The following is a 144,179-nucleotide window of genomic DNA, read 5'->3' on the forward strand; positions in this document are numbered from 1 at the left end:
TCTTGATTTAACTTGAAATTTAAACATGTTTAGGACGAAACAAACATCGTTGGGTAACTGGCAGTACCTTGTAACCATCCGATCTTTGGTAAAGTTTGTCTTTCTCCTCAAAATAAAATTTCTCCGCGTTTTTTTATCTCGTCAGCCATGCATGCAAAACCAATGATGCGCTGTTTTTTCGATGTCATCAAACTATGTATACCTAGTTCCGTTGTGTAAGTGAAAAGAGAAGTTGTAATAGTCACTAATTTAGCTTAACCCTTGATGAGTATACTTCATCCAGAAACAGAAGATATATGAACATAAATGTTCATATGAAAGGTGATTATTGGAACCTTGGAATGATCAGGGTACATGGGTCTATGCCAGCAGAGAAATTTTGTGTAATTGACAAGAAACTGAAAGAATTTGGGCTAAGTTTTGCCTGTGATATTATTGCAGTAACCACAGACGGAGCTGCTGTAATAAAAAACTTTGGTAGCTCAATTTTACCGGACCATCAGCTCTGCCTCGCACATGGAATCCACTTGGCTGTCTGTGATGTTCTATATAGGCAATCTAGGAAAGAAGATAATGACACACCTGAGCAAGTCACTATTCTAGAAGAGGACTAAGAAGATGATGACAGAGATGAGGAAGGAGGATTAGAAGTTTCAGCAGAAGCAGGTGCATCAGCTCTTCCAATGATCAGGGAGGATGTCACAGAACTCATCAACAAGGTCAGAAAATGTGTCAGATTGTTTTGAAAGTCTCCAGTTAAAAATGACATGATTCTGCAAAAGCATGTCCAGTTTGAGTTTGGAAAGGAGCTGCAGCTAATCTTAGAATCTAAGACACGTCGGAACAGCTAACTAGATATGATTTCAAGATTTATTACCCTTAAGAAATGTATTCAAATTTCATTGATTGAGTTATCAAGCGATATTATGATTTCTGAGTCTAAACTTACCACCTAACAAAATCTAGTAAATGCTTTAGAACCAATCAAGGTTGGTGCTGAAGCACTTTGCAGAAGAGATTCGAACTTGCTCTCATCTGATGGCATTCTAAAGTTCATTTTCAAGCAGCTTAAAAAGCCAGAAAAACACCTTTAGTCAAGAGCTAGTTGACTCGTTTACTAAAAGAGTCACTGAGAGGAGGAATGCTATGTTAGTAAACTTAGTGAAATATCTGAATAATCTTGATGTCATTAATAGAGCAACTCATGACATTTTCAAAAATTCCATGCCAAAGAGAAATGCAGTTGCAACTAATGCATCAAGTTTGTTTAATCGTTTGTTTGAGCAAAAGAGAAGTGAGTCTATAGATGAGGAAAATTTGTCAGATAATGAAACTAGTCAGGAGCAAGTACAACAATTTACTTCCTTGTCACAATAGCTCGAATTCTCCATCAGAGAGACAGTCAAAGGGGTTTCACCAAAGAAATAAAAAATAGAATCAACTTCCAAACTAATGCTCAAAGAAATGGCTGTATTTGAGCTAACAAAAAAACGAACAAGCAACTTAGATTTGTTGCACACGCCTTTGAAGTCAATCCAAGTAACAAGTGTGGAGGCTGAAAGGTCATTTTCTGCAAGTGGTCTATTTGTCACTAAACTAAGGTCAAGGTTGAATAATGAAACACTTAATGCTTTATGTTTTTTACGTGCTTATTGTCTTAAGAAACGTCAAATTAACCATTAAAAAGACTTATTTGTTTGTTGCTCAGTTGTATTCAATGTATGGAATTCCCTAATACAACCGGAATTCCCTAATACAAACTTAAATGACATTTTTACAACTGCACCATAAAGTCGGTGGGAAAAATTATCAGATAAAAAAATAATTGTCAGATTTTTTTTTTTTTTTTTACAAATTTTTAATTTTCTTATAGTTAATGAAATTCTATCATTTATTAAGTCCCTTCATCAATCCAAACCAAATCTGAAACCGGGATGAATAAAACCAGATGAGACGCAGTATTTCATCCTCATTTGGATTTTTTTCCTGGGCTAAAAGAAAAACCAACAGCAAGATTATGTTTTTCATCAACGACCTGAAGTAAACAATGCTTGTGAAAGAAAAGTACCAGAAAGCAAAAGATTAAAAAACAAAAAATAAAGAAGTGACAAGCACCCAAAACGCAAAAAGCTCATAATATTAAGGTAAAATCATTTAGGAGGAATATTTTTGAAAAATTTCTTAAAACCAATGAAAAAGATTTAGAATTCTTCACTAGTTGCTCTTCCGAAATAATTCATCGTGATGATGAATGTTTCGGAACAAACAAGTTTTTTAGAGAACAGAAAAAGTCTTACTATCAGCGACGCAGTCACCAAAAGTCAAACCTGAGACAACTGAAGGAAGGTTGATATAAGGAGACGATGTCGGAATCATTCGGAATAAAGCTCTTTATGAGCATCAAAGTTCACTCAAGGGCTAAATCAGAAGAAACTCTTTTATTTAATGTTTACGAAGAACGAACCGTACGGAAACAATGCACAGCGTATCATTCTAAGCACGAAATAAAATCAAAGACGAAAATTAAAAGACAAACATAAAAAATAAAAAGTTTATTGATTTAATCAAAAATTTCAGGTATCAGAATCATCATTTCATCATTTTCATCAGAATCATCAGAATCATCTTTTCTTGCATTAAAACTTTAATACAACGATTTAAATTAGAAAAACTTGCTAGAAGAGAAAAATTTAGAACAGAAAAATCCAGATACAAAATTACCAAGAAAAGAATAAAAACTTAACTAAAATCTTCCACTGATTTGTTGAAAACGACTCGATGACGTCAGTTTTCTGCTTAAAAATGATGGAAATGAAGTAAAAAAAAAATATTCTTTTTCAAAAAAGTTGGAGAAAAAAACTTCATAAACAATGCTATTAATGCTCGACAAGTCAGTTTCCACATGAGTTCGCTGAATCAAGTCAGCATACTTACGGCATGGGAAGAAGATGATGTTTCATTATATTCACCCCTGTCATCTCCCTTTTTGTGATTTTCTTAATGATTAATTCTTTGAGTTGCAACTCGATTAAACTAAATTTAAAAACATCTAAGCTTTGATTTTTCCGCTTTTAACGTAAACACTTTGCGAAAACTGTTTGTACTGTGAGTTATGGTTAAAGCAAAATACAAAAATGTTAGTGATTTTATGCAACTTTAAAAGTGCTGTTTTTATGAAAAATCCTTTTTCTAATACGAGTAGTAAATCACCCTTTTACGAATGATAAATAATAAATAAATGTATCTTGTTATTTTCTTTCTTTTACATTTTTTAAGTCTATAAATATGTTCAACTTTGCTTGCATTTTAACAGGAATAAAGTAATGTGCGCGAAGTTACAAATGAAAGCAAAGATTTTATTTTATCAAACAAGTAAAAATGAAATTTTTTTATAGGTCAAAATTGAAAATGGTCGCTGCGCAATCGTTTACAGTCCACACGATATAATTAGAATTTTAGTATTTCGAAATCTCGGGTTGAAAAATTAATTTCTTGCTTTTTAAGGCACAACAAGTCATTTATTAAAATTTTAAATAAAACATCTGAAATAAGTTTATTAATTTGCTCTTTATAAATAATCTCATACTTTTCTTGAAATATGAAATCATAAACGAGCAAAAAAGTTTATTTCTTGCTTTTTTTTAAAGGCGAAACAAATCAACTATTAAAATTTTTAATAAAACTTCTTTAGAAAGTTTATTAATTTGTTAATCATAAATAAACTCATACTTTTCTTAAAATATTAAATCATAAAAAAGCAAATAACATCACAAATAACGATAAAATCATAAACTGTCGTTTAAAGATGCTGTTCAAATGATTTATAGTTATATTAGAGTTCTCGATTTCTTAATCTATTGCTACGACAATATTCATAGCTTATTTTATAATATAGAAAAACAGGCCTCTTATTTATCCCTGTAAGCGCCAACAAACCCAGCCGTTCAATTAAAGCAAGTTATACATAAAACTTGTTTGAGAAACAAGTTGTATTTTTATTACCATTTAAAATATCGAGAACTGAGTTTGCAAATGAACGAAAAGAACTCAGTGTGACAGGCTTTGCTTTGAATAAACTTTCATCAAAATTTTGTTAAATTTTTTAAAAATAAGTTTCGATGTTTTCTTTTTATTTCTAAAACATAAAAAACGAAAAAAAAACTCAAACTTCTCCTGAATTTTTTTTCCTTTAAAAACAAATATGACGTATGTTCTTAACTGAAATATGACGTATGTTATTAACTAAAATATAAACCTGTAACAAGAAGTATTTCTAAAAAATAAAAGCCTTTGAAGGCCATCGGTCCGGTTTATTTAAAAGGGCAGGAGAACGGCTGGAATGAAAAAACAAGTCAAACAAATACAAATGAAAATAATAAATCCTCCCAAAATAAGATGATGGTACATTCTAAGGTCATTTTTTCTAATAAAATCTTTTCTTTACACCTCGTGTTAAGAAATCTCGTGTTAAGAAAAAAAAATTATACTCTGAGTTTTGAAGAAAACATAAAAAAATAAAAAATTATTTGCAATATATATAAATAAATATTCAAATTAAAAATCTTATTAAGTCAGTTACTTATTCCGTTTCGGTAATATGAGATGCTCTTTTTTGAAATATTTTCAAAAAAATTATTTGAGTTTACTGTAAATGTTTGAATAAACTTCAAACTTAAAATTTTACAAAAATTTTAGAAAAATTATGCTGCATTATTTTTTGCTGGTTTCACGAAAAAAGCTTTACAAAAGAGAGGTACAAAATTTCAACTTAAGACAAAATTAAGTTTTCCGTAATTCAATAAACAAAAGTCCAAATTAGTGTATTAGAAAGATGAGTTGTTTAGGTCCGTCTTTTTGGTCATGTTATTTTGTGAGTTTTTGTTTTCACCGTCAGCTTTATTAATGTTAATTTATAAGAAACATAATTATCATTGAATGTAAATAAAATGAAACATGACATGTTTCTTTTGAAAATACTTCTTTATTCTTACATAATGTCATAAAATAATTCATAATGATAAATTCTTACATAAGATAAATTCCCTCTAACATTCTATTTCTCTAACACATTTTTTCTTCATTTACGAGCGGAAAAAATAAATTTTGATGGCATTATTATAAAATTTCAAGTCAGTCATGCAACTATTCCTTGGTTGCACTTATCATAATGAATAAAAGTTTCAGGATTTGTTTAAATCAGGAACTAAGAACATTTAGAAGGGAATACTCAAATAAAGAGAACTTTTACAACAGACGACCGAGAGAGACTGTTCTTTTTTCTCTGAAGCACATGAACAATGAATTGAACGCAGATCAAACTCCTAATTTCGTTTGTCTTAATTAGCCTTACAAAAAAATTTTAACGAAATCAAGAAAAGGGATTTAAGATCTCTCACGAAAACTTAAGAATCTTCTTATCGAAAAAGTGAGAGAAACATTGTGTGGACCCTTTTATGATGTTTGTTTTTAGGGACTTTTAAACACCTTGTTAATTTATTTATCATCCATCATACATTTTAAAGAAATTTGAAAAAGTAATCACTTATGTTTAGGGTATCATTTTTGATGTCAATATACAATTTTTTTTATTTCTTTTGGAGTTCAATTAATATGTAAAAGTTGAATATATTTGATAAAAATTGTTGCTTTGAATTTTTGATTTTATGAAGCAAAATCTGTTTAACTTTTATTTATTTTCAATAAAAAATTGTTTTTTTTTATGAGTTAAAAATATCATTTTGTTTCATTTAATTTGTGTTTTTAGATTTATGATCAATATATTTGTTAAGTTGCTTATCGTGCTGATTTAAGTCGTTTGTCAACAAAACTTTGTCAACAACGTATGTTTTATTAGGTTTAAACTTTTACGCTGAGAGTTTTAACTGAAATATAACTGTTCTTAAAATGATTGTAGAAGACTAAAGATGACAAATTCGTTTGATAGCATATTCAAACTGACCGCAAAAACTTCAGAAAATGAAAAATGGGACGTAATAGTGTCGTATAATTGGATTTATATAAAGTATTGGCTAAATGCGAGAATTAAGTTTTGTTTAATGAAAAGAACATCGCTGATGATTTAGAAAATGAAATGGTAAAAGATGTTGCAAACTCTGAAATTATTTTTATCAATAAATTTAGAAGAATATGAGAAATCATTTGACTGTATCAGAGAATATATACATGCTTACTCGTGCCGGAAATTAATCATACTTATACAAGTTAAAAGTTACCTGCCTCTCTCTTCTCCCAAATAAACTACCATCATTTCAAGGAAGAAGAAGGAGACATCAACTCTATGAAAATAAGGAAGAAAATATGATGAGAATATTAAAAGGAAAAGTGAATAATGTCGGAAAAAGATACTCGATTAAAGGTACATAAAAATATTTTAAGAGGTCATTTAAATTTTTTTGTGAGTTTAATTTATAGTTGAATTTGTTACATTATTTTAAGCTCATGCCAATTTTTTTTCTTGTAGTTTGAAGGAAACTTAGTCAATTTCTAGGTGTTATATAAAGCACATCTTTCAATAAGTAGCCGTTAGTAGACGAGTTGTGTAAACGAGTGCGCTCTCCTTCGTGAATGTTTTGTTTTTCGTTTTCTTCTTCACCTCTCACCATCTCGAACAGTTTAGTTTTGAAACTAAAGAATTTTGAGTGGTAGTAAGAGGAGGATAACGTTCTTTTGGTTTTTATATTAATACGTATATTATGAGAAGGTCTTACGCAGATTAGGAGTTTTTTCCAATATTCGAACTACAGCATAGATAGTCAGATGCATCTGCATAAGATGACTTTATTATACGATAAACGAGTTAAATGACTTTATCCTCCTTTCTCTTTCTTTCATTTAACAGTTGTATTTTTCTTTTTAAATATGGCGAGAAACAATTCTTTATTCATGTATAAAAATTTTTGTATAAACAAGAGGCCAAGAAGTTCAAATATAATGCTAAAACGTAAACAGGTCAAAGTCTGAGGTTTTCGGTAAAAATTTTAGTGAGTCTAAACCAATTTCCAAAAAAATCAAATACCGCTAAATGCAACAGTATTTGAAGACTCTTAACAAATAATAATGAGCTAGTATCTTTGATGTGCATCACATAACTGCACTGTTCAGAATGTCCTTACAATGGATTTAATGCAAGCTCCAACAGCTTCGAAAATCTCTGCTAGTAATTCATGTCGTTTTCAAAATTATTTATACTTGTGCAGGTCAAAATAATAACCGAAAAAACTAGGAGAGTGGTCATAATCTTTTTAGCAAGAATACAAACACATTGACATACCGGATACTCACACAAGAAGCGTGATTCCATTTAATCAAGAAGAGGTTTACAACTTATGATAAAATCTTTAAGAAACATCGTAATTATGCTTTTAATAGAAATTTTCAGTTTCGATTGAGAATAAACTTTAATTTGAATTCAGTAAGAGTTTTCTATTTAATTCGAATTCAGTAAGAGTTTCCGTAACTTGATGTTTTAGCAAGTGCATTATTACACATGACATAAGAAATAGCTTGAATGAAAAGATAGAAGCGAGAAAAAGTATGACTATAGTTGTTTAAATTAAATCTTGTCCACTGGCAATTCCTAAATGATGTACTTTTTTTTTTAAGCATAAAATTAAAATCGAACAATCCTTTTGAGTTCCAGTTCAGTTTGATTTTAATCAATGAAAATGTCAGAAACTTTTTTAGGTGAATTTACATTATAGAAGTTGTATGATAAATTATTTGAAATTTTAATAAAAACAATTTTTACAAAAATCTTTAAATATTTTAGTTTTGTGTTCACATTTATGTAATTTCAATGTAAAAACTTTAGTTTATCAAAAAAATCAAAAAGTTTATCTTTTTGTAGAGGTTTTGGTTTGGTCTCCTACTTATCTTATTTCCTTTTTTTATTTCAAATATAAAAATTACTATTTTGATTCTAAATAGTAAAGCAAAATTTCCAGGAGTTCAATTCCATTTCTTTCAGCTGTTGAATGAAGATTCTGATGCTAAAATAGGTTTTTTTTAACATTTGGTGGATATGAAAATTTTTTAACATTTGGTGGATATGAAAATTTAACATTTGGTGGCTATGAAAATAACCTTTTTTTTAAGAGTTGCACATCAATTCCAGTTGTTAAGCATGGTTTAGTGATATTTTCTTAATTTCATTTTTTTAGTATGAAGCATTAGTCTTTGACTTTTTAAAATATAATAACAATAATCAAAAAGAGTAAAAAAGTAAAAATGTTTCATTATTATAATAAAGAGTTGAGTTTAATGCATTATTTATTATTGAGTTGATTGATTTTCAAATTCTCATTCAAATTTTTATATATTGAAAAAAAAACTCTATTCACATCAAATACAAATAATTGAGAATGAAAATTAACTTTCTAAACATGTCTCAGCAATCCATTTGTCTTAGCCATCCATTTGTCTCAGCAATCCTTTTGAGAAGCGACACTTGATATTTACTCCGAATCTTCAAGGTACGCTGAGCAGATTTTAGATTTTAAAGATATTTTTAGTTCAAAGAAAATCCTGAGTCAAAATTGAGGCTGATTGACACAAATTCTTTCTCAATAATAAAATTATAGGATTCTTATGTTTCCATTTCTTTGACATTTTGTTAAAAAAAAAAAGAGAGTAGATTTTAAGCTTTCAGCAATAATTGACAAACAGACCGATCGCCCCTATTACAATACAGAAAACAAAGTTGGTAAATTCAAAGATGAATGAAACAATCAACTTATTGCTGAGTTTGTTTGTTTGCGACCGAAAATGTACTCCATTCACGAGGCCAGTGGTACCAATAAATTTATTTATAAGATATTTATAAGTTTTGTGACCTACGTTATAATGTCACCAGCGCTCACTTAGAGTCAACTTGAGAGTCAACCTTTCTTTTCACACATTTATGACGGCGCACAGTGGGCTAATTTTCAAAAAAGCTGGCCAAAAGTCAAAAAAAAAAAAATCTTTATTGTGATTTTATTATTTTGAAACTGCATAAACAAAGCCCTATTTATAACTTAAACATGCTAAAGAAACATGGTGTTATATTGTCAAACATATTTCTTAAAAATTATTGTTTGTTTATTTCACCTAAATCCTCTAAAGAACCTGCATTAAAGGTTTTAAAATTATCTGTAAAACATTAAAAAGTATTGCTATGTACATTTTTCATAACAATTTCTAATATTTGATGATTATTTTAATAGCTTTTTTTGCATTATTTTAAAGGTTGTTTATTTTTCTTTTGTGATTTCGTTTTTAAATAAAACTCATTCATTATTCTGAAAAATGTTGTTTTTCATTACTTCTTGTTTTATTAAAATTTTATGACATTTAATAAAACTGCATTAGACACTTTGTGCATTGGAACAGTTCCTTTTAAATTTAATAAATTAACTGAAAATAATGTAGCTCGCATATTTTTTCAGCCATTTTTTATATTTTCCGTAAGATTGTCCGCCCCCAGTTAAAAATACGGATTCGCGACGGGAAGGCCTGTAATAAGTATCGCCATGGTTTCATGTAATTTTACAGGTATTATCTAGTGGCTTTCCAATAGACGCAGACAAACTCGATAACTATTCTACCGAAACTGCACTACTTTTTGTTGAAAAGTATCCTTGGTACAACATGCCTACAACAGTACACAAAGTACTTATTCATGGAGCCTTAATAACAAAAACAGCAATACTACCCATAGGACAACTATCTGAGGATGCACAGGAATCGAGAAACAAAGACTTAAAAAAATATCGCGAAGATTTCTCCAGGAAAAATTCCAGAAAAAATACAATGCATGACGTTTTTTGCAGACTTCTGGTTTCGTCAGATCCTGCAATATCTTCACTTTTAAAATCTCATGCAAAAGTTAGCAGATCTTTGTCTTCTCAAGCTTTACAAATGTTATTACCTCCGGAGATTAACGAAAACTCTGAAACTCATTCGTCTGTGATTGAGTTTATCAACAATATTTCAACAATAAATGATTCAGATGACAGTGGTGATTTATTTTAAAGTAATATAAATGAAACAATTATGATAAATGATGCAAATAAAAGTTTTCCTTGTTTTCCTTGAACAAATAAATAAGTAGAATAAATAATGAATATTTCAATTTATTTTTTTTAACATTGCGGCATAATAATACAGTCATAATACATTATATATCGGTATTATATATAATGTTTATATATGTAATGTAAATAATACATTAGTCTATTGAACTTAAATGTCGAATTAGAACTAATTGGTTAAATACGAAAGCCCAAAGGCATTTCTAATGATTAATGCTTTTAAAACACCGCCATTTTGGATCTACCATTATTGAATTTTGGTACACTTATGTCAAATTCAAAGTTGGGGATTCAAAAAAATGCTTTACAGAAATTTTCCATTAATTATAATCATTTTTTGACTTTTGGCCAGGTTTTTTGAAATTCCGCCCACTGTGCGGCGCCCACTGCTTATCTGAATGTAAAACTTATGAAAACCACACCACTGAAACTATAGTGATCGATATATATATATACAGGGGCGGATACAGGTTGTAAAGATAGGGGGGGGGGGCACAAATGGGGTGGGGTTTAAGGGGAGGGGGTATCCCCCTCCCCTTCTGGGGTCTATAATCAGCCGCCAATGATTTTTAATGAAATGACAACCCAAAATGGACAGTTTCCAGTACCCTTTTCTAACTAGTTTTGTTAATATAACATTTGCAAAATCATTGTTTTTTTTCCAAGAATGAATAGCAAAAACACTTTCAATTCTCAACATTTATATATTGAATACACTTTTACATGTATTGTTGCAATTTCCAAGTACAAAGCAAGAGTATGTTTTTTGATATTACAGAAAGTCAAGACGCAATATTCTACTTCCAACAACTTCTTAACTTACTGTAATAGACTACATACTGTGATAGACAACGCAAGAGTACATATTACATATTATTACATATTTTTTTTTATTACAGAAAGTCAAAACGCTGGAATATTCGTCTTAATCTACTTTCATCACGTTCTTAAATTTAACTTAAGGGATTGATGAACAGCATTCTTCTTGGATATTGGCCAGCATACATATCTATAACTGCATCTATAGGGAGTGGTATATCTTTGTGTACGTAAAGGAGTATCAGAGCATTAAATCTGTCTTCACCCATGGTACTTCTCATATTATTTTTTATGAATCTTAATGTGGAGTTAGCTCTTTCAACACCAGATGAAGTAACAGATGAGAGGAGTAAAATAAACATTATCTTGGTGATGTTGGGATATAAACATAATAAACATTATCTTGGTGATGTTGATCTTATTATTCATTGTTTCAACCCTCTCACAGTTTGACCTGCAGCGTCTCCAACTGCTACCATTTTTATTTTTTTCCCTACAAACCACGTTATATGAATTTGGCTAATGGCCGTAAGTCATAACGCCAACGTATATATTCTATTATAGAACGATAAGTAGCCTGAACCCTGAATACGCTGTTAGTTTTATAGAGTGAATGTCGTTATCTGACCTGAGAATGGATCGACATAATTATAAATTAAAAAATTGATCAAATTTTAGGGGGGGGGGGGGCACGAGCCGGCTGTGCCCCCCTCTAAATCCGCGCCTGATATATATATATATATATATATATATATATATATATATATATATATATATATATATATATATATATATATATATATATATATATATATAACTGTTGAAAACTACCGTCTTACCAAAATGGTTGATGTTAGTGAGAAGTTTGAATTTTGTATTTATAATTTTTTCCTAGCCTTTATACTTTCACATGTATGGACACTGTGGTCAACATGTACTAACTAAATTAGCAATTGATGTTAATAGATGTAAAATAGAGGCTCAAAGCTATTGGACCTTTTCCGTCACTGGCGCCTAACCCCCATTTAAATCTACTATTTCAAAGTTTTTTTTATGAAATATGAATCTTGCTTATAACAGAAAATATTCCCAACTTACAATTTTTCGGAAGAGGTCTAGTTGTGAAATTATTTGAGAAAATCTAAGGAGGGAAAAGGCTTTCGATTTCACACTTTTAGAGGCAGACATAATTAAATCGCAGTTTAGCTGAAAGTTATTGAGTGTGCGCCATACAGTCTGTCACTTTAATATCACATGACCACATTTAGGGAGTATTCAAAATATGAATAGATGATTTTGTTTGAGCTGTATCAGACTTCACGCTCTTTTCGTTCCTTCACTTGAGAAAGATAAATTGTCGATTAGGTAGGGATCTAGTTTTAACAAATTTCGTTTTTTGCTGACTAGATGTTGACTGAATTGAAAAAGGTTTTTCCAAATCGGCTTCACTTTATTAAACTTGTTTTTTTTTAATTAATTTTTTTCTGATTATCTAACGAATATTATTACTCGCTGCACATTTAACCTTTTTAAAAATTTGAACATTTAGAAGGAAAAAGATTCACCAAACCAATTTGTCATTTAAACTTGAATAACTTAAAACTGATTTACTGATATACAAACCAGAAAACATCACAACTTTAAGTTCATTCAGAAGGCAGTTCCTGACAACAATTTAAAAAAGTATTTATAAAAGTCATCATAAAGTACTTATGAAAGTCATAAAATTTTAAAAAACTCATAAAATATTCATAAAATTTATAAAATATTAAAGGCTCATAAAATATTTATAAAACTCAACATTAAATATTTATATAAGTTTATAATATTTACAGAAAATTTCATAAAGTTGCTTTATGCTTTTAAAACAAAAACTAAGTTCATGCTTAAAAAGCTTTTTCAAATGAAATAAAAACTTTGTTATGTTAAGGATAGAAATAAGCATACTCATTAATTCTTCAGAACAAATTAGTAGAGAAATCTAAAAATGCAATTAAACTGATGCTTTTTTTAAAAAAGATTTGTAATATTTCCTGTTAGAAATTTTTTTCAGTTTAAAGATCAACAAAGTTTTCAAATTCAAACCTTCTTCACTGTCATCCTTTTTCACTCTGTCATTGCTGGATAATGGCTGGCTGAATAGTAATGAATAAAGTGCAAACTTCTGTATCTTTTTTTTTTTTTTTTTGATTGAATAAATATGGATTTCAAAGTTTGTTCAATCAAAATATTATTTTGATTGAAAAAATTGAAACTATTATACATGTTTAGGCATAAAGAATTGCAAGATTCCTGAAATAAATTTGTGATTCTTCACATACTTTATATTATTTTGTTTCAACACACAAGTGCTATTTGATAAAATCCATTAAAAATATTTTTTTGAAAAAAAAAAAGATTTATGAATGTAAACTTGCCACACCACATTATTTTACTGTTTTAAACTATTAATGAGTTCTGCTTTAACAAACTTGAAAAATTTCAATTGTATTAAAAAACTTAAAGAAACTTGTGTTTTATTGTTAATGGAAAAATCAAAAGCATATGCTTAGCAGTTTTTATTTTAGGGATGAGTTATTTTTAGGAATTGAAAAGGGATTTATGTAATAAAGATAGAGTTTGTTAGGGATTTTAATGTAATTGTAATAACACATTTAGAAGCGATCACTTTCACAAGTGATTCACTTGCCTAAATTAAAGTGAATCACTAATTGCTAAAAATCATTAAAGTGTTAGTCTCCTTAGGTATTTTGATTTGCTACTGAATTTCTTCTCTTTAATTTAGAGGAAAGTCTTGATTTGTCTATTCCACATGACAAATTACAAGAAACAAAACTATTGTATATTCAAATTTTTCAAATCATAGATCATAAATGTATGCAGGTAATTTAATGATAAAAATATTTGAGTAGAAACAGCATTTGAATTGAGAGAGTTTTTCATGAAAACCATTTTTTGTGTACATGTCATTTCTAAATTACATGATTGATGATTTTTAATGCTGTGTTAAAAAGAAAATTTGTTTTTTATTCATTGAATTTTCCTCAAAGAAACACTCTCTGCTTGTTTTATTACATTAAGTAGCAAATAGCTGTCAGTATAGTATAGTAGCTATCTAATACAAATACTTGTTTACATAACATTCATTTATAGAAAGTTATAACAAAATTTTTGTTTTAATATCACCAAAAGATATTATCTGTTACATTTAACTTCATTCCCCCTTCTACTTGCCACCTTTTTATTACAAGTTTATTGCAGACTTTGTTGTGTTAGTCAATCTTTCATATAAATATAATTTAAACAACTTAAGTTGAACATTATTTATGTAATTGTTAAGGAGCTTCTGCTTTGAAGACTTGTGACTTAGTAATATCTCTTTTCAGTCAAACCTCTTTTTTATAGCCTGTACAATTTGTTTTTTCAAACAGGAATCTTATAAAATTTGAGTGCCTCAAATAATTATAAAATCATTCATTTTGTTTACTAAAGTAATACCTATTATAGCTGTTTAAAAAAATATATACTAAAGTATAATATTTTGTAAAACATTTTTGATTTTGGCACACTAGATTCCATGGGTAACACATGTTGTCCTAAAGGAAATGGCGAGAACAAAGCAGATGATGAGAAGAAAGCATTGTTGACATCCAAGAAAGCAACAACATGCTACATGTCACCAGCATGTTCTTTGAATCATGAAGGTAAGAGAAATTCTTAAGAATTTTTTTTATTGTTAAAAAAAGTTTTAGTTTTTATGACAAAATAATTCTAACACTTTGTTTAGGTTTTCAGTTTTAACCATCTTTTATTTTTAACAAATATTAATAATTTTTCTTACATTAGTATTTACTTTTTTTACGATACTTACGTATAAAATGAACAGATGTATTTTAATAAGAGAGCACAGTCAATATTCAGAACCATCTATAAATGATAGACCAAGTCACATTGTTGAAAATACAAGCAACATGAGATGTCCAATTTTATTAAATGTTTTTACACTAAATACTTTGTTTGTTTTTATGAGTGTGTTTGTCTCTCTCTCTCCATATATATGTATATATATATATATATATATATATATATATATATATATATATATATATATATATATATATATATATATATATATATATATATACATATATATATATATGTATATATATATATATGTATATATATACATGTATTTTTATATATGCATACACATGTGTAATATGTATATATATACTTGTTTATTTTATGCATGTATCTGCATTTATGTGAAAGTTGGACATTGTGTATTCATAAATGTAGTATAGTTTCATTTAATGTAAATAGTAGAGAGGTTGTATTAAATTACAGAATATTCAATAAACTTTCTGATTTTTACAATTTTTATGATTAAACATTATAACGATTCAGTTATAATTTGTTATGCTTTTAAAAAGAAAGAAAAGTGTTAAGGACAAGAAAACCTTCCATTGAAACTTACTCCTCCTAAACTGTCCATGGTCAAATTATTATTATTTACAATAATTTTTTATCACAATTTTCAGTAATTGATTTCTTAAACGTTGTTTTCCTAAGGTTTTTACTTAACTTTAAATGATGAAATGCATTTAATAAAAGTTTATCAAAATTGTTTAATTTATTTACAAGTTTAACTCATGAAGTTTTCTCTGTGTTCTGACTGAAATGTTAGTTATTGGAGTGTAATTTTCTCTAAAAAGTGGATTTGAATGGTTTTTTTTTGACATAACACTACAAACGAAGAGGGTGCATAAATTTTTCTTCAGGTGAAGAGAAACTTAACTTACAGAGCGCTTTCAATGTTTAGCAAATGCAAATATTTCTGAAATTATTTTTCTGTTTTTATGAATGTTGCACTATCTTTATGTAATGGAACACTTAAAGTTTTTTTCATATGTAAAGTGCATTAATTATTAACTGATTACACAAAACAAATATTATAAACTGGTTATTTTAACATATTGACAATTTTTTAAATAAAGCATACAAACTGCTGTGCATTTAATGTGCTAAATTTAGTTAATATACTAAAACTGCTAGTTTCACATCAGCTGTGCCTATTTTTTTTAAAATCTTTTTCTTGTTTGAACTAATACCTATTTGTTATTAATCAAGCAACCAAGACAAAGTGATATAATGAGGATAACAAGTGGGATAGTATTAAAGATTAGTAAAGTAAGAAAGATGTGGGGATGCGAGAGTGGTAGTAAATGGGAAAATAAAAGGGAGCTTTAAAAATGCTAATTTTTTTTCTCCTGCAACCTTTGATTTTTTTTTTCTTCTGCTTTTGTTTTAAATACATATCTTCTGAAGTATAAAAAAATATATAAACATGAAACAATCATGAAAAATTTTTTTTGAAATTTTATTAGAAAGTTAATTTAAAGAAAGTAAATATTGTAAATAGTTTATCATGCAAAAAAGCAGTGATATTACGGCTGAGAAACCAGGACAAAATGTTTGAGCTAATATATAACCATAGTAAGGTTAGTTCTTTTCAAAAAAAAGTTCTGCATGTTGAATTGAGAAAATTCTGTTTTATATATTAAATTGCTGTTACATTTTAACTTTTGCGGGAATTTTTTAAAATTTTTAAAATTTTTACAAGTTTAAACACTAACTTTGTAAATTAGCATTTTAATTACATGTATATGGTAAATAAACATAAATCAAAGAGTTCACATAAAACACAAATGAAGTTCAGGAACTTTCTTTGCACACATTGTTGAGTATTCTCAAATTTGTATTTAAATCTGAGCTTTTCTTTTCATTAAAGTGTTGTATTTATAATGTGCATTGTTGAACAACAGTATCAGTTACTTTGAATTTAAATTTTCTGTTCATCATGAAATTTCTATTATTGCTAGTATTCTTTTTTTAGGACAGTGGTTCTTAACCATTTTAAAGTCTAGGAGCACTTTTGATCTTGACAAAAATTTGAAGAGCACTGACATCAAGGAGTAAAAAAAAAAAAAACAAGTACACATATATACGACTTTTATTGAAAATAAAAGATTATAACATAACAGTTTAAAATGATAGCATGAAAAACAAGTTGTTAATAAACATAAATTTAATTAGTAAAAAAGAATTATAGAGCAAAATTTAATTCAGAAAATAAAAAGATTTAATGTGAAACCTGAGCTTGACGGTTTTTACAAATTTCAGTAATATTAGACCTAATTTTAGAAATAGCTACCCTCAATTGTAATTATTACAGTGTAATGTAATGGGTGAACATTAAATTTTGAGTTTCATAATTTTGCGGAGCACTTGAAACTACCTTGCAGAGCACCATTGCTCTGCGGAGCACCGGTTAAGAACCACTCTTTTAGGATAAACTGTTAAAACACCAATCTGCAATTGATGACATTTTAAAAGCAACATTTTTAAGTAAAATATTTCTTAAACTGACTGTGAAGAAATTATTCTCAGCTCTTTTATATAATTTACAACTTTTACATTTACAGTACTTGTAAATGGATTGAACTTTATAGAAGTTGATAAACCAATGAAGTAGTTCATCTCATGATACCAACTGAGACACTCTACTTTTAAATTTTTTTTGAAATGGTGATCTTATTTTTTTCTTAAAGAATGGGCGTTGTCAGTCAAAAACCTTACTCTCACTGTTACTGCTGACAAAAAAAATTTGCATGAATTGCAAAACTTTTGTTAATCATCATGAGAATGCTTAAATTTAATCTGAACATTGAAACCATGTAGAATGTGGTTGTAATTAGCAATGTAAACCTTTAGCTGACATGAAGACTTCTGATTATTATGATTGTTATGATAATTAAATTGTAATTTGTTATTCTTTTAAAAAAAAAAAAAAAAAACATAAGGCTTAAGGATAAGGAAACTTATGGTAAAGATTAAATCCTTCAAAACTGTTCATGGTATTTTTAAACATTATTTTTACATTATTTTTGATCATAAAGTTATTCACTTCTTAAATATTTCTTTCCTAAAGTTAGTGAACTTAAAATGATGAAATCTATTAAAAGGACTTCTATATTTAGTGAAAATTTATCAAGATTGTTTAATTAATTTACAAGTTTCAGTTTTCAAACAATTTTAACTATTACTTAAGTTTAACACATGAATGAAGTTTTCTCTGTGTTCTGACTAAAATATTAAGACTAGAATTTAATGCTATTGGACTGTAATCTTCCCTTAAAAATTATTTTGAACAAATTTACAATATTAATGTATTTCCTTTTATAACAAAACAAAAAAAAAAAAAAAAAGAGGCTGCATAAGTTAAAGTTTTCTTCACTTTAAGAGAAATTTTACTTATAGAGTGTTTTAATGTTTACCAACTGCAAATTTTTCTTTTTTTTTTCTGTATTTATGAGTGTTTTACTGTCTCTATGTCACCAAGCACTAAAAATTAACTCCATGTGTAAAGAATGCACTTTTAACATTAACAGCTTTTGCACTACCTTTTTTGTTTTAAGCCTGAGTTTTTTTTTTTGGGAAGTTAAAATATAAAATTTAAAATGTAAAATTTTGCTTTTTTTTTGCTACAAAATCTTCTGCTTTAAATACATATCTTTTCAAGTGTTAAGTAATATATAAACATGAAACATTCATGACAAAGTTTTTATTGAACATTGTTAAAAACTTTGAAGAATGTTACTATTGAGTTTGATGAAAAAAAGCAGTGGTTATTAAGATTTCTATGCCAGAACAAAGTCTTTGAGCTGATATATCACCATAATAATGTTAGTGTTTGCCAAAAAGAAGCTCTGCATGTTGAATTGGGAAAATTTGGTTTTGTATATTAAATTGTTGTTATTTTTATTTACGTTTTTCTAGAATTTTTTAAATTTTATAAAATTTTTACAGATTTAAACTCTAACTTCTTTAATTAATGATTTAAATATTTGTATATGGTAAATAAAAGTAAATCAAAGAATTTGATTTCCTTATTTATTACTTATTTGAACTCAAATGAAATTATGCAAAATTTTTTGCATGCAGTTTTAAGTATACTTAACATGCCTTTAAATCTGAACTTTTTACTTTCATTAAGGTGCTACATTTATAAAGTTAGAACAAGTTAATTAATAGCTTTGAGTTTTATGTTTTTGTTCTTAAGGTACTTTCTTTTACTGTTTCTCTTTTAGGAAAAGCCACGTCAAAACACGAACCTGCAAATTATGACATTTTAAATTCAGTATTTATATCATTATGTGAAGAGATTGGAAAAGACTGGATGATGTTGGGACGTATATTATTTATTAAAGATGCTGAGCTGGATGAAATTGACAATAAAAAAGTCTCTTTGATAGAGAAAGCATACAGAATGTTATGCTTGTGGAAAAAACATCATAAGTCTCCAACACTTGATGTTTTATTGAAAGAATTGGAAAAAGCAGGAAGGCATGATTTGATAAACATAGTAAAAGAAAGTAAGACTTCAACTGTTTATTCACCAAAATCTTTTAGCAATTATTTATATATAGAAGCTGCATTAAAAATGTTTCATAAATTATTGGCTTGTTTTCCTTTAGCAGGAAAAATTGCTATTTGTGCATCCAAAAAAGTATTAACTTTTTTGAAATTTAATAAAAGGTTTTTAGTTAAAATTGAAATTGAATTAAAAGGTTGCTATCATAGTAAATTATGTTAAAATATCAATTTAAAAGTGTTTTTTGCTTAAAAAAAGTTTAACTAAGATTTATTAGTGTTTGTAAAATAAATTTTAGATAAAACGTTTGGTTATAAGTAGAAACTATTAGTTACAGTAGTGATCATAGAAATAGCAAACCACGTAATATTTACTTTTAATTGCATTTTATAGCATTTTTCTGTTTTTTATTTTGATGGCATTTCTTATGATAACTTACAAGTTGGAGCTTATATTATTGTAAGGATGTACATACAACAATTTGACAAAAACTTTAAAAATTTTTTGTCAAATTTTGTAATGTGAATGTGCTCGATGAAATAGCAAATGCTAGTAGATAGGATATCTAAAAAAATCTTCTTTTAACTTCTCATAAAATAAAAACTAAAATTGAAGGAGACCTATGAAGCAAAAAAATAACCGATTGTTTGTTCTGGCATGGCATTGGTCTGGTGGTCAAAATTGATGGTACCTCACTTCTAAAAGAAAAGTATGTATTGGTTTTAAATTGTTTTAAAAGTAGAAAAGATGTCTGTCATTTGAGCAACACATCTGTTTGCAATTCAGTGTTCCAAACAAAATTTAAGTTGTGATCAATGTGTTGCAATTGTTACTTTGTCCAATGAAGGATTAACAAATTGTGAACTTGTTAGAAGATTTGGAGTGTCTCATATAACAGTTGGTTGGGTTATAGAAAGGTTTGTAGAAACCAATGATCATGCTAGTTAACTTGGCCAAAGCAGTCCATGAGCTACCAATGCTGTGGAGGACTGATTTTTAATGCTTCGAACACTGAGAGAACCATTCACTACTGCACATAGTCTTCAAATACAACTTACTAATGTTCATGGAACTACTGTTAGTCAAGATACCAAAGAAGAAGACTTTGTGCTTTAAATTTTTAACCCTAAGCAGCAGCTACTGGTCCCAGATTATCTGTAGACCACTGAAGAAACAGACTGACTTTTGCAAGAAGGCATATGAATTGGGAAATCCATGATTGGGCACAGGTCTTATTTACAGTTGAGTCAAGGTTTTGCTTTGTAAGTTCTGATTGCCACCCAAGAGTGTACAGAAGACCAAATGAAAGATATTTTGCTTGTAACATTTGAGAAACCACTGTATGTGGAGGCAGCTAATTGATGGTATGGGGTGGAGTATCTTTAACAGTTCGCACAGGGTTTTTTATTGTTGATGGTGGATGTCTGACTTCTCAACAATACATAGCAGACTTTTTAGAACCTTTTTTGGTACCTTTTGCACGGTACATTTGAGATGGATTCCTTCTTATGCAGGATAATGGTAGACCACATACAGCATATATTGTTACTGAATACTTATTGTTAATATTTAAGTTTTGGAGTGTCCAGCTTGCAGTCCAGATATGAACCATATGGAGCATTTTTGGGACATAATGGGACACTGTGTTAGAAGCCAACATCCACTACCTAACAGCCTAGATGAGCTGCGACAAAGTCTTATCTGCGTGTGGGAAGATATCCCTCAAGAAATGATTAGATCTCTAATTGAAAGTATGCCACAGCGCTGTCAGGTTATAATAACATCAAGAGGTGGTAACACTAGTTATTGATAAGTCAAAAATGTTCAATTTAAGTTGTATTAGTGTGCATAACAATAATAATCATTTTTCTTTATTTTTTTAAACGAACCATATTTTTAGTTTTAGTTTTTTTCTTTCACCCTCAAGTCATTAAAATGAATTGAAATGTATAAGTGGTGCATTAATTTTATGGTTAAGTGTAGTTTGGAGGAAAATTCAAAAAGTCTGAAACACTGCTGTCAAACAATGTCAAAGGCTTTTTGTTAAGTACACTTTATTCTTTATAAATGCAGCATTTCATTTTGAGAAGTGCTGCATTTATAAAGAATAAAGTGTACTTAACAAAATATTTGTTAGTTTTAATATTTCGATATAGACTTTTAAACAGCGCTATTTTTTGTTTGATGTGTTATTTCTATGATCACAACTTTTCATGGTATTTTGTAAACCTTTCAGTAATTGTAGTTATACTTCAGTTAAAAATAATTTTTTTTCTTATGATTTACAGCTAATAAATAGAAATTAACATTTTTTTATTTCTCTAACAAAAGAAGAAGCTATTTTAACTCTTATGAAGAAAATGTTATATACAGTGATTACAGAAATGCTTTTTCTGTGATCACTGTATATAAGATAAATTCTATTTGCCAAATTTAGTAAAATCAGAAGCCAAGTATGCTAGCTAATGTAAATGGACATAAAAGGGAGTAGCAGTGCTTTTTTTGCTGCAAATATTTTATGCACAAATTGGTTTTAAGCTTTTATTGTTAAAATCAAATTCTGTTCATTAAACCTTTTAAAAAAGGTTTTAATTTCATTTTTAACAAAAACAAGTTTTATATCTTTGCAATCTTTTCAGAGACATTCTGTCAAAATTTGATTTGTTAACTTACTGTTGCTGATATTTTTACTATAACTAACAAAACAGTTGAATACAGTCAGCAAAAAAGTTGTTTATATAGTAACAATAAGTGCTTTATTTCTTTATTTTTGCCATGAGATAAGCAATTGAACTTTGCAATTTGTAAGTTAGTGTTTGTCAAACAAAGTTTATTGCTAGGATAAAAAACAAATCATTTGAAATAACACATATTGATTTCACAATTTCAATAGGGTTGAAACAATTAACCACAGAATGGTAATATTATATGCTAATCAAGTTATATCATTTTACAACTGCAAAATTAGCAACCTTTAGTACTTCATTGGGTGCAGGGTATTTGTAAATGTACTGCTATGTCATTGAGGTTTTTGCAAATCATTAAATTGAACTGTTGGTGTTTATCAGGTTACTTTGATCTGTTGTAACTAATTGCTTGAAATGATGTAGTTTTTCTTATTTGAGGATTCGAGGCTCAAAATCATGTTATTGTTACTTAATCAGTTCAATTCTTCTTTTTCTATCAATTTTTTTTTCTGAAAATAAACAAAAAGTCTTCTTAAATTTAGCACCTTTAAATTATTTTGAGAATTTGCATATACAAATATTCATTTACATATACAAATTTTGAAAATAATTTAAAGGTGCTAAATTTGAAAGCCTTCATAATCTGTAAAAAATTTTTTTTTACATAAGTACTTTAGGGTTTTTAAAAATCAGAAAATACCTTCAAATTAGTTTCAACCTCATTAAAAATAATGCAACATCTTTCTCTTTAAATAGACACTTTTATCCTCACTGAGCCATTCTAACCCACCTTTTTTATTAGAGCAACCTATTAAAGTCAAAGTATTACAACATAACTTTCCATTATTACTCATCTTATTTATTGGAATGTAAACCATTAGTCAGCAAGGATTCTAGCACAGTTTGAAAATTATTTCTTGTATTCAAAATAATCTTGTTTTCAATTCCAGAGGTAATCTGCCTTCATTTCACAATCCAATCATCCATAATATCATACTTCCTTAACAAAACTGAAAAACTTCTTCTTGCTCTATACTTGTTATAAGAACAGCTGCTCTTTTTACAAAGACTATATATCCTTACTGACGTTTTATTACAATGACTAGTTAAGTCACATTTATGATTTTTAGGGAGATTTTGTGAAAATCTAAAATGTTACATAGTGTCACAATTTTTAAAATAACAAAGCAAAAACATACAAGTTTAGCTGTCAAAGAAGCAGTATTGCATGCAATTGAACAAAACAGAACTACAGGTGACAGCGGATCATTTTGATATAGGAAAATCAATTGTAGTGGATATATATAAAAGATATAAGGAAAGAAATAACAATAGAATCTCCCTAAAGTTAGGAAGGCCTCGAATTACATCTGAAAGACAAAATTTTAATTTGTGCTGTAAAAAATGATCCACGCAAAAATGGTGTCTTGTTAAATGCTGAAATGAAAGAGTTTTATAATGTAAAATCTAGTGTTGACATAACCAAGTGTCATTTGAGGTCTGCAAATCTATTTAGAAGACATCCGGCAAAGAAACCTTTTATTTCTATAAAGAATCAAAAAGTACACTTGAGATTTGCAAATGAACATTTGAATTGGTCAAGATGGTCGAAAGTACTTTTTAGTGATGAATCTAAGTTTATATTATTTGGATCTGATGGTATTAGATATATTTATTGACCAAAAGGCCATAGAAACAATCCTAAATACCAGCTACCAACAGTAAAGCACGCAGGTGGAAATGTTATGGTCTGGGGTTGCTTCAATAGAGATTGTGTCAGTCCTATCCATTTGATTAATGGCATAATGGACAAAAATCTGTACAAAGATATCATTAAGGATGTTATGCAACCACATGCTAATGACAAAATGTCTCGAGGATGGATATTTCAGAAATACAATGACCCAAAGCACATTTCAACCCTTGTGAAAGACCTTTTCAAAACCAAAAAAAATGTTTAAAAAAAAATCTACTTCAAATATTTTTTCTGCCCGGATACTTTTGGATGTGCATATTTCTATAAAATGAACTTTAAAGATTAGATTGTTTAGATATAGTAAAAATTCATTTGTTTTTAGAATTGTAATCAATTTTTTGACATTCCAGTGAAATTTTGAATGAAGTTTGACTTTTCATTCAAAAGTTTTCTCAAGTTATGTGCTTTTCCAGTTACTTTTTCACTCTTTTGTACATACATACATACATACATACATACATACATACATACATACATACATACATACATACATACATACATACATACATACATACATACATACATACATACATGCATGCATGTATGCATACATACATCCGTGTATGTATATTTATAGAAATATTTATATTTATGTATGTATGAAACTTATAAGAGTTAAATATTTAAGAGTTTTAAAATCAGCTCAACATTTTCTTTCTTTTATCATTTATTGAAAAAATAAGAAGGGTTTCTAATAAAATTGAAATTTCCACACAAAGATATTATAATAAGAATAATATGAGATCCAAAGTAGATTATACATTTTTATGGTATTTTACTATTAAGTATTGGCCACGGGTACTTGATGGGGCTTAGATTTGGCAATAGTAAAAGCTAAGCCATTATTAACTGAATTTGTCTCAAAGTTCTGAGACGTTATAGGTGATATGTTTTGGGTCATTATCTTTGTTGAAAAATATAACTCCAAAATGTTTTAAGTAGCACTGCCATTAAGATTTTCACCAGAAATGTTAATGTAACTAGCAATAGACATCTTAGAATCTATTTTGACTAAATTTTTTATGTTTTAGCACCAGACATATGAGAATCTATTTTGATTAAGTTTCCTACATTGGAGGAACTATCCTGAATAGAAAAAATTTTTCTTGATTTCTTCTAAGGTCCTTTTCATCTTCTCTATTTGTAATAATCAATTTTTGTACTTTGACTTGTTTACGCATATTAATATATTTCTGGCTAATATTTATTTAGAAAAACAACATTTATAGTTTCACATGAATACTAACTACTTTACTTGTATGAACACTATATGATAAAAATACCATTATTTACAACAGAGAAGCCTCCATTGGTAGTTTTCATTTTGCACATGTTGCACAATGACTACACAAAAAGACAATATACTTTTAGCATAGATGTGCAATAACCACAGATAAACAAAAGAAACTAAAAGATACCATTTTCTTGACCATCTTTTAGTTTGTGACCTAAATATCCACTTTTTTGAATGAGAAAATGATTGAGGGCATCCAGTATGCTCAGTGCAAATTTCATAATTGCTGTGAAATGACCACCATACTGTGAAATTCTACCTAGGAAGATAATTAGTAGTTCCAAAAGTTCTTAGTAATTATGGTAGAGCTGATATGTTTTGATATTTCCTCTAGTTTTTAGATATTATGAGGGTTAGTATATAACAGAAGAAAGCTAAAAACTTTTTTTTTAAAAAAAAATCATGTCTCATACTAAATATCTTTCATTCATGTAAATTCTTTCAAAAAATATTTACTAAAATAACACTTATTGAAGCAGCAATTTCTTCTTCCCCTAACATCTAGCCTCTCCCTCCTACTTCTCCTTCTCTTTGTTATCTTTGTGCTGATATTTGGTTTTTAATTCATTCACCTGACAAGAATACTTTAATGATTTTTTATACTAATTTCTTTTATAATATTGAATACTGAAGATTTTAAGCAAAAGTAATTCATTCAAATAAACTTAAAAAAATGTTACATTTTATTTGCCAATTTTCTAAATAAGTTGGCTTAACACCAAAGTCAGTTCAAATGTTTTTTAATGAAATTTTAAAATTTTTAGAATCACCAAAGAGTCCAGACATAAACAGTAATCTGTAAGACATATTTTTTCATCAACTTTTTTGGTGCTGTGAATCCTAACTCTTAGATGCTGTGCCTAATCTACTACATAGCTCTTCCCTTTTCTTTCATTTTTTGAAATAAAAGAGAATTTAAAAAAAACATTACAAATGATTTAAAGTTACTGTTAAAAATTTGTTTCATTAAGAATTGTAGGAATATTTCCAAATGGCTGTGCATTCAAGTTGGATTTACTGACAGAGAATGAGCAACTCACAAAAGTTGAGTATAAACTTAAAGAAACCAAATTCCAATGGGAAGTTAAACTCAAAGAGAAAAATAAACCCAAACCAGATTCTTATTATATTACCAAACAGAAAGAGAAAGGCTTGTTTGTCAAAGTTGAAAACTTTAAAGATTATGGTACAGTTGAATTTCAATTTTCATTTGAAGACTCAAAAGCAAAAAGCCAGCGATCAAATTGTTTTGAGGTTTTGATTAATGGTATATATTTAACTTCAAAATGTGAATCTTAGAACATTTTAATTACCTGTTTACCTTAAAAAATTCTTTCAATCTTATATATATAGTTTTTATATTTATATTCTTTTTAAGAAGTTTTTGAATAATTTGTTTTTTTTTTCTCCAATATTTAAAACTTTTTAATTTTTTTTTAAAAGAATGGTGCAGCTATGAAATTTCATGTAATCAATTGAGCATCATAATACCTGATCCGTGTTTCAGCAATCAGTTCCCTTGGATTGTTCAAACTTCTCCTATGCCAGAGTATTTGGACTGGAGAAAGAAAACAAGTTCTCATTCTAAATTATCAATAGAAAAACCCATTCAAGAGTTTGCAATGGAATATTTTGAAAGGAATTTTATTGATCTTACCCAAGTAATTTCTTTTCCCTTGACAGTTGACGAACGAATGGACACTATGAGCATTTCGCAGTTGTTTACTGAACTGTTTAAAGAAAAGCTTACAGGAGGTATTCGTGCTGTATTATCTGATTATGACCTATATCACCATGCAAACTTATTAAATTTTAAGCCTCAAAAACAAATTGAGCAATCTTCAGCCAATAGAGTTGTAATATTTTACTCAGAAATAAATTTGATTTTTATTGTTCGTGCTGCTTCTTCATCAGATTGCATCAATCAAGAGTCTAAAAACTGCTCTGCTGATGTCAAATACTTTGTAAGTATCAACAAACCTTTAATTGAAGAAAAAGCCTTAACTATATTAGGAGTAGTAGCTTGTTGTTCAGTTGAAAGAAAGGATTTAGAACAAGAACTAACTTTCCAATTTTCTTCCAAGTTTCCTTTGTGCAATGTTTTATTTATATGCCGAGATGAACTTGAAACACATCAGACTTTAGAACGTTGGTGGCGCGGAAAATTTTATGAATACTGTTCAAATGAAAATTCCAATAGAAATAATGAAGTGCATAATGAAGAAATTTTTAAGCAAATTATAGGGTTAACCATGTTAATTATTGCTAAATGTGATGAGAGCTTGCCCACACTCAAATCAAATACCTCAGAGCAGATTAACTCATTGATTCTTAACCCTGGACAAATGAATGCAATAAATGATAAAGAGCTTAAAAAAATCATCTCTGGTGGATTTGGCTTTGGAAAATCTGTGGTAGGGAAACAGATTGTAAAAAGATTTTATGAAAAATCCGTAAAAAAGTCCACTTTGTATTACATTTGCTGTGACCATTTTTCTTTATTTGAATGTGAAATGAAAGAGTTTACTGATAGATTAAAGAATGACTCAAATACCAATGTTGAAATTGTGTGTGATAACTTGTTAGAGTTATGGCAGCGTATGTGTAAAAACGAAGAAATGCCTGAAAACAAAGATATTTTTCTCCCAAAATTACTACAATACTATAGTGAAAATAGCAGTACTGAAGTAAGCTTTGTACTTGATGAACTTCCTGGTGAGTATGTTAGAGAAGAAGATGCAAATCAGTTAAAGGAGCTGTTTTCTTCACTTTTAAAAGAATCTTTAGTGGTCTTTATACCTAAAAGTATTGCGAAGAAACGGTATTTAAATAAAGATAGTGAAAAGCAGATATTAGAAAGTACTTGTTTTAATGGAGAAAAGATAGGGATGAAAAGTATAACTCTTGATAAGTCAATGAGAGTTACAAAATCTATTAAATCATTAATTGATTCTGCTCAAGACACTTTAAAAAAATCAAATACTATTTTGTTTCAGAATTCAAATATAGAATCAAGTCAAGAAAAAAATAATGACTCACATAGTAATATGGAAACTCATCATGATTCAACACAACATATGGAAATTCCTTATAACAAAAGCAGCTCAGCACAACAAAAAACAGAGGATAGTAATCTTAGCACTGCACAAAGCATGACACAGCAAGAATATCCATCTAGAGTTCAACAGGAAGAAGATGCGGTCACTGTTAAAGGTAATCATGATTATGATTTAAATCAAGAAGCAAAGATAGTATCAAACAAGAAAGATAGTATCAAACAGGAAGATGATGCCACAAATGTAAAAGGTTATCATGACTATGATTTAGATCAAGGGGCAAAGATAGTATCAAACCCTCAAAATGTTGCTGGATCAAATAATTTTATTGAAACTCAGTTTCTTTTTTCTAAATCTGGGAGTAGTGGGCATTCAATTGAAGGCGAAAAACCTAAAATAATATTTCTTCCTTCCCTAATCTGGACGGAAGAAAGCTCTGCAAAGGTTTTATCAGTTGTATTGGAGAAGATTTGTTTTTCCCAAGTTAGGGGCACTACTGTTATATGTAACAACATGGATGAAGTTAAATTGATTGCATATGCAATAAAGATTACTAAAAAATATAAAGTAGTAGTTTATACACCACATTTACAAAAATACACCCCAAGAATGGAACGCAAGATCTCTGTGACCAATGAAATTAAAGAAAGTAAACTAAATGTGCTTGTAGCTGACAGCAGGGCAATGTGTGGAGCAGAATCAGAAGTTGTTATTGTCTTAGTGAAACCAGAGGAGTATTATCTTAGACATGTCATTGCAGACGTTTGTTCAAGATGTAATTCGTATCTAATAGTTTTTGTTTTACCTTCAGAAAATGCAGATTTCCAAACGGTTGGGACCATTCAAGAAGTGTTAGATAATTGGTCTGAAGACATTGTTGAAAAGATCCAAGTTAAAATCAGTAATGATGAAAATCAACTATGGAGTTGTAAAGATTGCTTTCGGTACATAAATGATGAATGCAAAGATTTTAAAGATCGTAGGGCCGAAGAAACGAGTTTTAATGAATATATTGAAAATGATTGCTTCAAAATTTATCATGAAAATAACATAATGTAAGTATTTTATTTGGTTTTAAGTATTCTAAATTTTCTGTAAACACAAATATACTGGAAATTTCACTGATAACATGTAATATAAAAAAGTGTAATTTTATTATAATTATCATTATTATCATTACTATTGGTCTTGGTTAAGACATTTAGGTTCTTTTTTTTTTTGCTCTTTGAGCAAAGAACTAGTTATAAAAATTTAAAAGTTAGTAGTTAAAAAAACAACTTTAATAATATTTATGATAGTAATAACAATGATAATAATAATAGTAACAACAACAACAACAAATCATAAGCTTACACAAATCTTCTTTGAGCTATTGATGAATTTCATTTCAAATATAAAATTTTAAAACCATATAATTGTATACTTCCATACTGTGTTATACCAAAGTGATTTTTAATTTTGCACACAGCTTCACTAAAAATAAAAATGCTAACTTTTTTTTGGTTAACATTTTAATGATTTATTAGCTTTGTTATGCCATGCCAACCTCAATGGACTTTGCTGTATACATAGCTATGCATCTTAAGAATTTGTTGTTTGTTTTTTTCCTTTTTTTTTTATTTCTAGTAGTTTTGTCTCATATATTACTTATGTTTATCTTGTTTTATTGTGTGTATATTTTTAGTAATACTTAAAAAATAAGTTAAATATGGAAGTGAATGTGACGAGCCTTCACAGAAAAAGGAATCTGAAATTTAGAAACATGTTTTAATTACAAGGGATTGAAATATTGTTAAGTGAAAATATTGTCCTTCAACTTTTAAGGCAAAACAAGCAACAGCAGCATTACTACATTATTTACAAAAAGTAGAAAAGATAAAAAAAAAAAAAATTGATCTGAGTTTCTCACCATACTTCTTTGACAAGATCAATATTAAGTTTGAATTCAAGCCCTAAACCGAGACTTAATGATGAAATCAACTTTGAACTGTTACCACTTTTTCCAAGAAAAGATCTTCATGAACTTGTTTTTGCTGGAATTGTTGCTGTTGATCTTATTCTCATATAAAAGGTGTTATAAAGTATTGATATTCAAAAGGATGGGCTGTTCAAAATATAGTAATTCAGAGTTCAAGCTAAACTATGACTTCAATCTTTTTGGAATACAAAAAAAAAAAAGAAAAGAAATTGGAATGATTTATGATTTTTCAAAGGTAATGGATTATGATGATAGATTTTGATTGCTCTAGTTGAATGGATTTTTAAAAGAAATCAAAGATATTAGTGCCTAAACTTTCACTTTTCAGACAGTTCAGCTCAATGACTTGAAATGATGAGGATTGTTTGTTCAATTAAGGCTAAAGATGGTCTTAAATTAATTTGAACAGAGCTTGAAGAGTTAAATCCATATCTTTGGAATTGTAAATGATGGAGCCAGTGTAAAGAAAAAAAGCGGAAGATTCTCAAAAAACTCATCAACCATCTTTCTTATAAAACTTTCTTGGCATTAGTTAATAAACCTTATAAAAAAGCAAACAATCTAGTAGAAAATAAAGACTTGCAGCAACAACATAGAAGAGGATGCTAAAGTAGTAGATGATGATCATGAAATGATCAAACCTCTGTCAATTGAGAAAAGTTACCTAATGAAGATACTTTTGAATTATATGAGCTTGATGGAATTAAAAACACCAAAAATTCACATTGTTAAAAAAATTTTTAAAAGGTCACCTGATAATTAATGATTTTTGGTGCTGTTTTCTTGAAGATGGTTTGTTAAACATAATTTCAAGATTTCTTTGTCTAATATTATTAGAGAACCTCCAAACTATCTGCTAGATAAGTTGGAGGCGGTTTAGAAATTATTAAAGCTGATGCTGATGTACTTTGTAAAAGAGTTATTAGTCTTTTTGAAACTAAAAAATATTGTAAGTTTTTTTTTTAACAGAAATAAAAGATTAAGATGAAATTTATCTGATATTTTTTGGATTCAATGATGAAAAGAGTTGAATTCAATTTTTGGATTTAACAATGAAAAAAGAAATATTGGAATTGCAGGCCTTTTAAAATATTTAGAGGTCAAACTCAGCATGATCAATCTCAAAAAGAGTCTATTCTAAAACTATCCAAAGAAAAAAAAACTTACAATAAAATGAATTATAGCAAAAGGTATTTATTTACATCTGAACAAATTTTTTTATAGTTGCTTTCTTATGCGCTTAATTTTTGAGTTTTTTATATTTTAATTCCTCACAACAAATTTCTATTAATCTTAAATTTGAAGGGATGGTAATAAAATAATTTAATTTCTTTAAAAGGTTAAGAGTCTTTTGATATATTTTGATATATGTTGAAAAACAAAGTAATTGTAAGGAATTCTTCATAAACAAATAACATAAAAAGTTTTTTTGGAGCCTATTATAAATCTGAATAAAATTTCAATGAGGTTGATATGATGTTATTTCATTTAACACTTTAATGATATTTTAAACATAAAACAGTTCTACACTCCTCCATTTATTAAGTGCTTAAGGATCTACATAATTATATTATCACACTAAACACACCTGTCCGGAGAGCCTCAAAACATAAAAGTCATGCTCAAAACCAATTGGGTTTGCTAGCCCATACATCCATGTTTCAAAAAATAAAAAAATTGAAATCATCTGCCTATGTCCAAGGAAAAAAAATGACTTTGAATTTTCTCATGTTATTGGCTCTTTTCCTAAAGACATAAGGAAGAAAAGATGATACTTATTTATGAATACTTATAAAATTTGATAGATGATTACAAGAAAAAAAAAAAAATTGATAAAAAAAAAACAAATTAAAATAAACAAAATGAAACTAGATTGCTTTTATTGTAAATCCATTTTTAATTGCATAACCCTAGAGGTATCTTTTCCTACTAATTCGCTTTCTCTTAAAAGTCAAGTGTTTTAAACGTTTTTTAAGCCTATATTTTTTGAATAGCTAGGTCCATTTTATTGCTTAGTACTTAATGTTACAGTGTTACATATTCATGTCATTTAATAGTGAAATAAAGAAGCAGTAAAAACATAAATTTTTTTATTAGTTGCTGACAATAAAATATCAAATGAAAGCAAAAAAAAGTGCTTTTTGCAATTTTAACTTTATTTGGACTCTTTCAAAATGCCCAATAGTACCAAATCTCACAAAGTGTAGAAAAACAGTGTGTGTTTTATGTATGAAAAAGTGCAATTCACCAATTTCTGGTGTAGTTTTTTCAAAAACATTTTTGCAACATACATTGACTTTTTGAACTCTAGAGTTCCAACTGGAATGTGTGGAACGTGTAGAAATCAACCTAGAAGGGTTGAAAGAGGAGTATCTGTCAAGCTGCCTACTCTAGACAATTATCAAACTATCAATGTCAAGACTGTGACAAGAGGTTCCAACTGCAATTCTATAAATTCAAATCCCAAAAATCCCCTGAAAAGATTTTCAGATTGTTTGTCACCACAAGGAAAAGGCTTACCTCACAAATGCAACTCTACTTCTTTGAATTTAAACCTTAGAGAAATTTCAACAGAAAACTTGTTTCCCTCAGTAACTTAAATTTTGTATCTTTCCTGTTTTTAATAGTCCCATTTTGTCTGTTCTAAGATTACATTTGATAATAAGGCTTTTTAAAATTTGTCTTTAGGAGCATCATGTTCAAAACCAACAACTACAGATAAGTATAAGTTAAGTGCCCAAGACCTTGTGCAAATTTAGCAAGCTACAGGCATGTTTAATATTGGAGTCAAAAAACATGCAACAACACTAAATTTGGTTTACAAATCGCCTCTTTTTGAGCCAAACTATCGAGCAAATTTTCATGATGCAGGGTTGCAACTTGCAAATTTTTTTACAAAAACTACATTTGCATCATCAGGCGAAAAAAAGCCACACAGAGTACACAGTTGTTCACTGCAAAAACGTCTCTGACTTTCTAGCAGAAATTTCACTTAAGAGACAACTTCAAGCAGGTCATCTCATGAAACTTGGGATTGAAGGTGTCGAGGCTTCCTAAAGCTTACAGTAAATCTTCAAAGAATGAATGATGAAGATGATTCAAGCAGCCCACCTTCAAAAGAAATTGTCACCTCTCGAGTTCTAAAAGACAGTGAAGTTAAAAAGCATTTTCTAATTGCAGTTGCAAAGGATCTACATGAGAATTACAGCAACATCAAAAACTTTATTGAGCTTGTTCAACCAGGAAATTTATACTTTGTGGTCTCTTGCGACTTGAAAGTTGCTAACATTTTATGTGGTTTGAAATGTCACTCTAGCTCACATTCATGTCTATACTGTGATATTGAAGCAAAAAACTTAGCTGAAAAAGTTGCGCTCAGGACACTGTCTGACCTTCAAAATTGTTACACAGACTTTCTTTCAAAAGGTGGTGACATTAGAAGGGCAAAGTCTTTCAACAATGTTGTCCATAAACCGCTTCTAAAAGTTGATCCAAGCCAATTCATTTTCGAACTAATTCCCCCAATGGAACTTCATCTGCTTGTTGGGATAGTAAATCACTTGTTCAAAGCACTAAAAGAAGCATTGCCAGAAGCAGATGAGTGCCAAAAAAGACTCAACATCAAAATCCAACCATATCATGGCAGACAATTTGCTGGCAATGATTCCCAAAAACTCCTAAAAAATATTGAAGTGATAGATCAGCTATTTGAGAACCTAGATTCATCATGGCCATCATTGATAGATTCAAAAAACTCAGTACTGTTGTTAGAGCCTGCTTTGGAAAAGTCCTTGACAAGGAATATGAAAATAAAATTGAAGAATTTCAGACATCCTTTTTAAGTTAAGGATTTGTAAGTGTGACCCCAAATGTGCACATCGATTTTTTTCACATTGATGATTTTATAAGAATGAAGAAAAAATCCCTTGGTCCTTTCAGTGAACAATCTTGAGAAACTCTTCATCACAATTTTTCTGTTCAGTGGCAAATATAAAAACATTCAAAATTACATCAACAATATGGAAATTGGCTTGAAAGATGTGTGGTTGAATACAATACCAAGCACATTTAGGTGAAATATGTCTGTTGCATCTTTAATGAACATTGAAACCTTACTACTTTAAAATAAGTGTTTGTGACAAAAAAAAATCAACTGAGAAAATACCTATGGATTTATTTAAACTGATTCAAAAATTTATTCATGAGATTAAATCTTTTTAAATATTTATTTGTTTAACCTGTGTGTAATTGTAATTTGTAAAATAACCCACAGTAAATAAAACCTATTATATTTAGAACTTTGAAACAGCTTTTACCAAAGTTTAATTATAGACACTCTTTTAATTTTTTTTCCTTGGACATAGGCAGATGATTTCAATTTTTTTATATTTTGAAACATGGATGTAGGGGCTACCTAACCCAGTTAGTTTTATTTTTTGAGCATGACTTTTATGTTTTGATGTTCTCCGGACAGGTGTGTAAAGTGTATATGTTTCATTGTTTGGAAGTTAGTTAAAATTAATTAAGCTTCTTAATTTGAAACAAATTACTTAAAATCACTTAAATCATTTTTTCCCATTACTTGAACGCAACTAGTTGCGATAATTAAAAGGGTTTACTAAGCAGAAATCTTAAAGGTTTTTTGTATTTTGGGTTTCATTTGAAAATTGATTTATATGCAATAAAATATGAAGCATTTAGTTTGAATCTAACCTAAAAAAGTAAAAACCCCTGTTGTAAGTTCAAAGTTTTTCACCATAAAACAACCTTAGTTTTTCAAAGGAGCAATTTGAAAAGAAAGCAAAGAAATTGTATTTCCTTTTTAATGCTCTTGAATTTTGAGTGTTTCTTAATTCTTCACATCAAATTTTTATTATTCTTATTTTTTATGGATGGTAATAAAATATTTTTATTTCTTTAAAAGGTTAAATAGCAGTTGTAAAGAACTCTTAATAAATAAATAATGGAAAATGTTTTTTTGTAGCCTTTTATCAATCTGAATAAAATTTTAACGAAGTTGAAGGAATGTTAATCCATTTAACAATTTGATGATGCTTGAACAATTTTGTTCTCAATCTTATATTTTAAACATAAAACACTTCTCCACTCCTTATTACTTCATGTTAACTTGATCAGTTTTTGACTGATAAAGTATGTAGATCCTTTAGCACTTGATAACTATATAAATTTTGGTTAAAAGTTTTTGTGTAAATTTTGGTAATAAAATTTTTTTGTAAATTTAAATACTTTTTTTTTTTTAAGTTTCTTTTATGAATTTAGAAAGATCTCTCAGCAGTTAGTTTTCTTTTCCAATCATGTTGTATTACATTCAGATACGAAAGAATGGTTTCTGACACTTTTAACAAGTCAAAATCAATCGAAAAAGGATTTAAAGATGGTGAGTGATCTTTTTCTTTAATAAAAGAAGTTAAAATTTAATGCTTATTCCATCCTAAACTAATTAAAAATAAATTTATATTTGAAACAGGAGGGTAATTTAGACTTCCATTAAAGTTTCAAATGAATTATTGGAGAAATATTAAACCAGATTGAAAACTTTTCCACTTTACAAAATTACAAATAATATTAAAGTTTAAAATACTTTGTAAATTTTAAAGTTATCAAGGTTTTTGGTTTGTACTTATAAAATGAACTTATTTGTTTTAAAAGCTTCGTGTTATTCAAAAATCTTTTGTTTAGTTTGCTTTCTCTTTTTCAAATTTTGAAGGAAATCCTAAATCATAATTTTGTATCTAAACAACTGAACTATTCTTAGTAACTATTTCTTAGTAAGCTATATATCAAAACAATCTTAGGTTAAGAGATGTGAACTAAATATTCCAGGTTGTTTGACTTTTAATAGAAGTTTCATCTGCTGCTCCTACCCTAAAATGATGGAGCACTAAAAACAAAGCATTGTATAAAGTTCAATTAAAGGTGACTTTACAAATTGTTTAACGGTTTGGTTGAATCAATCTTACAGTAAATAAACCAGCAGTGTTTGAAATGATGTATAGAAGTCATTTTTTGTAAATGTGTTATTAAATTTAAGTTGACAATCTCCTAATATTCATGCTGTAACTAGTAATAGATGTCTACAGTGGTGGGATTCAAAAAATTTAAGAACCGGTCAATTTAAGACAGAATCTTAGTTTTATCCAAGTGAAAAAAAGACATTTTCCATCAAGAGAAATTTAATAATAATAATTGTCTATTGAACATTGTACATTAACAAAAATAAACAAGTTATATAAATATTTATGTATATCACTGTATTTAAATAAAGCGGATCATCATAAAGTAACCCATAGATGATGTAAACACTACACAACTGTATCATTTAATTGGTGCAATAAAAATCTAAATTACCCACATTTACGTAACAAATAGCAATAATATCAGATCAGACCTTTTCGTTACATTACTAATAATAGTTCAGTACATTAATTAATTTTAAAAAAATGCATAATTTTTGTTTACAATAAGTGAAGTTTGTTGGTTATATTTAAATCTTAACTTGTTAGTAACTGGAACCAGTGCAAACTGATTGAATCCCACCACTGGATGTCTACTGAAAAATGAGACTTGTGGAAGAAAAATTATTAGTCTTTTTTAAAAATAAACTGAGCATAATCTTTTGCACATCGTTTTATTATTAGTTATAGTATCACAATTATTGTTGTAATCTTTGAGTATATACAATGTTCAACTATATGTAGCATACATGCTATTTACAGGTGACCAATTGTCAGAACCTGCACCATCATTATCTTCTAATACAGAACCACTAATACATGGTGCACTTAATGAATACTCAGCTGCTCAAGACAATGAGGTATTTTTAATATGTTCATACTTACAATTTTCATAATATTCTTTATATTGCATATCATGCTTTAGAATATATATTATGCTTTATGCTTATTGTTACTTTTTTATACATAATGGGTAATAAGGGGAGTTACAGCTTTTATCAAATGTTTGAATGGTTTACATATGTGCAATCGTAGCTAACTTAAAAAACTCTTTTTGGCTGTGTACAAAAGACATTAATGGACCCCCTTGTCTACCTCTAATCTCTAACTTTTTTTTACACAAAACTAAAATTATTATATAAAATTAAAAATTTTAATTTTTTTTTTTTTCAAAATTATTTTTGCTTCATGTTTTGGTGTCTGTTAAAATGGAAAGGTTGTATTCACTTTGAGACTTTCTTATTATACTTTTTGTATTATTTTAGTTATAATTTTTACTTCAAAACTATAAAGTCCAACAATTGGTTTTAGAAAAGTTAAAAGAACATTTTTGAAGTTGTTTCTTGTTTAGGAAAATGTTGTTGTGTTAAAAGATCAAGAAAAAATGAGTGAAATTGTTGATCATTCAGAACTACTGTTACAATTAGAAATGATGGTTGGGAAAGACTGGTTGATTTTAGGACACTTTTTATCAGTCAAAGATCATGAACTTGATTTTATAGATCTTGATTATGATGATTTAAAAGAGAAAGCACACAGAATGTTTTGCGCATGGAAAAATCAACAAAAGTCTCCTACCTTATATGATTTAGCAAATGCAATAAACAAGATAAATAGATCAGATTTGATAAGAGTAATGGAAATGTTTTCAAGTACAAACTTGTTTTTTTTAATACATTTGAAATAAAATAATTTGAAGTAATAATTTTTTTCTTTTTCTTTTTCTTTCTGTAAATCTGAAAATTCTGTGCAGATTCTCCTAAAATAATGTCTTCTTGTTATTGTTTTTTTACATTAGTAGTAGAAGTTATTTTTTACACAACAAAGTTTTGAATGTTTAAGTGTTTTGCTCATTTTTGATAAAATACTTATTAGATAAATCATTTGAGACAGAAAACCTTCTGAAGCCATCCATTGAAGATAAAGCAGGTAAGTTGTTGTAAACTGTGTAGAAGCTAATTGTCAATATGCAACATCTTATTCTTTGAATATTGTTTAAAATACTTTTAAGCATCAGATGATACCAACATAGCATGATTCTTGTTTATGAGATTTTAGCTCATACAAAGGATTATTCCTATTCAATTATTTCTATTAAGTAATTTTTTTGATTGATGATTTCTTTTCAAACCAAAATCAATTTTAAAGAAACCCAAAGGGTAACTTTGACATGTGTAATTAATTCTAATTACTGTAAAATACTATCAAATGATTGATGATTCCCTAGTTCTATTGATCATGACTTTTGAAATCTAAATCTTTAAATCTAATCTTTAAATTACTTTTCATTTCAAAAATTACCAACTGAAAAACTCGAATAATTCAGAACGAAATCATTTTAAATTAATACGTTTTGTGATTGGTTAGTTTTCAACTTGCTGATAAAATATGACTTATTTAAATCTTTTACTTTTAGGTTACTCTTCATTTAAACAAAATGTCATAGAGTTAATGTAATTGTAGTAAATGTCATAATTACTAGTCAATTGTAGTAAATGTCATAGTTACTCCATACTGAAGAGTAATTCTTTTATATAACTAAATTTTAATTTTTCCACTAAACACCAGATATATTTGGTAGATATTAAAAAAAAAACCCAGGGAACTTTTTTCCATCATCTCAACAATATCATCCACTTTGCGATAAGCAGTCATTTATATCTTCTAGAACTTGTGATGACTGAATTTTCAGCACTGAGCAGCTGTACTTGAGGATGTTGTTGAACTTGTAACACGAGATCAGGAGAATTTAAGCATGCCTGAAGGGCTTTGCCACTTTTAGAAGTAATCATAGGCTGCGATTTTCTAGTTGCAAAAGTTTAGACACCCCCTGTCTCTAATGCTACAAGTGACATAACTTGAGTCTCAGTTAATGTGCTAAGCTCATAAGCCTAAATGGAATAGTGTAAAAGATTAAAATGAGCAAACTATTCTAATATTTCTAAAAGTATCATTAGATGCTTACAAAAAATTGGGAAAAAATATTGAAATACTTTTTTCTTATTTGAAAGTTATACTAATGTTTGTACTTTTAAGAGTATAGCGATAATAAAAGAAATACCCAAGTTGATCTCCTCAAATGTCAATGTTACCCCATTACTTGGGGTAACAGTATGACATGCATATAGCTACATATATTATTACATGTATTTATTATTATAAAAAAAAGTTTTCTTTCAATTAGAAAAATGATGCATGTTTAACAAAAATATGCACTTAATGTTGGAATAATATTTAGCTTGATAAAGGAAACATTGGCATAAGTTTACTGACAAATTTTTATCAATCTTCTTATAATATACTTACTTGTTAAATGGAAAAACTAAACGAATTATCATACAGATTTATAATCAAAGAAATTTAGGTGGATACTAAATCCTTTGGAGCCTCAGACATTTTTCTTCTGGGAAATTTGTTAAGACTGGTATAAAATAAAAATTTAATGAATTTATTTGTTATTTTGAGTAAAAAATATGCTAATAAAACATTTTGTACAGTAATAAGAGTTAGTGCCACTAACTCTTATTTTGTGCAGTAATAAGAGTGAGTGCCACTAACATATATTATAACAAAAATCTATGACTTTACTAAGAATTTGAAATGTTTTGAACACTCTTTTTATCAGGTTACATCTTGCAAAGGAGACCATATACTAACAAGACTGTTTATGGTCACTTTAGCAAGAATGTTTGTACAAAAATAATCGCTTGTATAAATGTTCTTAGCTACATTAGAAGTTCAATGCAACTCACTTAAATTTCAAAATCTTTTACTTTGTGTTTATAATGATATTACGCAGCACTCATTGTCAATAGCAGATAATTAATAAAATTAATGAAATTCGATTTAAGATGATTCACTGGATTTAATGATATTGTATTTTTCTATAATTATTTGCATTTAAAATTTATAAAATAAAATGTTTTAAAAGTGATGAAAGCATTAAAGAGTGTAATAAATAATAGAAAGAAATTATTTTCAAAAGAAATTATTTTCAAAAGAAATTATTTGTAGAAATAAAACTTAAAAAAATAAAAATAAAGTAATAAAATAATGGCAGATTTTCTTGATCTAATGTTGCATTTTCTAAGTGATTCGTAATAAATCAGGAATAATTTTTAGTTGTGCTTTAAGTAAAATCAATTTTTATGACAAAAGAACAAAAGTAAAGAATAAGTTAGTTTATGATTGGAAAAAAATATACAAAAAAATAATTATAAATAAGCTTTGTTTTATAAAATGTTATAAAAACAAATTACATTTATGTTGTTAAGTAAAGCATCAGAATTTTTTTTTCAGTTTTAATTTCAAATTCAATTAACACTTAATATTTTTTAAATCTGAAAAATTTAGAAACTAGAAGCGAAGTACTTTTAAAAAAATATATTTTATTTAAAATTTATATTAATTACAAAAAATAATAATGATAAATTGCAAACATAAGTACTGAAATGCAGTTTAAAAAAATAATAAATAATAAAAGTTAACTATCAAAACTTCAAATTTATATATCAACTTCAAAATTAAAAAAAATTAAAAAATTAAGAATAAAAACTAGGATCTAGTAAAACTTCCTTTTCTACCAATATCCATGCAATTTGGTATAATATCAAGTAAGTTATAACAATAAATTGAGAAACATTGTTGAGATGGTGAGTAACAGTTTTATTAACTGTTGAATAGTTGTTGCTTTAAAAACTGTTGGCTCAAAAAAGATCATAAGTTTCTAATGCAGTTGAGGTCTGAGCTGATGGAAGTCAAGTTGTTATATTTATTTTGTTTTAATCAGTCTTAGCCAACTATTGCTCAATGAAATGGGGCAGTATCTTGCTGAAAAACCAGGTCTTTCATTTGTTTATCAAGAATATGTAAGGATGGCTTCAGATAATCACCAAGAATTTTGATGTATCTTTCAGCATTCAATCTAACATCATGATAGTAAAAAAACCAGACACTTTCATATGACATGCAAGTTCAAATATTAATGGAATCACTACCTTGCTTTATCCATTTTTTGTCTTTGTTATTTTTCATTTTTTACCTAGTTCTTTTTTTTTTTTTAACTTTGTTCTACATTACTTTGTTCAGCACTAAACATTTGTTGCATTTTTCACTGTTTTTTGACAAAGTATAACTTGACCCTTACAATTACATCAAATACAATTTTGGAAAGGAGACCATTTGCTAACAAGACTTTTTATGGTCTCTTTAGTAAGCCAAAAAGAAATAGACTTTGATGTTAAATAAGTTCTATGCAAAATATAAATATATTTGTTGTAATTGTCAGAGCTCCACTAGCATGAATGGTAAAAGCTTCAATAATTATGTAAGCACTGCAAATAATTATATCTTCATAATTATTTGTGGCTATTAAATCTTTAAGTAAATAAATTTTTAAAAGTGTAACAATGGATTGAAATATTTATTATAGTAAGCTATATTGTTATTTTATTTAGTTGCAAATGCTAAGATGTTTCTTTTTAGGTACAGATGCAAAAATAAAGAATATTATAATAGAGAAAGTGACAGATTGGAAAAGATTTGCACATCTTACTAATTGTAGCAAAAAGGTGAATGCTATTGTTGAGCAAATAGATCTTGATGTGACAGGAGGAGAGAAGTCTAAAGTGGAAAGATTTCTAACAAAACTTGTTGAACTCCACCCAAATAACTATACAACTTATATACAGAAATCTCTGAAAGCTATGGGAAGGAATGATTTGCACCAAGATATAGCCTCTATATGTGCGTTTCTAACATTTTTTGCAAGTTTTTTTTTTTTTTCATGTGATCTCCACAAATAAGTATAGTAACGATCTTTATTTTCAGTTGCAAAAGATTGATAAGCTAATTTATTTTAGAATGTTTATTTTTGCTTTAATAGATTTTAAATTTTTGATAATTATAATTAGTGATTCTTCCCAGGAAAAATTTTATTCCAATTTCCTGGAATCCTGGGAAATTTTTTTCCGGGATCCCAGGATTTTGGTTTAAAGATTTATTAAAGTTAAAAAAGCAGTTTTTAAATCACTGGTGGATCTCAGTTTAGAAAACCTAATGTTGTCTGATGATGAACTTACAGTAATTGAAAATTTAGCAAAAAGTCTGGAACCTATTACCTTAGGTTCTGAAATGATTTGCAGAAGGGAAGAACTTTATAAACAGCTGACGACACATTAAAATTCATGGTTAAAGAACTTGATGTTCAAGATTGCTACCTAGCAAAAGATCTTAAAAATATTTTAATTGAAAGAATATGTCAAAGAAGAAAAAAAAGATCTTGTTGGTTTACTAAGATTTTTAGATAATCCACAATCTTTAAAAAGTGATATGGATGATGACTTATTTAGCATACCATCTAAAGCAGTTATGATAAATTTAGCAATTGAAATAGCTGGTCGACTTTTTCCCATAATCGGAAATATAGCAAAAGAAGAAGATAGAAAACTTAACAATAGTATTATTGATATAAATCAGTTATTTGAATCTATGGCTGCCAGATAAGAAAAATTTGTAAAAAAAAAAAGATGTTTTTGAAGTCAAGTTCAACTGGACTTTTTTTTACCAACTATAGAACTAGATTGACAGACAGCCATCTCTATGCACAGGTTTTTCTCAGAAGTCACTTTAAAATTGTAAACAGTTACAAAAAATAGATAGAAAAATAAAAAAGTGTAATTAGCTGTCTATGTTTTCCCTGATGAAGTTTTTCCCGGAATCCCGGGAACAATGTAAATAATTCCTGCTATCCTGGGAATGGAAAAAGTCCGGGAAATTGCAATCCCTAATTATAATACCAATTTTAATAACTCGGATTTTCACAAACATTTATTATAACTATTTTTATTTTATTTTCAGATGCAGAGCAGTATAAGATTGGTAAGCTTATTTATTTTAGAATGTTTTTTTTTACTTTCTAATTTTTGATTTTTGGTAATGGTAATACTGATGTTAATTATACTGCTGCTGCTGCTGCTACTAGTACTACTACTACTACTACTACTACTACTACTACTACTACTACTACTACTACTACTACTACTACTACTACTACTACTACTACTACTACTACTACTACAATAATGATAAAAATAAAAACAAAATTATTGTTAAAAAGAGTATCAATAGAAATAATATCAATAAAATGATAATAAAACAGTGAATTTATGAAACAGTGAAACAGTGACATTTATTTGCATTTAAAATATTTTATAGAGACAAAATCTTTTAAGAGAGATAAGTGCATAATAATAGAAATAACTTATTTTCAAATGAAATTATTTGCAGAAATGAAATTTAAAGAAATATAAATAAAGTCAAAATGCAATGAAAGATAATAAAGTTGATTTTCTTGATTTCATGTTATATTTTTTAATTAAATTGTTTTTTAAGTAAAATTAACTTTTTGAAAAGTGAAGATAAAGTTATTTTTTTCAAAAAGACTTCAAAAATTTTTATATAATATAAGGAAAAGGTTATTTAAGGACTCAAAGAATATATAAAAGATAATTATGAGTAAGCTTTATAAAATTTTAAAAACTAATTACAACTATGCATTAAAGTTAAGTATCAGATAAAATTTTTTTCTGTTTTTCATTTCAAATTCAAATAATTTAAATAAAGCTTACTATGTTTTAAGTCTGAAAAATAATTTAGAAAATAGAAAAGAAATACTTTAAAAGATTTAATTTATTTTAAAATTATATTAACTACAATAAAAAAGATAAATTCCAAACATAAGGACTGAAATATAATTTAAAAAATAAATAATAAAAGTTCACCATTAATATTTCAATTTTAACATCAACTTCAAAACCAAAAAAGATAAGAAAAATTAAAACTGGTATCTAGTAAAACTTCCTTTTCTTTTAATACATTTGTCCATGCAATTTGGTGTACTATCATTTAAGTTATGAACAGTAATTTGAGGAATATTGTTAAGATAATGATTTACAGTTTTAATTAAGTCATTGCTGCCAATTAATTGCTGCTTTGCAAGCTATTGGTTTAGCCAAGGCCACAAATTTTCAATGCAGTTGAGGTTTTAATTGTTGCAAGAAAAGTAATTGTGTTGACTTTAGTTTGTTTTAACCAATTTTGACAGACTATCGCTTAATAACATGGGGTGTAATCTTACTGAAAAACTAGTCTTTTCTTCGTTTAATAAGAATATTAAGGATGGCTAAAAGATTATCACCAAGAATTTCAACATATCTTTTAACATTCAATATATGCCATACTAGTCCAAATACCAATGGAACCACTACCTTTGTTCATTTTAGTGCACAATCTTTGTTGCCTTTTTCACTTGTTTTATGACAAAGTATAACTCAACCCTTATGATTATCAACTTCAAAATTCATCTCATCACTAAATGATACATTTTGCCATCAACTTAAAGGAATTTGAATTTGGTCTTACGTTTTGGTCTTTAGCCAATTGAAATGGATTTCTAAGTTGCTTTTTTGTATTGTAGCATGCCAGTTTTAACAATTATTGAACAATACTTTGTACAAATTAGAAACAGACCAAAGAGGAATTTCATCAGCTAAAATACTTGCTGCTAGCTTGTCTAATTACCTCTCATAGATCAATATTTGATTCATACAACTTGAAATCTTTATTGGTCTACCAGTTTTCTTTCTGCCTGCAAACTGACTCTGTCTTTTTATAACATTTTAAAAAACTTACCTGATATGTTTAACACTAAATACTTCACAAATATCTCTATCAGTTAGTCCTAGCTCAGATAAAGGTACTGATTTGATTGTTGACTCTTTTCTCAAGTGAACTTTTTTGTGACTCGCAATTGATTTGCTTTAATTATTACTGACCACTTTCCTTAACACTTAACTTGGTTGAATAAACAAATATATTGGGTAAATTGACCATTGTTTTGCAAACATAAAGAAATGTTAACAGACCCATTGAGAAATGGGGGCTGGCAGAGAATTTCCCCTGGGCTTCATGCCGGATGAGGGTCCATCAATTGGAGTGATGAAAAAAACTGTTTTTTTGCAAATACATAAATATGAAAAAAATATATAAATTTTTAACAGGAAAAAAATTTTTATAAATGTTTCATACTATGGCATCATAATGAGGGCTTTTTTTTGTAAACTTTTACAAAGCTAAAGACAAAATAAATTAAGCCCATTAAAAGTTCTGCAGGTGGGATGGTAACTGGAAATTAATATATTTTTAATGAAAAAATGTGTTTGTCTGTATTCTTTAAGTCGTCCCATTATTTAATTTATGTAAAGAATCAAAAACATGTTTTTATTAAGAGGTCTAATTAGCTTTTCAGAAAAACAAAATATCTCTAAATTGAGATGTTGCATTTGAAATTTTAATTTATAAAAATATTTCTCTGATGCTTAACTTAATAACAGCTGTAGTATTTTATTTCCTATCCTTAAATTGTAATAGCTACTTTTCTCATTAATATTATTTTTCCTCCTCCCCCCTCCTCCTCCTCCTTCTCCTCCTCCTCCTCCTCATCATCATCATCATCAATCATCATCATCATCGTCATCATCATCATCATCGTCATCATCAATCATCAGTAGCAGTAGCAGTAGTAATAGCAGCAGCAGCAGTAGTAGTAGTAGCAGCAGCAGCAGCAGCAGTAGCAAGCAGCAGCAGTAGCGGTAGTAGTAGTATTAGTAGTGGTAGTAGTAGCAGTAGCAGTATAATTAAAATTGGTATTATCATTATCTAATCTAAAATCATTATCACTATCATTCAGGTTTGTTGCACCCTTACTACTGCACAAAATATGCTTTATCAGCATATTTTAGGCTCAAAGTAACAAATAATTTCATAAAACTTAGTTGCTGTTTTAGTAGTAGTAGTAGTAGTAGTAGTAGTAGTAGTAGTAGTAGTAGTAGTAGTAGTAGTAGTAGTAGTAGTAGTAGTAGTAGTAGTAGTAGTAGTAGTAGTAGTTGTAGTAGTAGTAGTAGTTGTAGTAGTATTTAATATTATTATTATTGTTATTGTTATTATTATTAATGTTGTTGTTCTTGTTGTTATTGTTATTGCTGTTATTGTTACACAAAATTATTTTTCAAAAAAATATTTTTAAACTTAACACTGTTTTAAATGTACTTAACTATTTAATGCACAATACAAGAAAAAAATTAGAAATTTATCTGTTAAAAACAAAAACCAAAATTTTAATAAAAGAAGTTTTATATTTAAAATAATTATTGTAAAATTTAAATCTCTCATTGACTGCTATAAATTTGCTTTTATACTTTTCACTTAAAAGAATAACAATAAGATTACCATAAATTAAAGATAAATAATTGAATAAAAATAGGGGTAGTGCAAAATATGAAATGATAGCAGTTTATATAAAAATCACCTCAGGTAAATATTCTTAGTTATTTTCAAATATAGACATGTGTTAGGATTTCATTTGAAACTTTCTATAGATTTTCAACATAAATACAAAATCTTAAATTTATTGCTTTTTTTTTGAATCTTTTGAATTCTGCATTAACATCAAAATGAAAGTGTTTTTTTCTAGAAATGTAAAATAAAATTCTTTTTTTGTTCTTTCAGAAATGCGTGAAGCACTGAAAAAGTTTTATCTTAAAATTTATGGAAAAATGGATGAAATTGTGCACTTAGTAAAAACTCCAGCTAAAGTTGGACTTTTAAATAAGTTCACTGAATTGACTGTAGTTGATGCAGATAGAGTGGAAAAAGATATTGCATATATTGCTGAGCGAGAGTTATTTCTTCAGAGACAAATGACCTATAAGCCAGTTGAGTTTGATGAAGTGTTCTCAAAAGAACTATCTTTACTCTTGATATCTGGTATTGCTGGGATTGGAAAAACTTGTTTGCTCAGAAAGTGCTTACTTGACTGGGCCTGTGATATCTTATGGCAAACTGTGGATTTTGTTGTTTATCTAGAATGTATAAAGTTAAATCAGTTTCAAAACATTGGTAACATAAATGAACTGTTAAAAGTTTTCTACAAAGATATTTTTCAAGAGTGCAATGTTTGTGAGCATTTTTCCATTCTGTTTGTGATAGATGGGTTGGATGAGTTTGCTCACATTGATGAATTAATAATTCATAATCCACTAAATCCAAGCAAACAACCTATTGTTAATGCATTAGCAGAAGCATTGAATATTCAAAAACACAGATGTGTTGTAGCAGGAAGAGTCGGAGCTATATCACAATATAAACATAAAGTTAGAGAATATACAGACAAGTTAACCATTCAAATAATGGGTTTAAATGATGAGGGAATAGATGAGTATATTGAAAAATTTGGCAACAAAAAAGAAACTATTAAAAGTGTTCTGAAAGAGTCTTACAATGCTAAGGCAATGGCATCTGTTCCGTTTTACTTATCAGCAATGTGTGCAGTTATTGCTGCAAGTGGTTCTTATTCTTTCAACACTATGACTGAGTTGTATTGCTCTATTTTCTTATACTTTTTTCAAAATCACATTTGTAAAACCAATGAAACAGTTCATATTATGATGCAAAGTGAGAGTAACAAGCAATATGTTTTAAGAGTTTGTAAAGTTGCATGGGAGTTGTTTAATCAAGGTAAAATTCTTTTCTCCCAAGATGAAATGAAAAGTATTGTGAATGACTTTGATGAAGTTGAAAATGAACTTTTGGGTTTCATTGAAAGAGTTGAATCACAACTTGGTTATCAATATCAGTTCGCTCACCTCACTTTAATTGAGTTATGTGCTTCGGTTCATGCATACGTTTATTTAAGTCCTGAGGAGATTATAAGTAATAAAAAGTTGCGTAGCTGTTGGCCTACGATCTGCGGACTGGCTAATAAGAGCAAAGGATGTTTGGTCAAGCTTCTTGCTAACTTGAACAATTTAAAGGAAGAAAGGAATTCATTGCTTAATGCTGTACTTGGTAAGTTCCAATTAAAATTTCGAAGAAACATTACACTTTGTTTGAGTTGTCATCATAAGTTTATTATGGTTATAATGAGCTCTATATTTGTTTCCCTTAAGTTTTCTTTAACTATATAGAATTTTTGTTTTATTTTGTGCTGTTTTTCCTAATTAAAATTTTTTTTTTTTTGAGTAAGTAGTAGAATGATTAAGGAATCAAATCAAATTAAATTCGTAAGACCAAGATCTCTGATCAAGTAATAAGTATCTTCTTGGTCGGGGCAGTATGGATTTTCTTGCTAAGTTACGTCTCTGGAATCTGAGTCAGTGTCTTCATCTTCTTCTAAGCTACTTTTCCTTTGTAAACAATGCTGTTCTCTCAGGAGGAATCAGTTATTTCTATCAAAATGCACCTTACAGTTGGATATTAAAAAGCCATAAATGTTTTTTCTCAAAAAATGAGCTCGTTACTGGAGCTAATTTTTATAATCCTGTTAATATCCTTTTTAATTTTGATATAACAAGAAATATTACAAGTGTTTTGGAGGTTATCATATCCTTTTTGCTGTTGTTTTTTTTCAGTTGATTGATAGTTTTAACTTAACAAAGACAGTCAACATATTTCAGCCATGTTTAAAAATTTGTTAACTTAATAATACATGTTTCAAATATTTCTATATATGTGAGATTTCTTGTATATATTTCTTGTATTGATATAATAAGAAATCTCACATGTAAAAAAGTTCAGTGATAGATATTACTACAAATGATATTCAAATTAAGTTTATGCACCCTCACGGTCCTTCTCAAAACTTCATTTGGCCACAGAGAGATATCTATTGTGTACCATTGTCAAGTTTAATTGTAGTAATCAAAGTCCCAACTACAAAATCAGGGCGAACATATAACATTGATGTGAATGATTATAACACTATAACTAATAAATTTTAATTTTTTTGAGTTTTTAATTTTTAAATTTTGTAAATTACTTTTGTTTCTTGAGCTTCTTTCCAAGTGCTCTATTTGTTTTGAAGCCTTTTTTTTTTAAGTTTATTTGTCTTTATGCAATGTATAATATTATTCCTTTTTAATCTTTATTTGGAAAAGGTGGCGTTTTAAAGTTTTGTAGTTTCTTTGCAGTTTTATTGTTTTTGATCATAACAAAAACACCGACTTTGACTTTCTAACATGGTTACAAGACAATAACATAATTAAAAAACTGAGAAAAAAAATGATTCCTTATCACTAGGGAATGAGTATTGATTATTTATGCCCAAAAAATTCAATTTACAAGTTTCACTTTTTGAACTTTTGCTGAGCCACAGGATAAACGATTTAAATTTATTTCCCCTTCCTTTTTTTTGTTTTCATTTCTAATTAAATAAGTTTTTTCTAAAATAAAATTTCATACATCGTGCTTTTTTGTTTTTAGATCTGGTACCAAAAAAGGTTTATGGTTTTAGTGGTAAGAATTACTTATTATTTTAACTTTTTTAGGGAAGCTTTTACGTGATCAATTCTTTGAAAATGCGATCGCTTTATTTTCGAGAACATTTCTTCAGCTCGTTCCTGCCCCACAAATTTAAAATAATTGATGAGTTCGACTACGATGACTTTCTAGCTAAAAATGATCTCTTTTTTTTATAAAAACAAGGGAAGAATTTCTTTTAAATAAAGCTTCAAGAGCTGAAAGGAAAATTTTAAGGGCATGAGTCTTTTCGGTCTGTTTTACGAAGAAAACAACTCTCATGACTTTCAGTACCGTGGTGTGACCTAACAAAGTCTTATGCTTTAAGAAAGTCCTAATTTAAGAAATGACAAATTTCGTATATATAAAGAAAACATTTAGAGAAGAAAATTAAGTTATTTTAACTAACTAGATAAATAGTTTAAATAACTAAGTTATTTTTCCCAAATGTTTAATATATACAAAAATTTGTCATTTCTTAAATAAGGACTTTCTTAAAGCATAGGACTTTGTTTGGTCACACCACGGTATATTGTAAATATTCAGTATTTTACTAATTGTAGAGTAAATGATGTTATTATCAGTTGCGTTTGTTATCTAGTTCGATGGATTGTTTTGTCAGTTTTATTTGTTAGCCTCGTTTTTATGATAAACTTAAGTTTTAACATATTTTCTATTTTCTGAGCTTTTGTTTTCAGCGTCACTTTTATTACTGTTTTATGAAAACTCTTTTCTCTAAACAATTCTCTCTCTCACTTAAACACCCCTCCCCTACGGAAATGTCTCTTTTTAGCATTTTAGAAGTGGAGAACAAATTAGGGGCATTCCACGTCAAGTGGAACCACCCATCCGACATCACCGACTCAGATTTTGATGAAAATTGGCTCACATGTTGGGCATATGGACAGAAGAAAAACATGTAAATTTTTTTGACTTTGGTCAATTATTTCATGAGATATAACCTTTCAAATTTTGACCTTTTCATTTGACCTTGGTTATTTAAAACGTCATAACTTTTTTTCTGTTATACTTAGGAAGTTGATTTTGGTGGCAAACAAGCTCTTGCATAGACGAACAACTTTGTGTCTATACAAAAAAGTGATAAGTTCAATAAAAAAAAAGTTACTGGTCATTTGGTCATTTGACCTTTGACCCTGGTCAATGGCAAAGGTCAAAGGTCATAATTTTTTTTTTACACATTGCTTTTTCTATTGTGGATGTCAGCTTTGTGATTAACGTTAAAGTATAAGTATGTTCTAAAAGTTTATTATTTATCGGCCTTACAAATGCGATATTTTGAGGTCGTTTTCTGTAAATTGCCTATTGTAGATATATATTATTAATTATTTCCCTTTTTCCTTTTATTTTCTAGGTTGTAATTTAATTACTAGTACTATATATACATACTAAGTCAGTATTAAATGATATGAGACTTAAAGCTATATATATTTATATTAAAAAAATCAATTCATTTCCATTGAATTAGTCATCAAAAGACAACTCAGGAAGAAGTTTTTAGCAACTTTCAAATTAAATTTAGATTAAAAATGGCATTTCAAGCGCAAGTGAAAGAGTTAAAGAAGAGACAACACTAGTGTTATGATCCTTTGCAACACCATAAGAAAAAACAATATAAAACTTTAAGGGTAGTTACTAGTCAGCAAGTAGCTATGTATCCCTCAAAACTTATGGCTGGAGCAAAATTATGTGATACTTGCCAAAAGAGGATCACTGGCTTACCTTCCGAAATAGGATTATGTGATGATGAAAATTCTGCAAATTGTAATGCAGAGTTAGATTCTCAAGGCAGTTCCAGATCTCAAGATATTTGTAGTGACAAGGGAGATGAAAATTATCAGTGCCAGGAAGTAGAAATTTCAATTTTTAATAAATCCTTGTCGTTTTTGGGTGAGTCACCCTTGGATAAACGCAAAATACAAACTGCTAAAAGTTATATTTCGGAGAATAAGAAAAAGCTTAAACAACTTGTAAAAAAGGAAGTTAGACCTTTTATCTCCTAATTCAGATGCTATTGCCATTGATACTTCAGAGGATGATGAATACGTAGCAACTATAAAAAAGTTTCCAACATGTGCTGATGACATTGTTAAAGTGCTTCAGAATAAGTATAAATCAACAAAAAGTAAGAGTGAAAAGATCATGGTTTTGACAATATTTGTTGCTCAATGGAGTAATAGAAAAGTGATGAGAGAATTCAGTTGTTCGCATCGACTTGTATCTCAACTAAAAGACGTTTTAATAACCAAAGGTCTTTTTTCAACCCCTAACCCAAAAAAAGGGATATCACTACCTGTACATGTGAAAGATATGGTAAAAGAGTTTTATTACTCTGACACTGTTAGCCGTGTAATGCCTGGAAAAAAAGATTTTCTATCTGTTATGGAAAATGGGGAAAGAAAACATATTCAGAAAAGATTAGTTTTAAGTAATTAGAAGGAAGTTTATCAATTATTTTCAGAAAAGTATCCAATTATCAGAATTGGGTTTTCGAAGTTTGCAGAGCTACGTCCAAAAGAATGTGTCTTTGCAGGAGCAAGTGGTACTCACTGTGTATGTGTATGTACCATTCATCAAAATGTTAAGCTCATGATAGTCGGATCACATATGGATGATTTACAACTAGAAGATGAACTAGAAACCTCAATTAAGAACTACAAACATGCTTTGGCTAATATCCAATGCAATCCTTCCTTGCCAGCATGTCCTCTAGGTGAGTGTAAAAATTGTCCTGGAGTTGCTCTGCTAAAGGAATGGCTGTTGCAATGCTTTGAAATTAAAGGAGTTGAAGAAATTGAGTATAAACAGTGGACTACAACAGATAGGTCCCAGCTTCAAACCTTTATACAGTCCACTGATGAATTTATTGAAAGATTTTTAGGGAGCTTGAAAACAATTACTAGACATGATTTTATTGCTCAAGAGCAAGCAAAATACTTAGACTGGAAGAAAAACAATTAATCTGATGGAGAATTTCTGGTTATTGGTGATTTTTCAGAAAATTTCGCATTTATCATACAAGATGCAGCACAGGGACATCATTGGACAAATAGTCAAGCAACTTTACATCCTTTTGTTTTTTGTTATAAGTATGAAGGTAATTTATGTCATGGAAGTTATGTGCTGCTTTTGGAATAAAATACTCATGACACAATTGCAGTTCATCTTTTTCAGCGTAAACTAAATAATTTTTTAAAAGTGAAATTTAAGGTATTAAAAATAACATATTTTAGTGATGGCTGTGCAGCACAATACAAAAACTGCAAGAATTTAATAATTCTGTGCTATCACAAAGAGGACTTTGGTATTCCAGCCGAATGGCATTTCTTTGCCACAAGTCATGGTAAGGGCCCTTGTGATGGAGTTGGAGGAACGTGAAGCGGCAAAAGCAACCTTACAACGTCCATACCATGACCAAATAATGACCACTTATCAATTATATACATTTGCTAAAGAAAATATCCATGGAATTTCCTTTGAATACCTCACTGCAAATGATTGTCAAATCAAATTCACAATATTGAAGGAAAGATTTTCGAATGCTAAAACGATTCCTGGTACCCAAAAACTTCATTGCTTTAAACCATTATCCACGAATGAACTTCAAGTACAAGATTAGAGTTCCAGTTCTGTGTCTAGAATTGAAAAAATTACGTCACAGAAAGTTAGCCAGCTCCACTTCAGTTCAGTTACAGGTTACATGGTTGTAGAGTATGATGAACATCGGTGGATAGGTTGTGTGTTGGAGAGCAATCCAGAAAAAATAGAAGTAACCATGAATTTTCTTCACCCTCATGGTCCAGGTCAACTTTTCTCCTTCAGAGATCCTCCAAATATTTTTACTGTTGATTTGAATGATCTTTTGCTAACAGTCGAACCTAAAACTACAACTGGTCAGTCATACTTCATTACTTCTAAAGAGTTTGAAATAGCAACCAAAGCACTTAACTTGCATCATCGTTAACTATTATAGCTTTTTTAATTTATTATTAGCAAATATATATTGCAATGGTTATGGTGTAAATATACTGCATTCAGTACTCTACTGCCATGTAGTTAAAACTGCTAAATAAGGCATTTTTGTTACTTTTCAACAATATACATATATATATATATATATATATATATATATATATATATATATATATATATATATATATATATATATATATATATATATATATATATATATATATATATATATATATACAGTAGCGTCCAAAAGTAATTGGACAAACACTTTATTGGTTATATTTTTTCATCGAGTTAAAATTTTTAAATGAAATTTTGCATAAGCATGTCAAGTTATACTACAATTATGAAAAAGAAAACAAAAATCCTAATTTGGAAGTAATTACTCAAAATTTTTAATAAAAGAATGGAAATGATTGGCTCAAAAGTAATTGGACAAACTAAATATGTCGTTTAAAAAAAAGCTCTTTCTCAACAAAGGATAAATTTTCAGCATTTTTTATGAAGATTTCTGTTAAATAATACACATAATGTTACATAGTGTTATATTCTGTTACATAATGTATATAATCTTTGCATAATCCTATTATTTCGTTGGAAAACCTTTTGCCACAACGACAGCATTACATCAACGTGGCATTGAATGAACCAAATTAAATAAAACATCAATTTGTATTTCCTCCCAAGTGCGCTTAATCAACTCAAACAAATCATGCTGATTAGATGGTTTCCGAACACTAATTTTTCTCTCAATATGTTCCCAAAGATGTTCGATTGGGTTCAGGTCCGGAGATTGTGACGGCCATTCCAAGATACGAACTCTCTTTTGAGCTAAAAATTCCGTGACTAGCTTGGAGGTGTGTTTTGGATCGTTGTCGTGTTGGAAAGTCCAACCACGCAACATTTTGTCTTTTGCATGTGGCAGCTTTATATCTTTGATTATTCCTTTATACATGTTTTGGTCCATAATGCCTTGAAATCGATAGATTGGACCTACTCCATCACGGCCAAAACATGACCAAACCATTATTGAACCACTACCATGCTTTACTGTAGGAACTTGGTACTTAACATCATTTCGAACACCTATTGGACGTCGAACATATTTAATTCCATCAGGAACAAACATATTAAACTTTGACTCATCACTCGATAGTATTTTCAACCATTGGTTTGCTGTTCAATTTAGATGTTCTTTAGCGAATTTTAACCGTTCTCTACGATTTTTTGCAGAAACAAAAGGTTTTTTAACAGGTTGATGGCCAAAAAGGTTGTTTTGTCTCAAGCGACGCCTTACTGTTGCATAAGAGCAAGAATTTTGATGTGACTGAGTAAATTCTCTATGAATTTCTTTAGCACTCTTGCGCGGATTTGCCTTTGACGATCTTACTACAACATTATCTTGGCGAAAAGTTGTTGATTTCGGGCGTCCAGACTTCATTGAAACTTGGAAGTGACTCCGTTGTTGAAAAACTTTTAATGTATAACCAACTATTGATCGCGGAATGTTCATATCTATTAACATTTGCCGCACAGTCTTAACGTTATTAGATGTATGTACAATCAACTTTTTCAGTGCCTCGCTTAAATATTTATTATGTCCCATTGCAAATTATTGATAATTGAATGTTTTTATAAAAATCTGCCTTCAGAAAAAGAAGTTAAAGTAGTCTAAATTATATCAACATTGTTAGAATTTAGTTTGTCCAAATACTTTTGAGCCAATCATTTACATTCTTTTAGCAAAATTTTGAGTAATTACTTTCAAAAAGGAATTTTTGTTTTGTTTTTCATAATTGTAGTGTAATTTGACAAACTTACGCGAAATTTCATTTAAAAATGTTAACTTAATGAGAAAATATAACAAAAAAGGTGTTTGTCCAATTACTTTTGGACGCTACTGTATATATATATATATATATATATATATATATATATATATATATATATATATATATATATATATATATATATATATATATATATATATATATATATATATATATATATATATATATATATATATATAGGCCAAGTATCACCAAATTATAGTATATTTGGTATATGGTAGCTATTATATAACTTAGGGCCTACGTACTTATACTTTAACGTTAATCCCAAAGCTGTTTATGGGAATCCCAAAAAGATTTTTTCATGGGACATCCACAATAGAAAAAGCAATGTGTAAAAAAAAAATTATGACCTTTGACCTTTGCCATCGACCAGGGTCAAAGGTCAAATGACCAGTAACTTTTTTTTTATTGAACTTATCACTTTTTTGTATAGACACAAAGTTGTTCGTCTATGCAAGAGCTTGTTTGCCACCAAAATCAACTTCCTAAGTATAATAGAAAAAAAGTTATGACGTTTTAAATAACCAAGGTCAAATGAAAAGGTCAAAATTTGAAAGGTTATATCTCATGAAATAATTGACCAAAGTCAAAAAAATTTACATGTTTTTCTTCTGTCCACATGCCCAACATGTGAGCCAATTTTCATCAAAATCCGAGTCGGTAATGTTGAATTTGACCAAAAAGTGGTTCCACTTGACGTGGAATGCCCTTTATGTAGTGTTTTGAATAAATTTTGATGAAAAAGCAACTCGATTCCAGAGCTAAGTTTATGTTTTAGTTTGCTATCTATTGATCACCTTTCAAATTGTTGCATCTTACTTTTCAATTTAATCGGAGGTAAAAAAAGATTCTTAACATTTTTAATGCGCATACACTGCGTCCTCTACTTTGTTACCTACAGTAGCGTGCAAAAGGTTATAAACAGCTAAATTTTTCAAGTTTTTTCGTCAAAACCTTTTTGACTTTTCACTGAAAATGTTCAAATTTATTTTCAGATCAAAATGTCCTCAAAGATGTTGTATTGGATTTAAATCTTGGTTTTGAGAAGCAGCCCATAATGGGAATTTTTTTTTAAATCTAAAAAATTTTTCATAGAACTTGAACGGTCTTCCTGGAGAATCCAACCACAAGGCATTTTGTCCTTTCTATGTGGAAACGTGACGTTTTTGATTAGATCTGTTTATTTTCTTGTAAGCAATTTCTTTCGATAAAAAAACTTTACCGCTTAAAGAAAGCTCATCGCTTTCATTCTTATTATTATCGGTTTATAGACGCTGTTTTTTAGAATGTTTGAGAGCATGGTTTTCAATATTTCTGCGAGTTTTTTTAAAACACATCTCATAAAAAGCCAGTAGGAAATAAACCATCAGGTAACAAAGAAATCTGGTAACCTACGAAAAATGACTGCACCCTACGAAAAATGGCTCGCGCAGTAACACCTTATTTGTATATCAAGAAACTCCATTCCATATGTACTTCCTTGATGTGTACTCTATCGTCAACACAATCCACCTCCCAAAACTTTCACAAAAATTTAGGCCTTCAAAACCTGACAGAAAAGCAAAGTATCCAGGGTCGAGAAAAATCGGAGTTTTGATAAAGCTTTGTTATAAATTAAAAAATTAAACTATCTAGTTGATAATTAAACATTGTTCTTATGTTGTTGTTTTTTTATAATTCATAATAAATTTTCAAAAAATTTGTATTTTTACATTTCTTAGTACTTAAATATTTTTCTTATCACAATCTTTTAACGAACAAATTTTATCTAATAAATGGCTTTCTAACCGGCATCGGTTAGGAAGAAGGCGTGAACTTTCAGTGAAATCCCCTTCCGCAGTGCTCTGTAATAAAGACTTCTTGGGGTACCTGTAGTAAAAACTAAAAAAAAATATTAAAAAAGTATTTATTCTGAAGGTCTTTTAAATAATATTTTAAAAAGATGAAAACATTTATCATTTCATCAGAAAGCGTCTGGAAGACGAGGAGAAAGCTCTGCTTCCGAGGAAGTTGTTTGAATTCTGTGGATGGCTAGTTCAAATTTCAAAACTGCTTCTGATTTCACACCAGTTACTTCGTATTCTTTTAACTGATCGGTGAAGGTCTTGACTTTTTTGGGCTTTTTAGCTGTTGGTTAATTTTGATATAAAACTTCTTGAATTTCGACAAAAAAAGATGTCGATTGTGATGGTTCTTCTTGTTTGCTTTTAGCGCGATCATCTGATTTTGTTTGGAGACAATTTTCTTTGTTGCAAATAGTTCATCAAATAATTTTGCAGCATAAACTTGAATATCTTTTTTGGAAGCGTAAAAAAATGTGTGGTTTATATTTTTAAAAAAATCGGGGTTGTGCAAATAACGACTCAATGATACCAACATAATATTTTTACGATTTTCGCATCTGGAGATTACCGCCTCTGCAAAATTAGAACTGATGTCAGTTTCTACAACCTTCAATTTCCTTACTAACGTCTCCATAATGATGTCACACTCCAAAATTGTTATATTTGGTTTTTCCAAGCAAACTGCAGCGTCAGCAATGACTTCCAATAAGTCAGACAGCGATTTTAAGAAATCCAGGTCAATTTCATCTAACATGTTTAAGCAGTTTAGTTCTTCGAGTGTTTTCTTTTTACAGCTTCTAAGAAATCCAAAAATCTTTTGATCATCTGAAAAACACTGTTCCATCTAGTGCGGTTGTCGAGCAACAGTCCTTTGTCATGCGAAGATCCGTAAATTTTGCGTATTTTTCTTTTAAGAACTTCTATCGAAACGATGAATATTTTAAAAACTTAATTTGTATTCGAAGTTTCTGTAGACTTTTTTCGATATTTTCTTGATATTCTCATTCTCCGAATAGTCAATAAGAAATTCTCCTTCAGTCTCTCCATCAGTTTCCATTTCAGTTTCAATATCCGATTCAGTTTCTTTGTTCACAATTTCGCGACAATCTTTTTTAGCGTATATCAAATCACAAACACTCAAATGAATTGAATGATTCTGGCAGATTTGATGCGGAAACTTAAATATGATACCCAATTTCACCATCCAGCTACAGTCATCCGTAGTTTTAACTGCAACTCCTTCATCATCTATACCGAATTCTTTTAATTTTTGCATAATCAAAATGTTTAATGTTTTGGCAGAACTAGGAGATGGCAATTTCACCGTTCCTAAACAATATGTTCGGTCGTGATGAACATTTAAATTGTAGTATCTTCTACCTCTATTGCTACACCATTCGTCACCTGGTAGTCCAAATTTTTCTGCTTTTGCTTTCAATGCAGCCAATTCAGCGATCATTAAACATTTGGCTTCAGCATGAAACATCTTAATTTTTTCTGAAATTGTGGACGCTGACTAGGGCAAACTATGCCCATAATTTTCAAAAAGCATTCTTAGTGTTTCAGATTGAGTTATGAACCTAATCGAATATCCATCAAGAGCTCTCAACTTGGCAAGAGGATAGTTTAACGATATCTTAGTCAAAACTGGTCTGAAACTGGATGGTTTTAAATCTATTTTCTCTCAACTTTTGACGTGATCAATTAGGCCGTTTAAGCTGCTTCCTGGACAAGCGATTCTTCTATGGCATTTTTTGCAATCTCCGTATTTCTTATCATTTACCACAACTTTATCAAAGTATTTCCACGCTTCCGAAACCATTTTTCTCTATAAAAAAAAATTATCAGTTTGACTGACACATATTTGTTTTTAATTTTATTTTAATTGTGATAAGTTATCACATTTTAAGTTACTAATTAAGTTATTTATTCTAATAGGTAAGTATCATTAAACATTAATTATTATTTGTTATCACTAATTTGTTATCATTTTATTACACAATTTCGCCACAATGCACAGTGGGCCGAATATTAGACTATGGTGGACAACGTTTTGATCATACGATGTACGACATTATTGTAAAAAAAAAAAGTGTTATATGTTTAAAACTTACCTCGTTTTTTTAAGACCAGTTTTTGTATATATTATAAATAGTGATCTTGACTAAAAATTTGTTTTTGTAAAGGTAAACTATTAAATAGTTAAAATATGTTAACTAATATCACACACGCATAATATTTTAAAAGTTACTGTTTACAATATGTTTGCTTAAAAATTTTAAAATTCTTGCTTTTTTGACAAAAAAAGATATTTTATTATGCATTACATTTTATTATACCGCAACTGATTTTTGTGGATTTAAAATCTTCTATTATTGAAAAGATACTATTATACTCAAAAGAGTTTTTGAAATAGTACAACGGGAGAGTACTAGTATATTTTATTATATGGTTTTGAATAGAATAAGCTTTTTTTTGAGGTTTTTTCCATCACCACCTGTCCCACTGTGGATTACTAATTACTTTGCGATGTAAATTTGTGTTGATATTGAACAAAGAGAACACTTATATTTTGAAAACAACATGAACTATTGTAAAAGCAGCGTAGAAATAAAATAAGAATTTAATTATTTTACGAGTAAAAATTGATGTTTTCTAAAATCAAGCTAATGTTTCTCGATTTTTACAAAATCGAAAACAAGCTTTTTTGGTTTGTTTGAAAGTTCCTATAAAAAAAAGTGTAAAAACTTCGATCACGTTTTTATTTTTAAAAACTGACATGAGATGCTCTAAATATTCTCAGGAGAACTGAGAATATATAGAATTCCTTGATAAATTGAGAGAAGAGAAGGTTGCAAACTGTCGTTCCACATTCCACGTTCTAGTTTTCAATTACAATTAAACCCTCACTCTGTTTGAGTTTTCAAATAACCCTGTGAGCGAACGGAGGTTTTTCAAATGAGAACATCGCCACAGGAGTTGAGTTATTTCTATGATGAAAATCGCTAACTTTTATTTCCATTTTCTTGTTTACAAAAATTTCTGAACGAACGATGCGAAAGATGTGTTTTTGATTTGTTATTATGCATCATGTAGTTGTTAGAATATATTTTGAGCAGATTATATTTCTATATGCTTGGATTTTAGAGAGAAAGCGACAAAAAGCTCAGCTAATACAATGAGTTTTTTGTTTCTTTGACTAAAGTTATAAATTTGAAAGGTTTTGATGATATAAAAATAATTTTATGACTTTTTCTCTTCAAATCTAGTTTGAAAGTTAAAAAAAAGATGACCACAAAAGAAATGGCTTTTTATACGGTACTTTTGGTGTTACAGTTTTAAATTGACATACTCTTAGTTTACTTTTTTATAATACTTTTTAACATTTTTCGTTCAAGTCAGTTTTGAGCAGTATAAATTTCTGCTAAGTATAATGTTAGGGAAAAAGCGATAACAAGTTCACTTAACACAATGACCTTACATTTCTTTGCCTAAAGTTATATATTTGAAAATTTTCAGTTTTTTTGGTGACATTAAAATGTTTATTTTATATTTTTTCTCTTCAAAACTAGTTATAAAAAAGGTCACCAAAAAGAAGAATGGGTTCTTATACTCTACCTTTCGTTTGAAATTTTTAATATTTGATTTCCAACTGTTTTAGCAATTTTATTCCACTGTTACTGCTTTAAGTTGTCATGCTTTTCGTTTACTTTTTAACATTTTTCGTTGCTACAACAAAGAAAAAGAAAGTGAATATGTTTTTATCTCAGTTTGAAAATAAATTATTTTTGCATCAAAAAATCTCACGCGACTTTTAAATAAAGTTGCGCGCTCTTTTATGGCTTTTGGCAGAGCTTCTGATTGGTTGAATTATTTATCGTATTTCTATTGGTTGGAGCGCAACCACGGCCTACTTAATAACAGGCCTGAAAGACGCGCAAAAAAAAAAAAAAACTGTAGGCGGATATTTTGTAAACAAATATGTCGATTTAAACAATTTTGTAAACAAATAAGTTGAGTTAAAATTTAAAATTCGCTACACTAGCTGCTAAATTGCTTGTTTTCAAATTTTGAGAGCTGTTTATTTTAAAAACCTTTTACAATAAGATAACATTTTTTAATCCATTACTAAAAAAAACAACACTTTTCTTTAATAATATCTTTTCAAATTTCACAAACCCTACAACTTCACAAAACATATTTTACATACATTTACATTTCTGCTCCGCAATGATCATTTTTGTGACAATTTAAGTACTTTTAAAGCTGGTTCTTTTGTCGATCGAGGTGAGTAAAGCTTGCTATAGTTGTTAAATAATATGTTAGATAGTATTTTTCCATGAAACTTATCTATGTTTTCAAATCCATAAAATTCTGCTACCATCATTGTTATATTTATAAAACTTGTCCTACAAACTGATGACATGATGTGATGAAAAAATACATAGCAATAAATCACCCATTGACACATATTGTCTCCAGGTATCTTCAAGCCTCCTCTGTTGATTTCTTTAGTAAATTCTCCAAATTCGTTGTAATAGAACTGCGTATCATATTCATCTACATCATTTCTACTGATGTATCCTGCAATATAAACTAAAGCCATTTTTACAGACTTAGACAAGGCTAACTCCATATTTGAAAGATTATGAAACACATTGAAGGTATTGTCATCATTTAGCAAAAATCCACATTTCAAACAAGCATGTTCACAACATGTTTGAATTCCATCAAAATCTGTGTTTAAATCAAGGAGCTTTGTTTTCTTAATGTTTACTTTTTGTAAAACTTGTTGAACATTAATAAAATATGTTCCACCAGAACCTTGACGTAGCTTACTGAACATTTTTTCAATGGGATCACTAGAAAAATTTCCTAGACATACATATTCGTGTGAAGTGCTGAGGAGATGCTTAGTTAACTCAACCAGTCCTCTACTCGTGTATGCAAGAGCAAGAGCAGTATCTTTGGTAAGTTGTTTTACTCTTTGTCCTTGTTTTTTAGGAACCATTTTTTCAAACATACTTGCTATATCAAGTAAAAAATCTAATCGTTGATCGTTAGGGTTATCAAAGACAGCCCTTTTTAAGTCTTTAGTTTTAACGTCTTCGAACTGACTTTTTACATTTAGGATTTTGAAAAAGTCTACAATTTTTTCTATAAAATCAACAGTTCCACCTGAATCCTGAATTTCTGGATGAATTTTTAATGCAGTTAACGTTTCAACACAAAAAATCTTAAGACATAAAGCAACATTCTGTCGTTCTATAGGTTTTGGACAGATAGAAATTTCATTAAGCTTTGATAGTTTCACAATAGAATTATTTTCTAACTCAACCAGCTTCTTCAAGTCAACCCACTTTGCAGTTTTTTCAAGGCCGCAGTCAGAATACTTTAACTCTTGCATTTTTTCAGTTAACCAATTGTTTCTGATAGATTTGATTAGATGTACATAATCATAGAGCAAAAAAATGTTTTCAGTTGTGCGCCATGGAGAAATCAAATTGAATTTTTTAAAGAATGATTGATTTACTTTATTATTATCACATAAAATTGCAACAGTAATGCCATTACATGAACGAATCAAATTTAACATATTTACAACTTGTTCATATTGAAAATCAGCACTTAAACGATACACTGGCAGTGCTTTGTACAAAAACCTCTTTCCTCCTAATAATGAGCAAATCATAAAACTCAAAACAGTGGTTGCAAAATGTTCTGGATTATTTACTGCTTTTCCAAATAAGTTACCTCCTTGATACGTTAGTTGTGGTTTTACATAAACTTCATCGATTATAATAATTACATTTTTTTGACGAGGATCTTCTAGTTGCATAAAATATTTGTTGAGGAAATCAAAATCCTCTAGCTTACTAACCTTAGATATAAGTTTACCAAGTGTTACAATACTTGGCATTTCATAGTCATCTCTAATACGACTGTAAAGAGATCTTGAAATTGAAAAATACTCAAAAGCCCTACTTAGAATTTCTGGAGAATATTTTTTATTACCAACAAATGTTAATGCATGCATGCTAACAACTTGTTGTAGGATAATGTTTTTTTTATGATCCATTTCAACGGAATGTAAATATCTAATAGCTTCTAAAATTTGTAAGAAAGATGTAATTTTATGTATTCGATTACTGCACAGTGGTATAATAGAGCATCTAGATCCAAAATGAAAACCTTCAAATTGCATATCAATTTTAACTTTTAAAAGAAACTGTGGAATAGCAGAGGTATCAATATAATCCTTACTTTGGATTATTAAACCATCATCCACTGTAAAAGATGTTACTGGAAATGGAATAACTTCTTTGCTTACTTTTAGGCAAAGATCATCAAAACAACTAATTTCATACAAATCCAAGTGAGCTGAAATTTCATCAGGTTTCATGTTACGCGTAGATGGTAGTGATTTTGTTGTTGTTCTTTTTGTTGGTGGAGGTGTAGGAATTTGACTTTGAAATACACAGATGAAAATAGTTGGTGGATTTAAGGGACGAATTTTACCATGAATTTGACAAGTTTCATAATTAACTGGCCAATGATTTTCACAAATGAATGTATTTGGACTATTTGGAATGTTTTCTCTTGGAATAGATCTAATCCATCTTTCTCTTTCTTGAGGATTACGGTTTTTGTTTGGTAATCGAAAAAGTTTAACTTTATGTTCTTTATCATAGTTTCCTCTACAACCAGTCACACAACATTTAAAAGGCATGATATAGTAATTTTTGTTTTGAAAGATTACTAAATACACAAAATACAAATAAAATAATATTGACTATCAAATAATTATAAGCAATTGATTTTAAATATATATTGTGTAGTATATCATATTATGTAAATACATTACTGCATTATATCTATATACATGACTGAATATATATATATATATATATATATATATATATATATATATATATATATATATATATATATATATATATATATATATATATATATATATATATATATATATATATAAACACTAAAAATATAACTAAAAAAACCACAAAACTTTCTCCATTTTTGTTTTGACAAACATCCGCCTACAGTTTTTTTTTTTTTTTGCGCGTCTTTCAGGCCTGTTATTAAGTAGGCCGTGAGCGCAACCAAAGTTTGAAAACGGCGTAAGACAAGTTTCAATAAATACTTTAACTTTGTATTTCGTAAATATTTATTTGTTTAATAAAGATTTAATAAATGAAAAACATTTTTTGAACTGATTTGTGATCTTTTGGACTGTTTGAATCTCTTTGATAAAGAAAATAGTATCCGTTTTATATTTGTTAAACACGATAATGTCTTTTCAAATTTTTGAAAGTTGATTTTCTTGAATAATTGTTGTTGTAAATAAATAAATATTAATAACAATATTAATATGTTATTGTTATTATTATTCTTCAGATGAATACAAGAAATGATTCTTGAATAATTGCTGTTGCAATAATTATTGATAACTGCAAATAATTGTTGTTGAAAATAAATAAATATTAATATTGATATTAATATGTTGTTATTATTCTGCAGTTGAAGATGAATACAAGATGTTCATGGAATGCTTCTTCGAAGCGCAGGCGTCGATTACCGAGGACATGAACAGATCAATCGATGAACGAGAGTGGGTGATTAGAACACGCGATGGAAAAACTGCTCATGATGTTTTATATGAGAGATATTTCATGGAAAAATTTTTAAACGCAGGATGCAAGTTGAATGAGTTATTTGTTGAGAAAAAGATTTTATCTGAAGATGAGAAAAAACTTATCATTTTATGTTCGACCAACGTTCGTTACGTCAACTTATATCATCCAGTGAAGATCGATGAATGGACACCAAAGCATAAGATTGAATGGTTGTTGATAAAAATCAGTGATACTTTCGTATCAAAGAACGAGTTCAAAGGTTTCATCCTCCCGTGGATTCAACTCGCTGAAGCATTATATCTTAACCTTCACGACGACACGAACTTCATCGACAACTTTTGTGAATGGCTTCGTGGTTCGAACTTCAAGTATTTGGAGATCTGGTACCGTGGACTTACTTTTTATAACATCGAAGAGTTTAAAGAAATAAATATGAAAAAATATGTTAAATAAAAAATAAATGCACATGTAAATATTTAAAAAGTAAATGTAATACAAGAAAGTTTTTATAACCTCGAAGAGTTGAAAAAGTTGAAGTGATACGAAATACTTTTGATTGTTTAAATATTTTTAATATGTTAAATAAAAATGTAAAAGGTGTAAATAATGCAAGAACTATTTATGAAATGAAATATTAAGTAATTTAAACTGAAAAAAAACAACGATTTTCTTTTAAAACATAAAAAGTGGAGAAAAATTGAAAGATTTTCATTTTTATTTGCAGTTTTTGTTGCGAATATTTGTTGTTTATTAAAACTTAAAGAAGTATTTTAAATGCTGCAAAAAATCACAGAAATATAATAAAATGATAATAATATAATGTAATAATAATGGAAATATAAATTAATTAGGTTGTTTTTTTGTTGTTCTCAATGGTAACAGTTATGAAAGAAATATTCGAGTTTTTAAGATGAGATTCGATCATTTTTTAGAACGGAATGTTGTTTTTTTTTGATGTTGATAAATAAAAAAAATTGAAACTTGGAAAATCGAAAAACAAAATTCTAGCGGGAAAAAAAAAAAACCTTCGAACTTTGGACATTTTTTTTTCCCGAAGGAAGGCAGTTAAAAAAAAAATTTTTTTTTTTATAAAAAAACAGGTTAATTTTGTTAAAGATAATCAATTTGTTTCGTTTTGGAGAATTTTCGGTTGTTTTCAAATCAAGTTCAAATCCTAATCATTTATGTTGACTGATTTCATTTTTCATGTAACTTGGAACAATTTATCCTTGCCGTTTCCATAGCAATTAAAATGACCTTGTGAAAAAAAACTTTGAAAAAATTTTTTAAGATAGCTGCTGTCAAAGAGGCGTGGGCATAATCTAATTTTTAGAATGTTGAGAATGATATCGAAAATGAGGACGACTTGTAAAAAAATACGGCAGTCAGAACTAACCTAATTCCAACTCTAATTTTGAGGGGGGGTAATTCCGCATCAAATCACCCAAAATTTAGAACATTTTGAACCATGAATCCTCAAATTTTTTAAAAATTTCTTTGGCTGTTGCATCTTAAAAAGAAAAGTTAACACATAAAATTTCAGCTAAAAATGTTGAGCGGTTGACAAGATTCTGCAATTTTAATATTGACCTGGTTTCCCAAAATGACCCGGTTTTCATAACATTCTGAAAAAACATTTTTCTTAAAAAAATAAGAAATAAAAATGGCAAAAATATGAAAATAAACATATATAATGTTTTTTTGATGCTGAATTCAATAAAAGTACTTAAAATGCTCAAATATAAAAGGAACATGCTTAAAAGTTAATAAAACAACTAGTTTCTATAAACCAACTTTGGGGCCCAATATCTCAAAACACCCCTGTCAAATTTTTTTTTTTTTTGCTGTTAATATTTTCAACTGCTTATAATCTTACTAGGCACAAAAAATCTTACTGGAAAAACAACTGAAACTTATGGAACTTTAATTTCAATGATTTATTACTTTTTGAAGAAATTATTTTAAAAAACATGCAAATAGAATTCTGTAAAATATTATATTTAGTTTATAGACTCCTTAAAAAAAAAAAAAAAAGAATTTTGTTATATTTAAGGAAGTCTTAACTATATGATAACTTAGTTATTTGATCTTAACAACTGAAAAAAACATCCTGTTTTGTTTTTATATAAAAACTGAATAAGTGTGATATTGATTTGTTTTTAAAATTTTGACAACTATATTTTGTAAAAGTTTATAATAACTAGTTTATAAAAAGTTCAGTTATAAAACAATATTTATTGGTAAATTTCATTTAAATTTTAACAAATTAACTATTTCATATATATATATTTCATATATATATATGCAGATTGTATATATATATATATATATAAATATATCTATAAAGAAAATAACCAATATCTATCAGTGTAAAAAAATATACAACAGAGGGATTCTGAAAAGGTTTGAATTATTTCTTTATCAAAAAATTTTCCAATCTGTCTAAATTACATATATTCACTGATGGTTGCGCAGGACAGTACAAAAATTGTAAAAGCTTTTACAATCTATGTGAATTTGACCTTAGAAAGTGAATTTGACCTTAAAGTTGAATGGTACTTTTTTGCCACGTCCCATGAAAAGTCACCATGCAATGGGATTGGCGGTACTGTAAAAAGGTTAACAGCACAAAAAAGTTTAAAACGACCATACAGAAACCAAATTCTCACATCAGAAGCTATGTATGAATTTTGTATTGAGAAAATCAAGGTTGTTAACTTCATTTACATAAAGGGATTGGACTTACAATTGCAACATGAAGAGCAAAAAGAAAGGTACACTGGTGTAATAACTCTACCTGGTACTGGTAGCTTTCATCAATTTATGATCTTGGAGATAACAGGGTTGGGGCAAAGAGGTGTAGTATGGACATTAATTATTCAATAATCCACAATCTTAAAAAGAAACAAGATATATTTCAACTTGATACTGTTGCTTTAGGTTGTTATGTAACTGTAGTCTGTGTAGTAATGGATCAGCATTGTAACTAAATCCAACCTAGAAGAAGTTGATGCTAAAGTTAAATTTCTTCACCCAAATGGTCCATCAATCTGTTTTAACTGGCCTGAAAGAGACGACTACTGTTTTATTTCCAACACCAACATATTGAAAAAACTATCTGTTCCACAAGCTTGCTCTAGTTCTGGTAGAAACTATGTGTTTGAAAATGCTAAAATAGAGGAAGTACAAGTAAAATGGGAACAATATTGTAAACTATTACAAACACAGTCAAAATAACTTACATCTTCGATACCTTTAAAAATCTTGTATATTTAAGTGAATGTTTAAATTACGATTAACTTATTTTTATTTTATTTACAAATATTTTTTGGGAATTTCTTGAAAAAGTAATAGATCTTTGAAATTAAAGTTCCATATGTTTCAGTTGTTTTTTCAGTTAGATTTTTTGTGCCTAGTAAGATTATAAGCAGTTGAAAATATTAACAGCAAAAAAAAAAAAAATTTGACAGGGGTGTTTTGAGATATTGGGCCCCAAAGTTGGTTTATAGAAACTAGTTGTTTTATTAACTTTTAAGCATGTTCCTTTTATATTTGAGCATTTTAAGTACTTTTATTGAATTCAGCATCAAAAAAACATTATATATGTTTATTTTCATATTTTTGCCATTTTTATTTCTTATTTTTTTAAGAAAAATGTTTTTTCAGAATGTTATGAAAACCGGGTCATTTTGGGAAACCAGGTCAATATTAAAATTGCAGTATCTTGTCAACCGCTCAACATTTTTAGCTGAAATTTTGCATGTAATATTTTTTTATAATAAGGAATAATGTGTCAAAATATAACACAAAAGGAAGACACATGGTTCAATGGACTGGGTGATTTGATGTGGAATTACCCGGGGCTGAGCTAATTGCGTCATTTAATATCATTCTTTTGTTTTTATTTACAAGTTTTAGAGAGAAACGAGCACGCCGCTCAATACGTAAAGCAATTGACAGTAATGAGCCAGCATTTATTTTGATAAGCAAGGATAACTGTACAATGGATTCGTTAGCCCTTTTTGTTTAAAGAACTTCCATCAAGAGACGCAGAAAAGAAATAAAGATGTTCGACAGATTTATTTTTAGCACAACAGCGTAACGTTACATTAGTAAAAAAAAAAAAAAAAATGATAATAAACAACTTTAAAGCAAAATATTGTCATTCTATTTATCTTTCAATTTCGTTACATACAGTGAAGAAAATAGAATTTCCCTCACCATGTACTGATTCAATATTTTGTAAATCTGTAAGCAAGTTTGTGCGGTGCATCTTTTGTATCCACACATATATAATTATTGTTAAAAACAACAACTTTTTAGATTTCAATATAGCATAATTAAATTGCGGTACATTTGAAAAAACTATAAAATGTATAACACTTGATATTTGCGGTAACAAATAGAATTAGCCTCGTCAATAATTATTTTCAGTTTACTTGTATATTTTGATCTGGTGATACGCATTTGTGACTTAGTTTTTTATTATTTCTTGAAAGTTAAACAAAGACTGTGAAATCAGTGCTCAAAAAGTTTTCAACAATTGGTCTTTCATACCTTAATTTGAATGGGACGTTTAACGAATGAAGAATTAACTTTAACCGTGTGTATAACTTTAAACCAAACAATTCCTGTAAAAAATCATTTAAAAACACATCCAAACTTGATGGTTTACTTTCCCCTGTGTATAATTCCACAATAAAAATCTTTCCACCACTAATTTCACACAGAATTAACCACATTTTAGTATTGGATGATTTAAATAAAGGTAGCCTATCAATACTGAAACTAAGTGATATTTCTCTTTTAGACCCTGTAAAATTTGTTTTTAATACCTAATTCTTAATACCACATTTTTGAACACGCTAATTTCTTATGGTACTTTTAAAAGTGGTTTTGCATCTTTGGTTACCCACCCTACATATGCCTTCAATTATAGACGTGTTTAAGATGACTTTTTAACACGTCATTAAGACTTCTTCCGACAACCAGTTTAAGACAACTTTAAGATGTCTTAAGACAACTTTAAGACTTTTTAGTTAAGATGACTAACAGTGTTTCATTTTCGACCAGTTTAAGACATTTTGAATACCAATCTCAACACGTCTTAAATTCGACTTTAAAACGACTTGTTGTTGGGTGGGTAACGTGTTACCATGTCTTCGATGTATATCGAGTAAACTATTCATGGCTGCTTGGTAGCAGTTAAACTTTAGACACCAGGATGCCAGCTCTCCTGAGAGGTTTTCTTTACAGGTGGATGGATTAAAAGACTCGCTGTCGCTAGAACTGTCGGACCAATACTCATGGGAATCGTTCAACTCTACTTCCATATTTTCTTCCACAGGTAAACGACAACAACTCTGACTGCTAATATGAAAAGAATCTCTAACTGCTTCTTCTTGAGGTTGCGCACAGTTTTGTTTACGTTCATCTGCACTTTCGTCTCGACATTCTTCTTAAACTGATTTATTTAATTTTCTCCACTTCCATAAATAATCTTTTCTTGATGCAGACAAATTTTTACCCACAACATTTTAAAGAAAATTATAACTTTATTAAAAGATAAAAATTTCTTAAAGAAAAGAAAATGGTAAGTATTCATCTTCCGCAATTGGAATTAAAGACGGAATTAAGGAAGGAAAAGCATGGACGTATAAGAGATGGACGTGCAACTTATTATTATAGTTTAAAGTTTTATTATTAGTTTAAACCTTTATAGCATTTGTTAATGCTGTCTTTGTTATAATATTTATTGTATACAAGCTGATGCATCAACTGCGAAGTGTAAAATCCAAAAGTGCCGACACGGGTCGAACAATTGTTTTAATATGTACTGATTAGAGTTAAATAGAGTGTAGAATATCGAAGTATTTTTATTTTCACAGAACGGAAGGAGAAAATATTTCGAGAAGTTTTCAAAATAAAGTTACAAGAATTATTATGAGGAAAAATCAATTTGGGAATGGAACTTCAAAAGATATACAACTTTATAAAAAAGCGCAGATTATCTGTGTTAATAACATTTTGTAATAAAAGATACACTTTTAGAAGAAATACAGGAAAGGAAATCTACGTACTATAATATAGCCTCCAAATTTGGGCTGTTAATTAATTCAGAAAACGGCGAATGTGCGATAATTCGAGAAAATGCAAGAACATTATCTACAAATATAACTTTGGTTTAGATCCAAGTTTAATTAAATAATGTCTCTAATTAAGGCAAACTAATCATGTGGGAATTTACTTTAAAAGATCATTATAGGGACACTATCAAGTTCCTCTTTGAAATGGTTTGTTTAAACCTCTTACATTTTCAAAGAGGATTTCGTGACAGGGCAAAGTTGCTTAGAGTCGAGATATGAGCATGATTTGCACAAATGTAAGTTGAATAAATAGTTTAATGAACAGGGAAGATTCGGAATAAATTGTTGAATGGCTTTAAAAACAAAACGCATTTGTTGAAACGTTTTTTTTTTTTGTTGTTTTGTTTTGTTTTGTTTTAGTTGAAGCATCAAGTGATAAACGTTGTCGTTGTCGTTGTTGACCCATAAGCCGAATTTTTTTTTCTAACTTCAGCAAGCTTATCGAAAAATTGGCGGTTTTTCGGCTGGATAATTTTTTTTTTATTTTAATTTGCAGCTAAAATTTTTCTTGTACAGCTTGTACAGCTAAAATTAAGTCTGTTAGTTCTCATGCTTTTAAGCTTATTTATGGAAAGGTGCAATAATCGAGGCGTTGCAAGGCTAAGTGATTCATCTGCCAAAATTTTTTGTGAAATAAAAAAAAACTATCCCATTTTCATAATAAAAATTACAGTTTTATTCAATAAGTTTCTATCAGAAAAGAAACGTCAGATTAACCATATTCTAAAAAAAAATTTAATATGATATAAAAATATTTAATATAATATAAAAATATTTAATAAAATATAAAAAGTGAACGTTTTAAAAATAAAAAATGACCGAAATGATCTATGTCTATATTTAGTTAACACGAAATGATCTAAGTCCATCAGTTTAGACATCTAAAATATTTTCAAAAAACAACTTATTTTCCTTATCTAAATACTGCATCATTGAAACTATGATATCATCAAAGGCTAAAAGATTTGCGTATGTCCAAAGCAACCCAACACAAGACATAAGACGTCGAAAAAAAAAAAAAAATCAAAAAGATCTACATTTTTGTATTTTGCAACCGAAAACATGTTTTTACACAGTTAAATATATATATATATATATATATATATATATATATATATATATATATATATATATATATATATATATATATATATATATATATATATATATTTAACTGTGTAAAAACATGTTTTAATTTTTTTTCAGGTTAACTATGGGTGGGCTCTAAAGGGTTAATTCAGTAATTCGCAAATTATTTATTTGTGTAATAAATATTTAAGAAGTAAGAAATAATTTTTGAATTGATTTGTTTTTATTTTTAAGCAAGATATTGTGTTTTAAAAATTTTTTAAGTCGGTTGTCTTTAACATTTGTTATAAGAAATAAATTACTATTAATAATAATATGAAAATATTATCATTCTTCTTCCTCAGATGAACACGATGACTGAAAGATGTTCATGGAATTCTTCTTTGAAGTGCAGGCGTCGATAACCAAGAATTTGAAAAGATTTGTCGATGAACGATGGTGGAAGATTTTAATAGGCGATGGAAAAACTGTTCATGACATTTCACATGAGAAATATTTCATGGAGAAATTTATTGAAGCAGGATGCAAGTTGAATAAACAAACTGTTCATAAAAACATTTTATCTGAGGATGAGAAAAAAACTTCTCATTTTATGCAAAACCAACGTTCATAATGTCGCCTTATTTCATCCAGTGATGATCGATGGATGGTTACCAAAAAATAAGATTGAAGTGGTGTATATTGGATATTGATATAAATGGTGTATACCCATTATACTTTTGTATTAAAAAATGAGTTCGAAGATCTCTTCCTCCTGTGGATTCGAATTGCTGAAGAATTAATTCTTTCCCTTCACAACGGCAAAAGCTTCATCAACAACATTTATGAATGGCTTCGTCGCTTGAACTTTAGGAAATTGAGGATCTTGTATCGTGAAAAATATTTTTATAAAATCGAAGTGTGGTAAAATTACTTTAAAATTAAAAAATTTGTGGTAAAAAACATGATTAATGTTTAATATTTAAAATAAAAAATAAATACAAATGTAAATATGTAAAAGATAAATGTAATACAAGAAAGTTTTTATAACATCGAAGAGTTGAAAAAGTTGAAGTGATACGAAATACTTTTGATTGTTTAAATATTTTTAACATGTCAAACAAATATGTAAAATGTATAAATAATGCAAGAATTAGCTGTGAAATAAAGTATTAAGTAATTATAAAAAGAAAAAACAATTTTATCTTAAAACATGAAACGCGGAAAAAAAATGGAAAGATTTTTATGTTTATTTTGAGTTTTTGTTTCGAATATTTGTTGTTTGTTTTTAGAAAATTATGTAAATGTATAATATGATAATAATTTAATGTTAAAATATAATAACATAATAGTAATAGTAATTTTCATTTTGGTCGATTTTTAATCAACTACATGAAATACATGAAGCTTAAACAAATAATGACGTCAAGCTGTGATGAATTATATTTGTAGAATAAATCTAATCTTTTTTTTTTTTCAAGAAAAGAGAAAATTGAAACCAAAGGACAGGCATCTATGACGTCACTTGTTTATTACTTGAAAGACTTTGAGCAATAATTTAGTTATAGGTTTTAAACTTCAGACACTGAAGCTTGTCTTAAAAAGTTTGAAATAAAAGATGTACTTACTCAATGATTCGTTTGGGTAAGATATAGAAACACTCATAATATTTTCATCGGAAATCAAAGCAGGTGAGTTGTTACAAACAATCTACGATTTTCTTTGATAGTTTGCAACTTCCACAGTTAAGAAATTTAAGCTTTAAGTTATACTCAGATTACCCAAAAAAGTTAATGAAAATAGTAAGAGGGGCGTCCGGACACTTTATTTTCATCTTTATAAAAATCTGGGATCACATTTACAGAAAATTGACATCAAAAATCTGCCGAAAAGTCATTTTTTTATTGAAAGTTATTGACAGAAAGGTGAAGTTTATCAAAAAATAACTGCTCATATTCCAAATTTATATTTTTGTATTTATACGTCAACATCATTTGGCTGCTCCAAGTTGATAAAAAAACTTTAGATACGCTTGAAACTAATACTTTTTTATTGCCTTGTTAAATGGATTTAAAAGTCTTTTTAAACTTAAGATTTCACCAATGTTTGTGTTTTCCACGTGATGTATGTTCAATGGCTTGTAAACTCGTTGGACTGAAGACTTCAGCAATTCTTTTGCTTCATTCCTGATGTTTGTTGCTGTATTGCGAGACTGCAAACCTGTTTATTACACTTTTCATTTTGGAATGGCAAGATTTGGATGTCTGCTCACTAAGCTGTCCAAAGGAGACATTTTGCATTTTCACTGTTAAATTTATTATGATTAAAATTCGCCGAGAAAAACAAACAATTAGATTTGAACTTCTATGAAAAAGCTTTATAAACCCTCGTGTCAAGAAAAAACAAAATATGATGAAGAAATAAACAAAAAAAAAAGTATTTATAATAAAGCTGAAATAGTAAAAAAAAGTTTTTTAAATTTCAAAATCATATTGATGACAACTACAAATTTTTTATTGTGTTTTTTGATAAGAGGCCGATCTGAGAGTTTACTTTTTCGTTACGTTAGTTCAAAGGATGAGAAATATTTAATTATGTTTTCTTTTTCAGTTAAAAGTTAAATAACTGTATTTTTCTTAAAATATTTACAGAAAATTTAGTAAAATATCGTAAATTTATATACAAAAGTCACAAATTTATATTCAAAACTAATAAAGTTTAATTGCTATTTGAACCTTGTAGTCTTGTTCGCAAGACACAAACGCAAAACTCAATCACCCTTGGGAAATACAACATCTACTTCTTCATCTTTTATTTTCAAAGTTCTACGGCGTGACTCGAGGAGACCTTGTGGCACACAGACATCACAAACATCCAAGTTTATTTGATAGATTTGACAAATTCCTGGAGAAAATGAAAAATTTCCTGGAGAAAATGAATTAAAAATAACTAAGATTGAATAGACTTAAGTGCGAGCTTTGGAAAAAAATTTAAAATCTCATCAATAAAATTTTAGTTCAGTTTTTATACATTTAAGTTTAAAGCTTGTTTTTATACTTATTCACTACTATTAAACAAACTAAATTTAAAATTTATACTTAACTTTACCGAGAATTGGTATTTTATTTTATTATATATATTCTAAAAACGAAAAACAGAAAAGTGAACATACAAGTTATTGTAAAAAAAAAATAATCCGTAAAGGAATTCACAAAATTAAATTTTCGAAAAATCCTTAAATAAATCGAATAATCTCAAATATGTAACAAAGGTTGTAAAATTTAGGGTGTAAGTTTATGATGTACATGTGCACAAAAATGTAAACTGTAATTTCAACATTGTTTTAATAGTTATTTTACATGTAATAAACAATAACCCCATTTTTTTAAACAGCCCCATTTTAACCTTTGATTTTCTGTTAAAACGGATCATTTTTCAAAAACTTAATTTTGATTTTAAGCCTAAAATTTTCAATAAAAAAAATATATATGTATATGTTATCGTATGTTATCGTATATACATGTATATGTTATCGTATGTTATTGTATATACATGTATATGTTATCGTATGTTATCGTATATACATGTATATGTTATCGTATGTTATTGTATATACATTTATATGTTATCGTATGTTTTTAAGTTTTCTTCATTAAAAAAAAATTCAAAGTTCTCAACAAGAAAAGTTATTGGTTTTTCTCTGAACTTCATCTCAAATATTTTATTTCAGTAAGAGATCAAGTATTAAACCAATAGAGTTACTTGCTGCGCACGTTACTCTATTGGCATAAAAACAACATTCCGCATGAAGTTTCTGCATTTTAAACCATTTTTACTTCAAAAAAAAAATTGCAAAGTTTTAAATGTAAAAATAAAAAGTAAAAACAATTTGCGGTGTTTTTTTTCTCTTTATAACACTTAAAATCTGTCACGAATGAAGAATGTCTAATGACACATTTTGTTCTGACAAATTCAGAGAGACTTTGACTGAAAAATTCTGACAGACTTTGACTGATATTTCAAAAAAGTGTTACATTAGTATCAGCCTAAGAATCTCATCCTCGAAAAAAACTTAAATTTACTGATAGTCTGCTTGACAATTATAGCAAACAGCTGTTAATTATTTAATTTGAAAGAGTTGAAAGAGACCAGTGCAGAAAATATATATGTTTAATCATGTGGTATTCAAAGTCAATTGGTTATATAACTTACATTAAACTAGGGAGTTTTGTCACGTGACATTTTATCGCGGAAAAAAATGTATCGTACGTTTTTGAAAAACTTCGTCCAAAAAACGCAATAAATGATTTTATGTAGGTGTCGAAGAATAAAAACCCACCCATGAAAATAAATAGTATATACGTATATACAGATGTCATTTTTTTTAGAAAAGGTTGCACTACAATAATTTTTTTGGGGACGTCGTTTTGCTTTAGAATTGATAAAGTTAATTAGTTTTAAATGTTTCAGTTTTGTTTATATACAAGTAAATTAAGCTAATTCTTTCGTCCCCACATAAAAATAGATTCTGCAACTATTTATTTCTTATGTCAAACAGTTTTTTTTTTTTTTTTTTGTTAGTCTAATAGGGTGGGTTTTTTGTTTTCTAAGTGGAGATTTTATAAATTTCCCCCGTCTCACAGTGGAGTATTTGTATGACAAAACCGCTCAAAAGTCAAAAAATCAAGTTCGCATAAAAGTCTTATTAACTTTATTATTTTCAAGCTAGATAATTGCTTCATTAGATTATGCAACAGAAAATTCTTCTCGATTTTTCCTTTTGTCGTATTTTTGTTCAGAACGTGGCGTTGTTATTTGAAATTTCGTGGGAAAAAAAAATTCAAAAATTTGTGACATTTGCTATTGCAGCTATTATTATAATATTGTTCAGTTTTGAAAAAATAAACGGCTAATTATGGCAGAGGAAGGTATGACCTATATTTTAAAATAAAATTACATTAAATTTCTGTAGTTATTGTGCATAATATAAAGCGTTTTTATGATGGACTATTTGAGTTTTAATTTTCATATAAAATTATAATGTAATAATGTTTTTGTTAACAAGTATGGTCTTGTCGAGTTATAATTTTTTTACGAGCAATAACTATAGGCTGTAAACAATCAGATACTTTTGTAAAATTATCCGCCAACGTCCGCCACTTTTTATATTAACGCTTCAAAAATAGTGTGTAGACCATTTCGTAATATACACAATCTCGTAAAACGTCTTGAAATAGCTATAAAATAAATTCTTGTTGTCTAATTTTTGAATATTTTTGTACAAACTTAACCAAACTACGTAAATCTTAAATTGTATCTAATATATTAAACTATCAAACTATAAAATCTCAAAAAATATATATATATCTTATTTGTCTTTCATTAAGGTCACACCACTATGTATTTACTGATTTTATTATTTATCATGTAGATTCGACAGAAGTCAAAAAGTTGTTCACTAGAAGAGAGTTATATGAAATAATGAAAGATTGTAAAGGTAAAAAATTTGATGAAAAGTTTTCGTTGTTAGAAGAACACCTTATAACAGTCATGAAATATCCAATAGATCAAAAAAGTACCATAACAAGAATTTTAAAATTCTTTAAGAGTGATTTCAAGAAAAGATGGATAGCTGCAAGTTATAAACAAGAAAGTTTTATAAAAAACAATAAACAATGGCTCAAATCAAACATCGAGCTACCTTATTGGTCAATAAACATTCGACAGAAACCTGGACGACCATCAAAATCATTTATAGAACTAAGTGATTGCAGCAAGCGTCGAAAAACTATGGATTTGCGCAAACAGGTCTCTGTTGATGAGTTGACGTATGCAGCCAGAATGAGCCAGCACACTTCAGGAAATACTGATGTTTCAAAATTTATTAAAGAAATTACGGCCACGCCTACCAGAGCAAAGAAATACCGAAAAGCATTTAACTCTGCTTTTAAAAAAGTAACTGTCAATAAATTAACACCTCAAGAGGCACTGGCACTGTTTGTAGAAGGCGATTTTACCAGAAAACAGTGGGAACTTATTCAAAGTAGAAACAAAAGTGTCTACCCCTGCTACTCAATAATACAACAAGCCAAAAAAGAATGTTACCCTAATAAGGAATCGATACAAGTAACCGAAACAACAGCTGAAATTCAACTACAAGCATTACTTGACCACACTACATTACGCTTATATAAATATGTCTCAGAGGTTGTAGAAAAGTGTTCAATTGAAGAAAAGAAAAATATGGTTTTAATATCAAAATGGGGCTGTGATGGATCGCAACAAGCAAAATTTAAGCAAAAATTTCAAAACAACACCGACAGTGATGCAAATATTTTTCAAAGTTCTTTAGTACCTCTGAGAATGATTGTTAAAATTGATGGCCAACAGGAAAAAATTATATGGCAAAACTCAGTCACCTCATCTCCAAGGTTCTGCAGGCCCATTCGAATACGTTTCATTAGTGAATCTAAAGACATAACAATGGACGAGATAGAGCACGTAAAAAACCAAATAAGGAATCTCAGGGAAACAAGGTTGCCCAATGAAATTGGAAAAATAAAGCATACCTTGCTTTTTACAATGGTAGATGGTAAAGTGTGCAACGCTGCAACTGATACTACATCAACTATGAGGTGCTACATTTGTGGACAAACATCGAAAGATTTTAATAAATTGATTAAAAAAGAGCCAATCAATACGGAAACCATCTCATTTGGACTCTCGATTCTTCATGCAAGGATCCGCTTTTTTGAATCGCTTCTTCATTTAGCTTATAAAATACCTTTACAAAAGTGGCAAGCTCGATCAGACGAGGAAAAAAAAATTGTCAAAGAAGCAAAGAAGAAAATATAAACATCCTTCAAAGAAGAATTAGGGCTTCAAGTAGATATACCTAAAGCAGGGTTTGGAAATACGAATGACGGCAATACGTCAAGAAGATTTTTTTCAAACCCGGAATTATCTTCACAAATAACTGGTGTTAACTTGGATTTGATAAAAGGTTTACACGTTATTCTTGAAGTCATTTCAAGTGGATATAAAATTGATGCTGTTAAATTCGACGCTTTTGCTCATGAAACTGCTAAACTGTATATCAATCTGTATGGTTGGTATCCCATGTCTCCAACCATGCATAAAGTTTTGATGCATGGTGCCGAAGTAATAACTCATGCAATCCTCCCTATCGGCCAGTTATCCGAGGAGGCAGCTGAAGCCCGAAACAAACACTTTCGGCAGTACAGACAAAATTTTAGTCGAAAGTTTTCTCGTATCGACTGCAATACAGACGTATTAAATAGGCTGCTATTGAGTTCAGACCCATACATAAGTAGTTCTAGATCAAAACGGCATAAAAAAACGTTGCCTTTTTCCAAAGAAGCAGTCAATATGATGATCTCAGCATGAAGCTTTGATAAGCGAATATGTCTTTTTGTTAATAATAAATTACTCTTTAAAAAATTTTATTTTTTTAATTAAACATTTAATTTTAATAAAACTCTGTGTTTTAAACTAATAAAGCGAAAAAAAATTCATAAAATATTTTTGAGCGGTTTTGTCATACAAATACTCCACTGTGCGTCTTTTGATATTTTATTGTTAACGCAACTTTTTACGCAAGAAAAAAAAAAAGACAAAAAAGTTTTTTTTTCGGCGCCAAAAGTTTAACGAGATACTTTAAGGAAATATTTCATAAAATGTATATGAATTGAAAATATTATAACACGAATATCTTTGGAACCAAATAAGCTACAGAAGTGGTTGAAACCATTTTTAAAATAAAATATATTAAGGAATCCAATGCATTTGAAATAAAAAAAAAATTTTCATTGGCTATAAAAATTGCCTAAACTCCCTAATTAAATTATATAACCAACCAAATATTTATTTTGAATCATTTTAATAGATTTATTAAACTGGAATCTTATAGGTATTGCCTGAATAGTTTTATAATATTTTATAAATAAATTTAAATGCTTAAAATAAAAAAAAAATAACTTGTTTAAATATAAGAGAAGTTAAACAAGTTACAACTTTGAAAAAAAACCTGCTGACTTATCATTTCTCCCATATATAATGTATATTGCTCCCAGAAATTTGATATAATGCTTTCAGATATATGATATATTGCTCCCAGATATTGAAACTTTTCATTATTTCAGGTGGGATCCAGGTGGGATCCTAAATTAAAAAATGCTCAATTGTTCAATGATGCTACAACATCACATGTTTCTCAGTGAGTTTAAACTTTTCTACATATTTGAAGTTGAAAATGTTTTCATGACGTCCTTAAGTTATTAATTCCGACTTTTCGATAAACCTCGAAAAGAAGAAAAAAATTTTCTCGTTTCTGAAATTTTCGAAATTTATCGCGAATTTCTTGAAATTAATCGCAAATTTGAATTTTCTTTGACAAAGTCCGGTCAAAATTTCAATTAAGTTTACTGAAGTGCTTGACTAGTTTTTAACATCTCTCAACTTTTTCATGTTTTTCTATGGTTAAATGGCTTAAATTTTTTATGGTTTGCAGAAAAAAAAGAGCATTTTGTTTATTTTTCCTGACTTTGTTTACTTTGATTCCACTCAGTAAAGCTTTTTTTTTATATATTTTTTTTAAGTGACATTTTTGTTGTTACGTTATTATCCGTTGCCCGAGTAATTAAACTTTGAAACTTGCATCTTTGGACTGGGAGTACTATCATCCTCATATAGATCTTAAACTCAATCACTCAACCACATAGATGGTTTTCTTGGATCAGTTAATTAAGCTTTTCGTTATTTTCGACAACAAACAGTTCGCACTAAAAATGATCAAAAATTTATTTTAAGGTTTTAAATTGGAAATCTCCTTTTTGACCAACTGTGGTGTCATTCACACTAGAAAAAAAAAAAGTCAACCAATCAATGCTTTCAAAAAATCGCAGGAACTTTACTGGAATTTTAAGATTTTCAGAGTTCAAATTTTAATTTTGTTTTTTTTACAAATTTCAACGACGTCAAAAGAAAAATTTAAAAGTACACAATTTTGTTCAAACTGTAACCATTGACGACTTGGAGAACTAGCATTATTTTTTATTTTCTAATTAAAATTTTGATATATTTTTAGTAACAACTTTTTAAAGGCTTCATGTTTTAGAAGAAAATTTTTCAAAAATCTTTTCTTTTTAAAATTACTAAATATTTCATGAACATTTTTTGTATTATTTCTATATTTTACATATTTATTTAACATTGTTCAGCGAGTAAAAACATAGAAAGGAAACCTTCGAACACATTCTTTGATACAAAAGTATTCCTGATGTTTATCCACATATCTTCAATCATATGATTAAGACTCCATCTATCGATCTGCAATAGGTTACTTAAGAATATACAACCAACGTAAGTCGAACATTTAACAAGAAAAATTTTTTTTCCTCCGACAAAATATGTTTATGAACAATCAGTTCATCCAACTTGAATCCCTTCGTCTATAAACTTTTCCGTGAAATATTTCTCACGTGAGGCTTCATGAGCAGTTTTTCCATCGCGTATCTCAATCGTCCGTCGATTACTTAGGACATGAAAAGATCAATCGTTCATCAATTGATCTTTTCAAGTCCTAAGTTATTGACGCCTGGATTTCAAAGAACCATTTTATGATCATGTTTTGATCTTCATCTAAAGAAGAAAGATGTTAACATAATATTAACTTTATTACTTTGCATTTAATTTGACGTTTTGTGTCAAAATAATGTATCAAATTTTATTATATTAAATATAAATTTTATTTATTAAATGAAAAGAAATATCTTAAGGAAGATATCAGAGGTCAGTTCATGAGACAAGAAGTCCTTTGGAGAGGAACAAGAAAAGCTGGCTTTACAAACTTATTACTTATTTTCAAACTTTATGTCAGGTGCATGCAACTGAGTCAAAATACTTTTTTTTAGTAATTAAAATTTAATTTATAAGAAAATTAGTTATACAATATAATGATAAGAAATCAAATAATAACTTAATATAAATTCGGTTTTACAACATTTTATAAAATAAAATTTGCCATGGAAATAATAATGGTTTTATTATTTAATCCTTTAACTGATTTTTTACTTTAATTTTTTTTTGGAAGGCAAGAGACCAAAAAAAATATTTATTTCATACAAAATGAATGAAATAAAACGTTTTCAACCTGTTTAGAGCTACTTAATTATGGCAACATACATTGAATTCCAACCAAATATCGAAAAATCAAAATCACAAAAAATCATTATAATCGAAAAACTTTGACACAGAAAGTGCTACCATTTTGTTTGAAAACCAACTCCTTTCAAATAAATAAGAATTTTAAACTCACGCAGACAATAAAACACCAAAAGAGATGTCTAAGAATTTTACTAATACAAGAAAAAAGAATTTAAAAGTTTATTCAAAAATATTACAGAGAAAACATACTTAAAAAAAATACAGATTAGCACATACTACGTCCCTTTCAATCCAAAGATTTTGTACCTAAATGTAAAACAAAAAGTTTTTTATGTTCCAATTTTAAAACTTTTTGCAACCAAATTTCTTCAAGCTTTGAGTTTTTTCAATAAAATGTCCCCCCACCCTTTTAAAAGTACTATGTATTTTCTTATTAATAATATAATTTATAGGCTTACCAATAAACTATAATACAGCATTCCTAAGACATTTAATTCTACAATAAATTCTACTGCAACCAGCAAATCAATATAATGGAAATATAATTGTTAAAAAAACTTAATACATCATTAATAAAAATCTGCCACAGCATTAAGTGTTAAATATAAAATTCTAAAAGACCAACAAAAAGGTTGAGGACTGGGAAATAAGTAAAATGATAAGCTTTTACATCAATGTAAAATCAATTTTTAATAAAATTATAAGCTTGAATAATTAAATCTCTTATTTGTGTTATACTTTAATATAAACTAAGCACAAAAGAGTAAAATTATAAGCTTAATTAAATCTCTCATTATAATTCTAATTATAATTTGTATTATAATCATAGATACATTAATAAACATAGAAAACAAATTAAATAATGAAAAAGAAAAATATAACAGTTAAATATTCTTTGAAAAAAAAAAATTAATTATTTTTTCAAAAAACATTTTCTGTAGTAATTGTCTATCGTAAAGTTGCTGAAAAAATTCTTGTAGAAATTATCAAGTTGAACTTTAAAAGAATTATAAACTTATCATTACTGAATTTAAGTACGAACCAAGCAAAAGAGAAATACTTTTCTTAACCACTAAAAAAATGATCAGAATAGAAAACAATTAAAACTTTAAAGTAATATACAATAATTTCATTTGTTTATTACTTAATGAATTAAATAAGTTGTTTTGAAATTTTTATTGCTTAAAGAACACAATTATTCAAAAAATAATTATGAAATTTTACAGAGAATAAAACTATTGCAATAAAAAAAAAAGAAAAAAAAGAAAGGAAGACCATAATTAATAGTTAATTTATTATCATAATTTTTACTTTATTCAAAGTAAAGTTTTATGTCATTTGTAAAATGTAATTGATTTTGAGCTAACATTTCATTTTAAATTTGTTTTTCACCTCTTACATTATGTTTACATTAAATAACTGTTGCTTACTTTTTTTGAAAGAGAAAAAAATTACGTAAACTAATTCCATGAAAATCTTTTCCAACACCAAAATTTATTTATTCTTCTTGCTCGCTAATTATTCATCGACCCATCATACAAAAGGTATATAGACATTATTTTTAAATCATTTAACTGTTTTGTTTACATTACTTATTTCACTAGCTAATGATTCCTTTAAGATTCTTTTACATAACATTAGTTAAGTTGTATCCCATATTAACTTGTTTTTTTTTAAATTTTCTAGGGTTTGCAGGAATGCCAAATTTAATCAGATTTTCTAGTCTTTATGTTGTCTTTCACCTCCCTATTTCTTAGATTTACTACTAATGAAAGAAGACAGATCAAGTTAATTTAGGAGAGCAATTATATTGCTACTGACTTGCATACTCACAAACTTAAGCAAGAATACCTGGTTTCTGATTCAATTAAATAAAAATTACGTTCTACAAATAGAATGTTGAACTTTAAAATTTCATTTAAACAAAATTTTTATAAAATTGTCAAGTTGTTTCAAAATAATTTGAAGAAAAACTTTAATGCTTTTAGTTCAAAAATTTTTTTATAGATGGTTCAAAAAAAAATTCTGAGATTAACTTGCTTTTCAGTTTCATATTGTTTTGCATTTGGGAAATGAAACTACCTGTAATAGTCATTCATAAGCATAAAAGATGCATGAACAGAAAACAAAGTAATTAAACGACAAGGAAATTGAAAGAATCTAAAAACAAATACAGCTCTGTATTTGTTTTTACAGCATTTATTTTTAATACAGCACATTAAGCTCTATGCTTAATGTGCTGTATTAAATTTAAATATTTTTTAAACAACTTTACAAATTACAAGCCAAATTTAAATATTTCATTGATACAAGTATCAATGAAATCTTTAAATTCTCTATAAAATTATTTAAATTCTCCATAATAGTATTTACAATGATTAATTATTCTAAGTAAACAGATACCTCAGACATTTTTGACAAAGGATTTAGGAAAGAAGTTGAAAATAAAGTTACAATAAAGATTTATTAGTATTTTCTTTCATTTTTGATATATATTTCATATTAATGTTGCAAAAAATATATAAATTCGACTTAAAAATGGCTTGTAAGCCATTTTTATTTAAGCTTCATTCAACCCTATATGCATTATACAAATTAGAACATACACATCTAAAAAATTATGACAATATAATTTGGTATTAGTGCTATATAAATATTAATATAATATTATATAAATTGTTTAGAATAGCCACATCAATTGCTGGTTACAAATTTAGCCACATCAATTGCTGGTTACAAATTTGGGTTTTTATACATCATGATTAACATTTTAAGATAACGTAATAGTAATGATAATAATAATAATAACAACAACAACAGCAATAATAATAATAATAATAAGAAGAAGAAGAAGAAGAATGATAACAAAACATAATTTCCCTTTTCTTTTTTGGTTTTTAAAAAAAAATGTTGAAAAAAACAAAATTAACAATTAGAAAAATAAGTAATTGAAATTCAATACATTTATTTATTTATTTGCATGGTTTTGTTCTGTTGGTAGCTGAAGTTATCTTCAATGCAATGAGTTTAAGATTTTAGTTTTATCTTCTGTACTTTCTCCAGCCCAGTCTTTACACGAGAACTTTTTTTTAAATATATACTTGATCAGTTCAGACTTAAGCATGAAGAGGATCTAAGTTAATTCAAAAGAACAGTTGCACTGCTACTCACTTGCACCTCAATGACAGGCCCAGAAGTTTAAGCTAGAAAACCTGGCTTCTTATTTGATTAATTTTAACAAAAAGACATTTCAAATATAAGGGAAAAGTGGGACAAAGGTGACGTAAGACAGCATTTTTTTTCTATCAATTTTGTTCCAAATTTATGAGTACAATAAAAAAACATCATATTTCTACCCGAGCATCATTTTTTACTTTATTTTAGTACATGTTAGTCATTAAATTTGCCTGTATTGAAAAGTTATCCGAAAACATCATTTTGCATAAAAAATGGCATGTTTAAAATATTGGAGTCTTAATTCTTCATAGGCAGATTGAAGCGAAAAAATGCAGTTTTTTTTTTTATATGCAAACCTCTTATCACTATCCCTTACAGAAAGTTTTGAAAAGCTATGCCAGCAAATTTTTTTTTAATTTGCTATTTGTAAAATTTCGAATCTTTTATTATATAAGTATCATATAAAAATATTGAGTGATTCAAAAAATAATTTGATGTTAACTAGCTTTTCAAGTTTATACTGTTTTGCGTCGGAACAAAATAACAATAAAAGTTCTACCTGAGCATTACAGATTGTAGCTTACTCGCAGAGAATACTAAGTTGCAATTGTAAGTCTTCTTTTCTCATTAGAATATCGCTTTTAATCAGAACTTTACGAAATTACCTCAAGTACATTTAAAAAAAGAATTCCGCAAACTACCGTATATACTCGCGTATAAGTCGAGAACTTTTGGACAAAATATTTACTCTAAAACAGCAATTCGACTTTTATGCGGGTCAGAAAAAAAACAAATTTATTTCTAGAAATTTTTTTTTTCGTATTTCTTATTTTTTGATTAAAAAATGTTTCATTTAATATTGATTTTGTATTGATTTTGGATCGACTTATACGCGAGTATATACGGTATATTAAAAATATTTCAAAGAAACTTCGTCAATTTCCACTTGACGTGGTTTCTTTCTCGTTGTGCAATTACATAGATGCAGGAATAGAAAAAAAATCAAACTTCTCAGATTTAAAAAGTTAAAGAAACACAACTTTTAAAACAAAAGCATTTTGAAATCTTCACCAATTAAAATGAAATTCAATTTAAAATAAACTTACAAATAGGATTAATAACGTTCATTTATGTGATTTGATATTAAAAAAGACTTCATACATAGCTGATAACATTGATTTCAGAAGAAGGGTTCTTGGCTTTTTTTGTCTCATATACAAATGATTTATCTAACAAATATATTTGTTTAAAATGAGGGGAAGCACTTATAAATCATCACAATAACTTTCTTTAGGTGTAAACCCTATTACCGTAAAGAGTAAATTCTGGCATTTGACATCAATTATAGTTAAACGCAAAGATACTTTATTTTTCTTCAAATAATTTTAAATTACTTTTAATACATAATCAGCAAATTTTTCTGCAAACAAAATGTATAAAGTTAAATTCACTAAACTTTCTGTAGATTTTCTTTTACTCAACGTTCTACAAAACTGACACAAGTGAGGTCCAACTTTTCCGCGCACTATCTTGACATCCTTTCTTTTTGCCTCGTGTATCAATTCACTTGCTAAAGCATGTAAAATCTTGCTGAGTTTGAATTACATAACAAAGTTTTTCTCAATTAAAACAGAAAATTTCAAGTTAAAGCATTATCAAAAACAATTTTTTTTTATTTCACCCAAAGCTTTAGACTTTTTCTTGATTAAAGACAAAAAAATTGCAGAATAAAAGCAAATAAAATTGAACAACTTTTGTAATTTTAGTTTTTATGAAATTATTTTTTAAAAAGGAAAAACATTTTGAATTTTTTATTTTTATCTTTGTATAGAATTTTTTTGCTCTATCATACCGTATAAAACTCTTTGTTTTTTAGTTAAAAATTTTAACACGAGTTAAAAGGAGTTACTCTAAATAAATTATTTTAAATTTTATTCACTCTCCGACTCCCCAGTTTCGTAAATAAGAACTTTTCGCGCTTAACATAAAAATGTGGTTTTGTAGTAAAATTTCTGCTGATGATGATCCTTTTTTCAGAATTGAATTTACAAGTTTCGTAAGAAAGTTATGAAGAAAAACTGAAATAAAAAGATTTTTTGTTTAATTGAAAATTTTAGATGTTTACATATTTGTTTTAAATGTTTACATAATTATTTCACACTTATTAATCAAGTTTACTTAAGCATCTAGTCCTTATTTAAACATGAGTCACCCACGTAAATTATTGATTTAAAAATGACTTACTCTGTCTCAATAAAGAATGATGCACACAACAAATAAAGCAAGAAAATACACTGACGAGCAACTTATTTCGCAATTTCAAAACACATGTTTAATTCCGCTAGAATAAACAAAGCTGACAAATCAGAAATATTTTAACCACTAAAACCCGCTAAATTTGTTTACAACTTCCACTAGCTGTAACTCCACTTCGTAAATCTACCGAGTCGATGATAATAACTTATACACTCCGACTCCGACTCCAGCCAAAATGAGCTCCGACTCCGACTCCACAGCCCTGGTCAACATTGCGAAGCGAAAAAATGCTAGAATTAGCATGACCTGAAAGAGAATGGCTAAATTTACCCCAAATTTCAAAAAAAAGAAGACTTGATTTTAACACTACGCAAAAAACCAGGAATTGGAGAGTCAATCCATGCAACAAACATTGGAGATTCAAACAAAACAAAGAAAATGCAAAAAGTGTCCAAAAAGTTGGAACGAAAGTGCAACAAATGAAAATGACCGATAGTATACATGAGAAAATTTTAGATGTAAAGCTGGGTGTGTTTTGCATGCTTGTCAAAAAAATATTCGCTTGAAGATGAGTTCTTTTGTACCAAAAAATGTAGAGGCTGATATTTTTTACTTTAATTCCTCATCTTTGTAGTTCAATGTAGTAATTAATCTATTTAATTTCAATTAACTGCGTAATTAAATTTATCTTACGTTTATTTGTTAATAACAGCTCCATTAAATTTAAAACTAAATATAAAATATAAATAAGAAAAATTCTCCTTATGTCATGTGACACATTTTATCAACATTCAAAAAAATGTTCAATTACCGTACAACGTATCTACAGTTTATTACGTCTTGAAAAATTGTATCAAATCAATTTTAATTTGATTGGTCAAGAAATGCTCTCATTTCTATTTTATGTTTTATGAAAATTTTATGAAAGCTAAAATTTTCTAAATAAAAAAACATAATCAAGATACTATAAAGGAAATAAATCTCGGATAAAGTAAATTAAAAGCCGTTTATAATTAGAAAATCAAAGACAAAAACATCAAGATGGTGGAATAAGCAGTAGCGAGCAGTTCCCCTGCTAGTGAGCAATCTCATGTAGATCAGTCAACAACAACTTCCAACAGCCGACAGCTTGCCAATTGTAAAAGATTGTGAAAAATGTGGAGTTGCTGTGATGAAGAAGAAAAACGATTAGTAAAAAAACACTGGCGGGTCAAAAACTAATAATAAACTGAAATAAGTTACTAGAATATCAAAAAACATTTAAAAAGTTATTCAAAATACTACAGAACACAGTGGACCTGGGGTGAACAAAAGATTTATTTTGAATGTACCCGGCTGCTAGAGGTAACGTTCTATTGCATCCTTAACACTCTAAAGCGTGATAATGTTATTATGTCCAAATGTTGTCAAAGTTTTTTTATAAAAATTTCATGCAGAAAGCTTCAAAAATGAAGGAATCATTGATTTTTGCATAAAAACTGCGCATCTCGGTTCACTGTACAGAGGCTTCATTTTCTTTTCTAACAAATTCATTCCTATTTAATCTTGATTTTTCATATGCTTATTTAAAAAGCTAAGTTCACTGTATTCACAAAAATGAATCTCAACAAGTTATTGGTTTGCAATTTTATTGTGATTTTATATTGTCGAATTACTGTTCGTTTTTAATTCAAGAGGATTTTAAAATTCAAAAAAGGAAAAAGAAATTTTTCGTTGTTTTCTTCTCTTCGATGCTAAAATCTGTGCAAGTTTTTTGTTGAAGTGTAAAATACAACTATATTTATATTTAAAATGGATTTTTAAAATGTGTAAACAGGGATTTAAAAAATGACTATATACGTATTTTTAGTGTTTTAATCGCAGTATGATATTTATATTCTTTTGAATTGCTAAAATATCATGTTTTATAACTGTTGTTGATAAAGAACTACACTTTTTAAAAATCATAAAAAAGTAGCATATAGATGATTAAACAAAATGCAGATGTTTATTTAGTTTCAGGGCAGTGTATGTGGCACTGGCTCAAATTCTGAGTTTGAATCAGTCTTTTAAATGATGAAGGATGAATACAAATTCAACTTTTATATTGTATGCTGTACCTTTATAATATATTTTATAATATATTTTGTATAAAAGATGATTCATTTTATTTACCCAAAGTACAACATGTTTAAGTATAAAAATTAAATATAAAAATTATCTTTTGTAATACTTTTGTGTTTTTTTTTTTTTTTTAATTGATCAATAAAATCTATGAATTAAGTTCATCGATTCATTGAAAAAATGAGAGGCTTCTTATTGTATTCAGTCGATGACCATTTTTATTTTACGAGAGTTAAATCAATGATGTTAAGAATGGTTTATCTTCCGTATCCCTACAACTACTCCTAGTTGAAGTTGATTTGATACCTTAGATTAATTGTCGTTGTTATGTTTTATATGCGTGCATAAACCATATAGATATTTGAAAATGTTTCTTTTAAGGATTGCAATGTAAAAAGTTAAATTAGGAAAAGAAAAAAAGTATTAATAATAATAAACAACTTTAAAGCAAAAAATTGTCATTTTGTTTATCTTTCAATTTAGCTACATATTAATATATCATTAAACATTTTTTAAAAATGGAAAAAAATCACTAAAAAAAGAATAACCTTAAATAAACAGCATGTAGTTTTCGTAAAAGAACCAGAAACATTTTTTTATGAAGTAAAATTCAGCCAAATATTGAAATTTGTGTTTCGTGTTTGTATTTTCAATGTTTTAATTAAGCGTTAAGCATTAAAAAAATTAGAAAAAAACTTTTTTTGGCTTTTTCAGATTTTGAATGGTCACATCCAACCAAGATTGATAAATACTTATTATTAAGTAGAGAATATTTTCCTATTTTTAGAGAGAATTTTCCTGATATTGATATTGAAATGATAAAAACATTGGTTTGTCATGTTAACGCTAGGCTAGATAAAGTTGAGACAGAAGAGCTACATAAGATATACTGTGGAATGAAAGTAGAGTTTATCGGAGATATCGAGGGTAGATAAAGTTGATAATGAACTAATTTCAAATAAAAGCGTGTTTTCGATAAAAACAGTGGCAATTCCGTTAAATATATATTTACGTTTTTTAAGTTTTAGTTTTGTATATAGTTCTATTTAATGAACGTTTCTGCTGATTTTTGAAGTTGAATTTGAACATATGGACAAAAAGGATACCCAACTAGGATTAAAGCTATTTAAAACAAAAGACGAGCATATTCGGAAGTAAAAGTAATAAGGTTCAACAATTTATAAATGCCCCAAGGCATAATCTTGATAACATAGAATATTATTTATCAGAAGTATTTAATGGGTGTTATTCTATAAGGAAAGTAAAAAAACCTCTATGTAAGAGAGTTATCGGTAAATCAGATCATGTCTAACAAGGCCGGACAGTCAGGACAAGTAGCGGGTTTTGAGGCTAATCTAGTCATGGATAAAAGACATAGCATGGCAATTGAGAACATTGAATACTGGCAAAAGCAACTTACGGTAATCCCCTCATTTATAGTTAAAAACGAGGGTTAATAGTAACTAATTTGCTTTATATTAATCCAATTCATAAAGGGAAGCTTGCATGCAAAGCAAGAGAGGAAATGACAGAAGCTGCTGCAAGTAGCATCCTTATTTCTAACATTGCAAATAGATTAAATCCTGATACTGAGTACGAATTGGAAAAGAATTTGGATTTTAGAAGTCTGGTAAGAATAGAAAATCAGACTCAAGCCTCAGTTATCTATGATACTGATAATAACATCAGAGAACTTAAGAAATTATATGAGGCACATTTTAAAAATTTATTATCTCGCGGCAAAGGTATTGACGGAATTGAAGATAAATTATCACTTTTACCGACTAATATTGCAGATGAACTTGTTGCTCTGGAGCAGATGCATATAAATGCTTATGAAGTGTATGAAAGAGTAAAACATGCTCCTTTTTCTACTATTAATTCTACTGCTATTATCAACATTATGAATGCTGGAACTTGCAAGATTCTATCAGTTTCATAAACATATGAGTATTAAAAAAGCAACCGATACGGCAATAAATAATCCATTTGAAGCAAGTTATATAGCTCCCAATAGGGATTGGAACTGTGACAAATTTCATATTCCAAGAACAATAATAAAAGACAAAGAATTTATAGAAATTGATGAAAGTAGGATTGAGTACGGCTTATGGAAACTACAAACTGATTTAATTAACAATAAAACTGAGTATGATAAATCTGTGACTATTTCCAAGGATTATGAACTTTTTGTAGATGATAACTTAGCAAAAGAATTACGGAATGGTACATTTAGACTTTCCAAAGGTAGGAGCAATATTTATTACATAAATTTTAGTAAAGAAAGAGAAAAGTCGTTAATGAAATCAACTGAAGAAATAATAACTTGAGATTTGCTGGATTTAAATGATGCTATAATACCGGATACATTACCATATCTTTACCCACACGGAGCAATATTTAGTGACGTATCACTACCGCGCCTTAAACCTGAATGACAAGCCGATAAGTGTTTTTAGGATAGTCTTCAGGTTAACAGTCGTAAAAGCAAAGTTGCATAGAGAGCTTTTGTAGGTCCTAATAAAATTGATGAATTACATTATAGCTGAATGGTAGAGACCATGAATTACATTATAACTGAATGGTAGAGACCATTAAAAAGTAAGTAAAAAAAGAAGTAGAAAGTTGAAACATTTTTTAAAAAAATCTGTTTAGTTAATAGTTTTAGTTTTAGACCCAACTCAGTGGAATTTTTATTGGATTTTTATTGGATGGTATGGAGGTAAGAATCAAGAAGATGCAATTAAAACACTTGGTATAGTTCCATCAGAAGTATCATGGTATAAGGGAAAAGTTACAGTATTCACGCAAGTTGATCCTTAAGCAACAGAAGAAGACAATTACTATTGCTTACCCTTTAATAATACACAAGAAGCTAAGGATATTATATAATTTTATATTATTATATTGGAATTAGAAAATAAAAAATAGAGTAATATTTATTTAGTTAATGAGTAGAAACCAGGTGAATTAAATACTTCTTTTAACGCAAGTATAAATTTAAGCAGTGAAAGTATAGATAAATCGGATAGGGGTCAGTTTATTTCCGTCACAGGAAGAGTTAAAAAAGAAACATATTAAAAAAGAAAATATTATTGCCGAACAGCAAATTAAATGTTCTTAATAATTATATAGAAAAAAGCAAGCTGAATTTAAACAAAATTTTGATGATTTAAAAAATCACTCATTAAAAGATAAAGAACAGGTAGTTGCTCACATTCAGCATAAAGTAGATAACGTCGAGAAGAGATTGATGTAGGTCAGGCTGATGTTAACCGATTAAACGTCTGTTTACAAAAGTGAAGTTAATAAACAGAAGCGAATTAAAAGCTGAACGACTAAAAGTTAGTAACTTACAAAATGAAGTCAACCAATACAAAGAATTGTCAACAGAAAGTCAAAGTAAAAATTCTACCTCAAAAAATCAGTTGAATAACAGAGACGATAGAAATTGACATTGAAAGAATTGGCAAAGTTAGTTTATGGGAGAACAAGTAAAAGTCAATAATTTGACTAACGAAAGCAATAATTTACAAAATCAAGTTGATAACCTAATGATTGCAAAGAATGGCTTTGAATATGAACCTAAACCAGTATCATTGTTATGGATCAGTGACCAACACCGATAATAAGAGTAAATTAGAAGCAGGTGTTACATAAACATGGTTAAAAAATTATTCTGGAAAGTTAACTATTAAGGTTCATACACAATCGGTAAGAAAACAGGATGGTTGGGAGTCTATTATATATTATTCTCTAGTTGACAAATCCGAACCAGAAGCTGATTGGTAAAAGACTAAAAAATAAAAAAATTATAGCATTATTCGATAGTTTAGCAGGATTTTTGGGAAGTCTTATCCCTGAAATCTTTGGTTTTATCAAGGATAAAAAGCTCATAAACTTGACTCGTTAAACTTCAAATTGAAGCCGGTAAAAACTCTACTTCTTCACGATTAAAGGAAGTAGTAATCCATTCCGATATTGTAGAAACAAGGCTTTTATATACTCATATAAAGCCTATAGATGTTTATTTGTTCTCTTCCTATTTATTTTTAGCTTTATATATTAAAATTAACAATATACTTCAATAATGAAATAGGTATATGTGTTAAGGCATCCTGTACGTTTCAACTTTCATTAGCAAGGTCGGCCCCAAGGAATTTTTTTTTTTTTTTTTTGGGGGGGGGGGGGGGCATAGATAAATTTATCAAAATGAACAAAACATTTGCAAAAATTGACCTTAATTTTTGCAAATATTAACTCAAATGGGGAGGGGGGAGCGAAGTTTAAAATGTGTAAAACTAATATCTCTATTATATTTTATAATTAATTCCTCTAGTTTGTTCTGTTATAGGCACTAAAAATGATAAAAATGAATGCGAAAATGGATAGAGGTCCTTCTTGCTATTAAAAGGAGACATTGCTCTATTATCTGCTCTTGCTTGGATAAAACTATTTTTCTTCCAAAACTAAAGACTGTTTCAGAAGCTGCAATTACCTAAAAAAATCTGATTAATTAAAAACTATTTTATAGCAGTAAATATTTCTTAAACTTTTGTTAAAACATATTGTTACGCATAAGGAAAATCAATTTTACCTCCTTAGCTTCCCTCTCAACTCCTTGTGTGTGAACAGGGAAGTTCAGAAATAGCAAAGGACCCTCCAGAAATATTTCTAGATCACTATTATTCATTTGACAGGTTAAGATAGGTTTATAGGCTTCTTTCCATGTTATAAGGTCGCTCAATGTGGTTGCATGTAAGTTTAAGTTAGGAATCTTGTATGCTCTGGTAGTTATTATCTGGGAGGCTTCTCATTTCGATGTTTTAAAGTTTTCAGAATATCATTAACCGCAAATTCCCTTTCAATCGTTGTTTTGGCTGCAAAGTAATCTTTGTAATGAGATTTTGTAATGAGAATCCCAGAATGCCATGCTGAAGTACTGTCTGGTATTGTTGGTAGACATTTCTGATCTAAAGATAAATTATTTACTATTTCTTCAGTAATTATTTTTTATAAGAAAACATTAATATTTATATTATTAAAACATTACTTATAATAATAAAAAAATGCTAAGACATTTATTTTAAAGAATTATATAAATTATCAATTAATTCAAACAGATAGATGTGCTTACCTTTTTTCTTGTTTTCAAATCATTTGTTTTTCAAACTTATTAAATATCTCTTACTTTCACAATATAATATTTGTGGATTAAAATAAATAATTAAAAAAAAACGAAATATGACAAATATATAAATATAAAGATAATTAAAAACCTTATATTAAAAAATTTTTATTTAAGCACTCTTTTATTTAAAATTTCTTTCTAAAACTTTGTTTTGCGTTTGTTAAAAAAGTATTAATTTATCAAGAAGTGTAATGGTTTTTTTGTTGCGTTCACAAGAACTTTATTTTCACCAAAAGTTAAATTTTTAGTCTAGAAAATGAAACTATGAAGTCCCTTTTTGCAAATAAAAATTTTATACAATCAGTTTTATTAAAACAGATTCAACATTTATATACCTTCAGGTAAAAAAATTCTTGGGGCCTTAGGTTTATGGCAAAAAAACGGCGATTTTTGAAAAGTATGGGATGCGCAATTGTTCCGGTTAGCGAAAAAATTTGTGTTTTGTAGGGTGAAAGGTGTTTTATCAAAATCAAAATTGGCGGAAATGGTTTCCTCGCTTTCGTTCTGGTAACCTTTATGAGAAATATGTTTTCACGATCCGGTCGTCCAATCAGTGAAACTGATGGATTTCTTAAAGATTGATGAGCCGTCATAAGAATTCGTGAAGTGAGAATAGACTTTTAACAAGGTGAAGCTGTAGATGTGATGGGACTGGAAGGGTATTGTCCGCTATGAGCTACGGTAGTTGAACAGACAATGGATTCTTTAGTCTTTTATGGAGTAGAAAGAATACGCCAGGTTATTGAAAGAAAATAGTCTGAATCAAATAAAAAGAAAGGTGTTGTCTTTCATCATGAATCGTTAAAAATTACAAAAATTGAAATGGGAAATGTTATTGCATCCACCGTATAGTCCAGACGTAGCACCCTCTGAATATCACTTATTGAGATCTCGACAGAATTTTCTCAATGGAATTACCCTGGTTTCAGTAGAAGCCAGTGAAAATCACTTATGCTTAATGTATATATATTTATTTAGTTTCTCTTATGACCAATATGACATTTATCACATGTTATTTTAAGGTGAAATGAATTTTAAAAATTACAAAAGCAAAATAAATGATCTTCTTTCAAACTTGCATTATTTAAAAGGTGTTTCAAACTTTTTTGTATTAAAGTTTTAGAGTGCATAAGCTCGTAAGAAATTGCAATCTCATCCATTCCATGAAAATGAGAACGAGATCTGATTCATTTAAAAACCTAAAAATGAGAAAAAGAATGTTACACAATTTCAATTGAAAATGAGTTTTACGAAATTTGTTTACTCTTAAGTCGCATGCATCGCAATCGAAAACAATTTTGAAAGGAAGGGAATTTCGTTTTAACTATAGGTCTGTCTTTAGGATCAGGTTATTTTGTGATTTTTGATTTTACTGTCAGTTCTTTTTTATTATATTGATTTTTGAGAAAATTATCTATGAACTTACAGAAAATGAAACATGAAAAGTTTGTTTTGAAAATATTTTTCAACTCTAATAAATTATTTGTTGCGTTATTGATGAAAGATAAATCTTCTTAAAGATTCCATTTTTTTGTCCGACACATTTTTTTTTATTTACGAGTGGAAAAAATATCTTATAACCAGTTTTTTTTTTAAATCATAATGAACAAAAATTTCAGGATTCGATTAAATCTAGAACTAAGAATATTTAGAAGGGTATACTCAAATAAAGAGAACTTTTGAAATGGATGACCGAGACAGACGATTCTTCTTTCTCTGAAGCACATGAATATTAAACTGAATGCAGATCATACTCCGCATTTTGTGTAAATCTTAATAAACCACACAAATATACTAAATCAAGAAAATGAATATCAGACCTCGCACGAAAATTTAAAAATCTCCTTATTTTTGATTTATTCTTGAAAATTTTTATTATTTGTTAAGCAAAAATTTGTATAGGATTATTACTAAATCAATTTGAAAAGTTCGCAGTCCAACGAAATGTTCATGAAGGTCTAATGATAGAAACTGGTGGTCAACTTAATCAAATGCTGTGGAAAGATCGACAAATACTCCCAAAGTAAATTCTCCGTTTATAAAAGAGATTTTTATTTCATTAGTAAATAGCAGTTTCGATTGTTTAAATTTTTTTCTTGTTTTTGTGTTGATTTATATTTTTAGTTAAAAATATTTGAAAGGAGAAAAAAAAACACTTCAATTTTGCCGACTTATTTGTAGCAACAACTATTTGTACATAGTATTTAAATCTTTCGAGTTCGTTTAAATAATTTTTATCTAACCTAAAGATGACTTGTACTTAAATACTTCTTTGAATTTTATGTCACTTTAGTAGAAAGAAACAGAAGTGCTTATTAACCAATCAAATTAAAATTGAAATAACACAATGTTCAAAACAAATCAAAGCAAAATTAAATTTGATTCAATGACAATATTAAAACATTATTTCGTAGGCAAGTAAAATGTCACGTGCCATTAGAGGTTTGTTTTCTGATTTTTGTTTTATATTTAGTTGTAAACCTTCAAAATTGCATGGTGGGTTGTGTTTAACCAATCAAAGTCCACGGATTTTTTTATCAATAAACAAAAAGTTGTATTGTGACATTGCAGTTCTCGTTCAACCAACTTTAATCGTGTTTTTTCTTTTATCACGTTTGTTTTCAGGGACTTTTAAACACATTGTGTTCTTATTTATCACAAATCAAGTATTTTAGAGAAAGTTGATAAAATAATCAAATGTGGTAGGGTATAATTTTTGATGTCACTTTAAATTTTCGTTTTTGGCAAATTAATTTGTGTAATTTTATGCAAAAGTTTAATTTATTTGCTAAGAAAATTTGATTTTATAAAATAAAATCTGTTTAACTTTAACTTTTCAATTAAAACTCTTTTTTTTATGATTTCAAATATTATTTGATTTCATTTACTTTGTGCAAATGAAAGTTTTTAGATTTATGATCGTTATGTTTGTTTTGTTGCTTTTCGTGCTGATTTTAAGACGTTTTGTCAACAAAACTTCGTCATCAACGTGTTAAAACTTTTCGCATGTTTTCATAAGGTTTAATCGTCTGCAGTCAGAGTTTTAACTGAATTATAACTTCGACCACTTAAAATGATAACATAAGATAAGGAATTAACTTGACACCATGTTAAAACTGACAGCAGAAACTGAAGAAAACGAAAATTAGGGCATAATGATATCATATAAATGGAAAACGAGTGAAGAATTCGCAAATGGTTTATGTAAAGTTTTGACTAAAAAAGGCTATATATATGATAGATTACATATATAAACGGTTTGGATTAACCCTTTCACTCCCTGTGACCCGCACAGCGGGTCATTACAATTGTGATAAATAATTTTTTTTTAGTTATTTTGTTCGATCAATGTATTAGTAAAAAAGAGGCCAAGTTTCAGAGAGATTGGTTTATTATTTTAGTCACTACAAGGTCTCAAAGTGTTTGAGTCAGAATCAGGAATTTTGACTCTGGGAATATAGCGGGAAATATCCCGAGAGAGAAAGGGTTAATGACTATATATAAACAATTTGGATTGATGAAAAGAATATGGCTGTTGATTTTAGAAAGTGAAATGGTGTAGTAAACTCTGAAATTAATTTATTACTAATTTCTGAAGAAATGAAAAATTATTACTATTGTGCCTTTTTCTTCAAGAACTCTGTATTTAATATGGTTTCATAAACAAGGCTATTGGTTTCATAAGCAAAACTTATCTTAACTTTCTCGAGAAGATCATTTTTTATGGGGAACGCAAAAAACATTTTTCTAGTGTTTAACTGATAAAATTGTCAAACAGATGAAAGTCGGAGATTTTCGGTAAGAATTTCAATATTTGTTTTTTCTTTGCAAGTAACTCATGTTTTTTGCAAAATTGTAAATGCTGATTCTTGTGCAGGTCAAAACAATAACCGAAAAACTTAGAGAATCGTCATAATCGTCAAAATAAGAATTCAAACACGTGAGCAGATCGGATACTAACAAAAGAAACTTGATTCCATTTACAGTGCAAATGAAAGCAAGGTGATGGTAAGCGAGAGATATTTACTTGATCAACACGAACATTGAATTTATGAAGCAAAATAAAACTTCGATTGTTTTGTCTTTGAATCAAGAAAAATGTTTACAACTTACGATGAAATTTTCGTAAGAAAGAACGTGATAACGCTTTTAATTGAAATTTTTCTGTTTCGATTGGGAAAAATTTTTCGTAATTCGAGTTCAGGAAGAGTTTCCGAGACTAGATGCATTAGCAAGTGGATTATTACACCTGACAAAAGATTAAATGAAAAGATAGAACCACGGAAAAGTATGACTTGGGAAAAATTTTTCGTAATTCGAGTTCAGGAAGAGTTTCCGAGACTAGATGCATTAGCAAGTGGATTATTACACCTGACAAAAGATTAAATGAAAAGATAGAACTACGGAAAAGTATGACTTTAGTTGTTTATTAAATTCTTGCCTTTCGGCAATTACTGAATTAAGCGCTTTTTTTATAAAATTAAAATATAATAAAAAATTATTAAATTAATTGTATTTTTTATAAAATTTATAAGTAATTTCATTCATTTTCGATAAATATAGTTTTTAGATATGTCATTTGGATATAAAATAGAGAACTCCATGAAGCCTCCTTCTGAAGCTAAATCTAGTAAGTTGTAAGCTATGCATGAAGGTTTTTGTTAAAATACATGTTTCTTTGTTAGAATTTTTTAAAAATGATTTTAAGCACAAATCAGTGGATTAGTCCTGTGAGAATTCGATTTTGATAAGTTTAAAAACTTTTTGAGGTGAATTTGTGTTATGAAAGTTGATAATAAAAAGTTTAAAATTTTACTAAATATAAATTTTACAAAAATCTTGTTTAAACAAGATCACAAATACCGCTGATGCTCATCGTTAAACTAATATATTAATTTTGTGTTCACACTTGCGTAATTTCAATGTAAAAACTTATCATTAGCTTGTCTTTTTGGGGGTAAAGGCATTTTTGGGTCTCTTATGTTATTTCCTTTTTTTTTACTTAAAATTTAATTTTAATTTTTTTCCTTTTCCATTCCTTTCAACTACAGGCTATTAAAATAATTGTTTTTTTGAAGATGAGTATCAGCATGATATAATAAGAATAATTTCTAGATTTCGTATTTTCAACATTAACTATTACTCTGTGATTTTTAAAAATATTTAATTACATACCTATAGGGTAAAAAAAAACTCAAACTGAACAGGACAATATATGCTGGCCAAAGTGTTCTCAGCATATAACAACCTAGGCCCTTATTCCCTTTGAAGGCATCTTCCCGATCAGACAAGTTGGCTCATTCTTTGAGCGTACTCTCAATTACAGGCAAATCTCTCATCCACTCATAGCTACGTTGTGTGAGGAGGGAAAATGAGAGAATTATAAACCCGACTCAAGCATATTATAAATTATAAATTATAAACCCGACTCAAGCATATAACATTCAAACGAAGAAAAGAGCGAGTCAACCAAAACACCAGGTCGACACATTTTGAATTACATAAAAAATGAAAAAGTCCCACCATTAATGTTTAAAACTGTTTTCGCAAACATGACTAGAAATACAATGATATGAGTTTAATTAGTAAAGTTCTCGAAAGTTCTGTAGCCATTCTAAGACAAAGACTTATCAAAAGAGAACTAGTAAAACCTGTTTTAGAATACCATGACCCAGAAGTTGAAACAAAAGTACAAAGCCAACTTGAAGAAAAAGAAATGAAGGGTCCATTATTTTCAAAGTTCTACGGCGTGACTTAAGGAGACCTTGTGGCACACAAACATCACAAACATCCAAGTTTGTTTGATAGATTTGACAAGTCCTATTTCCTGGAGAAAATGGATTTAAAATAACCAAGTTAGAAAAGACTTAAGTGCGAGCTTAGGAAATAAATGTAAAATTTCATCAATAAAATTTCAGTTCAGTTTTTATACATTTAAGTTTGAAGCTTGTTTTTATACTTATTGACTACTATTAAACAAACTAAATATAAAATTTATACTTAGCTGAAAATTGGTATTTTATTTTATTATGTTTATTCTAAAAACGAAAAACATAAAAGTTATTGTAAAAAAAAAATAATCCTTAAAAGGAATTCACAAAATTAAATTTTCAAAAAATCCTTAAATAAATCGAATAATCTCAAATATACAACAAGGGTTGTAAAATTTAGGGTGAAAATTTATGAGGTACAAAATATGTCATGTGCACAAAAATGTAAACTCTAATTTCAACATTGCTTTAATTGTTATTTTACATATAATAAACAATGAGCCCCCCCCCCCCCAATTTTTTTAAACACCCCCATTTTAATTTTATATTTTCTGTTAAAGCGGATCATTTTTGACTAATTTTTAATTTCTCAACTTTTTTCATGTAGACTAATTTTTAATATCTCTCAATTTTTTCATGTTTTTCTATGGTTAAATGGCTTAAATTTTTCATGGTTTTACAGAAAAAAAAAGCGCCTTTTGTTTTTTTATTCCTGACTTTGTTTACTTTGATTCCACTCAGTAAAGCTTTTTTTTTTTCTTTTGTATTTTTTAAGTGACATTTTTTGTTGTGACGTTATTTTCCGTTGCCTGTTTAATTAAATTTTAAAACTTGCGTCCTTGGACTGGGGACTACTTTCATCCTCATATAGGTCTTAAACTCAATCATTCAACCACATAGTTGGTTTTATTGGATCGGCTTAATTAAGCTTATCGTTATTTTTGACAACAAACAGTTCGCACTAAAAATTATTGAAAATATATTTTAAGATTTTAATTTGGAAATCTCTTTTTCGATCAACTGCGTTGTCATTCGCACTAGAAAATGACCTAAAGTATGTTTTAAGGTCTTGGGTTGGAAATGTCGTATTTGACCAACTGTATTATTACTTTTTAAATTAAAAACGAATAATTATTAATTAAAAAAGAAAAATTATTTGATGAGTTGTATGTCATAAAATATTTAACTACATATTTATAATTACACATATATTTATCTGGTATATTATTTATTCTACATTTGTAATTAAAATACTTTATTTAATATATATTATAAGTTTCTGTCGCCTTTTTTATATTGTTTCTAAGTCCCTTAGACTTTTCCACTTTTAAATACTTTTTATGCTTTTCTGTAATGTCCTTTGTTAATGAAAAGGAGCGCACTCTACAATATAATTGCATCATATTTTCTAATAAACTTTTTTTTAATTCTTTCTCCACAACTATTCCTGAAGCATTGCAATGACTATTATAATAGCATAATATTTCTTCACTCCTTAATAATTCATTTGTAATTTTTGGAATGTCAATTTTTTTAATGCTATAAAAACCAGTTTTTATTCGAAAACATTCCTTGACTTAAATAAATAAATGCTGCATGTTTTTGTTAACAGCTGATAATCCTCCTCTGTTTTGAACATCAATTAGCTTTTGTTTTATATCATTGGTTAGCATACTTTCTAGTAACAAGATAAGAGATTGATAGTTTTTAAAGTATTTGCTTTTTTTATATTTTTTAAAAAACTTTTTAACCACATAACCAGCTAAAAATTGTAAAGCATCCATTTCAGACTCTGTAATTGGGTTAACTTGAATGGGTTCTTTATTACCAAACTCTTTTACTTTTTTTGAATGTGATATTAGTTTATCCACATATTTGGTTGCAAAAAGAGTGCAATAAGGCTTTTGCAATCCAGAAAAGTAGGATTCTGCACCAAGAACAAAGTCTGCATATATTTTAGAAAAATATCTTTCTACATCACCAGACTTACAAAGTTCAATAAAATACTTTTTAGTTTCAGCATAAAAGTGATCAGTTACAACAAAATTATACTTTTTAATAAGTTCCGTTAAATCATTGGGATAATAGGATGTATTTATTATCTTTTTTTTGGCATGTGTAATTAATGAATCAATATCTTCAATCCTGATACAAGAAATTTCATCTTCATTAGTCATTTGTTTTGATTGTATGTTTCTTTTGAGACCTCCTTTAGTTTTATATGATTTTGAGCATTGAAGACAAAGCTGATTTAATTGGTCAGAAATCTAAAGAAAAGTAACATAATACTCATTACATAAGATAGTAATTTAACATAAGTAATTTTAACACACTTGATTAGTTCAAAACTGTAAAAAAACAACATTTAAATTTATTTTTGATATATGATTTTTACCTCTGAACCTGTGTCTTCAATTTCTACTTCAGTTTCTTCTTCAAAATTGTCGCTGTTAAAGAAATCAACTAAGATTTCTAGTGTATTTTGTTGAGAATAACTTAAGGCGTTGGCCATTTAAATATTTGTTTTGCAACTACATTGATCACGTGACTTTTTTTAAAAACTCGGAAAACAAAAGAATAAAACAATAGCTTCCAGACCAGGGTATATTTCTATAGACTATGCTTAGAAGATAATTGGTCCAATAAGAATACTTCATTATGCGCATTTGTTACAATTCCTTCATGTTGTTCCTCAATCGTTGTTCTTAAGTTTGCGTATGCAGAAGACACTCGCACTGAGTTCGTAAGCACAGAAGCGTAGATAAAAAAATCTTCCTGAACAAGAACTTGCAAACGTTTTAAGTTTACTTATAATTAATATGATCGCTGTTGTGGTCTCATCAGTATCAATATTATGTGCCAGCATGAATCGATCCGTTGGAAAGAGTAAAATCTCTTCTTAAAGTGTTTCAGTTTTTTCTTTTCCTGTTAGGAAATAATCACTTCTATAAACATGGACTTGAGCACATTAAGTAATATCAATAAAAAAAAAAAAACATTTTCTTGCAATTCTACTCTTGACATAGAATCCCCTCATGGCATGGAATCCTCTCAACAAGCTTAGAATCACATCATATGCAATCAAACTTAAAATCTTTTTTTTTTTAAGTTTAGGTTTTTTACAGATTTTTTTTAGGTTTTTTACAGATTTTTTTTACAGGTTTTTTACAGAAATTTGAAGCATTGCTTGATTTTAAATTCAGTCATTTTAGTTAACTTTGTATATTAAATTATCTATATAAATTAACTATGTATAGCTATAAAATGACTATGTCAAAATATGCAATAACTTCTAGAAACTTGCACTTGAGAACATTTAGTTTCGTACTAAAAAAATTGTACATCTTGTTCATCTTTGATACAATAATCTACTTTGATCATTTATAAACGCATCAGTATATAAGTTATATGCTTCAACTCACACATATACCGCACAATTATCGAATTTGTGTCCTTTTGCGTTGTGTACCACCAGTTGCTAACCTATTTTTTCTAATGAAAAATGAATAAGTATTTAATGTAACAAAATATTTACAAGAAACTCATGAAAAGGCACTATCGAGATTATTGAGATTGATGATTTTTTAACTGAAATCTTCAAATGCGAAATTCCAATTTTCTCAAATTTAGAATTTTTTTCTCAATATTAATCTTCTAATTTTTATATATATAATAAACTTTTTTGAATGCCTTATGCCTCTTTTCCTCTTTTTTATCCTGGTTAATGAACTGGTGTTAAAAATCACTTTTTTCCAAAGTGTTATCATTTTACTTTCAAGTCTTGTTTAAAGCAGTAACAAAGTAAACTCGTAAAAATTCGTAAAACAAAGTTTTTGGCAGAAACTTCATAAGTTACTGAATCAAGGGTTTTTTTTTTTAAAAAAAAAACTTTTTTTGCAGAAACTTCATAAGTTACTGAATCAAGGGTTTTTTTTTTTAAAAAAAAAACTTTTAGAAAATAGTTAAGGCAATTGCAAACTATATTTAACTTGTGCATTGTTAAAGCTATGCCTACCCCTTCAGAATCGATATGTACAAAAAAATTAATGGTTATTTATAATAATACAATAAAATGATATTATAATAATATAATAAAATTTTAATTTATAAAAATTGTATTTCAGTTGATAGTGAGAGTTGATTCCCTTTTTCCTTCAAAGTTTCAAAAAATAATCGGAATTACAAGTTGTTTTTAAAATTCTTCTTCAAAATCCTTTTCCTTTAGGAGCGTTAGGCTGCCGAAGTCGTTATTTTGCCGAAGCTATCGCACTAAAACTCATTTTTTAGCTCGACTTTTTTCATAATGTCTGTTAATGGTTTTAACCGCTTCTCAATTATAAATTTTGTTTCTAGATCAATAAATTTTATTTTAAGGGAAAACTTTGTTAAGACTTCAGCAAACACGCTTCAGCAAACGAATAGATTTTTCTATAATAACATCCACGAGGAGAAGAATAGATTTGCTATATGTCTCAAGAGATGCTGCAATTTGTACACCATCTAAAATTAAGGAATATATAAGTATATATATTATTTAATTGATATCCCAACTTAATGGAAAAAAGATAGATTTTAGGATTGACAGGTAAAAAAAATCTGAAGAAAACCTAATTGAAGATTTTACAAAAATACGAAAACTTTTGCAGATTCCATTAGTTCGCTTCTAAGTTAAATTCAAGTATAACCTGAGTTTTTGGAGATTTCGTAAAATATCGAACAAAAATACGTTTGTAATTTAATAGCAAATTTCGGAAATTTTCAGATTCTTTCTTCTTATGTTTGTTGGCGGGGCTTACTGGGTTTATCAAATGTTTACTAAAAAATTTCAAATGAACATATTATAAATATGTAACTTATGATCATTTATGCTGGTTTTAAGATCTTCACTGATATCTTTTCAGAAGATTGAGCCATAGTTAATGTTTCAAATCTCCAATTAAAAAGGAGTATCAGTGTTTTTTGGGAATGCTTGTACGCAATAAGATGAGTAGAGTTATGGAATATCATCTTTTGTTAGTAAACAAGTCTTTAAAGTAGCTATTAAGCTATAATTTTCAAAGAAGCTTTCTCTGAAAATTTTTTTCTGATGTTAAGTTTCTCGTAATGAAGTTCTTTCAGTTACAAAATATGTTCTCACTTATGAAAACTCGATTTACAGTGGCTTATTTATTCAATTTAAAAAAATCATTTTTCCCTCTCTTTTCGCCGGTTTTTCTAACTGTAAAACTAAAATTGTTGAAGAATTAGGTAACAAGTAATACAAGTGGATCAAAAATAGAAGACGTGCAACAAATAACGTACTGATTAATTTCGTGCTCAAGTATCTCTATTTTCTTACAACAAATTTTCTTTTCTGCGATATTTATGTGAACAGCTGGTTAATCGACAAAACCAGTGTTTGTTTTTTAAGTTTTTCTTGAACTCTAATAAACCGGCACATTAAAGAATCTAAAATTATACTTCAACCTCAACGCTAAATAGAAAAAGCAAATAACAACTCATTTATTACTTGACTTTAAATTGGAATCAGTTTTTTTATTTTACATAGCAACGACTGTCAATAAGTTAAAGTCTATATAAAACAATAGGACTTAATCAAATGAGAGGATTGAATTACATTATAAAAGCGTAAAACGTGTAAAACAAGGTATTCTGAACGAAACAGACAACTTGCCACAAAGGAGGTAAGCCAAGAAATCAATTTATAAACTTTATATTTAAACGTTTTTGTTAATTGAAGTTTAAACGTTTTTGCTAATAGAAAAGTGAAGTAGAATAAAGAATGAAGACTTTTACCGTTAAAAAGCATGATTCAAAATGCTTTTTAATAACAGGCATTTTGAATTTTACTTTTTAACGGTTTTCAAAAAAAACTTCGCCAAAAATCTGCGGAGAAACGTTTTTATATATTAAATGGCTTCATAATATTTTAGGTGTTTAAAAATAACTGCGTTGTTGGTTATAAAATATGGTGGCGTGATTGTTCATAGACTAAATGTTGAAATCTTTTGAAGAGAATTGGAGAACGTGTTGCATATATTTTTGCTTTTTCAGTTTTGGTGAATAAAACATAAAAAGAAAAAAACCTTTATGAAAAGAAGTTTAAAAGGAACATTTTCCGAACTTATATTCATATACTCAAACCTCTTCAAAAACCATTCAGAGTAGCTTCAAGTGATGTATTTTAAATCTCATTATACTCGCATTTAAGAGTATGATTTTTATTAAGCTAAGTTTACAGAGAAAATGAAAACAGCCAGAAATTAATGTTTTTGCCAAGATACATTACTTAACGGAACCAAACAAAAAATTTACCTGAGAAAATAAAATAATTGCTCTTGTTACTTACTCAGCTCGTGAACTTATTGTTTATTTACTAATTGCTAATTGGGTTGGTAAATTTTTTGAAATCAGTATTTTTAAATTGTTATTCTGTTTTGTAATAACTCACGATAAAAAAGACTACGCAAATACAAACTTGAAAAAAAGATTTGTAAAATACTTTTTTTAAAACTGTAGTTTTTAGGAATTTAAGTGTGATCTGACGAAGAAAATACGATGAAAATTACCGTTGAGTTTGTAATTTTTACTTGCAAAAAAATTTCGAATTATCGTATCTTCTCGCAACAACGAAGTTTCTAATTCTACGGAGATACCCATTCGTAATGCTAATTGTACAAATAATAATGGTAATAGTACGAGTATTTTTCCGTGCTACGAACATTTGTCCGTGCTACGAAAACTCTTTGTTATAAAGCATTTATAACTACGAAAAAACCATTGTATCTACTGACATTTCTTAGTGAACTGCTGTAATGAAAAAATCAAGGTTTTCATATTCCCGCTAAACTAAACGAAAGACTAAAAGATACTTAGTTTCCAAGTTAAATTATTTCCAATAAGTGGAAATTTGTTTTTTACCCTTAATGGCCTTAATTAACCTAAATTTAGAAAAATTTGAAAGATTACATTTTTTGCCTGGATATGAATAACTTATTATGTGCTGATAAATTTGTAAAAAAAAGATATTGAAAATTACCCTAATGATTGGGGAGTTCGGGTTTTGTTTCATTTAAAGCAATATTACGCAATTGGGGAAAACAAAGTTTTGAAATATAGCTTTTCTTTTTGCAATTGTTTGCAGTTACATGAGAAAATCATTAAAATAAAGAGAATTAGGTGTAATAAATAAATGTTGTTCGCATTTTTGACAATATATCTTAGGAATAACAACCAGGGTTTTTACATGGCCCTTTTCTAAACATACTGTCAGTTTGAGTTCAAAAGTCACAGACAATGCAACAAGGCCTTTTTTAAATTGCAACAATGAGACTTTAACTGTTTAAATAACCTTGTTTTTTTTTTGTTTTCTTGCCTCTTGCTTTTCACCATATTTCTTCTAGCTTTCATAAATCATCAGCTTTTTTTATTTGAAAGATAACTCTAAAGTTTTTATATTTAATTCATTAATTTTTTTTAATATCATGGTCGTATATGGATCCAAGCTTAGCCATTTGTAATACCTAAAAAATGCCAATTACGTTTATGGTACTATTTCTTTGACAGTATCCGATTTTTAGATTGAATCCGATTTATTGGATTGTCTAGCTTAGCAGACAATCCAATAAATTTCAAAATTGTGTACATAACCATTAACTTCTGATAAAGCATAAATCTTAAACCCCCATTTTATGAGTTTTGTTGTACAGTTTTATAGACAATATACCTCTTTAAGGAAAAATCTGTTCATCGATCCTTAACATTTTTCGTGTTTCATTTTAAAAAGGAGCCATATATGATATATGTTACTGCTCATAACAAAAGAATACCATCTTATACTACTGACATTTTTGTTCAATCATGCAATTGCAAACAAACCACTTCATCCTCACTAAATGAAAAATACCTTAGGAAAAACCTTATTTATATTTGCAACGTAAAAACTCATCAGCAAGAAAAGGCGCATTATTATACTGGGCTTACTGAGAAAATTTTCAAAGATAGTGCAAACATAAAAAGTCTTTTCTTTATGAAAGTAAGGCCAACTCTACTGAACTTTCGAAATTTATATGGGAGTGTAAAAGCAAAGATTTACGCGAAATCCTTACGTGGAATATCTTCGATCAAGCAGAGACATTTAAATATAAGTAATTCTAGTTCTATTATGATTGTCACACATCTTTTAAAAACATCTTTTAAAAATATAAGAGGAATAATTGCAATTTCCTTAATCCTATAGTTTTGATAAGTAATTAATCTAAAGTTATTTTATCAACAATGTTAAAGTATAAAGTTAAAAAAACTTTAAATAAAAAATAAAATAAACTAATGATAACAACATTAAATAATAAAAAAAGTCAATAAAAATAAATGATAAAATTAGTAAACAAAAACACATGTAAAAAAAACAAGCAAACTACTACGTTAAAATTTATCGTCAATTACGTGCGTAACTCGGTATATAACACAAGCCCCAGAAAGATTTTCTTTTCAGCGTAGTTGTTCAGATCAGCCTTACAAGGAAAACGAAAGTCCCGAAAACGAGAAAATGAAAGTCTCGAAAACGAGAAAATGAAAGTCTCGAAAACGAGAAAATGAAAGTCCTGTAAGCAAAAATGGAGAGTATTATCAAGACCTAACTCTTGTAAATTTACTCTTTTCAATATCTATTTAGAATAAAAAATATTTATTCAATCTTAGTTTAGTATTAAAGAAAAAAAGAACTTTTATAGTTATGAACTCTTTTAATGAGAAAACGTTGTAACGTAATAAAGATGTTCAAGGTATTAAGTTTTGCTTGTAAAAGAAGAATGGGCATTAATACTTAAACATGAAACCGCCGTAAAGTAACATTGGATTGCTCAATTCTAAAGTGTCACTGGTAGTTTCGTAAAGTCAAGGTAAATGTTAAAATACTGCTTATCCCTTTTTTGATGTAAATCTTACAAAACTTTACGGTGAAATGAATTCCTACAAACAACGCCACAATTTATTAGAATTCTAAAAATTTAGCTAATATGTTTTTTTCTAATACTTTTTCTCAAAGAGGCTTGACGCCCGGACTCTCTCTAAGATGAAACCTAGAAAATGCTGCGGCAGATAACTTCATTTTTGAGGTGGCAGCCACAGATGTTGTTAGCCCAGTGAATGTTTTTGTCATGCGCAAGTTTCCGTAAAAATTTTCTGAGACAAGTCTTGCATCAATGCCACATTACAAGCTCCATATTTAACGCCAATCTTGAAGTAATTATTAACCACTTTTGGAGATCTTTTGATTTTCTTTGCAATTTCCCAATTAGATAATCCTGTATCTTTGTATGCTTTGATTAATGCTAGATCTTCATTCGTTAAACGCTTACCACGTCCCATTTTAAATTAAGGTATCAAAAACCAAATTTTAAAAACTTTATGATTTCACAGTCTTTGTTTAACTTACAAGTAATATCACCAGATCAAAATATACAAGTAAACTGAAAGTAATTATTGATGAGGCTAATTCTATTTGTTACCGCAAATATCAAGTATTATACATTTTATGGTTTTATCAAATGTATCGCAATTTAATTATGCTATATTAAAATCTAAAAAGTTGTTGTTTGTAACAATAATTATATGTGTGTGGATACAAAAGATGTAACCACAAACTTGTTTACAGATTTACAAAATATTGGATCAGTACATGGTGAGGCTAATTCTATTTTCTCCGCTGTATTAATGCTTATCTATTACATTCAATTTCATTCCCTCTAACATTTTCTTCTTCTTCAAAATACATCTACAGAAAAAAGAAAAGGTGCGATGCAGACCCTGCCCAGATTTATCATTCAAAGGCGCGTAATTTATTGAAATTCTGAAAAAGTGGCAAAAACTATTATCATGGCCTACTTTATACACGGCCGGATATGTTGCATAAATAGGCCGAAAATTATAAGGCTAGTTTTTTAGAGTTTTTTTCGCCAGCGACGTCGTGTTGATCAAGTTTCCAAATTAGTTGTGAAAACTATGGTAAATAAATGCTCTGCGGTTAATTGTCGAACTAGCTATAAATTAAAAAAAAGTGAATCTAGTACTCTTTTTGCAAGTAAAGCTGTTTTTAGTTTTCCCAAAGATACTAATTTAGAAGAAAAATGGATTAAATTTGTATACAGAAAAGACTGGAAACCAAGCAGACATTCAGTTATTTGGATGGATCGTTTTGAAGAAAAGTATTCAAAATATGGAAAACGAGCTACTTTAAAACACGAGTTAAAATCTGTTCCATCTATTTATTCTGAAGAAACTTGTATTCCATCTTCTGTAATGCCTAAAGTTTCTAACTTTCGTAAACAACCAACTAAACGAGATTCTACTATCCCAGATGAAATTCATTCATTTCAAGAAATGGATAAAATAAAAAACATTAATATGCTTCATGAATCTAACTCTCCAAATAGATTTAGTTTTCAAAGATATGAAAGTTTTGTTTTATATTATCGTTTAGTTTTTGTTGACTCCACTTCTTTTATTGAATCAATAAGCGTTAATTACAATTTGCATGTAAAACTGCATCATAAAAGTTGTCCACTTCCACTTCCTCATTGGTTTAGAACTACCAACATTTGTAAACTCACAAGTTTATCTATTTTAGATAATTTGGTTAAAACTCCTATTATATTTAGTTCATGAACTTTCAAAAGTAATCTTCTTTAAATCTAAAGGTCAACCTCCATTTTCTTCAACAGTGTTACGTTTTGCACTAATGCAAAGATATTCATCATCTCAGGCTTATTCGCATCTTATGGAAAAACTTCCTTTACCGTCAAAGTCACTATTGAAGAAGTTAGTATCAGGTGGAATTGATTCAATAAAATCATAAAAGTTATTATTAAATGAGGACAAAATAAGCAATGATTGTGTTATTCTTTTTGATGAAATGTATCTGCAGTAATCTTGTGAATACCACAGTGGTAGATTAACTGGACAAGATAAAGAGGTTAATCTCTACAAAGGAGTAATTGTCTTTATGATTGTTGGCCTTAAGAAATCAATACCTTACGAAATTAAAGCCATCCCAGAGACAAATATCACTAGAGATTTCATTAAAGATGAAATAGAGGAAAGTTTAAATACATTAAGATCTGCAGGTTTTAACATTCCAGCATTGATTGCAGACAACCATCCAACAAATGTCTCAGCGTATTCAAAATTGCTTAGCATTTATGGGTCAGACAAACCAGAAGAAAATTTCTTTATCACTTATAATGATCATAAAGTTTATCTAATGTATGATAGTGTTCGTTTGCTTAAAAACTTAAGAAATAATTTGATTAGTACTAAAAAGTTCATTTTCCCACCATTTCCCACCAGTTAGCGAAAATATTTTATATAAATATAATTTGAGCCAAAAATTTTTGTGTGACTTTTTTTTCATTTTGAGTGGGGACTTTCTCTTGTTAATCGAACAGTAATAAATATTTTTTATGAAAATGAACAAAAGATTGTAAGTGGGAGTAAACACAAAGATACTTTATTATCTTTCAAAAGGAGACAAAGAGAAAAAAGAAAATAAGAAATGTAGTGAATATATATATATATATATATATATATATATATATATATATATATATATATATATATATATATATATATATATATATATATAAATTGTTTATACAAATAAATTGTTTTCACTCTAAGTTTGTTTATAATTTCAATATCGTTAATATCTCAACTCCAAATGCTATTTTATAAATGCATCTGTTATTTTTAAAATGTTAAAAATTATATATTTGAAATGAACTGTAAAGTATAGTTTTACTTAATATTTGATGTTTTTATTACTAATTAATATTTAACACAGATGAATGAACCTAAAAAATATTAAATAAGGAATACTTAATAAACTTAAAACTTCGGAAACATTAAGCATTACTTTTAAAACTATTTTACATTTTAAAACACAAAAACTTAAAGTACTGAAAAACTGGCCTTCTAATTTTTGGTCTATTTATGCAACATATCCGGCCGTGTATAAAGTAGGCCATGCTATTATTCTAAGTTTGGACACTACGGAATGCTTTGATAATAATTGTAATTTAAATATGCATGTAATTTCAATAACACTTACATTTTCATAGGAGTGTGCATTCCGAATACCTTTTCATGTTTATTAAAAAGATGCTGGTTAAAAAAAATCATATTGTTGATTTTAAATCATGCAACTTGAAAACACCCGAAGAAATTAAAATTAAAAAAAACAACAAGACTATATTCGTCAATCATCAAACGAAAAGGAGGAAAACTTCCTAAAGTTCCTCCTTTTTTTTAAGATCAATTAAATCTTGTCAAGCTTGTTTAATCTTTTAACTGTAAAGAAGCTATGTATACTGTTAAGGCGTTGAACAGTGTATATACGGGAAAATATTTTTTATGAGTTTCTTCTTTTCTTTGTCATCTTTTAAACAAACAACTGAACACTTTTAAAGTTCAGTACTTTAAGAGTTATAAAATGAATCTACCAGACGACAGCTACAAATAAAAACGTTAAATAAAAGATACTTAGAGGTAACATGGTTTTTCTGTGATAAGAGTACAAATGATGAATAAAATAGTTTATTTGATATTTTAATTGTTACCAATTTTTTTTTTTTTTCTTCTTAAAAAATTTTGCTTTTTTTTAAAGAGGAAATCACAAACTTAAACGGATGGAAGTTTTTACGTAACACACAAAAACGCTAAAATATTTTTTTGTTGAATCACAACAGCTGTGTAGCTGTATAATCATTTAATTCAAATTTAAAACTTGCATTTTTCTTTTGTCACTTTTAGATATTATATATTTATGTTTAGATTTATTTGTGATTTATTTAGAAATTATTAAGATTTTAAGATTCGAGAAAAGGGTTTTTTTTCTACTTTTAATGATATTTAAAAAAATGCTCAAAAATATTTTTGGTTTTCCTAATAAATTTTTTCTTCTTGTTTTACTTGTTTAATTTTTTCTCATATTTTTTTTATCTCCCTCTGAAATGATTTTTGACGAATATGGCTGATAAAAAACGCCATCAACTCTACACAAGCTGTCAGATAATGGATTTTATATTGTAAATTCTTATGAACTCCATTTAGGTTTATAATTAGAAAATGCTTGAGAGGCGCGGAACAAAAAAGTTTAAATTCCAAAACTAAACCATATATGTAAAATCTCGGAAAAAAGGCTAAGGAATACCAATACCATTATCCTCTGATCTGAGGAGTTCAAATAACTTCATTTATCGTCTTAAACAAAATCAAACCATTGCCATAGATTGTGAAGTGGTGGGCGCACTGAGTGATGATCGAAAAAATTTCTTATTTATATTAACGGTGTTGAGTAAACTTAATTATTGAAAGTTGATTAAAAATCTCAGAAAAATTACATGAAATAGCTATCACTTTAAAATAAAAAATGTCCATTGAATCCAATCCTCAGAAAAATAGTTTTGGTCGTTTTTTAGTGTTCAACTAATTTTGGTGCGCCACATGTGAAAATTTCTATTTTCAAAGGTTATTCCCAAACCCTCTCTCAAATTTGAGCAGTTGGAATTTATATTACTGAAACTCAATTACGTAATAAAGTTTCGGGAGGAGTTTTAGGGCAGACTGAAGCAAATAATTTATAGTTTGACCGTTATCACGGGATTTCAAACTCCAAATGAAGAAGGTCCATTTTTGAGAAACAGCTTATTTTATTCTTTAATATTTTATACTTTAATATTTTAGTTCTTTGACAACCAAAACTTAAACCGTAAATAATAATAAAAATGACAAAAATATGAGTTTAATTTTGTTTATTATTTAATGCTTTAAAATTTAAAGCATTTAACGTTTTGTTTTGCTTACTGATAAAATCTCCAGATTTTATCAATTTTTTCTTTTAAATAGATCTGTCATATCTATGATATCTTAATACTTAGCCTTAGATTATAGAGTATATTCCTTAAAATCTCTTCTTTAACTGTTCTGATTGCATCTAGATCATCCATCAGAGCAATCTTGGCTTTCTCATAGCCAAGAAGCTCATCCCGCATCCATGTATGCTTTTGTAATATCTCATAGACTCGCTTCAATTTTTCAGGAGCATCTTTGGGCGTTTCCCGTAAATTGGTTGCTTCCTTCATGGTTAATATCTAATAGTCTTCTAGCGTCTTCAATTCATTCAGTTGTTTATTAAATTTCTGGGTAGACGTTCTGTGGAAAGAAAATCCGCTTTTTTGAGTTCTTCTCCCCCCCCATGTAATCTAAGTGTTGAATTCAGAAAGCTTTTTGTAAGGTCTTCATGATTGACATAGACTTTTTTTAAAGGCGACGTCATTCCTTGAATCAAAAAATCGAGGTTCAAATCCTGAAAAACATGTGATGGACATGTCTTTATAATTCCTTTAACAAAAAAATTATAACTTTTTTTCTAAAAATCAATAATTACTTGCAATATCTTTTTAGATCAATGTTAGAATTTATTTATATTCTAAAAAAATGTAATTTCATTGTTTGACATTTTGAATTTTGTAAGCTAAAATATATTTTAAACTTATAATTAAATAGAGAGGCTAGTCAATAAGCATTTTTTTTTTTAGCATCCTTGTAATCAATGTCTTATTCAGTATTGTCTACTGCATCTTTATCTAATGAGGCGGACGGTGTTGACGAAATCGCATCTAGTGTAAAAAAAATGGCTGTCTCAAGCAATTCTAATTCTACGAAAGAAAATTGTGAAGAATCTAATCAAACTCCATCTCGAAAAAATGATCAACCGAGATTTTCGATTCCTAAAAGCGCTCCACCTAAATTACCTAGTGAAAAGGAGAAAAGGAGTGATATAACAACTACCCCTCTTCACTCTAAGACAAAACCTCGTGAACCGAACACAGATCTTCCACTCACAAAGAGGTCAAGCGCTTTTAAGAGAGATGTAGATGCAATATATCAAGACCAAGTAAAAGTTTCTAAGAAGTTTTTAAATTCTGAAAAACGTAAGCATATTTCAAAAAAGGCTCATCTTCTACTGATTGATTTTCTGAAGGATTATTCTCTTAAAAAAGAATCTAAACTCGATATTACAGGTCTTTCAGCTCGTGCTAGAATTTATCTTTTGAGCTCAGTAATTAATTTTAAAATTAATTTCCTTCCTACAAACAATGAAGTTGAAACTGAATTTTGGCGGAAAACCTCACGTAACTCTATCACAGAATTTATTGATAAATTACCTACAAAATTCCAAATTGGAGAGTTTACTTATAAATTAGAAATGGCTTCCGCTCTTCGTCAAAAAGGAAGCGGACGAATTTTCGGATTAACTTCAGATGATTTAGCGGAACCGTATTGGAATATTCACAAGTTCATTAAGAATCATGAATTATCAAAGTATTCTGAGGCTCTTTTGAAGCAAAAAAAGGATGGAGAACCAATACGTATATATGATATGAAGAACGAAATTTTGAAAGAATCTAGCCAATTCTTAAATGGATTTAATTTGTTATTAGATTATGAAGTTGCGAGGCGTCTTGTTAATGAAGACCCTTACCAAGATCTTCCTGTTGTTGCTTACATACATTTTATAATTACTCATTTAAATAGTGATTTTGAAGACATAGTTGTAGGCAAAAAACCTAACAAATGGGGTATAAGTTCTAAATATAAAATATCTTTAGTTACAGGAGATAAAAGAGAGGAAGTAGCAAAAATTTTTATTCCTAAGCTGGAAAACACCCTGAGCAGAACTGAAATGCGTCATAACCTTAAATACTTACATATGTCAGATGAGGATTCTGAGGATGAATATTTAGAAGATGAAACAGATCCTTTCGTTTCTAAAATAGAAAATCTACTTATCAGTTGCTGAGGGGTTTACTTCTTTGAATACTAGAACTACTCAAAAAGAGGAAGTAATCCGATTAGGAACAGAAGAGAATAATTGGCAAATGATAACTGGTACACTTACTCATACAAATAATAATCCTCTATTTTTGTATATTTCTTTTCATAGATTAAATTTTATGTTATTTTATGCTATTTTTTTTAATTAAAATTACTCATTTAAATAGTCATTTTAAAGACTTTGTTGTAGGAAAAACAACTTCTGAATGGGATTTCCTTGTATCCAGTTATGACTGCAATGACTTGCAGTCTTTAGAGGAGGTAAAAGAGAATCTGTTGTAAAAAGAATGACTGTTACTATATTCACTGATACCCAGAGCAGTGCTACAATACGTTATAACTTTAGATACTTACATATGTCAGATGAGGATTCTGGGGATGAAAATTTCGGAAATGAAAAAATTCCTCTCACTTCTGAAATAGAAAATCTACGTATAAAGAATAAACAAAGAGGAGAAAAGAAATAGAACGCAACTTTTAGAAACGATTTCTGAAGGCTTTATACAAGACCTACGGAATGCTGGTTCATATATTGGAGAAGTATTGTGGGCTGAAGTTATTGATCTTATTGAAATAGCTAAAGAACTTGAGTTAAATGTCACTGTGCATCAATATTCTTTTAATTCTGAAAGAAATTTCATAAAAGATGAGTCAGGAAATCTGGTAATAAAAAAAAATTCAACTATTGGGCCTTTAAGTGGAAAACCAATTAATTTCTGGTTAAATGAACTACATTTTCAAAATTATGATCCAAGTAGTCAGAAAGAGAGAAATGTATTTTGAGATGGTAAATGTGATGGTAATTACTTATATGATGCTGCATTAAGAGCTAAGAATGAATCACGTAAAAGCACCATAGAAGAAGGCTCTGATTTACGTAATGCAGTTGCTTAGAGGTTTACTTCTTTGATAACTAGAACTATTCAAAAAGAGGAAGTAATTCGATCAGAACAGAAGAGAATAATTGGCAAACGATAATTGAAACACTTACTCATACAAATAATTATCTTATTTATTCTAGATTTGCAGCTATTTTTAAAGCAGAGAATGATGTTCAACTTCAAGATGCTATTTCTTGCCTTCCACTAAGTCATTTACTAGAGGAAGCAAGAGATTTAAGAAATAAGAAAAAACTTTACTTTAAGTCAATGCAACTTTTTTATTTTAAGTTTTTTTCCTCTTAACCCCGCTCATCAAAAGGCTTTGAATTATTTTTAACATTCGACTATACATCCTGATCTATTTTAGAGTTCTTTCCCACATGTTTTTTAAATGAGGAATTTTAGCTGAGTATTTCTAGCAAGCAATTCCATCATAACGCTTTTTTCTGCTTGAGCAAGGCTTAAAAATAAATTTGATTACACTAATTTCTGAATCAGTTCAGCGCGCGTCACGAGAATTTCCCTCTATCATTCTACAGCTAAATTTATTAGAATTCTAAAAATTTAGCAAATATATGTTTTTTTCTAATATTTTTTCTCAAAGAGGCTTGACGCCTTGCCCGGACTCTCTCTAAGATGAAACCTAGAAAATGCTGCGGCAGATAACTTCATTTTTGAGGTGGCAGCCTCAAATGTTGTTAGTCCTGCAAATATTTTTGTCATGCGCAAGTTTCCGTAAAAATTTTTCTGAGACAAGTCTTGCATCAATGCCACATTAAAACTTATAATTAAAAAATGAAATCGAACACAAGAAAATAATTTAATAAAAAAAGACGTCGAGCCGAAATTGCGCATCAACAATAAACTTCAAAAGTGGCTTTTAAAACAATCCTCCGTTTTCTTTTTTGAAAGCTGTTCATCTCTTTTGCATTGATCTAACAAGATTGGTGCTCTATATCTAACTATCGTTTTAGACTTTTTGGGCCTTGACTAATTCTTTGTCCACACAATCCCAAATAGAACTGATTGGATTAAAATCTAGAGATCGAGTTCGTAATGGAATTAAATCTATTCCTTCTTCTTTTATCTAAGCTTCGAATGTTCGAAGTGTGAAAGATAAGAGCTATAATCTCGTTAAACTATCACCATTTGTTTTGATTAATCAACGAGTTTGCTGATAGAACCATGAAATTCACTTTTGTCTATATATAGGTGTTCTATTTTAATGGGCCTGGGTAGAGATTCACAAATCTACACCATTAAAGTCAATGCAGCCGTAAAATACAAACATTCCAAACACCACCTTTCACCTTTGAGATGGTCACTTTTAAATCAAAAATTTTTTAACTCCGTCTGTTAAAATATGACGTAGATAAATTAAATAGAGGAGCTGTTGTTTTGTAATGTTTTAAAAAATAACAAAAAACAACAAAAAAAGTTTGTACACTTAAAAATAGTTTTTGAATTATATACAACTCTTTTTTAAAATGCACTTATAAAATCTGATCATTTTTTATGATCGTTTTTCAAATTTATTTTGCACCTTGGAGCGACAAATAAATTACTTTTCAGATTTAAATGTTTATTTCAATTTTAACAAGAACTTTGCTTTTCCTCTATATTACCTCAAACTTTTCATTGCCAAGAAATAATTTGCTTCTGCTTTTCCAGAGACCAATCAAATCTTTTCTTATAATAGCTTTGTGTTCCTATTTCTGACCGTAATCAATGCAGCATAAAACATCAACTTTTTTTCATCAGTTTCAAACTTTTTGTTATTTAACCATTTTTGTTAAAGGTTTCTTAAATATTTTTAAACAATAAAAATTCAACTGCCCTTTGTACTGCTATTAAGCATCGGAGTTTATAATCTAAGCTTGATGAATATAGTAATATCGTACATTATTAAAACTGGTTGTGTTGAAGTTTAAGTTTTTCGTAAAAAAACATTTTTATCAGAGGGAGAAATCATAGCAAAGATTGACTTAGAAAACTGATTTTTTTTTTTTGAACTTATTTAAACATTAAAATTGGTGAATTTTAATTAATTTCATTTAAAGCATGGTTTATAGGATTTCTATTTTGTTTTGCTTTGTTTGAGCTCTTAGAAAGTTGTGATTTTATTTTGAGAAATAGCATTCAAATTAATGGGGTCAAGGGGGGACAAATAGCATTCAAATTAATGGGGACAAGGGGGTTTGCAAAAATCTATGAAGAAACTTTTCTTTAGGAAAAATATGTTAAACTTCACTATGATTGACATTCGATGTCATTTTAGTTATTGTAACATTTTAGTTATTGTAAACTAAAGAGATCTGGAAAAGACAGGTTGAATGTTGGACAATTTTTTATTTAAATAATTCTGAACTGGTTATATTGGCCAGCAGTATAATGCTGAAGAGAAAGCATATTTGTATTCTTGTGGAAAAGTCAGCTTCTCAAACTCGATATTTTATAATCACATGAGTTTAAAAGTTTTTAAGTGGGAAAAGCCAAGTGAAGCCAATTTCTGTAACCAAAGCATGTTTTTACAAGCTGTGTGTAACTTTTTTGCTGGTAATCAAATTTTTTCTTTCTAAATAAGATCTCGCATAACAACAAAAATGTTTTTTTTAAGCCCAATATTGTATAATTAATATAATTATGAGTGTTTGCTCAAATTGAATTTTATTTGAATTGGTGGAAATGTCAAAATGTTTAGCTAACTGCAGCTACGCTCTCGAATTAGCTAAGACTATCTAAGTGAATTCATCAGTAAAAACCAGCCAGCATTTGTAGTTTGGTGTGTACTTTATTTCATCAAGACCATATTGTTTTGCTTTTTCCACATACCGGCGTGAATTTGAAAAAGCAATTTGACTGTTTGCTTACATCAGAAATGGCTTGCTCTTTCTTAGCTATCATACGCACTGCCTCCTTCAACCAAAAGCAGTTTGATAAAAAAGCTGGTAAGGTAAATGTACCAGTAATTGACCTCTTAAGAGGAAAAATTCCATATGACTGTCATATCTTTAAGATTGTTTGCCAATTATATAGTCTTAATAGTTCTAATAACTTACCATACTATCTTCTAGCATGCTGTTAAGCAATATTTTACAAAGTACTATCTTTTGATGTTTTGGTAGCTGTTTTTTTAACCATGATTTTATGTTAGTAATTGACCGTATAAAATTTTTTTTTTCAGTATTTGACCGTCCTTTGCTTTAGTAGTTGACCATATGTTCAATGAGAGAAAAATGAAAGCAATGATAATATTTTTATCTTATTTCAGTGAATATAACATTGCAAAGACATTTTGAATATTTTCGAAGCAATGCAACACAAATACATCATTAAAAATGAAATGATGAATAAGCGTTCATTTTTGGTATGAGGTATGAACCACGTCGAGAACACAAGTTTGGATGGCGGATTTTCTTTTGCATTTGTTCCCTTATATATACAAGCTTATTTTCCTTTACTGGCCACCGATAAGAATAAACGCCACTCTTAACCATTGTGGCTATCTCATAGCCATTTGCCACAACTTGCACTATCTTCCTTGGAAAATGGTTCCCTTCATACTCCACAATTACAAAGTCATCCTTTTCAAGAGTAATTGTATCTTTATCTGAAGAAACTATATACCAGTCAAAATTTTCACCTTCGCTAAGCTCAGGAATGGAAATTGATGAGTCTGAATCAGGCTCTTTATATCGTTTCTGTTTCTTGATTTTTTGCTTACTATTCTTTTCCTTTTTTTCCCTCTCTTTCTCTTTCATTATCTCTTCTTTCTTTCTTTCCCTTTCAGCTGCTCTTTCTTGTTTCAGTCTTTCAATTTCATTCTTCTTGCCCATTTTCTTTTGGAAATACAATTGGCCAAGCTCCCAGACACTATAGCGGGTATTCTTTCTTTTGGCCTTTTCTTCTGTGGCTTTTTCTTGCCAACAGGAAGACAGAATATATATTTTTTAAACGGAAATGGTATGTTTGACTGCTCTGCATTGGCGGTATCTTCATTGCCTTCAACTATGGGGGACAGTACATGTGATGGCCCTGCAATTGCGGTATCTTCATTGCCTTCAAATATGGGAGACAACACATTCAATGGTCCTGCAATGTCTTCACCCTCTTCAAAAGGGGTGCTGTCATTCGAAACTGTTTGTTTAGATTTAGTGTTAAGTTTTTTAAGTTATAACTCAGTTTTCTTCCAGAACAGGAAAAGTGATCTGTCAGAAGGGTCACCTTCCCAATCAACTGTAGATTGCTCAAATAATTCCAATTTGTCTTTCCCCATAATCTCATTCAAAAATTGGAATCCCTGCTTAACATATTTCAAAAGTGAATGTAATTCATAATTCTGCAAAGCATTCTGCACAGCAAAGTCATTTTTATGTTCTGTAACCTTAGGTACTGTTGGATCCCTGGATAGAGTCCACACTTGCGAAAACCGTTGGCCAGCACAGAATGAGTAACATGCTTATCCACTACTTTTTTCAGCAGTTTAACCAAACCTTTTTTCTTCAAAATGGGGTCATCTAAGTGATTGCTGCGCCACTCACGAACATGTTGCTTCCAATTTTCTTTTAATGTGCGAAACACTGCAATATCCATAGGCTTTAGAATGTGCGTAGCATTAGCATATAAAGCCACCAAAATAATCCCATTTTGGTCGCAGAACTGACTTGTCTGCAAACTTAAATGGGAAACATGTCCATCAACAAATAAAATAACAGGAAGCGTTATATTATTTCCTTTAAACCAAAGATGAAAAAAGTTTACTAAGAATTCCAAAAAATGTTCCGTCTGCATCCAACCGGATTCACTTTTTCCAAGTGTCCAATTGAAAGGAAAATTTAGCGTTATTTCCGGAGGCAGGCGCTTATATTTGTAGACCACTAATGGAGTTGCAACACTGCCGTTAGAATTGGCAGTAATTAGCACAGTAAGACACTCCTTGTCATCTGAATTAACTTGTTGATATATTGTCTTATCTCCCTTTCTTTTCAGGACTTTAGTACCTTTCGGGTTAAGAAAAAAGGCGGTCTCGTCGCAAATAAAGAGCCGCGAGGGGTCCATCAGAACTTGTAAAATATCTTTTTTTAAAATATTCTTCAACTTCCGTGAACCACCCTATAATATTGTCTTGTGTCACTGATGCACGGGAAACTGTTAAGTTTTGGCTTAAACGTTTTGATATGCTGCCATTTCTTCTTAAAAATCCTTGGAGCCATGTCTTCCCAGGACGATTGTCAGAAAAGGGATTGTCTCTCCTAAGGTCATCAACCGTTGAACACTATCTTGAAGCTGTTTTACAGTTACAGGGAACCCCGCTTCTGTCATTTTTAGAACCCAGTTAGCAATAGCTGTTTCCTCTTCATAGCTTAGGATGGTTTAAGGTCCCATTTTTCTTTCCATGAGTGACTTGCCTTCTACTTCATATTTTAGAGTAATTCTTGGTACACCATACTTTTTAGCTGCTGTCCGGACTGGTGTATTATTAGTTCTTACATCTTGGATGGCTTCCTTCATCGCCTTCTCTGAGTAATTCCGAAATTGACCTTTTATGGCAGGCATAATGAATCTAAAACAATACAAAAAGAAAATGGTTTCAGAAGTTGACACACCCTTGTTTTAGTATTTGACAACCTGGTCATCTATTAGATAAACCTAACCTATATTTTTAAGAATACAAAAAACAGTGTAGTTTGCTATAAAAACATGAAAAATGCATATTACGATGAATTAAGATAAACAAAAGAATTACTGAGTAAATGACCACCCTGGTCAATTACTAATTTTTTAAAATTTTCTGATCCAATAATTGACCACCCTCTTAATGACTACAGATGGACTGTTAACAGACGATAAATAACTTTTAATTAGTATCAAACATATCTATTTCAAATTATGATCTAACATTAAAAAAAAAACGTAATTACCTTTTAAAATTAAACTTATTTGCGACATTTCCTTAGCGAATTGCGGAAGAAAACTTTAAAAGTTAGACAAGAGCGTCGCACATTAACATTGATATTCAACCACCCTTTTTCAAAGCTGCCAAATGTTTCCCGCGTTTAGGTGGGTACAGCCAAATGGCAGGAGAGTATTTTCCCGCTGTTTTTAAAATCGTTTTACCAGAGTAGGGCTTATTTTCACAGTATTACTTTTAAATGGTCAACTCCTGGCACATGGTCAATTTCTACCTCTTTTACCTTAATCTAAATTTTAAAATGAAAAGCCTCATTTAATGATTTCACTTATAAATGAAAATTTACTTACACTCGATGATTTTAACTTTTTGGTTAACAGAAACAAACTCTTCTTTTAACCAAAAAAGTTCGCTATTGTAACTTTAGAGAGATAAGAAGTCAGTTTTATTTTTTGATTTTTTAATCTTAATTTCAAAAGTTTCTCGAATTTAACAAAATTTAAAACTAAGATTTTGTTGAAAGTTTCTATTAAAAAAAAGTGGTTCACTAATAAATTTCAAAATGGAACATTTGAGTAACTATTTCGGTGCTATCACAGTCTAGGGATGGAGTGAAAGGAAAGCATTGTGTTGACTTCAATGATTTTTAGCAACAAACACATTTCTTGTTAATATTTGACACAACACTTAACATAACTAATTTTTAAATTAATCAAAGCCCCGAGTTCCAAAACTTCATTTGGTCTTTTGCTGTTTTGGTTTTGAATTATTTCATTTGCTTTCTATTATTTATTTATTCAATTATTATTTATACAATTATTTCATTTGCGATCTTGAACATCATTTGCTTTCTATTGATTTTGAACACATCATTAATTCATCCTCGTAGAAAAATTAGGAAATGAAGTTCGACACATCAAACCCGAATGTGGGGCGTAGGACAAAACTTGTACAATATACAATCTAAATAACTTTTCCTTAAATATAAATAAGACATAAAACAACAACGATTTATTTCAGTATTTTAACATCAATTTTTTTTTATTTTTAGAAACACAATAAACTAATGAAACCTTCGTTGTTTTTGCGCCATTTTTAATACTAAATATTTAAGTTTAAAAACAAAAACTTCAATGATTTAACTTCAAATTTAATTACAGAACTGCTTTTCTTGCAATTATCGCAGCAATTTTGGTTACGATTGATGAAAAATCTAGTCTGCGCGCAAGATCGGAGTTTTTATTGAGTATTGCCAGTTCATTCAAATGCTCCTGTGACACAGTTGAACCATGAAAATTCTTTACCTTCTTCAGCGCACCGAAAGAACATTCAGCTGATACATATAAAGTAAGAAATATGCGCAATCCAACACAGACGTTTGGAAAATTGAGAGCAATCAAAGTTCAAGGATCTCCAGAGACAAATAGCGAAGCTTGCAGGTTAATTCCCTTGAAATATGTTTAGAGATTTCTTTCACAAAACCAAGCGGCAGCGAGAAAAAGTCTTCATTACTCAGAGTATTGAATTGCCCTTGGAAAACAATAAGGTGCAGATATGTCTCAATTATTTAAATCAACACTCAAAGCCACATAGAGTTGAGTCAGTAATATTAGTGAAGACTTTCACTTTGTTGTGGTGTTCGGCCACAAATTGTGTTGACTAATGTCTGCTGAGAGAGAAATCAGACAAAATGCCCTCATTCTGAGATACTAATTTCACTTTCTATAGAATTATATGCCACATTTTACAAATAAGTTGAATGTGTTTTATCAGACATTATCTCTTGCTACATCAACTGTAGCATCCCGTACTTAAATGAAAAGGTTTTACTAATGATTGTAAGAAGTTTCAGCAAAAAGATGACAACAGAACACATTCAAACTTTGACCAATACTTTTGGACTGATTAAAGCCGATTTCACAGCATCTGCTGTGAAATTGAAAAATTTCATTTCCTTTAAGGCGTTCTTCATTTGATGTAAATGCTGAGCAACTGGTTTGACACTGTCATTACGAGCAAATCATCTAGTTCTTGACATGCTATGCAAAGAAATAGGTATATGTGTCTTTAAAATGCTTTCTACGAAAGTATTTTTAAATTTTGATCTGCAGACTACAAAATGAAAACAAAAGATGTTTTGTGAAATTTCTTTTTTACTTAAAGAACTCAAATAAAGAAAGGAGTTCTTTTCTTGGTAAGTTCATGAAAAGTTTTTAATAATAAAGCGTTAAAGTTCGTCTTAAATAAAAATATAAATTTCAGATTATTATTAGAGAATATAATAAGAGATTTGCAACATGAGATCTGGCGTTGTTTTTTTTTTACAGAATCATTTCACAAATTGGTTGTTTTTGCTGTACAGCTGAAGCTGGTCGTCTGGGCTGTTGACTGTAGACTTCCGCATTAATTGTTTGGTTTCTATCAAACAAATCCCAATGAAGGATGCCCTCCAATTCCCACCATATACAGAGCATAATTTAGCATAAATGTGGATCTTGCGGTGTCGCTCGCTCATTTTTGTTGAGCCTTTTTTTTTCATCTGCGGTGACAATTAAAATAAAAATGATTGATGATGTTAGGCAGCCAGGTGATGTCTAACAAGCAGAAAAGCAACAATAGCAACCATCTGATCTTTGTTACTTTTGGCTCAATTGTTGCGGCACGCCAACACCAAGCTTCTGGATTTTTGCTGTAGAATCAAGCTGATTTACCACTATAAATTTACCACTGTGGAGGAAGAACAATTTATTCAGCCAGTTGTTTTCGAGTTGTTTGGCGGTTTTATTCTTAGAGAAGGGCTTTCGATCTCACTTCATCAAATTCCACCGGGCGATCAGATTGAAGCGAATCTTTTAACTCAAACTGGTTTTTTTTGAAACGTTTGAACTATTTACGAGTTGTTCTTACAGCCTTGACGCCTTCTCTGTGAACAGATATTTTTAGCGGCTTTAGCAGCATTGGGTTCAGGATTTCGATTTTACTTGAAAAGAAGAAGGTAACGGAGATGTTGGTTTTTGTCGAGTTGGATTTCCATAAATCTGAATCTATAAAAGAAAGTTTTAATGAGCAGAAATATCAGAGCTCAAAAAGATATGAAAGAACAAAAGAAAGGCTGAAAAATATTACACTAGCCCAATTGTAAGCCAGTAGTTTTAACAATTTTTTTTCTATAAGTAAAAGAACGGCACAAATTTAGTGAACAGTCCAATACTTTTATTTTATTATTTAAAATGAATATTTGCGCCCCATTCACATTTTCCTTACAACAAAATAAACATTTGCATCAAAACTTAGATGTTACTTTAAATCATAATTCTGTCCATTTGATCGAATTGCACCGTTATAAAATTGTACGGAAATTGTAATCGTAAAAATTGTTAGGAAAATTATTAAGTTGGAGAAGAAAGTGGGGAAAACCGCTATCTCAGTTTTAAAGTGTTGTCGGGCAGAAGCTACTTTACTTAAGAATTTTTTTTTGTTTCATAATATTTTCTAAAAAGTTTTTTCTTCATTTTAGTTAATTAAAATTAAAATTTAAAAAAGAAAAAATGGTTTTTTATCAGCTTCTTACATATTTAGAGAAAAAAAAATGACGTCATTGACAACTTTTTGACAAATTCAGACGAACATTTTAAAGTTTAACTTTGCGCAAGGTTTATCGAGTTTAGCAAGACTTTCAAGTTTATAATTCCATTAAGACTATAATGTTTGTCTACTTCCTCTTTATTTGCTTAAATATGAATACCTTCATTCGGTTGTCCGAAGTTTGACTTTTGGCCTCAGGATTGCTGATGGAAAAAACATTATAATGAATCATTTCGGAAGAGCAGCAAGTGAAGAATTCTAAAGCTTTTTAATTGATTTTAAGAAATCCTTCCAAATTTCTTTTGAAAATACTCTCTCTAAATGGTTTTCTCTTTATATTATTTAAGCTTTTTGATACGCGTGTGATACCTTCTCCTTTATTTTTTGTTTCCTAATCTTTGATGTCTGATACTTTTCTTTTGCAAGCATTGTTTACATCAGATTGTTGATTGTAGATATATTCTTGTTTGTTTTAAAAACACATGGTGAGCCAGTACATGGTATTATTAGTATGAGTATATCAAACAGCATCGCTAAAAGAAATCGGGAATGAATTCAATTAAAAAAATATATTTATTTGCAAATTTCAATTCAATATCTTTCGTTTTTTTTCCTAAATGAAAAGGAGTAAATCCTAATGTCAACAGCATTTTTTGTAATATTTTTAGAATTTACAGGTTTGTCTCCTTGTTTATATAATTTCGCATGTCTGTAGATCTGTAGTGTTAAACAACTTGAGTAAATTTACGCCTAATGCGAAAAGTTGTAAGTTGGCACATGTTGCCAACTAGCCCCGCGATCATTCTGCCAACTAACTCCATAAGCTTTTTGCTCACGAAATGGATTATAAATCCCCAAAAACGCGAAATATTGAGAAACACAAAATGTGACTGGTTAGAGTGAACCATAAAACACCTAAATCTATTCGAGTTTACTTGTAGTTAATGCTATTGCTTTTTAAAATTGAAAAAGTAATATAGTTACAAATATTACAAAATTAGTAAAAACACAAAAATCGCTACAACTTCAATGCGCATGCGCATATAGCCCTAATACTACACTGAAAGATGAATTAGTTAAGTGGGAAGGTTCCATGTGAATTTTGGAAATTTCTAGTGGAAAATTCCGAAGTTAAACGCAGTGTGTCAACTTACCCCTGTAGCCAACTAGCCCCGGTCTCCCCTACAAATGATATTATAAATTAATTTATAATATATAATACGCAATAATATAATATGATATAAAACATAATCATATATAATATAATACAATTTCATATTCTATAATGTAATAAAATATAATGTGATGTAAGATAATATAATGTTATTTAACATAGTATATCATATATAATATTATATGATACGATAAAGTATAAATCAATATAAAGCAACACAATATGTTCATGAAAATATTTTAAGTTTAGCAAACTCATCATTTAAACTTTTTTATTAAAACAATGAATCTTTAAAAGTGAATTTTTTAGAGACACTTTAAAGCAACTTTTTCTATTCAAATCCATTGGACAGTTGCCTTTATAACCTTTCTCACTAAATTTATAATGTCAATTAGATGCAAAGAGTTATAAAGACGATAATAAATGCGTCCAATAAAACTTAAAGTTTTAAGTTTTAATGCATGCATTTATACCCGTTTATAACCAAAAATTGATAATCATTAATAAACATGCAGAGTGTTAAATACAGTGTGTCCAGAAAGTTTACACGAGGGTTAAGTTTTTTATGATATCGGTTTAGTTTTTCAATAATAAAATTGTCAAAGCAAACAATTTTTTAAAAATCTTTCTTTTTTTAATTAGATTAAGAGTTCTTCTACTTATTGAACCCTTTTTTTGTGCATGCGCAACACTTCCCTCTCTTCTATTGGTAATCGACCAGTTTTTTACTTGGGAATAAACGTTCGATCAAAATCCTAAGATAAGTATTTGTAGTTTAACCAGAGAATTCAATGCTCCTTTAAAGAAACAGTGAGAAAGATGTTACTCAACAAAGACATAGGCTCATATATCTCCATTTAAAAACCTTTTGACAGTTAAAGACCGCCGAAAACAATTGAAATGGTGCCGAGAAAGAATCAACTGGTCTGTTTGAAGAATGGTCTCAGGTAATTTTTAGTGATGAAGTTAATTTTGAGGTACTAAATCGCAAAGGAAAGGTTTATAATATGGTTCAAAGTCTCATAACATATATATCGGAAGAATCACAAAAAGCTACAAAGATGCTCTAGAAAAGTGTTTAAAACAGTCGACAACATTGTTTTCTGGAAGAATCAAAAATTGAATATTCAGAAGGATAGTGCCATACTTCATACTGCGTATTTTATTCAAGGCTGGTTCAATGAGAAAGACTACATTATAATTCCTTGGTGAGCTCAATCGTCTGATTTAAATCCTATTGATCATGTATGGAGTTGGATTTGATGGAAAATATGAGAAATATAATTTCAGTTGAAAATCTTAAACAACAGTTATTATAGATATGGACAGAATCGCCGAAGGATTGTTGCATGAGGTTGTTGAATCCACGCCTTATGGCATCCAATTATGCATAAAAGCAAAAGTTGACAACTTCAAATGTTAATTTATCATTTTTTTATTAAGTTCTTTCGAGTAAATTCAATTTCTTTAAATCAAATGGCCAGTTTTTGTAAAACCAATTTTATAGTTTATCTTGTTCTTGTTTTTATATATATTAAATTATAAATTTCATATCAATCTGTCCCTCGACTGTGATAGCACCGTAATAGTTTCTCAAAAGTTCCATTTTGAAATTTGTAACTGAAATTTATGAATTTAAATTTATAACTGAAATTTATGAATTTTAAACTGAAAAAAGTGCTAAAGGTCATTTAATGGTTCAATAATTAATTTAAGTAAAATAAAAAGAAAAAAGAAGTTGGACCTTTCATATTTGGTTTTGCTGTGTTCTTAAAAAGTAAGAGCAATAACAAAAGAAATTAACTTCCTAATGATAATATAATGGTAATACATTGATAAAACTATGGTTTTTTCGCAAATTTCAATTTATTGCGGGGTTTTCTTTTAATGATATGTATATTCTCTCAACGTTTGTATGTAAGTGTGGTGTGCAAGTTTGTAGATTTAGGGAGGAGTGGGAATGGGGTTTAATGGTTTGTATTTTAGGAGGATAAGGTGTATAAATGTATGGATGCCTCTTGGTTCTGTGTAATGGTAGCCCTCTGACTTGTATTACAATGCGCGCGTACTTTCTTGGCGCGCGATATATTTCTTCCCTATTTTCTTTATGAATAACAAATCTTTTACTTTTAATACTGTTATTAACAAATAATATATTCTCGACTTTAAACTATAAAGAAACTGTTTCTTACTAATTCTTCTGTTTCTTCTTTTGTCGTTTATCATGTATCCAACTATAAATCTCCCTACCCTAAATGCCCACCCGTATATCCCTTATGACGGTAACTTGTCTTCCCCACTTTCAACAATCTTCTTAACTTTCTCGTAACCTTCTCGTAACCTATCTCTTAGGCTCTTTCTCTCCCCTCCTCATCATGTTTTCTTTTCGGGTTTTTATATTTGTTGCTTTGTTTTTGGGTGTTGGCGTCTTTTCATTTTCATTAGGTAGCGTGTAAAATATTAATGGTTGATTTTGGGTGTTTTGATTGTTATTAATAGCTTCTTGATTAATTAGAATTAGCTTCTTCACATAGCTTCGTTATTCGACAAAAATCGTCCCTTGATTTTTCATTTAGATTGGTGGAAGAATGGGAGGTGGGGGTAATAGTATTGTGTTCTTTCTTAACAACACATTAGTGGTGAGTTGACGTTTGTGTAGGACAGTGGGAAGGTAGTGTGTTATTTGGAAAATGGGAGTACGGTAAAACTAATTATCGGTTGTCTTTGTTTTACATAATGTTTTCTCGGTTTGGGAAAGAAGCGAATTTAGGAGACTTTCTTTTGGTTCGGCTGTTTTTCAAGATACGTAACGAGAAACGTTGTTCACGAAGTTGAAGTTTTCATTTAGGCTTGCAATAATTTAACTGACTTCTTCTTTCTTTTGTAAATCTTCTTTAGCCATTGTAAGTTACGTTTAAATATTAATAACCCAATTATAAGTTATATACAACTATAGACTTGCCGCATCAGTCTTTTATAATGCCAATAAAACATTAACATAAATATAAAAAAATGAAAAAAATTCTTCTTAAAATGTCAATCACAGTAAAAAAGTAGGTACTAAATCAATAGCTCGGACTCAAACCAAAAAAAATTTTCCATGATAAAAATTTTCTCAATTCCAAGTAGTTGTATTGTGCAGCAGTTGACATTTTACATAATGCCACAGTCGTATGGTGTCATGAACATTTTCTTCAGAAAAAGGTAAGTACGTTATATTGTTTGGAATATATAGTCCAGATTTCATGCGTAGTCCAGATTTCATGCGCAGCAACGTAGTTATTTCCAGGAATAGAGTCACTACCTTTGTATGGTTGTGTTCTTCATGCAAATGTTTGTATGAGCGTTCTTTTAATTTTATAGTCTTAAGCATTTGATTATACACCATTGCAAGACAAAGCTCATGTGGGACTCGTATTTCGTTCTCTTTACGTGATCTCACACTCGAAACAAAAATTTTTTCATGATTACATGTTAAGGTTACTTTATAATGGGTACAAAGGTAAATAGGGAACTTTGAAACAGTTGGGGAGTGACGAAATACCTCCGCTGTGTAAGTTTTTAATTCGTAATCTTCTTTATTTATTTGATGCTCGCAGTTTTTTATTGTGGGGTATTCGTAAATTCCCATTTGTGTGGTTTAAGCGCAGTCATATATCGGCCCTATGTCAATACTTAGAATATGTGGAGCTATTAATGTGAAAAACACGAATGTTTGCATTAGTAAACAATTAACACTGTATTTTCTTTGTCTATGAGGGATTTGGTTAAACCTTGTCAATAAGCCATTTCGGGGTAAACTGTCGGGCGAAATTCCACCGCCTTTACGTGATACCTGACGCTGTTTAAAATAAATTCGTACTAGTTCTGGACTTAGGTTGTTTTCTGGCTCCCAAGTAATATTCGTTTCGTCATTGTCCTTCCATTTTATCAGGAACTCTCTTCTACTTCTTCGTGTTTTCTAAGATTATAAATGGTCCTCGCCACTGTTTCTGTAATTTAGGAGATAGTCCCTTTTTCTTTCTTTATTGTGAACCCATACTTTGTCACCTTTTTGGAATGTTGTTTCTTTTGTCGATCTATAGGAAAACTTATTTTTTAATTGTGCTTTTTGTAGTTTTCTTCGTGCTATGTCATGGGCTAATGGAATTCTTGTTGTTAATAGGTTTCTGAATTCTGTGATCGTGCGTGGAACGTCTTTTTGATTATATAATGTAATATCGGGTGGTAATCTAGGTTCTCTCCCGAATTGCAGAAAGTAGGGCGATTCTCCACGCGAGCTGTTAATAGAAGTTCTATAGGCGAACAAAGCGGCATTGATGTGTAGGTCCCAGTCTTTTTGGTGGTTGCTAACGTACATTGAAAGTGTTTTTACTAAGGTTCCATTGAATCTTTCCATCATTCCGTCACATTCGGAGTGGTACGGAGTTGTGTTTATTTTCTTAGTATCTATCATACCGCATAGTTCACTAATCAATTTTGAGAGGATATTGGTACCTCTATCTGTTAAGAATGTTTGTGGAGCTCCATATCTAAGAACTATTATCTAGTAACAATTGCGCTATTACAACAGCGTCAGTATTAGCTGTTGCGAAAGCTTCTGGCCAGGCTGTCAATCTATCTTGGAAAACAACTATATACTTATTTCCGGAAATAGTAACTGGAAATGGTCCTATAACATTACAAGCGACTTGATCCCAAGGTTCTCCTGCTGGTATGGGTTGCAGAGGGGCTTTATATTGAGGAGTTCTTCCTTTCCTAGCAGAGCATTTTGTACTGCTTTGAATCCATTTTTCTGTCTCTGAATACATTAGTGGCCAAATATACCTTTTCCTCAGTTTGTCAACCGTTTTGACTAAACCAAAATGTCCTGATATCGCATGATCATGAGCCCAGAATAGAATGTCGTTTCTGAATTTCGGTGGTATTACTAACTGTTTATAAATTCCTTCGGTTGATTTCTTGCTTGGATTGTATATTTGATAGAGTATATCATGTTTGTCGAGTAAATATTGGTTGATGTCAACTAATAGCCGCGCCACTTCTTTCTTGTTGTAATCTTTTGTTTTAAGTAATTTATCTTGTGCAGTAATTTAAGGTCTAATCTTTGTTGGCGTTTAACTTCCTTTTTTTCTGATGTTGTTTCATTTTTTATTATAAATTGTTTTGTTCCTCCGATTAAGTCTTCTTTAATTATAGAATCTATTTGATTGACATCATTAGGGAGCTTATCATGTGATATGGGATTGACATCCAACTCTTCCCCCGCTGAGTTACGATTATTCAATGAAAATAAGAATAGGTCACTATTTTCTGTTTGATTAGCATCGAAGTATTTGCGTCGAGGCAGGGCGTCAGCGCTGTAATTTAATTTACCAGGTTTATATTCAATATCATAGTCGTATGCTTGTAAAAGTAAGGCCCACCTCGTTACTTTTCCTGTAGGTTCTGTTCCTGTAGGTTTCGAAATGTAATTTAGCGGTTTATGGTCTGTAACAATGGTGAACCTGTTATTGTATGCATGACACTTCTTTAAAGCAACCGCTATTACTAGCGCTTCCCTATCTGTTACAGATGTCTTCTGTTCTCTTGCAGAAAATTGTCTTCCTCCATAAAGTACAGGGCGCTCGATTCCATAGAGTCTTTGGCTGAGTGTAAACCGTAAACCGGTGGCACTTGCATCCGTAGTTAGGATAAACCTCTGTGTAAAATCAGGATATGCAAAAAGAGGTTTCTCAACAAATTCCTGTTTTAACGTGTTAAACGCTTCTTGACAATAGTGATCCCAGTTAAATTTGACTCCTACTCTGGTTAGGTTACACAGAGGGGCGGCTATCTTGCTAAAATTATGAATAAATCTTCAATAGTAGCTTACTAAACCTAAAAAAGATCGTGTTTCTTTAGCATTCAATAGTCTTGGGTAGTCTTGTACTGCTGATAGATTATCGTTGTTAGGTTGTATATCATCTCTATTTACTGTGTGGCCTAAAAATGCAGTTGATTCTTTTGATAAGTTGCATTTACTAGCTTTTAATTTTAAATTTGCATCTTGTAGTTTCTTAAAAATTATTTCAATATGTTTCAGATGTTTCTCAAAACTTGGAGAAAATATGATGATGTCGTCAATGTAAATAAGACAAAATTTCCAGAGTTCCTCTTGAAGGATGTGTTCCATTAGTCTTTGGAAAGTACTCGGTGCGTTGCACAATCCAAACGGCATAAAATTACATTCGTATAGGCCGCGATGTGAAATAAAAGCCGTTTTTTCTTTAGAGGCTTCTTCCATTTCTATTTGACAGTATCCACTCATTAAATCTAAATTAGTAAAGAATTGTGCACCATTTAGGCTGTCTAAAATGTCATCAATCCTTGGAAGGGGGTCAGACCGCTTGTATTGACTTTAGAGATGTGAACAGGAGTTTACATCTCTAAGTAGCACTTTGTTTTACTTTATGTGAATGACAGTGAATTCCAGTAAAGCAGCGCTCCAATAATCAAATTTTTATGTTATGTTACTTGTTGTAAATGTTTCATTAAAGTATCAAAAAGTTTGCATTTGAGCATTCTCTCACATCGATCATTTTTTCTAGCAAATATTAAAAGCGCAATTGTATAAATTCAGCTCTGTTTATCTCATTCTTGTTACAGTAAAATCACTTAAATAGTAAGGATCATCGAGCTGAAACAGATTTGTTTGTAACTTTAAGTTGAGTTAAGGGCAAATTAGAGGAAAACTCGATTTGTTAGATTTTAGCATGAATTATAATTGTAATTGTTTTCATATTTAAAATAGATGGCTTTAAAGCATTTTGTAGAACTATTCATCATGCTTGTCAAAAATAATTTACGACATCCCGAGATTTTTCCTTTCTCATTAAAAATTTGGTTTAAACTGACTTAAAAGATGAATTGTATCGTCTTAAAACTTTTTTTTGCAGTTGTTTCATGAAAAGCGAGGCGCCCCCCTCATTCCCAGTTTTTAGTTTATCTTCAAAGAACAGTTTAAAATAAGTTGCATAGGCTTCCTGAAGCTTAAAATTTGTAACCAAAGTAAAATATTTACTTTTTGTTCTGTTAAATTCACCTCAAACTTAACAGAATGAGTCTTCTTTTGTATACAACAATTTAAGGAGCTGCAGTCACTGTGAGGAATGTTTTCTACTTTAAAATGAAAATGAGTTTAAGGAAAATTATTTACTATTGAAGGCTTTCATTTAATTTAAATTTTAAATTAAAAGGCTGCTAAAGAAAAGAGACTGGGAAGGCTTAAGAAAGACTTCAGCTATCTCAAGAAAGGACCTCACTTGGTGCTTATATCCGATGAAAAATTCTTTACTGTCCATTTAGTGTCCAAGATGAATAACTGAGATGGTTATATAATTTTAGAATTGATCAACTTATTCATGAGAAACAGGAATTCTTGAAAAAAATTGCAATCATTCACAACGCGTTTTTAAGGCGTTGTTACTGCACACAAGTTGAATGGTAAACCTTACAAGTTTAGTATTCAATTGAGTCTTCACATCAAAATAGAAACTTTATTTTGGATTTTAGCAGAGTTTTGCTTGAAAAGTATTTGCCCAAATTTAAATATTTTACTAAGCATGTTCTTGCATCATTCAAATTCATCATTTAAGCTCTTGAAATATTTGTTACGTCACTAAAACTCATATTGAATTAAATTCTACATAATCCTCCTGAATGTCAATGAGCTACCAGAGAATGTTAGGTACAAGTTTCGAATCAAATATTCTGCGTTTGTGATGGTCTTTGGCTTTATTGTCTCTAATGACATAGTCATACCTCCGGTGGAAGACAAGATGCCCAATTTCTGGCCCATTGATTTGTGATCTTAGTCATGCCATACCTTCATCCGCAGATCTTAATTCTCTTGGTTTTAGTGTCTGTTGAGAGTAAGGTCTGCAGCAAGCATCACAATGGCATTGAAGCTCTGAAGATTTTTATCACTGGATAGTTAAACAATATGTTGCCAGAGTATATTAAGAAGACGTGAGTCGGGTTCATATCTAGAATTGAGGAAGCGATTGCTAACAATTGCACGCACTTTAAATAGGTCTTTGTTATATTTATTTTGGCTCTTTTATATAAAATAAGTTTGTTTCCCGAGTTATTTGTTCTTGACCTGAGTTGTGGTTCGGATCACTCAAGTTACGAACTTTACGGTCGTATATGATATATCACTGTACACTTATTTGGCATGGTAAGTAATTAGAAATCTCAATATAAAAAATAAAATTTATTTCTTGTTTTTTGAAAGCAGATAAACTTATGAGCATATTAACCCTTTAACAGTCCATGCCGTAATAATACGCAAATCCAAAGTGGTTTCTAAATGTCCATGCCGTAATACTACGCAAACTAAAAGTGGTTCCTAAATGTCCATGCCGTAATATTACGTTTTAGTGTATCTCCTCATAATTTCTGTCTTTGTATGAGTAATTATACTTCTAATTGTCACAAAATTTATTACTGCATAATTAATAAGCTTTTTATTCAATAATTTACTTTTGCACGTGTTCACTTTTATTTTAAATATGGCAGACAAGCATGTTTTTTCAGTGCAAAAATTATTTACGAAAAAGCGAATATTTACTCATGAGGAAATAGAAAATTATATATTCGATAAAAACGAGGAGTTGAGTGAGGTTTCAGAAGAAGAGTATAGTTCACGGCTATCTAAAACACGGGTCTATTAATCGTGCAAACCGTAAAAATAACTGAAGGCCGATTAACTCACAAATATTTGCCGAAGGTTAAATATAGTTGCTTAAAATTGGAAGAAGAAAAAATATTTATTGAGACTTATTATGCCTTTAAAGTGTTGTGTTGCGAATTGCTCTACTAATTATTTAACAGATAAAAAAAAGTGTGCTGTTTAAAGATTACCAAAAGATCCAGAAGATCGTAGAAAGTGGCTATCTGCTATTCCAAGAAGCAACATTCCTGATAGCAAATACACTGTTGTATGTTCTGAACATTGGCCTATAAATTTCAAAAAATAAATGTTTATGGTAAAGAAAGACCCTCTTCTCCACCTTCTATTTTTAATTGTGTTAAGTCCAGCCTTGTACCAACTGCACCTCCAAAGTCAAGAATTACAACTTCATCAACTTCTGGTGCAAGAAGTGTACAAGCTGATCAACTTGAAACTTTTAAAGCGATGGACTCTTTGAATTTCAATGATGCGATTATTCATTACCAAAAAAAAATCCCAAAGGATTTATTAAAGTGTATAGTTGTCTACAAATGTGATGAAAAAATTTGTTTTCAATCAGCTGTGGTTTACCAAAGTAAGATAAGCTTTCTTTAAATTATTATAAATTTATAAAAAAAAATTTAATTAATTGTTACTGATTTTCTTATTTGATTTTTTATAGGTTCATACTAAATCTTTCTTCTAAATTAAAATATGAGACGTATCATTGTGGATGCTTATGCTATGTAACAAGTTTGTCAAAAAATCATGTAACTATTTTAGATAAATGGTCGAATTTGGCTGAAGCTATAAGATATTTGACTAATATTGAGTTATCGATAAAAAAACAAGTTATTGTAGAAAGTTTATCTTCTATGAAAGTCTTAAGTATTGGAGATACATTGTATTCTTCAAACACTATTGTTCGAGCTTTTGAATATTTTTCTGTTTCAAGAGCACTTTATAAGCGAATTCGAAATGATTATCAGCTTCCCAGTGTTTCTACTCTACAAAAATTGACATCAAAAGCTTTAAAATTAAACAATGATGAATTTATTTTGCATGTTTTTTGCAAACTTACTAACCAACAACGACAGTGCATTTTAATAGTTGATGAAGTATATGTTAAAGCTTCATTAACTTATCACGGTGGAGAACTTTTTGGGAAATCTGTTAATCAACCAGACAAATTAGCAAAAACAATATTAGCTGTTATGAATAAATGTCTTTTTGGTGGACCCACTTTTATAGTATGCATGATTCCAGTATGTTGTCTTGATTCAGATTTTCAGTATGAAGTAGTTGATTCTATACTTGGATCAATTTCAAATGCAAATGGAAGTTGTGTTGCGATTATATGTGACAATAATAAAGTCAATGTAAAGTTTTTCTCTCTCTTTGAAACTTTAGAAGATCTTAAGAACCTTTGCAACTTAGAAAGTAAGACACTTGTGACTCTTTCACGTTTAAATACAGCTTCTATCTTTCCAAAACCTGTTGAGCGACAAAATGTTTCTTTGTGTTTGAGAGTTTTTTGTGATGAAACTCTTTCTGCCTTATCAACACATCCTAAAATAGACCAAACCAATGTTAAAGGAACTGTTGTATTTCTAAAAATGTTTATAGACGCATGGAAAATTATTTATGTTCACAAACTGGGTGATGATAAAAGGTTAAGAGACCCATTGCGCTCTGTCATAAATTCGACTGATGATCTTCGTCTGCAACAGATACTTTCATTATCACAAATCTGTGAAGATATGGATTGCCATAATAGAAAAAATAGAATTAAAACATTGACTGTTGAAACATCTAAAGCGATAGTCCATACCTTAAAAGGACTAGTTGAGTTAGCAAAATATTTGTTAAGTACATCACACGAATTTGTAAAACTTGGTGACTTTACATCTGACCCTATTGAAAAGGCATTTAGTAAGTTACGTAAAGGTACTGGTGGTGCTTATTTTATTTTGGTTCAACAAGTTTTAGAAAAAACTAAAATTGAGCACTCAAAACTACTTTTACAATATGATTCAGACTTTCGTGAGCTTCATGTTGGTCATACTTGCATGAACTGTCAGAGGCAACTAACACAAAAGGAAAGTGAAATATTTGATTCTTTAAAAATATTAGAGTCTAGTTTAACTGTCATACTACTTTCAATCAATCAACAATTTTTTATCATACTACTTTCAATCAATCAAAAATTTTTTTTTTGGTTGTTTTAAGAATAATAAGTGTATGAAAAGTTGTAAAATTTTGTCAAATTTTTTTTAAAATAATTATTCAAAGCTAAACACTCCACGCTCTTACAAGGAGCCAGCTCAAAAAATTTTAAAACTGAGTGATTAAATTAAAACTTGTGTTTTTTTTGTTGTTTGACTTATATAAAACTCTTTTGAGTAAATTATGTTTCATTGAAATTTGGTAACATTTTTTCTTCAATAAATATAAAATAAGTATGCCTTTAGTTGACAAATTAGATAACAATTGTAATTTGTTAAAATAATTTTATAAATCAAAATAAAGCCTAAATTAAATTTTTACTAATCGGCCTCCAGTTATTTTTACGGTTTGCACGATTAATAGGCCTGTGTTTTAGATAACCGTGGTATAGTTTATCTGATGTTTCTGATGAAGAAAATTCCGAACCAGAGATATTAGAGTTAAGTTTAGAAGAAGAAATGCCTGCATTGGTCGATGCTCTTAGTTCTAGTGACAATTCCTTAGAAAATGTATTTCCTGGCTCATACATACCAATATGGAAATCTGAACCTTCAAATAATAGAGTTCACCCCTTTGAATTTACCGGTATTTCTGGGTGCAAGCAAGATATAGTCAAAAATGATCCTCTTTATTTGTTTGAGCTTTACTTTACAGATGAAATTTGTGAGTTTATTGTTAACGAAACTAATCGATATGCTTCCCAAACTATAGATAAAAAAGAATTATCAGTTAAATCCAGAATGAGGCGTTGGTTGCCTATGACAGTTTCAGAGGTCAGACAATATATTGCAATATTTTTATATCAAGGAGTACTTTGGAAGCCCACGTATGAAATGTATTACACCACAAATCCATTGTTTGCAAGTGCTGGTATTAAGTGGTTGTTATCCTATAACAAGTTTAAGTTAATCGATAAGTTTATTCATTTTGTTGATTCTACCACATTACCAAATAAATATCCTGTTTTATCCAAAATAAGCACAGTATGGGATTATTTAACAAAAAAATTCCAAGAGGTGTATACACCTACACAAAATATATCAATTGATGAGTCACTTTTGTTGTGGAAAGGTAGACTTTCTTGGAAACAGTGTATTCGCAGCAAAAGTGCCAGATTTGGTATAAAAACTTTTTCATTATGCGAGTCAGATTCAGGATATGTATGGAAATCCATTTTATATACAGGATCTGAGCTGACTAATACTCTAAGTTCAGATTATCGCTATGTTGCAACAAAAATTGTTATGTTTCTTATGGATGGCTTACTTGATCAGGGTTACAAACTTTACATTGACAGCTGGTATTCTTCCTATGAGCTTTCATCAGCATTATTACTAAGATGTACAGATACCATAGGAACACTTCAAAAAAACAGAAAAGGTTTACCTATTTCTATCCATGAAAAGTTAAAAAAAAATGACCGCAAAGTTTTTTACGAAGAAAAAACAAATATCATGATAACACATTGGAAAGATAAAAAGGATGTTTATACCATTTCAACTTGCACTATTGATGGGACTAAAAATGTTTTAAGAGCTGGGAAAGAAAAATTAGTTCCTTTAGTTATTGATGATTATAATCAAAATATGGGAGGCGTAGATAGAAGTGATCGAATGATGACATCATACGAAGTTGAAAGAAAAAGGGTAAAAAAGTGGTACAAGAAAGTTTTACTCATTTAATTAATCAAGCAGCATTTAATGCACAAATAATTTGTAAAAAAATGGGTCGCAATATGACACCTTTAAACTTTAGAACAATGTTGATCACATCGATGATTCAACGATATGGCCAACAGCCAAAAAAATCTCACTCTAGATTGGTAGCAAACAACCCCTTACGATTGATTGACCGACATTTTCCATCATATGTGCCAGCATCTGAAAAAAAAATTAATGCTCAGAGAAGGTGTGTGGTATGTCACAAACAAAAAATAAGAAAAGATTCTAGATATAAATGCGTAGAAATGTGATGTAGGACTTCGAGCAGCTCCATGTTTTATGACTTTTCACACAAAGACTGAATATTAGAGCTTATTTTTTATAAAAATTTTCTATTACTATAGTATAAAAACTTTCTATTACTATAGTATGGTTATAAATTCTTATACATGTATAATAGTGTTTTTTAGTGTTTAATAGTGTTAAAATAGTAAAAACTTTTTTTTAACTTAAAAGTAAAAAATCGAAGTTTTTAAAAAGCCGGGACATTTAGAGACCACTTTAATAAAAAACGCAAAACTTATAGCGACCGATTTTAAGAAAACGCGCGGACTGTTAAAGGGTTAAATCTTCATTAAAAAATTTGTTCATTTGCTCCTTGTAAATAAGCTCACACTTTTTTTGAAATGTTAATCCTAATAAATAAGCAAAAAATGTCATAAATAATGAGAAAATTATAGCTTCATCTTTAAAGATGCAGTTCAAATGCATTATGGGTTTTTTTCTATTGCTCGATTTCTTATATTATTGCAACGACAATACTTATTGCTTATTTCATAATATAAAAAACCAGCCTCCTCATTTTTCCCCGTAAAAACCAACAAACTCGGTGTCATGTTAATACTTTACTCCATTATAATTTACTGCGCAGTATAATTATAACGTTATAATTTACTGCACAGTATAACTATAACGTTAAAATTGTACTGCGCAGTAAAAATTAAATGTTAAAAATTTACAGCGCTCGTTATTATTTTACTATCATCAAGCGATGCAGAAATTTTAAAGTTTGTGGGAGGAATGGGTAAAAATATACATGTTTTATAAAATTAAGGGTACTTCAATTTTTCTTCCTACTTTTTATTACTTAATGCTTTCATTAAATGATAGTTTACTTTTCAGGCTAGATTTTAATTCACTTTTTACGTAGTTATGTTTTGTAATTAATAATTAAGTTATGCATTTTCCCTTTTTCTCAGCATTAGAAGATTTTACCTTAAGGAACACATATCAAATAAGTTTACCAATTACTGAAAGCCATAAATTATTGATATATAGGGAGACCGAGGCTAGCTGCAACAAAATTTAAAAAGCTACATTTATCTCCTTAAACTTTAATATTTTTGAAATTTTTTTTTCAGGGTTATAAAATAGATCTTAGTGACATATTATTCCAACATATAAATGTAATATAAAACTTAGTTATTCCGCAATAGTGAAACAAAAATAAAAAAAGTTATGTTGCAACTTACCCCGCATCGGGGCATATACCTGAGTTGTTTAGTAAACTAAACTTCAGTTTTTGAAAGAAAAAATTTTTTTTATATATATATAAAATATGTATATATATATATATATATATATATATATATATATATATATATATATATATATATATATATATATATATATATATATATATATATATATATATATATATATAAATTTAAAACAAAAGTTTTATGGTGAAGATAAGTTTATATAGGTTGTATATGTATATAATATATATGAAGTATATGTATATATATTTATGTATTATATATTATATATATACATGTATGTTATATGTATAATATCTATAAATTTATATATATAAATTTATACAAAATATACATATAAGATTCATGTATAGATACATAATATGTAATACATAAATATATTTACATATATATACATATGCCTCATATATATTACATACTAGGGTGGTGACTTTTGTACAACCTCGTTTTCCTGTATCATAGTTGGATGAGCTTTCATTTAAGATTAAGTAAAATATTACATTCAAGGTGATTTGATAAAAAAACCTCACGCACAAAATGATTTTAAGAATTTTATTTATTAGCTTTTTGGCTAAATTTTTGAAGTCACTGTAAGCAGACAACATTATATAGGATCATCAAACGCACAAGGAAGTCAAATATTCACGATAATGTCATTAGAGAGGATGAACCTCAGTGGGAGGTTGTCCTTATTGCGGCAGGAGTCGTGCAATTCTTCCATAACTTTGATAGCACGCTCGCAGCACTGGTTGCTTCGGGCAATCTTGATTGGAGAGTCATCTGTTTTCCAGTGGGTTTTCAAGCAATTGAGAGCTTTTGGGTAGTCATTCAGAGCTTCAGATAGTTCTTCAAAATCTTCAACGCAGAACAATTGATTGCTGAACCAATGATCAGCCCATGAGTAAAAAATGAATGAACAGATTTTACGCAACCTAATCTGAGTTTCTGGCATCAAAACAAACGCAAGAAGGGCCAGAATGGCATGAAAGTTCCAGCGTGTATTGCTGATGTTTGGGATCTGTTTGAAATTCACGAAGGGGATCTCATTCCTCTCAGTTAAGTGACGGAAGACACAAGTGAGGTGGTAAAGAAACTTCATGTCATCTCTCTAGCCGCCTGTTTCTTTAATCTTGGTTTTACCGTTGCTGAAGGCTGCTTTCAACTTATCGTAATTGCTCATCAAATTCTGCACAAATAAATACAGTCACGATCAAAAGTTTGGAACATTTAAAAAATTTTCATAAAATTTGAAAATTGTGTTTAAATATGCTTTTTTTAATTGAATATTTTGAGTGTTAATATTATATGCATGCATAATTTATGTTATAAACATTTAAATTTGTTTTAAAATAATTTGTTATAAAAACATTGAAGAGATATCATGAAACTGGTGATTTTAAAAGCAAAGCTAGAACTGGACGACCAAAGGTAACTACTCAAAGGGCAGATAATCGCATGCATCGTTATGCAAAAGCATATCCATTTGCCAGTGCTTCTGAAATTTCATCTGAGGTATTCCCCACAGGTGTTGCACCGAGTGTTGTGACCATTAGAAGACGTTTGTGCAAACAATTTCATTTAAAGAGCCATGTTCCAGCAAAAAAACCTTGCCTTTCTCAAAAAAATATTAGAGACCGCATAGCCTTCTGTCAGAAATACAAGGACTGGTCAGCGAAAGATTGGGAGAATATAATATTTAGCGACAAATCATTAATCGAACAATTTGGTGGTCGTTCTACAAGCGTTAGGCGCTCACCTTGTCAACGATACAACCCCAAATATTTGCTTTTGACTGTAAAACATTGCCCTAAAATCATGATATGGGGTGCCATTACAGCAAATCAAAGTGGCGGTTTATGGTTTATGCCTCCTAACACCACTATAAAT

General features: G+C 29.0%; 6 protein-coding genes, 2 long non-coding RNA genes and 3 pseudogenes across 20 annotated transcripts; 7 read left to right on the forward strand and 4 right to left on the reverse strand.

Moving 5' to 3' along the window:
- Positions 1-5,753: 5,753 nt before the first annotated feature.
- On the forward strand, positions 5,754-65,335 carry LOC149893955 (uncharacterized). 6 transcript variants are annotated; one of them, XR_016449125.1, is made up of 16 exons: positions 5,754-6,376; positions 14,483-14,614; positions 19,061-19,345; positions 25,846-25,879; positions 26,053-26,348; positions 26,525-29,192; positions 35,449-35,513; positions 36,853-36,950; positions 37,442-37,742; positions 37,966-38,019; positions 41,575-41,835; positions 42,949-42,969; positions 46,657-47,994; positions 49,408-49,440; positions 59,151-60,448; positions 64,673-64,863. XR_016449125.1 is itself a non-coding variant. In XM_090076537.1 (16 exons), exons 1-15 carry the CDS (start codon positions 6,319-6,321, stop codon positions 60,402-60,404), a joined length of 5,649 nt encoding a protein of 1,882 aa, XP_089932663.1. In that variant the 5' UTR covers positions 5,754-6,318; the 3' UTR covers positions 60,405-60,448; positions 64,673-64,863. The 6 variants fall into 6 exon arrangements, 3 of the variants coding, with proteins under 3 accessions (XP_089932663.1, XP_089932661.1, XP_089932662.1); XM_090076537.1 differs by having other exon boundaries at positions 60,400-60,448; XM_090076535.1 differs by lacking the exon at positions 59,151-60,448 and having other exon boundaries at positions 64,673-65,335.
- On the forward strand, positions 49,932-53,544 carry LOC149893956 (uncharacterized). The gene has a single exon (XM_090076590.1). The coding sequence runs from the start codon at positions 52,051-52,053 to the stop codon at positions 52,420-52,422; it is 372 nt and encodes a 123-aa protein (XP_089932716.1). The 5' UTR covers positions 49,932-52,050; the 3' UTR covers positions 52,423-53,544.
- Positions 55,663-59,449, reverse strand: LOC149893957 (uncharacterized). The gene has a single exon (XM_090076589.1). The coding sequence runs from the start codon at positions 58,614-58,616 to the stop codon at positions 58,071-58,073; it is 546 nt and encodes a 181-aa protein (XP_089932715.1). The 5' UTR covers positions 58,617-59,449; the 3' UTR covers positions 55,663-58,070.
- A 28-nt stretch (positions 65,336-65,363) lies between the features above and the next one.
- On the forward strand, positions 65,364-68,025 carry LOC149893958 (uncharacterized; annotated as a pseudogene).
- Positions 68,026-69,287: 1,262 nt separating this feature from the next.
- LOC149893959 (uncharacterized) lies at positions 69,288-70,325 on the reverse strand (annotated as a pseudogene).
- Positions 70,326-73,486: 3,161 nt separating this feature from the next.
- Positions 73,487-79,825, forward strand: LOC149893960 (uncharacterized). Of its 5 annotated transcripts, none has more exons than XM_090076574.1 (3): positions 73,487-73,693; positions 77,434-77,499; positions 77,610-79,643. In XM_090076574.1, exon 3 carries the CDS (start codon positions 77,793-77,795, stop codon positions 78,855-78,857), a length of 1,065 nt encoding a protein of 354 aa, XP_089932700.1. In that variant the 5' UTR covers positions 73,487-73,693; positions 77,434-77,499; positions 77,610-77,792; the 3' UTR covers positions 78,858-79,643. The 5 variants fall into 5 exon arrangements, 4 of the variants coding, with proteins under 4 accessions (XP_089932700.1, XP_089932698.1, XP_089932697.1 ...); XM_090076573.1 differs by lacking the exon at positions 73,487-73,693 and adding an exon at positions 76,762-76,930 and having other exon boundaries at positions 77,610-79,463; XR_016449131.1 differs by lacking the exons at positions 77,434-77,499; positions 77,610-79,643 and adding an exon at positions 74,745-74,902.
- Positions 79,826-81,182: 1,357 nt separating this feature from the next.
- Positions 81,183-88,059, reverse strand: LOC149893961 (uncharacterized). 2 transcript variants are annotated; one of them, XR_016449142.1, is made up of 4 exons: positions 86,269-88,059; positions 85,924-86,061; positions 82,437-82,493; positions 81,183-81,662 (listed from the first exon to the last, which is right to left on the reverse strand). It is a non-coding gene; the product is annotated as an uncharacterized LOC149893961 (long non-coding RNA). The 2 variants fall into 2 exon arrangements; XR_016449141.1 differs by lacking the exons at positions 81,183-81,662; positions 82,437-82,493 and having other exon boundaries at positions 85,069-86,061.
- A 9,792-nt stretch (positions 88,060-97,851) lies between these two features.
- Positions 97,852-100,675, forward strand: LOC149893962 (uncharacterized). 2 transcript variants are annotated; one of them, XR_016449140.1, is made up of 3 exons: positions 97,940-98,712; positions 98,792-99,324; positions 99,478-100,675. It is a non-coding gene; the product is annotated as an uncharacterized LOC149893962 (long non-coding RNA). The 2 variants fall into 2 exon arrangements; XR_016449139.1 differs by lacking the exon at positions 99,478-100,675 and having other exon boundaries at positions 97,852-98,712; positions 98,792-99,420.
- Positions 100,676-100,996: 321 nt separating this feature from the next.
- On the reverse strand, positions 100,997-103,335 carry LOC149893963 (uncharacterized; annotated as a pseudogene).
- A 2,786-nt stretch (positions 103,336-106,121) lies between these two features.
- LOC149893964 (uncharacterized) lies at positions 106,122-117,725 on the forward strand. 2 transcript variants are annotated; one of them, XR_016449132.1, is made up of 3 exons: positions 106,122-106,369; positions 115,280-116,633; positions 116,770-117,725. XR_016449132.1 is itself a non-coding variant. In XM_090076586.1 (2 exons), exon 2 carries the CDS (start codon positions 115,294-115,296, stop codon positions 116,542-116,544), a length of 1,251 nt encoding a protein of 416 aa, XP_089932712.1. In that variant the 5' UTR covers positions 106,122-106,369; positions 115,280-115,293; the 3' UTR covers positions 116,545-116,709. The 2 variants fall into 2 exon arrangements, 1 of the variants encoding a protein (XP_089932712.1); XM_090076586.1 differs by lacking the exon at positions 116,770-117,725 and having other exon boundaries at positions 115,280-116,709.
- A 20,557-nt stretch (positions 117,726-138,282) lies between these two features.
- Positions 138,283-139,074, forward strand: LOC149893965 (uncharacterized). The gene has a single exon (XM_090068565.1). It carries the CDS (start codon positions 138,463-138,465, stop codon positions 139,072-139,074), a length of 612 nt encoding a protein of 203 aa, XP_089924691.1. The 5' UTR covers positions 138,283-138,462.
- Positions 139,075-144,179: the final 5,105 nt, after the last annotated feature.

This window comes from Hydra viridissima, unplaced genomic scaffold (genome assembly GCF_058129835.1).
Source record: "Hydra viridissima isolate aposymbiotic clone 2 unplaced genomic scaffold, HvirCarnegie_v1 scaffold_1, whole genome shotgun sequence".
Taxonomy (NCBI): Eukaryota; Metazoa; Cnidaria; class Hydrozoa; order Anthoathecata; family Hydridae; genus Hydra; species Hydra viridissima.

Bases quoted from the DNA above. Each gene is read 5' to 3' on its own strand.
- LOC149893955 (XM_090076535.1), top strand. From the start codon at position 6,319: ATGATGAGAATATTAAAAGGAAAAGTGAATAATGTCGGAAAAAGATAC. The intron at 26,349-26,524 runs GTATATATTTAA...TTTTTTTAAAAG, and splicing joins TTTTGAGGTTTTGATTAATG to AATGGTGCAGCTATGAAATT. The intron at 36,951-37,441 runs GTATTTTTAATA...TTTCTTGTTTAG, and splicing joins CAGCTGCTCAAGACAATGAG to GAAAATGTTGTTGTGTTAAA.
- LOC149893956 (XM_090076590.1), top strand. From the start codon at position 52,051: ATGATAGTCGGATCACATATGGATGATTTACAACTAGAAGATGAACTA.
- LOC149893957 (XM_090076589.1), bottom strand. From the start codon at position 58,616: ATGTTTCATGCTGAAGCCAAATGTTTAATGATCGCTGAATTGGCTGCA.
- LOC149893964 (XM_090076586.1), top strand. From the start codon at position 115,294: ATGTCTTATTCAGTATTGTCTACTGCATCTTTATCTAATGAGGCGGAC.
- LOC149893965 (XM_090068565.1), top strand. From the start codon at position 138,463: ATGTTTATAGACGCATGGAAAATTATTTATGTTCACAAACTGGGTGAT.